Below are 104,636 nucleotides of genomic sequence, written 5' to 3'. Positions count from 1 at the left end.
AGAAGAGAGAGAGAGAGAGAGAGGGATGGACAGGAAGGGAGAGAGATGAGAAGCATCAATTCCTGGTTGCGACACCTTAGTTGTTTATGATTGCTTCCCATATGTGCCTTGACTGGGGGGTTACGGCAGAGCAAGTGATCCCTTGCTCAAGCCAGTGACCCTGCACTCAAGCTGGCGAACCTTTGGGTTTCGAATCTAGGTCCACTGCATCCCAGTCCAACGCTCTATCCACTACACCAACGCCTGGTCAGGCGGCGGTTAATATCTTCTAGAATCTAAACCAATGGAACACTAGCCAGCATTTGCAGATAGAGTTAATGTATGAATGACTTTGAATCCAAATTACGGTTTAATCAGTCTAACTATGAAAAGTTTGGAACCCAGTTAAGATTTTCATACTCACTTGTGGGAAGAACTAAATTACTTACAGCATTTCTAATTAAGTATAATATTTAGTTGAAAAGGGTTTCATATCAGGGGTAGGATTCCTGGAAAAACAATGAAACCAAATGCAAATGTGGACAGGGAGATTTGAGACTTTTTTTTTTATAAAGTGATGGGGTTTTTTTTAATTTTTTTAATTCATTTTTAGAGAGGAGAGAGACAGAGAAAGAGAGAGAGGAGAGAGAGACAGAGAGAGAGAAGGGGGAGGAGCTGGAAGCATCAACTCCCATATGTGCCTTGACCAGGCAAGCCCAGGGTTTCAAACCTGCGACCTCAGCATTTCCAGGTCGACGCTTTATCCACTGCGCCACCACAGGTCAGGCAAGACTCCTTTTAATAGACTTTAAACCATGCATTATTAAATTAGAAGAACTAAATGAAATATAGGGATATCAATGTATTTTATATAAATTTAAAAATATTTGCGGCACAATAAGAAATCTGTGTTGCACAAATTACCTACTGAAATTATTTATTTGGAGATTTCCTGTTGGTTTTCAGTCTTACCTGATACTGTCTCCAAAATTTAGCCATAGAACTTCCCTGTAGCCTCTTAAATACTGCTTTTTTTTTTTTTTCCAAATCTTTCTCTCTTTCTCATGAATCCTTGAAGGACATGATCTCCAAGATCTCCAAGTTGTGGGAGTCTCAATGTTTGCTCCAATGTGTGGTGAGATAAATTAGATAAGTGTATGATTTCTGAGATTTTTTTTCACTATCCCACCTCATGACACAACATAGAAAATTATAACATCTTCCTTGGAAAGAAGAGCCAGCTAATTTTCAACAATAGTATACACTTTCATTTTCTCTACCTAGTATTTGTCATGTTATTCTTACTTTAATTAAGGTTACTTCCCTATTTCATTTATGCAAATATCTCCTCTATAATTACTTAACACCAGGTTTCAGTCTAGTGTCCACCACACCCAAGCTTTTATTTTAATAGAATGGCTTCTCTTCTTATGACTCCTATTAAATCCAAACTTATTATACATAGACACAAGAATCTCATTACTTCATTATGTCTTTAGAAGTAATACCCAAAGATTTACATATTTAAATACTTATTACTGTATTTTATAACAATTTTTTAAATTTTATTAGGCTTTTTTATTGATTTTTTTCATATCTATGTAGATTATATTCTTTATAAATTTCAGGACACCAAAGGAAATATTATAATATATTTGGAGAGTCTTGACTAATTAATACTTGAGGCCCTGGCCGGTTGGCTCAGTGGTAGAGCGTTGGCCTGGCGTGCGGAAGTCCCGGGTTTGATTCCCGGCCAGGGCACACAAGAGAGGCGCCCATCTGCTTCTCCACCCCTCCCCCTCCCCTTCCTCTCTGTCTCTCTCTTCCCCTCCCGCAGCCAAGGCTCCATTGGAGCAGGGGATGGCCCGGGCACTGGGGATGGCTCCTTGGCCTCTGCCCCAGGCGCTAGAGTGGCTCTGGTTGCGACAGAGTGACACCCCGGAGGGGCAGAGCATCACCCCCTGGTGGGTGTGCCGGGTGAATCCTGGTCGGGCGCATGCGGGAGTCTGTCTGACTGCCTCCCCGTTTCCAGCTTCAGAAAAATACAAAAAATTAAAAAATAAATAAAAAAATACTTGAGAACATGTTGGGAAGATTTCATCAGAAATGCCAACATAATAATTCTCTCTTTTTTTTTCTTATTGCTTGAAAGAGAGAGAGAAACATTGACCTGCTACTCCACCCATCCACTCATTCACCAGTTGACTCTTATTATGTGCCCTGACTGGGGATCGAACCTGGAACACTGGCATATCAGGATGACACTAACCAACTGAGCTACCCAGCCAGGATTCCAATCTCTTATTTATTTTTACATTCTTTTAGAAAATAATATCTCTGTGATAAAGAGACATTTATTTAAAATAAGGCAATTGGCCTGACCTGTGGTGGCGCAGTGGATAAAGTATCGACCTGGAAATGCTGAGGTCGCCGGTTTGAAACCCTGGGCTTGCCTGGTTAAGGCACATATGGGAGGTGATGCTTCCAGCTCCTCCCCCCCGTCTCTCTCTCCTCTCTCTCTTTCGGTCTCTCTCTCTCCCTCTCTCTCTCCTCTCTAAAATGAATAAATAAAAAATAAATAAATAAAATAAAATAAGGCAATTGGCCCTGGCCGATTGGCTCAGTGGTAGAGCGTCGACCTGACGTGCAGGAGTCCCGGGTTCGATTCTCGGCCAGGGCACACAGGAGAAGTGCCCATCTGCTTCTCCACCCCTCCCCCTCTCCTTCCTCTCTGTCTCTCTTCCCCTCCCGCAGCCAAGGCTCCATTGGAGCAATGTTGGCCTGGGTGCTGAGGATGGCTCTGTGGCCTCTGCCTCAGGCGCTAGAATGGCTCTGGTTGCAACAGAGCAACCTCCCTGGTGGGCGTGCTGGGTGGATACCGGTCGGGCGCATGCGGGAGTCTGTCTGACTGCCTCCCCGTTTCCAACTTCAGAAAAATACAAATAAATAAATAAATAAATAAATAATAAGGCAATTGCTTTGATTTCACATTAGTTTTTTTATTCAGTCAGTTACAGTTATAGTTAAATTGATTATATTTTCTCTAAGACATAACATGTATTCTGTGATCCTATTGCTGTTATCCTATTTGCACAGGTCTGCAACTCTTTACCTGCAATTATAAAATCTAAAAATCTGTGAAAATTAAAGATGTTTTATAAATCATTTAGCATCAAAATATGTACTGAATTTAAGTGAAGCTATTTGGAATCTCTTAAACACCTCTGAGTGTGAATATTCATGTGTTGTATTTATTCATGTTAATGTATTTATTTATAAAGTACTGCTTAGATCCTGCTGGGAGATAATATAAGGTGTACATAATATATACCATGTTATCTTTTAAAATATAAAACATTGCAAATTCCAAAATATGTCTAGCCTCAAGATTTTCAGAAAAAGTATTGTGAGCCTATTCTTTCTATCTAATCTCCTATTGTATGTATGAAAATGACTCGAATTATAGTCACCTAATATCATCTGAGTGATAGGATTTGGACTAATATTTCATTCTCATCATTTCTCCACATCCTAAAATTCTTTTTTATAAGCATGTGAAAGTAAAATCTTTTTAAATTTCAAAAAGAAAAGTTATAGTACTGTAAGGTGCAAATGTCAGTTATCTGAAAAATTAATTCATATGGAAAATTTAATATCTGGTCATTGTACTCTCAGAGAAATAAAAACTGCCTCTGGGCCCTGCCAGTTGGCTCAGTGAATAGAGTGTTGGCTTGGCATGGGGATGTCCCAGGTTTGATCCCCAGCCAATGTACACATGAGAAACGACCACCTACTTCTCTTCCCTTCCCTCTACCCCTTCTCTTTCTCTTCTTCTTTCATAGCCAGTGGCTTGATTGGTTTGAAACATCAGCTTGGGTGCTGAAGATCGCTCCATTAAATAGAGCATCAGCTCCAGATGAGCCTTGCCAGGTGGATCCTGGTTTTGGTGCATGGAGGAGTCTTTATCTCTACTTCCCTTACTCTCACTTAAAAAATAAATAAATAATTACCAATAAACTAAAGAAAAGGTGAGTAAACTAAGAAAACAATCCCATTTATAGTTGCATCAAAAAATACCATGGAATAATTTTAACCAAGGATGTAAAAGACCTGTACTCAGGAAATTGTTAGACACTGAAGAAATTGAAGAAGATAAAAAAAAGTGAAAGCATATACCATGTTTATGGATATGAAGAATTAACATCATTAAAATGTCATACTTCCCAAAGCAATCTGTAGGTTCAATGCAATTTCTATCAAGATACAATTGACATATTTTACAGGAATAGAACAAATAATTCCAAAAATTTATATGAAATTACGAAAGATCTCAAATAGCCACAGCAATCTTGAAAAAGAAGAACAGAGTTGGAGGTATTATGCTACCTGATATCAAACTACACCACAAGACCACAGTAATCAGAACAGCATGGTAGTGACATAAAAACAGTTGTGTAGCCTGACTGGTGGTGTTGCAGTGGATAGAACATCAACCTGGGACACTGAGTCCCAGGTTCAAAACCCCAAGGTCCCCAGCTAGAGCACAGGCTCATTGGCTTGAGTGCAAGGTCTCTGGCTTGAGTATGGGATTAGAGACATGATCCCACAGTCACTGGCTTGAGTCCAGAGGTTGCTGGCTTGAGCCCAAGGTTGCTGGCTTGAGCAAGGGGTCTCTGGTGCAGCTGGAGCCCCCCCAGTCAAGGCACATATGAGAAACAATAATTAAAGTGAAGTAACTACAAGTTGATATTTCTCATCTTTCTCTGGTCTCTCTCATCAAAAGAATAAATATTATACTGAGTGGTATACTTGAAACCATGTCAAAACAATAAATTTTAAAATTTTAAATAATAAATAAATAAAGACAGACATATATGCCGCGACCAGTGCAGGGAAGTGAAGACCTGAGTGGGGGTGATGAAGGATTAAGGAAAATACAGAGACATAGATAAAGTTTGGGCCAGATGGGACATTGTGATCTGATGGAGACACAATGACATAGAGCCTGGAAAACCCGTTTGTTTTAAAAGCTTAAACAAGAGGGTATTGTGCTGGGGGGTGGAGGTGATAACAATCTAATGCTTTATCCTACAAGCATATCAGGGCAACCTGAGCCTGCAGTAGCACTGTGTGCTTGCCACCCTGCTTTTGGCGTCAATGCCACAAACAGCCTCCAAGTTGTTTTAGTGACCTTGCCTTCCCTGGTCACTCAAGGCTGAGCAGCGGCCTTCCTCTGCTCTCAGCTGCACACAGGCTGAACACATTCAGATGCAGTGGCTTCAACACATATATATCAATGGAACAGAATAGAGAGCCCAGAAATAAAACCACAACTTTATGGTCAATTAATATTTTACAAAGGAGGAAAGAACATAAAATGGAGTGAAAAGAGTCTATTCAATAAATGGTGTAGGGAAAATTGGACAAATACATGCAAAAAATGAAACTAGATCACTTTTTTTTTTAGCAAGAGAGACAGAGACAGAGAGAGACAGAGAAGGACAGATAGGGACAGACAGACAAGAAGGGAGAGAGATGAGAAGCATCAATTCTTTGTTGTGGTTCCTCAGTTGTTCATTGATTACTTTCTCATATGTGCCTTGACCAGGGGGCTTCAGCAGAGCTAGTGACCCCTTGCCCAAGCCAGTGACCTTGGACTCAAGCTAGCGACCTTGGGGTCATATCTGTGATCCCATGCTCAAGCTGGTGATTTCGGGGTTTCAAACCTGCGTCCTCTGCATCCCAGGCTGACGCTTTATTCACTGTGCCACCACCTGGTCAGACTGGACCACCTTCTTACACCATACACAAAAATAAACTCAAAATCAATTAAAGACTTACCAGTATATGTAAGACTTGAAACCATAAAAATCCTAAAAGAAAGCATAAGCAGTAAAATCTCAGATGTATCTCATAGCAATATTTCTTTCTGATATATCTCCTCGGGCAAGGGAAACAAAATTTAAAATTTTTTATTTATTCATTTTTAGAGAGGACAGAGAGAGGGAGAGAGAGAGAGACAGAGAGGGAGAGAGGGGAGAGGAGCTGGAAGCATCAACTCCCATATGTGCCTTGACTAGGCAAGCCCAGGGTTTCGAACCGGCGACCTCAGCATTTCCAGGTCGACGCTTTATCCACTGTGCCACCACAGGTCAGGCCGAGAAACAAAATTTTAAAAAGTGGAACTATATTAAGCTAAAAAGTTTTTTGCACTGCAAAGGAAATCATTAACAAAATAACAAGACAACTCACTGAATGGGAGAACATATTTACCAATGATACATCTGATAAGGGGCTAATATCCAAAATGTATAAAGAACTTCCACAACTCAACACCAGGAAAACAACCAATTCAATTTTTAAAAATTTGATTGATTATAGAGAGAGTGGAAGGGAGAGAGAGAAAGATACTGACTTGTTGTTCCACTTATTTTTGCATTCACTGGTTGATTTTTGTATGTACTCTGACTGGAGATTGAATCCACAACCTTGTTGTAACAGGATGGTGCTCTAACCACTGAAATACCTAGCCAGGGTGAACAATCCAATTTAAAAATGGGCAAAGGACCTGAATAGATACTTCTCCAAAGAGGACATACAGATGGCCAATAGACATATGAAAAGATACTCAGTGTCACTAATCATCAGAGAAATGCAAATTAAAAACACAACGAGATATCACCTCACACCTACTGAAATGGCTCTCATTAAATCAATGAACAACCAGTGTTGGCAAGGATGTGGAGAAAAGGGAACTGTGGTGTACTGTTGGTGGGAAAGCAGATTGACACAGACACTATGGAAAGAAGTATGAAGTTACCTCAAAACATTTCAAATGAACTGCCTTATGACCCAGTGATCCCACTTCTTAGAATATATCCAAAGAAACCTGAAACACTAATTCGAAAGAATATCTGCACCCTTATGTTCACTGCAGCATTGTTTACAATAGCAAAGATTTGGAAGCAGCCCAAGTGCCCATCAGTAGATAAGTGGATACAAAAGCCATGGTACATTTACACAATGAAAAACTATTTAGTCATTAAAAAAAAGGAAGGAAATCTTACCTCCTTACAGCATGGATGGACTTGGTGAAATACGCCAGTCAGAGAAAGACAAATACCATATGATTTCACTAATATGTGGACTCGAATGAACAAAATAAGCTAACAAAACAGAAACAGACTCTCAGATAGAAAGCAGACTGACAGCTGTTAGAGGGGAGGGGACTTGGGGGACTGGGTGAGAAGGTGAAGAGATAAGGAGGTTGGGGAGGTAGAAGAGGGTACAGGGGGAGGAGGGATAAATGGCGACAGAAGGAGACTTAACTTTCGGTGGTGAACATACGATAATACAACAGACAGACGATGTATTATAGAATTGTATGTCTAAAACCTATATAATTTTTTTTTGTATTTTTTGTATTTTTCTGAAGCTGGAAACGGGGAGAGACAGTCAGACAGACTCCCGCATGCGCCCGACCGGGATCCGCCCGACTGGGATCCACCCGGCACGCCCACCAGGGGCAACGCTCTGCCCACCAGGGGGCAATGCTCTGCCCCTCCGGGGCATCGCTCTGCTGCAACCAGAGCCACTCTAGCGCCTGGGGCAGAGGCCAAGGAGCCATCCCCAGCACCCGGGCCATCTTTGCTCCAATGGAGCCTTGGCTGCGGGAGGGGAAGAGAGAGACAGAGAGGAAGGGGGGGGGGGTGGAGAAGCAAATGGGCGCTTCTCCTATGTGCCCTGGCCGGGAATCGAACCCGGGTCCCCCGCATGCCAGGCCGACGCTCCACCGCTGAGCCAACCGGCCAGGGCCAAAACCTATATAATTTTATTAATGAATGCCACCCCAATAAACTCAATAAAAATTGTTTTTAAAAAAAGAAAAGAAAAGAAAAAATGGTGGGGGTAGTCATGGCAGGGTGTAAACTGTATTCTATCTGCATTGCTTGCTGCTTGAGAAAATCCCCGGTGCCAAGCTGCCTGTTTCCAGTTGGAACTTGTTGTCTGTAGCTGTGCCTGTGGTTTATACATCCACAAGAGTCAGACCATCAGATATCACTCTTGAGATATGAAACTTTATCATTATAGTTAGCAGCCACAGGTGTATCCTCATCCTTTGTTTCTTAGACATATTGAATTTTTTTTATCTCTGACGCCCCTGGCATCACAAACTCTCCTCATCCATGTTTTCCCTATAATAACGGAAGTGAATATGACATTTTTGTTACCATATGTAATGAAGCTGCAATCTTTACCTTGTTAGGGAAGTTTTCCCCTCTTAACTAGCTCCTTGTGTCTTCTGTCTCTCAACTATATAACCCATCAATTTCCATATCCTTTCCATGCACAAAGCATAGCTTTTGTCATCTTGCTGATTCCTTATTAGCAAGCTGATAAACTTTGGCAATTACTAAAGATCAATTTATCTAGGAAATTTTGTTAATGCTAGACAAATAAGGTCAATCGCATCTTCTTACATTGTGTATGGATAAAGAAATCAAACAGGCACACAACTTTTTAACGTCTAAACCAGGCAGTTGTATTCATCATAGAGCTTCCCACTCCCAATTTGAAGTTTGGGTCACAGCCTCCTAGACCTTTTTTCTGGTAAACAAATGGCCAGAGTAACCCCCAAGGAAATCCAGTCTACTGATCACATTCTCTTTCCAGAAAGCTGGCTCTCCCCAGAAGTCCCCATCTCCACAATCCAGCTCTTTAACCAGCAGAGGGCAGGCGGACCACAGAAAAGCTGTCATTGTAAACCCCAGCCTCCAGGTGTCCAACTGGATAGTAAAGAGGACAGATGTAGGAAGATGTTAAAAACCTAACCAATACACAATATATGGGAATGAGAGCAGTAGTACTGAGTGCTTAAAAGCACAGATATCCTGGGTTGGAATCTCACCTCTGCCACTTATTAACTGTGTCACTTTAGGTGAGTTGCTTAAGTTTTTTGTGCCTTGGTCTCTTCATTTGTAAAATAAGGATAATGATAATCCCTACCTCCAAAGTCATGAGGATTGAATGAGATAATACATATAAAACACTTAGAGCAGTGCCTGGCATATAGTAAACTCTGAGTAAGAATTTCTTGTTATTGTTATTGTTGTTATATATTAAGAAGTAAAAGGCCTGACCAGGCGGTGGCGCAGTGGATAGAGCGTTGGACTGGGATGTGGAGGACCCAGGTTCGAGACCCCAAGGTTGCCAGCTTGAGCGCGGGCTCATCTGGTTTGAGCAAAGCTCACCAGCTTGGACCCAAGGTCACTGGCTCGAGCAAGGGGTTACTCGGTCTGCTGAAGGCCCACAGTCAAGGCACATATGAGAAAGCAATCAATGAACAACTAAGGTGTCGCAACGAAAAACTAATGATTGATGCTTCTCATCTCTCTCCTTTCCTGTCTGTCCCTGTCTGTCCCTCTCTCTGACTCTCTCTCTGTCTCTGTAAAAAAAAAAAGAAAGTAAAAGCCCTTCTCTTACTTATGTTTCTTTCTTTTCTCTTTTTTTTTTTAAAGAATTTATTCATTTTAGAGAGGAGAGCAAGTAGGCAGGGAGTAGCAGGAAGTATTAACTCCCATATGTGCCTTGACCAGGCAAGCCCAGGGTTTCGAACCAGTGACCTCAGTGTTCCAGGTCAATGCTTTATCTACTGCACCACCACAGGTCAGGCTCATTTATGGGTTTTTTTGTTGTTGTTGTTTTTTTTTTTGTATTTCTCTGAAGTTGGAAACAGGGAGGCAGTCAGACACACTCCCGCATGCGCCCGACCAGGATCCACCCAGCATGCCCACCTGGGGGTGATGCTCCGCCCATCTGGGCCGTTGCTCTGTTGCAGCCAGAGCCATTCTAGCGCCTGAGGCAGAGTCCATGGAGCCATCCTCAGCACCCGGGCCATCTTTGCTCCAATGGAGCCTCGGCTGTGGGAGGGGAAGAGAGAGACAGAGAGGAAGGAGAGGGGGAGGGGTGGAGAAGCAGATGGGCGCCTCTCCTGTGTGCCCTGGCCGGGAATCGAACCTGGGACTCCTGCACGCCAGGCTGATGCTCTACCACTGAGCCAACCGGCCAGGGCTCATTTATGTTTCTTAACACAATAAGAAAATTAATACTGAAAGTCAAAATAAAGTCTGTTTCAGAGAGGGGGACTCCACTTCTCTTTGGTGCGAGGCTGCTCTCACAGGTGTGTTTGTCCTCTGCTCATGTGCAGCCAGAAGGTGGATGGCTGGTCCCCTATGATCTTTCACTTTGTCTTGATCCCTAGAATCCCTGTCCAGTTCAGCCTCCAGACATAAAGCCATAAAGCTGGGTGTGTTGCCAGCACGTTTATTTACACAGAAGGGTTCTTCCCACAAACCTGGGCTTGGATGGTAGGCCAGATTGGAAAGCCCAGTTCCCCACACCATGCCTGTTAGGACTTGTGGTTCCAGAGGTTTCCCTTAGCACATCTTTAATCTGGAACCCAAGCAAACGGAATCCGCAGGGTGAGGCCAGCACAATGTATATCCTCCTGTGTATCCCTCACAGGGACTTCTCACTGTTGTCTTTTTTCTTAAATAGCATCTCTGATCTCCTTTTCCAGACTACTTTCCTTCAACCTCCAGAGACTCTAGGACATAAAGACTAAATTTATACCACTGGATTGCTTGCCTTTGTTTATCTACATCAAGGGGAAGGTTCCAACTTAATTCCCCATATTATACCTACTCATAGAGAGGACTAGAATTCCCTACCCTCCAATTGTAATGACTATCTTTTGGGATATCTGGCCAAGTCACAATTCTTCTTTCTCCCTGTGGTATTCCAACTACCCTCAAGGGTGGGCCTGGTACAGCCACATTTTATGAGGTACTTTTCTTTCCACCATATCTAAATGGTCTGGTAGTAGACACTGACCCGAACTAAGCCGATAGGATTCTCTCTCCCAGCTATTAAGAATTGGGATCAGCCTGACCAGGCGGTGGCGCAGTGGATAGAGCGTCGGACTGGGATGCGAAAGGACCCAGGTTCGAGACCCCGAGGTTGCCAGCTTGAGCGTGGGCTCATCTGGTTTGAGCAAAAAGCTCACCAGCTTGGACCCAAGGTCACTGGCTCGAGCGGGGGGTTACTCAGTCTGCTGAAGGCCCGCGGTCATGGCACATATGAGAAAGCAATCAATGAACAACTATGGTGTCGCAACGAAAAACTGATGATTGATGCTTCTCATCTCTCTCCATTCCTGTCTGTCCCTGTCTATCCCTCTGACTCTCTCTCTCTGTCCCTATAAAAAAATTAAAAAACAAAAACAAAAAAACCCAAAGAATTGGGATCAGCCTGACTAGGCAGTGGCACAGTGGATAGAGTATTGGCCTGGAATGCTGAGGAGTCAGGTTTGAAACCCCGAGGTCGCCAGCTTGAGAGTGGCTCATTTGGCTTGAGTGTGGGCTCATCTGACTTGAGCATGGGCTCACCAGTTTGAGTGTGGGACCACAGACATGACCCCATGGTCGCTGGCTTGAGCCTAAAGGTTACTGACTTGAGCCCAAGGTTGCTGAGCAAGGTGTCACTGGCTCAGCTGGAGCCCCCCAGTCAAGGCACATTTGAGAAAATTAACTAAGGAGCTACAGCTATGAGTTAATGCTTCTTCTCATCTCTCTCCCTTCCTGCCTGTCTGTCCCTGTCTGTCTGTCTCTTTCACTAAAAAAAGAAAAAGAGAATTGAGATCAAAATTTTTTAGTTCTAACTGATATGCTAAGGGGGTGTGGGTGGTCACTTTCTCTTGCGTGACTAAGGAGCAAGGAGTCAGGCTGCAGAGGAAAGAGTAAAACCAGCTGCACAGAGAAAAAGAGAGAGAAGAGCAACCAAGAGTGCTGTCTGGGTTTCTGACAGCTTTTCTTCCTGCAAAACTCTATGTGGCAGGGACTTTTTCTTTAGCAGCTTTATTTTTTAAATAATTTTTTCTAATTTATTGACTGATGTTTTAGAGAGAGGAGAAAGAGAGAAAGGGAGGAGGAGCAGAAACATCAACTCATAGCAGTTGCTTCTCATATGTGCCTTGACCAGGCAAGCCCAGGGTTTCCAACCAGCGACCTCAGCATTCCAGGTCACCACTTTATCCACTGTGGCCCACCGGTCAGGCTGCCAGGGAATTTGAATACCTTGTTTTACAGGTGAGGAAACTGAGGCACAGAACAACAACAATGCTGTTCTAAAAAGAACACAGCTTCGGTCATCCTAGTTGTGCGAGCTGGTAAGGGATCCCTTTTGGTCTCCGTAAGCTGGTTTGGGTTGGTATTCTGTCACTTTTGTGTACTGACAAAAGAGAAATGCAATAGAATCTTTTGACAAGAGATTTGGATATGAGAAAGGACACCAAGCTACAAGAAAAGGAGATGAGAATGAGTGCAGCTACACACAAGTTTGAAGATGAGAGAGGCAGGAAATGGAGGAAATTCACATCCATTAATCTGGGGTGGGGAGGTTCTGTGAGGTGTTAGGGGGCAAGGTCTTTGCTGAGATCAAAAAAAGCACTTGGGGTGGGGTAAGGGGTGCAAATGAAATAAAGAGGAGAGGGCCTGACCAGGCGGTGGTGCAGTAGATAGATAGAGCATCGGACTAGAACACAGAAGACACAGGTTCAAATCCCCAAGGTTGCCAGCTTGAGTGCTATTTCACCAACTTGAGCGCAGGGTCGCTGCCTTGAGCGCAGGGTCACCATCTTGAGCGTGGGATCATAGACACGACCCCATGGTTGCTAGCTTGAGCCCAAAGGTCGCTGGCTTGAAGCCCAAGGTCACTGGCTTGAGCAAGGGGTCACTCGCTCTGCTGTAGCCCCCAGTCAAGGCACATACGAGAAAGTAATCAATGAACAACTAAGGTGCCGCAACAAATAATTGATGTTTTCATCTCTCTCCCTTTCTTTCTGTCTGTCCCTAACTGCCCCTCTTTCTAACTCTGTCTCTGTCAAAAAAAAAAAAAAAAAAAAGAGGAGAAGGAAGGCAGTTTGTATCAGAGGAATCCCAAGGTGTGATTATAGGTGATTAGTTTAAGATGAACTTTTCCACCTGACTGTATATAATTTTGCACCAGAAAGGCTCAACTACATTGCTGGGCATTACCTGGATGCAGTAAAATATAAAACAGAATATGCTAGAAAGTTAGGACCTGGAGGGTGCCAAGGAGAAAGCTATTAAACTGATACAGGGAGTTCAGGGCTGAAGGGGATAGGGAGTTGTAAAAGGCTGGAGGCCCAGTGAGATAGAAGACAAGTGAGGTAAGAGCCAGAGTGTGCAAGAACTAGAGAGGGGGAGGGCCTGAAACATAGGATTTTGAGACTTCTTTCTCTGATGACAAGATTCAGGACATGACCACAAGAGAGACTGGCTGAAGCACAGTGAAAAAGAGATGTTGGAGAGAAGTCATGGAATTTGAAGTCTAAATACATATAAATATACCAGGTTAGAAACAAATGTCAGAAATACTCAGACATAGGAAGGACACAATACAGCCCTCCCCTATGCACCCTCCAGCATACAACACAGACAGGTACACACACAGGGACACAATGACATGTACACAGATATGGACTACATATATAGAGACACAAGTAGTCATGTGACAGGCATGGAAACTTAGACACACATGCATACACACTACAATCTTGTGACTTAAGGGAGTATATTTTCCCCCTGGATATTGTTTTTCTTGTTGATTCTGGCCACATATCCAGTTCTTAGAAAAGAGAGAAACGTGAAGCCTCTCCCAAGTTAGAAACAAAAACCCTAGCACAGCACAGCCCTGGCTCACCAGTCCAGGATGTCTATTTTTGTCTCCCTGGAACTGGAGTTGTAGTCCAAATGCTGCCCAGGGGCTCCTAGCCAAGTGAAACAAAGTCTTCCCAGGCACAGGGTAGCCCTGGGACAATTGACCCAAGATAGGCAGATAAGTTCTGACACCTAGAGCCCCCATCTTCCCCAACTTTAGCATCTCCTCCCCAGACAGGTCAACCTCACCCCACACAGTGGCCTGCTGGGGAAAGGGAACAAAGGTGAGAGGGTTGAGGCTGTAGAGACATATAGAAATGAAGGCTTCAGCCAGAGGAAAATTGGGAGCCAAGAGGTATTACTAAATAGGAGAATGACATTAAAATTTTTACTTTAGAGCTCCCAACATCTTATAGTGCCTGTTACATAATGAATATGAATGGCTCTGGTGGTTTTCAATAGAAGGGGTTGGAAACTTGTGACCCTACTGGTAGGAACCCCAGTCAAGAGCCTCATATCAGGTGAAAGTAGATGGGGGCTTAGTTAAGGCAAAGGATGATGTCGGACTGAGTAGAGGAAAAAATGGAAGTGACTATGTGATAAGAAAGGCTGGCTATAACTTTTGACTCATGCTAGTTCAAGCACCACTGAGAAGCACACATAAAAATACAACTTGTTCATTTTCTTGTCATACGTGTATAAAATATACCTGTCATGAGGATGGCAGATATATACATCATCGTAAGCATCCCCATCAGTATACAAACATGCTCTGATAACTCTCACCCTTAAAATTCTTCTTTGACCCATATCATCCCTCTTTATCTCTCACCTCATTTCTCTACTTTCCTTCATAGCCAAATTTCCAGAAGGAGTTGCCTCTCAAATGCTATTTCTATCCCCTTACCCTATTCACTGTGAATCTATTCTAACCTGACTTTCATCTCTATCACTCCACAAATCGTGCTCATGTCAAAGTCACTGATGACTTCCATGTGCCATAAACAGCAGGGATATCTAGGTCCTCATCTTGAGAAAACAGGTTCAGAAGGGTAAGTACAATAGATTTCACTTGCAATTTTTTCTTGCAATTTGGTCCAGCCCTCCTATTGAAGACAACTGTAAAATATGGGGGAAAGGCCCTGGCTGCTTGGCTCAGTGGTAGAGCGTCGGCCTGGCGTGCGGAAGTCCCAGGTTTGATTCCCGGCCAGGGCACACAGGAGAAGCGCCCATCTGCTTCTCCACCTCTTCTTCCTCTCTGTCTCTCTCTTCCCCTCACGCAGCGAGGCTCCATTGGAGCAAAGATGGCCCGGGCGCTGGGGATGGCTCCTTGGCCTCTGCCCCAGGCGCTGGAGTGGCTCTGGTCATGACAGAGTGATGCCCTGGAGGGGCAGAGCATCGCCCCCTGGTGGGCAGAGCTTCGCCCCTGGTGGGCGTGCTGGGTGGATCCCGGTCAGGCACATGCGGGAGTCTGTCTGACGGCCTCCCCGTTTCCAGCTTCAGAAAAATACACACACAAAAAAAAATATGGGGGAAAAAAATCTGCTAAAGGCACAGAAGAGATAATAAATTGGTGTTTGGAACCACTTTTCCCCTGGAGGATATTTGTCAATGCCAGAATGGCTGACCAAGAGGCAGGTGGCCTTTTGAAATACAAGTACAGTAATTGCAGTTTAGGAATGGTCAAAGTGAGGAGTCCTGATGAACCTCCCTTGTGTTAAGATACTGAAAGACTAAATCTTAGAAGTAAAACTGAATTAGAAATAGACAAACCCTTGTAGGAATCAGCTTCAAATCATTTCAATAGTTGAAATTGAAATAAGGTATTCTAGAATGCCAGAGACTCCCAAGAGCCTGGCCGAAGCAAACTTAACCTGACCAAGTGGTAGTGCATCTGATAGAGCATCAGACTGGGATGCAGAGGATCCAGGTTTGAAACCCCAAGGTCACTGGCTTGAGCCCAAAGGTTGCTGGCTTGAAACTCAAGGTTGCTGGCTTGAGCCCAAAGTCACTGGATTGAGCAAGGGGTCACTCATTCTACTGGAGCCCTCCGATTAAGGCACATATGAAAAAGCAATCAATGAAAACTAAGTAAGGTGCCACAATGAAGAATTGATGCTTCTCTTCTCTCTCCCTTCCTGCCTGTCTATCCCTATCTGTCTCTCTCTGTGTCTCTATCACACACACACACAAAAAAAAAAAAAAGAAGAAGAAGAAGAAGCAAACTTAAATCTTTTTTGGAGGAAGACATCTCAGGCCTCAAATTATTGCTATAAATAATTTTTTTTTGCATTGAGTTTTGCAAACATAATGTCTTATGTATAGACAATAGAACATAAAACCCAGGAAAATCAATAGACAATAGAAATAATTCCACAGAAACTCCAAACATTGGAATTATAAGACACAGACTTTAAATTAACTGTTTACTGCCTTACTAGGCAGTGGCACAGTGGATAGAGCACTGACCTGGGATGCTGACAATCCAGGTTTGAAACCCCAAGGTCACCAACTTGAGCATGGGCTCATCTGGCTTGAGCGTGGAGTCACCAGCTTGAGTGTGGGATCTAGATGTGACTCCATGGTCTCTGGATTGAGCCCAAAGGTTGCTGGCTTGAGCATGGGGTCACTGACTCAGCTGGAGCCCCCTGGTCAAGGCACATGTAAGAAAGCAGATGATGCTTCTCATCTCTTTCCCTTCCTGTCTGTCTGTCTCTCTCTCTCTCACTTAAAAAAAGATATTTAAAGTAACTGTTTACCATGTTCAAAGTAAAGACTGAGAATTTCAACAGAGGACTTGGAACAATTAAAAAAAAAGAACTAAATGGAAATCCAAGAACTAAAAATACAATAATTAATCATAAGAAATCATGGATTGGTTTACCAGTCCATTTAACAAGCTAAAGAGAGAATTAATGAATTGGAAATGAAATAATTAAAAACAAACAAACAAAAAACAGTCTCCCACATCAAGTTAGGTTGCAGACCCCATTTGACATTGGAGCTGAGCCCCACTGATCAGGAAGATCACAGATGAGTTGTTCGCCATCTTTGCCAACATGTTGGGTGTGTCATTCTCTATTACTACATGGTGGACAACAATTCTGAGAAGCAGGAATGAAAGTAGCACTTTCTCTGCCCCAGAGTCCCAGGACATGGTCTGAGGCAAGATGAAGGGTGTGAGGGGCCTTCACACTTCACTTCATCCCTTCTACCCATCACAGCATATAAAGCAAGTACACCTGGGGTGGTGGGTCGGGGGAGGGGGGATGGGGCGAAGAAGGAGTGAGGGGTTGGAGGAGGGGAGGGGCACAAAGAAAACCAGATAGAAGGTGACAGAAGACAATTTAACTTTGGGGGAGGAGTATACAGCACAATCAAATGTCAAAATAATCTAGAGATGTTTTCTCTCAACATATGTACCCTGATTTATCAATGTCACTGCATTAAATTTAATAAATAAATTAAAAAAAAAAAAAAGCAAGTACACCTGGATTTTTCCAAACAACTTTTATTTCCTCCAAGTCTTCCTTAACCCTGTGGAACAAAAGTTGTTACTTCAAGGGCTCAGTACAGAGGCTGCTATCTTTTCTACTCCCTCCTCCCAATTAAAATTAAATGATAAATGCAGGGAGACAAAAGTGTGGAATATACAAAAGAGAGAACAATTCACAAAGGGTGTGATGAAAAGATCTAACATGGCCCTAGCTGGTTGGCTCAATGGATAGAGTGTCAGCCCGGCATGCAGACATCCTGGGTTTGATCCATGGTCAGGGCACACATAAGAAGTGATCATCTGCTACTCTTCCTCTCCACCCCCTTTTCCTCTCACAGCCAGTGGCTTGATTGGTCTGAGTGTTGGCCTCAGGCGCTGAGGATAGCTCGGTTGATTCAAGTATCAGTCCCAGACAAGCTCAGGAGATTTGAGAATCAGCCCCAGATGAAGGTTGACAGGTGGATCCCGGTCAGGGTGCCTGCGGAGTCTATCTCCCCTCCTCTCACTTAAAAATAAATAAATCAATAAATCAATAAATAATAAAAAATAATAATAATACAAGAATAAACTGTGTTTCACAACTGTAAACCTACTTTTGTCCCACACTATGTCTAAATAAAAACATATGAAGCAATCAGAGGAATTTGAACACTAACTGAATATTTGGTATTAAGAATTGTTCTTTTAATTATTGTTTTTGTGTTTTAAAAAGGAGTATTTATCTTTCAGTAATAGACCCTGAAGTACTTACAGATGAAACATTATGATGGTAGGTCAATTGTTTTGAAATAACCTGAGACTGTGGGGAAGGGAAGAGTGAAACAAGCTGAATAGATACTGATAATTGTTGAAGTTCAATGATGGGTACAGAAGTTCATTATACCAGTCTATTTTCACATTTGTTTGAAATTTTCCATGCTAAACATTTTATCCAAAAAGAATGAAGGTCAAATAAAGACATTTTCAGACAAACATAAACTAAGAAAATCTGTCACCAGTCGAGCCACAATGTTGTTCAGTCAAAATGAAAATGATTCCAGATGGAAGCTTGAAAATGCAGAAAACAGTGAAGAGCATGAAAATGACAAATATGGGATGAATTCTAATTGGTACTGACTGTGTAAAACAATAATAATAATAATCTCTTGGGAGTTTTCAAATATGTAAAATTAAAAATGCACGGCAATAATAACATAGAAATCAAAGAGTAAATGGACAGAAAATGTTCCAAGGTATTGGTATTGTCCTGGAAAAAAGTAATATCCTATTAGAGTTCAATAAGTTAAGGATGGATGTGGTAATCCCTGCAATGACCACTAAAGGGATAGTAAAACAATGCATAATTTCTAAGCCAATTGAGGGAAAAAATAGGAAATTTTAAAAATACATAACCAATTTAAAAGTAATGCAAGAAACGAGAGAACAAAGAATATAGAGCATGTGTGACAAATAGAAAGCACTTAACAAAATGATAGATTAAGACAAACACATCAATAATTACTATGAAGGTAAATAGAAAAAAAATTCTCCAGTAAAAATAAAAAGATTAAAGATGGATTTAAAAAACAAACAACTATATGCTATTTATAAGCGATACAGGCCCTGGTCGGTTGGCTCAGAAGTAAAGCATCGGCCTTGTGTGTGGATGTCCCAAGTTCAATTCCCAGTCAGGGCACACAGGAGAAGCACCCATCTGTTTCTCCACCCTCCCCCTCTCGCTTCTCTTTCTCTCTCTCTCTCTCTCTCTCTTTCTCTCTCTCTGTCTCTCTCTTCTCCTCCTACAACAGGGGTCGGGAACCTTTTTGGCTGAGAGAGCCATGAACGCCACATATTTTCAAATGTAATTTCGTGAGAGCCAAACAATATGTTTAACACTAAATACAAGTAAACGTGTGCATTTTATGTAAGACCAACACTTTATTTATTTTTAATTTTTTATTTTTTACAGAGACAGAGAGTGAGTCAGAGAGAGGGATAGAGAGGGACAGACAGACAGGAACGGAGAGAGATGAGAAGCATCAATCATTAGTTTTTCATTGCGCGTTGCAACACCTTAGTTGTTTATTGATTGCTTTCTCATATGTGCCTTGACCGCGGGCCTTCAGCAGACTGAGTAACCCCTTGCTGGAGCCAGCGACCTTGGGTTCAAGCTAGTGGGCTTTTTGCTCAAACCAGATGAGCCCGTGCTCAAGCTGGTGACCTCGGGGCCTCGAACCTGGGTCCTCTGCATCCCAGTCTGACGCTCTACCCACTGCGCCACCGCCTGGTCAGGCAAGACCAACACTTTTAAAGTACAATAAGTCTCGAAATTCTTTTTAATAACATTGTTATGCTGTTGCTAACCAATGATGAATAAAGTACTTCTTACCATTAATGCGACTTCTGGTGCTGCATGGTTTTGCTGTTGGCTTTGTAGTCTGGTTGATACATGGTGAGGTTAAGCTTCATGTAGGCGTTGAAACTTCCATCCGTTAAACGAATCGTAGGTTGGTCTTAATGTTCTTTAGATGTGAGAAAGACTGCTCACATGCATACATAGAGCCAAACATTGTCAGTACAGCAATACTCACACACTGCAGTGTGTGAGTGATGGGAAGCTCGTTCCAAGTTTTGACAATCAGCTGCTCCATGGGTTGAAGTTTTTTCATTTCTCCCCACTTGTGTTTGCTCACCAACTCTTCTTGCTGTCATGCAAGTCTTTCCAAATCTTCATTCAGTGACTTGAACTTATTCACCCACATGTCTGAGGTCTTCAGGTCAGCAGCTTGTAGCTCAAAATCTCTGAGGGAGACACCGGGGATGTAACTCAGCTCGGTGCTGTCCACTGCACACTCGTGTGGATGATGGGTGATGAACTTAAAAAGACAAGTGTGCTCACGAAATTCTCCAAAGCACGCTTTCAATGACTACAAGAGATTAGATGTGAAGCCCGCTAGCTGCTGGAGATAAAGATGTTGAGCAGGGTCACTTGCTGTGCATGCATCTTTAAACTCTCCCAGTTTTTCAAAGTGTAGTAAACAATGATGAAGAGTTCCAGCTTATTTTCAAATGCAAACACTGCTTGTTGAAGGGATAAGACTATATTTCCAGTGCCTTGCATTTTCCCATTGAGCTGGTTCAGATGTTCAGTCATGTTCTACTATCTCCTGATAGTAGAAGTTCAGGAGCCACTCAGTGTTAGCTAACTCAGGATGCTCGACGTTTTTCATTTCAAGAAAAGTCCGGATTTCGCTCAGACAAGCTGCAAAACGGCTGAGCACCTTCCCTCTTGACAACCAATGCACATTGCTGTGCAGAAGCAGACCAGGGTAATTATTCCCAACTTCATCCAGCAGTGGGGTTTTTTTTCTGAAGTTGGAAACAGGGAGGCGGTCAGACAGACTCCCACATGTGCCTGACCGGGATCCACCCGGCATGTCCACCAGGGGGCGATGCTCTGCCCATCTGGGGTGTCGCTCCATCGCAACCAGAGCCATTCTAGCGCCTGAGGCAGAGGCCATGGAGCCATCCTCATGAGCCATCCTCAGAGCGCCCGGGCCAACTCTGCTCCAATGGAGCCTCGGCTGAGGGAGGGGAAGAGAGAGACAGAGAGGAAGGGGGAGGGGTGGAGAAGCAGATGAGCACTTCTCCTGTGTGCCCTGGCCGAGAATCGAACCCAGGACTCCTGCACGCCAGGCCGACGCTCTACCACCAAGCCAACTGGCCAGGGCCCATCTGGCAGTGTTTTAAACTGGCGATCATTTAAAGCTCGGGCAACAATAAAGTTGACCACCCGAATGACCGGCAACATCACCTCACCAAGCTGCTCGCCACACATCTGAGCACAAAGTGCCTCCTGATGTAGGATGCAGTGAGAACTTAGGATGGGTCTCTTTTCATGTTCACAAAGAAGCGCTACAAATCCTCTGTTTTTCCCCACCATGCACAGAGCACCATCAGTACACACCGAAACAAGTTTATCCATCAGTAGATTTTTTTCTTTAGCAAACTCAGTGAAAGACTTGAATAAATCCTCCCTTCTTGTTGTCTCTTTCATAGGCAAAACAGCAAGACTTTCCTCACATCGTGTGTCACTGACAGCATACCTTGCAATCACACCGAACTGGGATAAATGGCTTACGTCTGTTGATTCATCCAAAGCAAGAGAAAAGAATGGTGCTGCATTTATGTCCTTCACTTGTGTTGCCTCAATTTATTTGCCATCATGATGGTACGATCGTGAACAGTTCTTGCCAATAGAGGCATATCTTTTATTTGTTTGATTATTTTGTCTTTATCCGAAAAGTCGTCAAAAAGTTCATTGGCAACATCAAGCATGAATATTTTGGCATACTCCCCATCTGTGAATGGCTTTCTGTTTCTCACAATTGCTAAAGCACCAGCAAAGCTAGCCAAATTCCAGTCACCTTGTTGGGTCCAAACATAGAGTTGCTGCTGACTAGCTTGCACTCTGCACAGTGGCTCTTGGCATGCTTTCTTCCTGCTGTCTCCCACTGGATATTTTGATGCAAATATAGTATGGTGTGTGTTGAAGTGCCGCTTTATATTTGACCGTTTCATCAATGCAATTTTATCATTGCATATTAGACACACTGCAGAACCTGCTCTCTCCACAAAGGTGAATTCCTCTGTCCATTCCTGCTGAAAAGTACGATACTCCTCATCTTTTTTCTTTTAGCCATCTTCTTCGTCAAAAGGGTTTCTGCAATTAGCTAGCTAACTATTTGATTAAAAGGAGGGAAGTTTACTTCTTGACCTCACAATGACCCGTGTACGTTAGGCATTATCCAATAAAAATTTGGTGTTGTCCCAGAGGACAGCTGTGATTGGCTTCAGCCACCCACAGCCATGAACATGAATGGTAGAAAATGAATGAATTGCCTGACCTGTGGTGGCACAGTGGATAAAGTGTTGACCTGGGAACGCCGAGGGCACCGGTTCAAAACCCTGGGCTTGCCTGGTCAAGGCACGTATGAGAGTTGATGCTTTCTGCTCCTCTCTCTTTCTCTCTCTCTCTCTCTCTCTCTCTCTGTCTCTCTCTCTCTAAAAAAACTGAATAAAGTTAAAAATAAAATATTTTAAAAAAAGAAAATGAATGGATTGTAATACATGAGAATGTTTTATATTTTTAATGTTATTTTTTTTTTTTATTAAAGATTTGTCTGCAAGCCAGATGCAGCCACATCTGGCTTGCGAGCCATAGGTTCCCGACCCCTGTCCTACAGCCATGGCTCCATGGAAGCAATTAGGCCCCAGGCACTGACGATGGCCCCATGGCTGTGCCTCAAGTGCTGAAATAGCTCAGTTGCTGAGCAACGAAGCAAGGCATTAGATAGGCAGAGCATCACCCCATAGTGGCCTTGCCAGGTGGATCCCAGTCAGGGCACATGTGGGAGTCTGTCTCTCTGACTCCCCACTTCTCACTTAAAAAAGAAACCCCAAGAGATATAGGTAAAACATAAGGATGCAGAAAAATTAAAAGGATGGAAAATATAGACTGGGAAGACTAACCAAAAGAAAGCTGAATTAGCCATATTAATATCAGAGAATGTAGATTTTCTCATGTCCTTTAAGGTGTATAAGCAATGATTTTTTTTTTTTAGATTATTCACAAGATTATGCAACCATCACCACTAACTAATGCCTAGAAAAAGTTGGCTTTAAGGCAAAAGCTTTATGCTGAGAAGATATAATATTTCTAAATTTGTAACCCTCTAATACCATAGCCTCAAACCATAAAAGGTAAGAATCAATAGAACTACAAGAATAACCAGAAAAATATGCAATCATAGTGAAAGATATTTAACAAGTAAAGGGTATAAAAGATTTTATTTAAAAATTAATTAAGGTTATAAAGGATTTGAACAATACAATTAGCAACTTTGACCTAATGGGCATACACAGAATGCTGTCCCTGCCCTGGCCAGTTGGCTCAGTGGTAGAGTGTGGGCCCAGCATGTGGATGTCCCTGGTTCAATTACTGGTCAGGCACACAGGAGAAGTGACCATCTGCTTCTCTACCTCTACCCCTATTTCTTCTCTCTCTCTCTCTCTCTCTCTCTCTCTCTTTCTCTTCCCCTGATGCAGCCATGGCTTGATTGGTTCAAACACATCACCCAGAAGCTGAGGATAGCTCTGCGGAGCCTCTACCTCAGGCACTAAAAATAGCTCAGTTGGGAGCATGGCCCCAGATGGGCAGAGTATGGGCCCCAGACTGGGGTTTCTGGGTGAATCCTGGCAGGGCACATTTGGGTGTCTATCACTCTATCTCCCTTCCTCTCACTTAGAAAAGAAGAAGAAGAAGAAAAGAATGCTGTCCCCCAAAATTCTGACTATAGTGTCTTTTCCTGCATATAGAAACACTTTCAAAAGTTGACCATAGGCTACTGGCTACACAGCCAGTCACAACAAATGTCAAAAGACTGACATCATACTGAGGATGTTTTCAGCTTACAATGCAATTTGAGCTAGAAAGTTAACAACAACTTAAACCGCAATAATTTGAAAATCCACATGTGATAAGACATTTAAAAAATATTAATATATTTCGCCTGACCAGGCAGTGGTGCAGTGGATGGAGCGTCGGACTGGGATGCGGAAGGACCCAGGTTCGAGACCCTGAGGTTGCCAGCTTGAGTGTGGGCTCATCTGGTTTGAGCAAAAGCTCACCAGCTTGGATCCAAGGTCACTGGCTCAAGCAAGGGGTTACTCGGTCTGCTGAAGGCCCGCGGTCAAGGCACATATGAGAAAACAATCGATGAACAACTAAGGTGTCACAATGCGCAATGAAAAACTAATGATTGATGCTTCTCATATCTTCATTCCTGTCTGTCTGTCCCTGTCTATCCCTCTCTCTGACTCTCTCTCTCTCTTTAAAAAAAAAAAAAAAAGTAAAAAATATATTTCTATGTTACCATTGGATAAAAAAATCACAATTGAAATGAGAAAATATTTCTAACTAGAAACCAGATAGCAATAAACATGACACATAAAAATTGCAAAATGCCGTTAAATATGTGCTTAGAAGGAAAGTAATAGCCTTAAATGAATATATTGAAATATATATTAAGAGGTAAGCTTTAATCTCAAAGTATTAGAAGAAAAACACATTAAACCCAAATAAAGTAGAAGGCAGGAAATCTTTAAAAATTCTATCAGAGGCCCTGGCCGGTTGGCTCAGCGGTAGAGCGTCGGCCTAGTGTGCGGAGGACCCGGGTTCGATTCCCGGCCAGGGCACACAGGAGAAGCGCCCATTTGCTTCTCCACCCCTCCGCCGCGCTTTCCTCTCTGTCTCTCTCTTCTCCTCCCGCAGCCAAGGCTCCATTGGAGCAAAGATGGCCCGGGCGCTGGGGATGGCTCTGTGGCCTCTGCCTCAGGCGCTAGAGTGGCTCTGGTCGCAACATGGCGACGCCCAGGATGGGCAGAGCATCGCCCCCTGGTGGGCAGAGCGTCGCCCCCTGGTGGGCGTGCCGGGTGGATCCCGGTTGGGCGCATGTGGGAGTCTGTCTGTCTCTCCCTATTTCCAGCTTCAGAAAAATGAAAAAGAAAAAAGAAAAAAATTCTATCAGAAATGTAATGAAGTGAAAATAAAATATAATAGAGAGCACTAAAATCAAAAGTAAGTCAGGCTTGACCAGGCAGTGGTGCAGTGGATAGAGCGTTGAACTGGGATGCGGAGGACCCAGGTTCGAGAACCCGAGGTTGCCAGCTTGAGTGCGGGCTCATCTGGCTTGAGCAAAAAGCTCACGAGCTTGGACTTAAGCTGGCTCGAGCAAGGGGTTACTCGGTCTGCTGAAGGCCCGCGGTCAAGGCACATACGTGAAAGCAATCAATGAACAACTAAGGTTTTGCAACAAAAAACTGATGATTGATGCTTCTCATCTCTCTCTATTCCTGTCTGTCTGTCCCTATCTATCCCTCTCTCTGACTCTCTCTCTGTCCCTGTAAAAAAAAAAAAGTAAGTCAGGTGGCCTTGTCCAATATCCCCAAAGCTCCTAGTAAGTCCCCTCCTCTCTTGTAAATTGCAGCTGACACCTGAGTACCAAGCCCCCTTGAAAAGAATAGTCCTCTGGTTGGCTACCAGCAGGAGGACCACTCTTGGGCAGGAGGCTAACATCCCAGCACCGATGCTCAGGGCTGGAGCACTCCCAGATCCCAGGGAGAGGCCAATGCGCTGATGTTCCTTTGCGATCTGTCTCCAGCAGTGTTTGGGAAAAGCAGGAACTAGGCCACCAGAGACCCTGAGGACATGTTTTACATTTCATTTTTGTGAGCTGAATTTTGTGTTTTTTCAGCTTCTGTCAGTCTGTGGTGAGACAGATTGAAGAAGAAAAAGCAATAGAGTGTTCCAATAAGGCTTGCAGTAAAAGCCTAGTTCCCTTTGGATTCTGGACCATGCGCTTGGGGGTGACTTGGAACTGCCATGGGCTATCTTTCCTTTCTCTTCCTGGTATCCTGAATTGACAAAGAAGACCTTTGTTTCTGGCCTGGAGCACCCCAGCAGCAACCTTAAACAGGCAGAGGGGGCTGGAGGAATAAAACACCCCAAAAAGTTTTCCTAGAACCATAAGCTGACATCCCTAAAGGGTCTTCACCACCCCACCACCCCATCCAGTTTCTTGTTGAGAACCAGAGATGATCTGGCCTTGGTCACACAGTGAGTCAACACTGATCTCCCAATCCAGGGCTTTCTCAGCTCCCTATATGTCTGCATTGCCCAAAGCGGTATGTTAGGATAGATCCTCACCTCAGGACTGTGGGGAGACAGGGGAAGACCTGGCAGGCCTTGTTTCCCATGAAGAAAGCCCTGGAACAGTCTTCTGGAAGGTGTGGGCAATAAACCTGCAAGATAGGGCATGTCCAAAATGGAGAGAGTGCCCACAGGCCCTGGGAAACCAGGAGGACCAAGCTCATCAACCAGACACACCAGTCACCCAGCCCAGGGCCTGTGGGAGACCAAGTTAAGCCCCGGGCCTGAGTCAGAGGCAGAACATTCAGTGCCGGCTGCCAGGGCCCCGGCTGGCGTCTGAAACGTGCTGCCTGACGAGTTGGTCATGGTGAAGATTTCTTCTGTCCTCAGCAACAGCTCTTCTCTCTCATTCCACGGTCTCATTGTGGCTAAGTCAGCTTCTCTCAGAGCAAACCACATGAAACATAAGTCACTAAGGTCTGAAGTCTGACGAAGTTAAACCCAACAATGTGCTTTTTAGAGTTTTGGGTTCAGCGTGTTTAAAATCTCAAATCATGAGACAAAACCACAGCCCCTGGCTTCATTTAGAAAAATGCCATTGCTCAGGAGGAGTTGGAGTAGTGTGGCAGCCATCCTCTTTACGGGGAGAGGCTGTAGGTGGGGGAAGAGGTACTAACAAGGAAAAGAGAGAGCTAAGCAGTTCAGGCCTCAGCAGAGCTGCCTGCCTCTCTACCTTCCCCATGGTCCCCGCAGCCTTGGAACGAGACTGTGCTGAGCCTTCCTGGACACCAGGTGTCAGCCCAGGGCAGGGACAGGACTAAGCAGTGGCCGGAGAAGCTGTACTGTGAACCCGGGGACCAGGTGTGATGCCCAGAGCCTTGCTCCCAGAGGCAGAAAGCAGCCCCACCTCTCGAGGTCCACACTTGCCCTCAGCACTCAGGGGTCTCCGTTCCTTCCTGCACCCCATCCCCCAGGCCTCCTGCAGCCTCATGGATGATTTCAGTGTCAATCACTCTGGTGTGTCTTCCCAGTAGAGGCTGGAACAGGGAGCTGCTCCCATGAAGTAAGCCAGGTTCCCAAGTCCTCTAAAACCACAAAGGGAAAACAAAACAAAATGAGAAGCACAATAAACAAAAGCCATGCTTTTGGGTCCAGCTCTCAGTCTGCGCCACACTTCTCTTGGCCGTTCTGCTGAGGACAGACTCAAAACGAGGGCATGTCTTCCTGGCTGGGGCAGGGCGCCACCCAGCTTCCAGCCTCCCCTCCCGTGCTGTTTTGCGCAGGGACTGCTGCTGAGGCTGCTGAGGCTGGACCCTGGTCAGTGGCCAAAGCCCTGAAATGAGATTCAGGAGACCTGGGTCAGACACTAACTCTGTGTGACCTTGTGTGACCTACGATGGGAACAACTGTAATGAGCAGCACAGAGCAGGTGGGAAGGGGCCGGGGTGCTCATCATGGGAGAACCCATGTGAGGGCAACCGTTCCACAAGTCTGCCTGCACCTTCCCTCACTCCCTCTCTTACTATAGACTGTGCCTTTGTGAAGTTGGTGACTACAAAGCTGGAGCTTTGGAGCTGGCCTATCTTCTCTGCTGTTATTATCATCATCAAGGGAGACCAAAGTCACTGCAGCCACAGCAGCAGGACACTTTCACAGAAAGGGAGTACTCTGAAGGCCCCACCAAAGGCCCAAGTTCCTGGCTGGATTACTTCCAGGGGCTGACCTCGTCCAAGGCTGTCAATGCGGAAGCTCCAGCTGGCCAAATTCCATGGAACTGAGCAGGATGAGACAGGGATGGGCACACACCTCTTGGAACCCTACCAGATAGAGATTCAAAGATCAAGGTTTAAAATAGGGGTGTGAAGAAAAATAAAATAAAATAATATAAAATAAGGGTGTGCGCTCTTGCTAGTCATGGCCTCAGACTCACCTACCCTGGCAAATGCCTCCCAGGCAGGAAGTGGGTCCAGAAGTTCAGGCCAATTGTCCCGCATCTTCATCTGGCCCGGAAATGAGTCTACGATAGCTCCAGGATTAGGTTTGCATCAAAATCCAGATACCAGGGCCTTCCTCAGCAACCAGGCTTCTGGATTCTAGGGTCAAAAATCCATGGGCAGTGTGCTGCACCTCACTTCCCACTGGGTTCATGCAAGATCGGCCTGAGAGCCCTGATCAGGTGCCTCAGGCCAGTCTTGCTCCTAAAGAGCCAGGAGGACACAGTGGCCCCCAGCCCACTATTCTTTCTGTCCTTAACATTGTTATTACCTATGTACAACACACATGGATATTTAGTAGCACTTAGGAAAGAGTGGCAAGAAATGTCCTAACTGGATTTTTCTAAATCTGAGAGGACCCCCTACCCTGAGCTCCTGTCCAATCTCTAGAGACATCCTCACAGAATGCCACATCTGCCACATGTGAACAGGGCACAGGACCTCACCATGTCCCCTGTGGGAGGAAGCGCCACCTCCCTTTCTAGCCTGGGCACTTTCAGAGAATGCAATCCCTCTGGGGTGCAACCCAGCTGTTCTCTCCATGGGGCCAGCTCTGTTAAAGGCTTGGCTCTCAGGCAGCCCCTGGAACACAAAATGTTGTTACTCTACCTCAGAGCAACATGAGCCCGGCTGCACAGTCTGTGCAGAGAAAGGAAATCATCTTTCGTGTTATTACTGTGCATCTGCTCCCACAAACAATTACAGAGTAATTTCTGCACTAAATTATTCATTCGGTTCCCTTGTCATACATGGAAATAACATTCTGTAGCTTGCTTTTTTCCCTTAGACCCCTTTCCAATCAATAAATATAGATCCTCTTCATCATTCTCAATGGTCATAGAGTACCTAATTGTTTGGATGCATCTTGTTTTACTTAGCACAGTCACCCACTGAGGGTGGCTTCTAAGTTTCAGTGTTATGAGCGGCGGTATGGCAAACATTGCTACACATCTTGGTGCATAGATGTGATATTTTTGGATAAATTCCTAGAAGCTGAATTGTAAGGTCAAGGTACAGATCCATTTTTAAAATATTTTCCCATTGATTTGAAAAAGAGAGAGAGAGGATGAGGGGGAGGGAGAAAGAGAGAAGCATCAACATATTGTTTCACTTAGTTGTTGCATTTAGTTGTGTACTAATTGTTTCTCATATGTGCCCTGACCAGGGGTTGAAACCATGACCTCTGGCACACGGGGTTGATGCTTTATCCACTGAGCCACCTGGCCAGAGCTGCTAGATCCTTTTTAAGATTTATTTATCTACAGTCCACTCCCTGAAAATCTGTACCAGTATAGCAATGTGGGGGTGGAGGTTCCCCTACTGCGACCAACACCAAGTACAAGGCCATCTCTCCAAATGACCCTCCTGCCCTCTACGTCCAGAATGCAGGCTTTCTGTGCTGAGACCTGGGGGCCTTCCTCCCCAGCTAGACTGATCTTAAATAATTTTCATCCCCACGTGTAACCAGGCCCCAGCTTGTCATTGCTTCCTTTAAAAATCCTGCAGCTCAAAAAAAAAAAAAAAAAAGGCCTGCAGCTCAACTAGTTTCTACCAATAGTAACTGCCCAAGAGGGCACTCTGGGAATAAGTGTCCCCTTGCCCCCGGCCCTAAGACCCTGCCTGAGTCCAGGCCTCATTCTCTCCACCCAATCCCCCCACCCTCCCACTAAAGAATAATTGTACCTATGTCTAGCTTTGTCATGTCAAGGGAAGGATGTTTGTCTTGGAAACAGGTAGCAACTGAAAAGCTAGTCATCTGGGGCAGAGCACCAAGCTGGACTCAGCAACCAAGCTGAGTGCCCACGATTCGTGGTCCTCAGATGGCACAACCCATCCAGCCAGCCCATCTCATTCTCAGAATCTCCAGGTGATGTTGTTCTCACACCACCATACTCAGCCACCTCAAGTAGGATGAGATCAAGCTTGGCTACAGGGAGAGTCCTTTCTTAAAATTGTGGTTAAATATACTACTTTAGTCTTTTCAGGCTGCTGTAACAAAAGGCCTGTACACTGGATGGCTTATAAACAACAGAAATTTATTTATCACAGTTCTGGAGGCTGGGAAGTTCAAGAACAAGGTGACGCATGCTTGATATTTGGTGGAGGGGTTCATAGATTGCCCCTTCTCTCTGTAATTTTACAAGGCAGAAGCGATGAAGGAGATCTCAGGGGTCACTTTTATCAGGGCACTTGTCCCCTTCATGAGGGCTCCACCCTCATGACCTAATCACCCCCCAGAGGTCCATGTCCATCACATTGGGAATTGGCTTTCAACTTATGAATTTTGGGGGACACACTCAGTCTATAGTATATATATGTAACATAAAATTTGTCATTTAACCATTTTTAAAGTACACAGTTGTTTGAAATTTAATATATTCATTTTGTTGTACAACCATCATCACCATCCATCTCCAGAACTTTTTTTATCTTCTCCAACTAAAACCCTGTGCTCATTAAATGTCAACTCTCCATTCTTCCCTCTATTCCACTTTTCCCTACAGCCCCTGGCAACCATCATTCTACGTTCTGTCCCCATGAGTTTGACTACTTTAGGTATCTTATGTAAGTAGAATTATACAGCCTGACGAGGCAGTGGCACAGTGGATAGAGCATCAGACTGGGATGCGGAGGACCCAGGTTTGAGACCTCAAGGTCGCCAGCTTGAGCGCGGGCTCATCTGGCTTGAGCAAAAAGCTCACCAGCTTGGACCCAAGGTCGCTGGCTTGAGCAAGGGGTTACTCGGTCTGCTGAAGGCCCGCGGTCAAGGCACATATGAGAAAGCAATCAATGAACAACTAAGGTGTAGCAATGAAAAACTGATGATTGATGCTTCTCATCTCTCTCCATTCCTGTCTGTCTGTCTCTATCTGACTCTCTCTCTGTCCCTGTAAAAAATATATATATATATAATTACACAATATTTGTCCTTTGGTAACTGGCTTATTTCACTTAAATAATGTCTTCAGGTTTCTTTCATGTTGCAGTATGAGTCAGAATTTCCTTCCTTTTTAAGGTTGACTGACATTCAATTGTAAGTGCACACCATATTTTGTTTATTCATTTACTTGTCAATAGACACTTGGGTCATTTCCACCTTTTGGCTATTGTGAATAATGCTGCCATGAACATAAGTGTACAAATATCTGTTCAAGTCCTTGCTTTTGTTTCTTTTGGGTGTATATGCAGAAGTGGAACTCCTGGATCATATGGTAATTATATATGAATATTTTGAGAAATCACTACACACGTCTTCCATAGGGGCTGTATCATTTTATATTCCCACCAACAGCACACAGGGTTCGAATATTTCCACATCCTCAGCAACACTTTTATTTACTTATTTATTTACTTATTTACATATTTTTGTTACTAGCCATCCTAATATGTATGAAGTGGTATCTCAGTGTGATTTTGAACTGCATTTCAATAGGAAGCCTTCTTAAGGTCAGAATATTCCAAGTCATTTTGTTACAGGATAGCTGGTCCACCTGAAAGGAGCCTGGTTGTGAAGCTAGCTCCTGCACCACCTTTAATCCTATCAGGAGCTGAGCAGAGGCGGGGGGGGGGCACCCCTCCACCCATTCCCCCCACCCGCCCCCACCCCCCACTCCCATGCTTCTCCCTCAGATCCTATGGGATGATCAGGAAGCCAGAGTGTTGAAATCCTAGGGGAGAGCATGAGAGAGAAGTGTGTCCTGCTCCTCCTGGAGGGGCCTCAGGCAGGAAAGTGAGACGGCATCAGAAACGACAGACAGCACACCCTCCGCACCAGCTAAAACTTTAACACTTTATCCTTTGATGCTTCAGCAGCCCTGGGAGGGAAGTGGGAAGGCAAGGGGAGATCCTGTTATTTTTACAAAGTCCAGGGTACTTCCTACTGGGCAAAACTATGGGGAGACCAGGTTTGGAATCTGAGAGCAAGTAATAAAACTGAGGAACAAACAGCAGAGCTCAGATTGGGGAACCAACTTGCCTACCGTCACAGAGCGAGTGGGAAGGGCAGTTAGAGCCAAAGTAATAATCATTATATGGCTTCTTCCTGGCTCTCTCCCCAGGCTCCCTGCCTGACGACCTGGCACACATCTTGTTCCAATGCTGATGGCCTTGGAGTGCCACATTGCTCTGGTTTCCGGTCTAGTGACCCTATTTCTTCCCATGACAACTACACCCTGCAGGTTCCTCTGCCTCACAGCCTGGGTATAAGTCCCAGAACCCAGACAAAAGCAGTAGCCACACTCTCTCTCTGGGGACTCTGCCAGGAGGAAATTAGGCTTGTCTGGCATGACTGGCTCAGCCAGACAAACCTCATTTCCTTTCTGATGGGGTAAGAAGTCCCAGTTCTAAGAAGAAATTGGCCCCAAGGAATGTCTGAACTCCCACCTCCTGGAAGAAAGAAGATGGATGCCTGGGAGTGTGGTGGAAACTTGGCAACCCCTAGAACTTGGGCATCTTCTCATTTCCTTGACCTTTCCCTCACTCTCCGTAGCTCCCCGTCACCAGCAGCAAACACCCCGGCCTGGGGAGGTTTCACTGACCTCCACGGGCACCCGCCTACCTGGGCACCACAGCCCTACCGCCACAGGACACCTGTGGGTCACTGACTTGGCATCCAGTATTCTCACATGGGAAAGAGCTACTACGTGCGAGAGAAGGGGATCAGGTTCCCACCAAAACCACACTCATGACTACTGGGCTGTGCCTGGCTCATACTTATCCGGGTCCCATTTAAAGTGCCAAGCCCAGGAACCTGTCCTTGACCCACTTCCTCCTACTTTCTTCCTTTCCTAGCATCTTAGAACCCATGGGACAGGGAGGAGTGGGAGGATTCAAGACCCCTCCCTCCCCAAGGCAGTCATTTCAAATATCTTGGCTTAGGCAAGATAGGGAAGGGGTGGGGAACCACTGATAAGGTCCAGAAGAGGACAGATTACTTACCCTGAGGTTCACCTGCCCAACTGCCATACAGTTAAGCTCCAGACATGTGCCCTGGAAGAGGAAACGTAAAGATCTCCACTATACACCTGAAACCTATATGTTGGGCAGATAAAATGTATTATGCTCACTTTGTTAAAGAGGCTGTTGCCCAGGTGATATTAATGTGTGTTGGGGTGGGCTAAAGGCAGGCAGAATCCTTGTAGCCTGGGGCTTGGTTATGGGATTAACCCTTTCCTACCCTTTTTGGTGTAAGGTGGTACAATCCTATCATGCCTCAGAGAAGTGACTTTGTATTAGAGACTTCCCTATTATGTATATTGGATTAAGGGTTTGGATTTCTACACTATAAAATGGGAACAGAGCGGGAGTTTGTCTCTTGGTTCCTGAGGTTAGCATGAGAGAGCAGAGAGAATAGAGCCAGCAGCGGGAGGAGGCCACGTGGAGAAGGCCAGGAAAAGCAGCCAAGATGGCGGAGTGCTGAGTGAGATGCCAGTTTGTACAGGGTTTGTATCTGGGATAAGGAAGGAGATGGGGAACTGAGGAGAATAAGGCTGGTGAGCTAGAAACCCTTGATTCTAGGAAACTCGGATAAATCAGTAGCTTTGTGAGCACTGAATGTGACTGGGTTTTGGAGCTCAGTGTATGTTTTTACTTGCCCGCCGGGTGCAAGCTAGATTAAAGACTATGGCCCACCAGTTTTTGGCTCCATGGTTTCTTTACCGACTGTCCGAATCCAATGCGAACCTGCATGTGAATGGCCATGATGGCGGCTCCTGGCTTTACACTATATAATTTTTTTTCTTTTTTTTATTCCTTTTGTGAATTTTTATTTATTTATTTATTTATTTATTTTTCATTTTTCTGAAGCTGGAAACAGGGAGAGACAGTCAGACAGACTCCTGCATGCACCCGACCGGGATCCACCCGGCATGCCCACCATGGGGCGAAGCTCTGCCCACCAGGGGGCGATGCTCTGCCCATCCTGGGCGTCGCCATGTTGCGACCAGAGCCACTCTAGCGCCTGAGGCAGAGGCCACAGAGCCATCCCCAGTGCCCGGGCCATCTTTGCTCCAATGGAGCCTTGGCTGCGGGAGGGGAAGAGAGAGACAGAGAGGAAAGCGCGGCGGAGGGGTGGAGAAGCAAATGGGCGCTTCTCCTGTGTGCCCTGGCCGGGAATTGAACCCGGGTCCTCCGCACGCTAGGCCGACGCTCTACCGCTGAGCCAACCGGCCAGGGCCTTTTGTATTTTTTTTGAAGTTGGAAATGGGGAGACAGTCAGACAGACTCCCGCATGCGCCCGACCAGGATCCACACGGTACACCCACCAGGGGCGACGCTCTGCCCACCAGGGGGCGATGCTCTGCCCCTCCCGGGCGTCGCTCTGCCGCGACCAGAGCCACTCTAGGGCTTGGGGCAGAGGTCAAGGAGCCATCCCCAGCGTCCGGGCCATCTTTGCTCCAATGGAGCCTTGGCTGCGGGAGGGGAAGAGAGAGATAGAGAGGAAGGAGGGGGGGGAGCAAATGGGCGCTTCTCCTATGTGCCCTGGCCAGGAATCGAACCCGGGTCCCCCGCACGCCAGGCCGACGCTCTACTGCTGAGCCAACCGGACAGGGCTGAAACCTATATAATTTTATTAGCCAATGTCACCCCAATAAATTCAATTAAAATTTTTTTCCACTATATCTGATGTGTGTATATTGGTAATGTGTGCAGAACAGTCTATATGTACATATCAGCAGGTGTGTCCATGTGCATTTTAAAAAATTAACAAACATTTGTAACACATAAAATGATTATGAGCCAGGCATATTCTAAGTGCTTTATAAGTATCAACTCTCTTGTTCTTTGTAACAACCCTATGAAATAGGTATTGCTATCCCCATTACACAGATGAATAAACTGGGGCACAGAGAGGCTAAGTAATCTGCTCAGGATCATAGAATTAGCAAGAGGCAGAGGCAAGATTGAACCCTGGCCTTCTGGCCTCTCATAGGCACATGTCAGGAGCATTTGCACATGTTTGTGTTTATGCACCTGTGTGGACATGTGTGTCTTTGGGGAGAGAAGGGTGCTCCCCTTAACCCAGACCCTACAGCTTGCAAAATCCTGAAAAGCAGCACTTTGTCCAAAGGACCAGTCTTCTGTTCCAAGGTCATATCTGAGCCCCAGGCCACCTGAGGTCAGGACTGGGGCAACAAGAGATCCTTCTAAATGTCACAGGGAAGGGTGGAGACAGCCAGATGGTCCAGGGAGAGGGGCTATAAGGGTCTGCTCCCTTCCTGTTCCTGTTTCCCAGCTGGTCCCACCTTTGCAGCTCCACCCTGCCAGGGCCAGTAGCTGCCTCAGCCTAGACGGCAGGGCAGCCTCTCCCGCACACTGGCTTCCTCGGGCCCATTTCTCCCACATGCCGACTCAATCCAAGCAGCATGTAAGAGGCTGCTGCTGAGCACTTAACATCCTTGGGTCACAACTAAGACCCTTTAGTTCAATTGCCCGGGGCTGACAAGAAACGTTACTTTGGGTAACAGTGATTGACACTGCAAACACCTTGTGAAGTGGCTGTGACAACTATCTCAGAACTAGTCAGGAATTTGTTGAAAACAGAAATGTGGCCAGAGAAGTGTGGAGAAAATTCTGCTTTGAAGTGGCAACTGGCTACTATGCAATGAGTACTTGTGAGGTGTCGGCCATTGTTTTAGATACTTCATCTCAAGTCTTTATTATTCCTATTATGTAGATAAGAAAATGAGGCTCAGATGGGAAATGGCTGTGTTAAACAAAAAACTTTGACTTCCTGACTTTAGTTTTTTGTGTTTTTTTTTTTAAGTTCTTATTGAGCCAAAAATACTAGCTAAAAGATCAGTCTTGGGGCATGGAGTCTAAATCACCAGCAGCATGGCTAGGCAGAGAAGACAGTATGTCCGTCGCCCCAGAGTTTTGTGAGTGTTTTTATACATCAAGTTGGGGGGAAAGGGAAGAAAGGCATTCTGAAAGGATTTACACGAGCTATAGGCAAAGGGGTGGGAGAAGGTGAAGGGGGCCAGCTCTGGGACAGCAGAGTCCAAATAAAGAAATGTTTGCGCCTGTGGAGTGGCTGTGGGCAGCAGTCCAGAAAGCCCACGTGCAAACAAGCAGGGGCTCCTGAAGTTTGATGGTGCCTGACTAAAATACACTGCAAATATAGCCACCTGGAAATTAATCCAAAATTCCAACAGGCAAAACAGAAACGTGAGAAGTCTTTGGTTAGCTGGCCCGCAGCCATTAGCAGACTAACTATTCTGTCTCCTCTCACTCTGAGGTAACTTAATTTAGAACATCTCGGAATTTTTCTCTTATCAGGGATTGCAGGAGATGTGTGTGCTCCAGGTGTGTGACTGCTGGGTGTGCTCCAGGTGTGTGACTGCTGGGTGGTGGGTGGGGAGATCAACACCTCCTGCTCCCCAGCGCCCCAGCCACGACACCCCTGAGCCGGGAAGGCACAGGAAGGCTCTGCTTTCCGCGAGCCTCCTGCAGGAAGCCCCAACCCCTGTCCACCTGCTCTGGGAGAGCGGAGCCCTTTAAATCAGGAGAGAAACCACCTGTAGTTACAAAGATAGGGTCATTTATTCTCGTTATATTACCAGATTTTAAAGGCAAAAATACACTTTTGATTTTGAACACCGAAGTCAGACATTCCCCCCCCCCCCCTTACAATGGGAAATACATACATTTGCACACACAGAGAAATCAAAATACACAGCACAACAGGTCTCCGGGACAGGAAAGCTGCTGTCCTGGCTGTGTAGGACACCCCATGGCCAGCCCTGAGGTCAGCGGAGGCCCTCCCCAGGCTGAGAGCCAGCACTAGCACTTCCTTTACCTTCCTGGGCCACCTCTGCCCTCTGATCTTTTCCAAAGGCCACTTGACAGGGTCACCAGCAACGGAAAGGACAGAAACAAAGGCACAGTACATGACAGCTTCATGGTGACAACTTCCAGGTAAAGGAAATGCTCACTGAACCCTCTGTCCTGAACTCCCCAGGGAGGAAACAAGACCGACAGCATCCCATGAAACAGGCAAGCATCCAGGCCCAACCTTGAGCCCAGGCGGCCCCCATGAGAGCACCAGGAGGTGGGCAAATGAGGAACAGATGATGTGGGCTTTCCCTTGGTCCTGAGGATGAACCACGTAATTGAATATTACAATGTAACGTGAAGGAAAATACAGTATAATAAAAAACAAAACAGAAAAAACGTCTGATTTTTTTTTGTCTTTCAAGAATAAAGTAACAAAGAGGTTACTTTCCAGGGCATTTGCCTCCCTTCTTTTAAGGCACTTTGGAAAAGTCAGAATCTGGGGTCAGAAAGAGAGGCCTTCCTTCATTCTTTGCATTTCTCAAAACTCCTCTCAGTGCAGTTGTTCTGAGTTTTATTAACATCACTATTAAGGAGCGGGGAAGTAACAGAGGAATACTCTTTGCATAGCCCAAATGCTTCTGCAGTGGGAAATAAATGTTAATCAATACAAAGACTTCTGGAAAAAAGAACCCAGTTAGCATCTGAGATGCCCGAAGCAATCAAGGCACAGGTGAGACTGGGGCTGGACACCAACTCAGCCTCCACACTGAGGGCTGATTCTCATGAGGTCAGTGATGGGGGTCTGAGCTGCCACCAGCGGAAAGGTCAACCCTGGGAGTAAACAGCTGAGTCTCATGCCATTAACCCAGCAAGGGCACCCAGTGGTAGAAACTGCCTCCTGCATCTCACCCCAGGCAGGCAAAGCCTCTTCCAGCAGAGGTGGGTTTGGAGAAAACAGCCCCATTGGTCAGCCTCCCTGGAGTGGGAGCACCTGCTAAAATCTTGAGGGGGAAAGGATGGCTTTAGGCACCAGAGTGGTCAGGGGAGTGTGTGGGGGGTGGTTTAGCTGAATTTCTTTCTAGGTTTCTAATTAAAAGGCACATTCATGCTGGAGAATGAATAGTTTGTTTGACCCTGAGTGCCACAGGCAAGTTTTAGGGAACAGGCAAGAAGCAAAGGAACAAAAAGGGGGAGGGCGGAAGAGGGAAAACCGGTCCTGCCAGGCGGGACAGGCGGTGTGGGGCAGAACCTCCGAGGGAGGCAGCCCCTAGACTCCTAGGGGCCAGAGCGAGGGTCCCTCCACCTCCCCCAGGCTAAGGGCTCATAAACAGACTGGCCGCCCTCACAGCCTAGGGCCCTGATGGGAGGTCTTGAGGTGCGGGTCAATCGGAGGAGGTGGTGAAGGTTCCCTCTACCCTGCCCACCTGGGGAGGGTGAGGAGGTGGGGAGCTCTGCCCAGCAGGCCAAGGTTGCTGCCCTCCTGCAGAGGTCCAGGAGGCCTTGGGTGACTTTGTTCTTCACAAAACCTGGTCTGCCAGCTAAATCAGAGGCCTGCTCATGGCCACGACAGCATACTTAATTTTTTTTCCCCTAAAAAAAAAATGCTCAGCCCCCTCCTCACATTTAAAACACCACAATCAAAATACATAGGAAATTCAAGTTTACATAGCATACTCAGAAAAATAAATTGCCATGATGTAACACTAAACAGCTATGCAAATCTGGATCAACAGAAAATCAAGCTAGATCATTAATCAGAATTTGATTTGGTCTTTAAAATACTACAAACTGCAAACTGCAATTTTAAAAAAGTTTTACATTCAGAAATCAGGCTACCTGGAGAAAGGCCACTGAATGTGGGAACACCCAAGGCTTCCGCTCTGATGGCTAAGAAAGTTGCCTGGAATTCACACGTTAGGGCAAAAGGTCAAGGCTCAAGTTTTCACTCTCTTGCTAAGGAAAAGGCATACACACAGTGACTGTAATAGTTGTATAGCACTAGGAGGTGGGGGAGGGGTAAAATGAAAATGGTTGAAACTGTTTTCTGTTAATATATGACAACCAAAACATACCACAGCAATCCAGTTTCAGCAGCACTCTCTGATTTTTCTTAAGTATTCAGAATACACAATTTAAAGCAAAATTCTTATCTATTTCACAACAATTAGCAGTTTACCACTGAGAATGAGTCCCACAATCACCAAATTTGGGGCTGTATACAGCCCTACTTCTTTGGGGTGACATGGCGGACATGATAAGAATTCCCAGCTGACAGTTTCTACACTTACAAACGCCTCACAGAGCTAAGAAGTCACACGCCGAGCCAAGTTGGAGGTAAAATATTCCATTCATTCTGGTCATCTGGAAAGGCATGTGAATGATGAGCGAAGGGGGCCTACCACTCTGATTGGTAAGAATGAGAGGGACCAGCCCGGCACATTGGCAGAGACAGCAGAGGACTCTGGCCATTTTAGGTCTCTTATCAGTGTAGCAAAATGCTAGCTCGGTGTCCCGACGTCCACTGTGATTTTGGTATATAACGGGTATTTCTCTATGTTCAACACCTGGTAGGCCAGTGTGTTCAAACCATCAGAGAGCATTGTTTCCTTTGTGTGTGCAATTCGGTCAAACCTACAAGGAAAAAAAGGGCAAGTGGTTGGTGTCAAAACAAAAATCGTAAGGAAAAACTGCATTAACACTTGTTACTTCACTGCCCTTCCCCCCTTGGACTAAACCCTCCTCGCTTCAGGCACGGAGCCCTCCCAGAACCTCAATTCCGCTTCCTGCCTCGTCCTAAACGGGGAAGAAGGACTATGAACCAACACAGAACAACACACCTCTGAGGATTGGGCTCATTTTTCTTGTCTCTTGAGTGGCGAATCATCCGACACTTCCCAACCACAGCATTTGGGCGAGATATAGACATACCTTTAAACACTAATCTGCAAGGAGTAAAGGGACAAATCATTACGGAGCAGGCCATGAGGCTTGGGTCTGACAGCCCCAGCTGCAAGACCGCTGCCCACTCCCACCATCCTGCTTACTGAAACTCACATCCCTTCCCCATGTCCTTTTACCACTGTTTCACAGTTTGTGTTGGTGACTGTCGTGTGCCAGACTCTGGTGGTGTCTGCCCTGATGGAAATGACAGTGCTTAGAACACAGGGCTGTCAGTGGCAGGACGGAGGGGAAGAAGGAGGCGGAGTTGTAGGGCCCAGAGAGAGAAGCAACTACCTGACCAAAGCAGGCAGAGCCAAGCTGTGAAGATGAATGGATGTCTGCCAGAGCATTCTGGGCAGCCAGGAAAGCACAGGCAGTGGGGGAGAACAAGCGCAGTGCCCTCGGGGACTGGTGACAGGGCCTGGGGTTGGGCGTGGCTGGAGATGAGGCTGGAAAGATGCACGAAGGTTAAATCATGGAAATGTTCTCAAAGCTTCAAGCATCCTGCCTGGCCAGGCGGTGGTGCAGTGGATAGAGCATTGGACTGGGATGCGAAGGACCCAGGTTCGAGACCCCGAGGTCACCAGCTTGAGCACGAGCTCATCTGGTTTGAGCAAAAAGCTCACCAGCTTGGACCCAAGGTCGCTGGCTCAAGTGAGGGGTTACTTGGTCTGCTGAAGGCCCGCGGTCAAGGCACAAATGAGAAAGCAATCAATGAACAACTAAGGTGTCGCAACAGAAAACTAATGATTAATGCTTCTCATCTCTCTGTTCTTGTCTGTCTGTCCCTATCTATCCCTTTTTCTGACTCTGTCTCTGTAAAAAAATAAAATATTAAAAAAAAAACAAAAAACAAAAAGAATGGAGTAGGGGACAAGGTCAGAGGCAGCCAGAACAGGGTAGAAGGTTCTGGCTAGGTCTGGGGAAAGGAATGAGGACTCAAACCAAAGCCTTGAAAGCAGGAATAGAAGAGTTAAGAGGCAGGACTGACTGCTCCTGGGTGATGGAAGGATTTCTGGCCTCACCCCCGCAGTACTGAGCTAGTGCCTGGCTCAGTGAGCAGGTGTGTAATAACAGTTGGGTATTTTATGTTTCAAGAAAGCTGCTCCACAAACCACTCTTCCATCTGGGTACCTCCACTCTATGGTGTCCATACTTGGTGCTCCTACCCCCTCAACCTTTCAAACCACTCAGATCTGTGGGGTCACACCAGCCCTGTATAATACCATATGGGCCCAGTGTTTGCCCGGGGCTGGTACTGTGGAAGCAAGTTTGTCTCTGTCTGGCCCCCTCTGTCATGTCCATTTCTTCAGTGTCCTCCCCACTGGGCTCACCTGGCACGGTGCTCTGCAAGCAGCATTCAGTAAGCGCATGCTTGAGAACCAACCTGCATACTTGAAAACAAGTTTTCTCCAAGGCTTGGGTCTACGCCAAGTTCTCACATAAAGGTAAACTTGACTGATTTGGATGCTGCTCTGACAGACTCCTGTTAACTGCTCAAATCATGTCTCCAGTTCAGGAAAGCACTAGGGTGTATTCTGACATCAAACTCAGTGACAAGTTCACACTGGTTCCCATAGGAGGAGGTGCGTTTAACCTGAGGCTGACAGGGTTGAAGTCTCCGCTGCCAGGGAGGACTGGGCAGAATGTGGTTTCAAATGCTATTGATAGATGGTTTTTTACCGTCTGCAATGATGACCCACATGATAAAAATTTGCCAGCCTCCAAGGAGTCCCAGAGTGTGGATGGGGCAGACCGGACATGAAATGATGGTCGCCGGGGCAAGTAGGTGCAGAGTCTCATCGCACTACAGGTCCTTTTTCGTGTATGTTAAAAATAGTCCAAAAAAAAACAGTACAAAGATTCTGTGAAGAACTTGGGATTCTGGCCAAAGAAACTTGTTTCACACTCAAACAGGACTACAATGAGATGCTGACTTTTTACGAAGGACACGTTGACTCCTTCGGTACAAAATGGCATGTGGTATGCACCAAAGGAAGCTCACCCCTTCATCTAGTTCTCCTTCTCCATTTTCCAAGGCTAATGCAAAACTCACAGAAGCTAACTTTCCTAAAGTCATCTTCAGCACGTATAGCGGCTGCAGCAGGGCACACGTGAGAACCCGGGCCGAGTGGGGACTGCATCCCTCCCGAGGGTCAAGCCTTGCAGAATGACCAAGCACTGACTGAAAAACTAGAAGGGAAGGGAGACAGGGAAGAAGGAGATCTAAGTTGTGACCGTTACCTGTTAAAAATGTCGTCATCTTCACCTCCCCAGCCCCAATAATTATTAGGAAATCCATTGATGGTGAGAAACTGTTGTTTACTTAGAGCAGACACGCCTCCAAAAAACTGAACGTAAGGTAAGCTGGAGGAAAAAAACACGACACACACACACACAGGACCAGTGGTTAGTAAGTTCTGACTCTCTCAAAATAAAGCTTGCTCAAAACATAAACACTTCTGAAGTTATTTTTATTCTCTAGAACTTTTTAATTAGAGATTTATGAGGATTCTCTGTTTTGTTTTTATAGCAGACTCAGATTACCTTAGAGAAGACAGAGATATCAAAAAATAGAATCTTCTAAGAATACTGTGTCACTTCTGTGGTGATCTAGACAATCAGTTACAAGAGCATAAGCCCAGTTCTTCTGTACCGATCAAGAATCTGCTCCCCACGTTCTGTTCCTGCACGGGAAATCCTCTCAAGGTCCTGGAATCTGAGATTGTTTCAGAGCCTCCCTGTGCCCACTCTGTCCTGCACCCATCCCATCTACCAGTCTGCGTTCATTCTTCCAGAGGAATACTGGCTTGAACACTGATGAACTCCAACAGTCATGATAGCAATCCTGAAAATATTCTAAAATAAAATCTTGGAAATTTCTACCATGTCCTGACTTAGCAAAATGTAAAATGGTGAATCTATTCTGACATTTGCAAGCAGCAGGGCATCTGTGTGCTTATCCATCCAAATCTTTTTGTATTTCAATGTTTCAGTGGTTATGAATTGTGGCACCCTGTAATGTGAGGGTTTGAACCAGACATGATCAGGCCAATCAAGTTGTTTGAGAATCAGTGTTTTTACAGAAATGGACTCTTAGCCACTTTTAGGGGAAGTGTAGGCTGAGCTGACAAGATCTAGTTATGCTGTCTCTGCTGCTTTCTCTTACCTCCTGCCCTGTCCCCCAATCCTAAGTGGTTGTGGGGAAAACAGATATAGTGCTGTGATAAAGAATTAAGTGATCAGCTTGATCGGTGGTGGCGCAGTGGACAGAGTGTCAACCTGGGAGGCTGAGGACCCAGGTTTGAAACCCCGAGGTCACCGGCTTGAGCGTGGGCTTATCTAGCTTGAGTGCAAGCTCACCAGCTTCAGCACAGGGTTGCCAGCTTGAGTGTGCGGTCATTGGCATGATCCTGTGGTTGCTGGCTTGAGCCCATAGGTCACTGGCTTGAGCAAGCGATCACTGGTTCAGCTGGAGCCCCCCCCACCCATCAAGGCACATATGAGAAGCAATTAATGAACAACTGAAGTGCTGCAACTACAGGTTGATGCTTCTCATCTCTCTCCTTTGTTGTCTCTCTTCTCTCTCTCAAATAATAAAAATAAAAAAGAATTAAGTGATCACCACCATGCTTCAAGGGAGGAATTAAGAGGGGTCAGAGTATGTATCTCAAAAAGAATACAAACAGGGAGGGAGGAAAGATATTGTTTTCAGCTAAATTTTCTCCCCTAGGCCCTGGCCAGTTGGCTCAGGGTAGAGTAATAGAATGTCGACCCAGTGTGTGGAAGTCCCGGGTTCGATTTCCAGCCAGGGCACTCAGGAGAAGTGCCCATCTGCTTCTCCACCCCTCTCCCTCTATCACTTTTTTTTCTCTCTCTCTCTCTCCCCTACCTGCAGCCATGGCTCAATTGGAGCGAGTTGGCCTGGGGCGCTGAGGATGGGTCCATGGCCTCTGCCTCAGGCACTAAGAAGAGCTCAATTGCTGAGCACTGGAGCAACGCCCCAGATGGGCAAAGCATCACCCCCTAGTGGGCTTGCCAGGTGGATCCCGGTTGGGGGCACATGCAGGAATCTGTCTCTGCCTCCCCTCTTCTCACTGAATAAAAAAAATTTTTTTTTTTTTCCTCTTGAAGACTGCAGGTTAGGACCTGAATACTTTTGATCTGGGGGAAAGACTTCATAAGAACCCTATATTTATCTCACAGATCGCATGCCCTCAAGCAAGGGAGAAGAGAAAAAGTTCTGAGAATAAAATGAGTCAGAAGAAAATGCAGCTGGATCTAGACCAGGGGTCTCAAACTCAACTCAGCATGTGGGCCGCAGAGCAAGATCACAGCCGTTTGGCGGGCCGCACTAGGTCTACAAAAGGCAACTGTTACGCAACACTTTTCTCACTGCAGTTGAAAACAAAAAAAAATCAGTACAACAAGCACAATCGTACATGCAGTTTACTCAGTGTCACAAAACGACCAGAAACTGTAGTTCGCATCACAACTGCTGTTAACTAAGCTAATATCTAGCTAGGATGCTAGAGAAATGAAAAATACAAGTAGGCCCCTAGGCTTACTTAATTTTATCCAAAATATTTTGAACTTCGTGGATTAGTCTGCGGGCTGCACAAAATTGTTCGGTGGGCTGCAAGTTTGAGACCCCTGATCTAGACCAAGGGGACTCCTAATTGGCCTAGGCCGGCCACACTGCTTATCATTCTGAGGCGGGGGGGGCCTATACACTGGGCACCTGCAATAGCTTCTTAGAATAGGGAAGGAAGGTTATAAGATTGATAGGTGATTTAAAACCATTTTTTTTCCTATTGATTTGAGAAAAAGAGAGGGAGAGAGAAGCATCAACTCGCTATTCCACTTAGTTGTGTACTCACTGACTGTTTCTCCTCTATGCCCTGACTGGGTATCGAACCCACAACCTTGGCAAGCCGGGATGACACTATCTACTGAACCACTCAGCCAGGGCAAAACCGTTTTATATTGATACAAATATGAGTAAATTATCAAACAAAATACACATTTTGTTTTTATGCTAAAGCAATGGACCACAAGGTAATTTTCCCCCTATGATAATATGCTCTGGACTACACTGCTGCCCCCAGGGGAAGGCATGAGCAGGCCTCCTCACTAAAGGCATTTTGGTAGAAACATTTGGGCTCCATGTGTAAGCAGAAGCCTGTGCACTGCTGAGAAACAGAATCATGCTCCTTCTTAAAGTACTAACGAGCATTTGCTGAGGTTTTCATGCTCAAGAACATGCTGGGGGAAACGAATCCAATTGGTTTCCCAAACTTGGGGGCTTGCAGGGGGAAGCGAGGAAACTCAGTGTCAGTCCGGAGCCATCCTAAACACTGGAAGCTCTTCTTGTTAGGATGTGCAGAGGTTATAGGCCTTCCACTTTCCTTCTCAAATAATCACTGGCTGTGGACTTAATAAGCACCCACTTCTCAGAGGAGGCATTCTTCTCCAGAGCATGAAGAGGCACTCTCGGGCTGGAGAAACGACACTTCCTCATTGTCGCAGCAGAGAGGAACATGTTTTCTGTAGATGCTGGTGAACAGCTCTTACCTAAATCCAAACTTATCCATGGCCACCGAGATGTGCCGTGGCTGTGAAAAACACCTGTAGGTGTTACGGTCATCCATTGGAATGAGGTCCACATCGCTGAACACGAAGCAGTTGTAGTCATAGTCCTTCAAGGCCTCTTGGAAGCCAATGTTGAGGAGCTTAGCACGATTGAACATGGAGTCTCCAGCCTAGTGCAGAAACAAAAGTAGCATTAGATGCCATAATGACTCTGAACAGAACACTGGAGCTGGTGACTTGATCCCCACAGGTGGTCATTAGTCCACTCTTGGGACTCATTTTTTTCTGCCTTCATTTACAAATTAATACCAAGTGGTATGTCCTGAGTCAGTATTCCCACTATTTGGAATTATCTTGCAGGCCTTGCAAATGTGCAAATGACATATGAACATTATTCCCCATGGAGTGCTCATCACAGCAAAAGATTGCAAGTAATGACATAAGCATCACGAGGGAATTGGTTAAATAAAGCATGGTACAGCCACATAATGGAATAGAGTTATTTAAAAAAATATGGAAGTTCTAAAAGGAAATGATCTTCAAGACAGTACTGTTAGGTGGAAAGGCATTTAAATATATGTCATTTATTTATGTACTATATGTAGACTAATTACAGGAAAGATACCCAGGAAACTGATGCTTATGGGACTTTTCGCTTCTACCCTCTTCATAAGGTTGACTATGATTGATAACCACAGTGTGTGCCAAAGTGTCCGTCACTAAGCTAGGCACCAGAGAAATATGGCAAACCCAACTAGATCTCTGCCCTCATGGTGCTCATAGTGTATGGTGGAAAGCAGTGCAGGGCACACAATAGAAACAGGGTGTATGAGAGAGTGGGCAATACCTGCTTCAGGATGCCAACCACTGGGTCGCAAAGTACCAAGTCTGTTCGTGCAAAAGTACTTTATATTTTAATTACTTATTTTCAATTCCCCCCATTAGAATCCATGCTCAATGAAAGCTAGAATAATTTTACTATTTATTCACCCAGTGCCTTGAACACCACTTGGCATATAATAAGAGCTCAACAAATAACTGGCTGGATGGATGCATGATAGATAGAGAGAGAGATGGATGAATGAATGGATGGATGGGTGAACAGACTGATGGATGGGTTTCAACATACAAAGGCAGAGAGCAATCCTTTATGGGAAGCTCCAATCAAAGGGCCCCCTCATAGTAACCAGCATGGGTCGCTGCTTTACCAACTCCCATGGCCCTAGGTGAGTAAAGACAGTAACAGTACACAAGTGACATAGCTGCGCTGAAGCCTAACACTATGGAATCCTCACTATATGCTCTTTCCCAATACTCTTGGGATAAACGAGATCAGGTCCTCTATTTTTGGGGGAAATGTGTCCCACAAGGGCCTGCAGTGGTTACACAGTCTCAGAAGTAGGATGCCCAAACCTCTCTCCAGGCTCCCGAGAGAGAGGACTTGGAAACTGGTGCTCCAAGGCTACCTGTGAGAGTGCAGAGCGGCAGACAGCACCACGGCTGCCCAGTCTCGGGCGGGGGACTCTGGGAAACAAACCTCTGAAGAAAAATAAAGACCAGGAAGTCAGACTAAGCCAAGAGAATACTAAATGAGTACTAAGGAAACATTTTATGCAAGAGCTCCTTTCTTTAGCCCATGACAAAGTTTCCTAACCACACTTAGTAAAAAGAGAAAGCTGTGACCAATGGCACACACTGTATTTTCCGCTTTCCCACCAGTTAAGTCATTTCGAGTTCTGCCTTCAGTTAATTCTGTGTAAGTCATGAGGCAAAAAGAAGTTTAAAGTTTAGAAAATGCATATAAAAACCATGAAGTTGTAATTATTATTATTGCAACAATACATTGCTAATATTCACTGGGGAGGGGCAATATGACAGACCAGGCAAAGGATAAGTGTTTTACATGCAGGCCCTGCCATTTAATCCTCTCAACAATCCTGTAACCACCTTCACCCTGACCCAGACTGACGTCATTCCTCCCACACCTTCTAGCTCTGGGTGACGGGGATGAGGCCAGCATCTGGTACTTTCCATCTTGCTCCTCCAGCTCCATGAATACCCTAAAAGAGTTAGCCGAACATTTTCAAACAAAATTCATTCCCACTGACCACGTTTCCAACAAGTAAAAGCAGGGTCTCCACTAAGCCTTTTCACACTTGTGTGGCAGAACCACAGGGTAGCTGTGCAGTGCTCCCTTCTCTTGCTACACTCTCCAAAAACAGAGGCGGGGTGGGGGGCTCCTGGTGGCCGTGTCAACCACAGGAGCTGGCCTCCTGGCCACTACTATTTGATCTAAGCAGACGCCTGATTGAGACTACACTAAGCATTTTTCCTCTCCCAGAAACTGGTAATTTGGAACCATAAACAAGCTCCTCTGGAGCCAAGCTCCCAGAATAATAGCAGCCTGGAGAAACCTCAGAAGAAGACCTGGTTCTGCCCGCTGCCCATGTGCGATGCAGCAGTTCCTCCGACTCAGTAAGGTACTCCAGTGTCTGGTCCACACTTAAAACTAGTCAAGCAGTTTTCCAAAATAACCTGAACTACACATGGCTTCTCCCATCCTTCTTCCTATCCTGGCCTTACCTGTGTGATGCAGAGAGAGGGGAAAAGCAGGGTCTATTTCTGCAGGTGTTAGGCCCAGGAACACCAGATCAGCAGAATGATAAATGAGGAAAATGTGTGTTTTTCCCTTTCTCCCCTGGGATTACAGAAAAGCCAGTTCTAGGCTTCTTTGGATGAAATGCTATAATAACACGGGTAACTTTCTTGATAAAAAAGGCCCTGGAGCCTGACTGGGCAGTGGCGCAGTGGATAGAGCATTGGACTGGGATGTGGAAGACCCAGGTTTGAGACCCCGAGGTCATCAGCTTGAGCGAGGGCTCATCTGGTTTGAACAAAAGCTCACCAGCTTGAGCCCAAGGTCGCTGGCTCAAGCAAGGGGTTACTCTCGGTCTGCTGAAGGCTCGCGGTCAAGGCACGTATGCGAAAGCAATCAATGAACAATTAAAGTGTTACAATGTGAAACGAAAAACTAATGATTGATGCTTCTCATCTCTCCGTTCCTATCTGTCTGTCCTTGTCTATCCCTCTCTCTGACTTTCTGTCTCTGTAAAAAAAAAAAAAAAAAAAAAGCCTGGGAAGTCCACCAACTCCTCCCCCTACTAAAAGCAGGTGCCCCTTCTTTTCAGACAGTAGGAAGACACCCTGCCCTCATTCCTACCCGTCCTTGCTGGACACATTTATACAGTGCACTGGGTGCTTCATTTACTCCAACGTTTATCAAGTACCTATTGTCTGGCCAAGTCAAAATGTGACAGATAACATGCATTTTTATCTCAGGAACGCCAGCTTCTTCACTTAATAGATATGGGACTTTGGGCAAATCAGATCTCTAGGCCTCAGTTTCCTCGTTTGGCCATGGGGATGACAAGATGGATTGTATTAAACAAGACAATACATTACAGGTCTTCCCACATTGCCTGGCAACAAACGTCGGATACATAATATGGATATATATAATAAAATGTCATTATTACAGCATAGATTTTCCCATCATCTTACGTAGACATTTCAAAATGTCTCCCAGAGATCCGACCTGGGGACCACTCCTTCCCTCATATTCGTGTGTGTCCTCCCCAATCAACTTCAAAATTCCTCCTAAATCCGGCTTCTCTTCTGGAAAGGGAATTTCTTTTTTTATTTTAATTTTTATTTTATTTAATTGATTTTTGGAGAGAGGGGAGAGAGAGAACAAAAGAGGGAGAGGGAGAAAGAGGGGGAGAAGCAGGAAGCATCAACTTGTAGTAGTTGCTTCCTGTATGTGCCTTGACTGGGCAAGCCCAGGGATTTAAACCAGAGACCTCAGCATTTCAGGTCTATGCTTTATCCACTGCACCACCACAGGTCAGGCTTGACAGGACTGGAGAGGGAATTTCTTAAAAGGATTACAGCTCGAGTGAGTTGCCTGTGGCTCACATGATTAGAGTTTATAGCAGCAGGGGAAAGAGAAACCTTTAGAGCAGGGGTCCGGAACCTTTTTGGCTGAGAGAGCCATGAACGCCACACATTTTAAAATGTAATTCCGTGAGAGCTATACAACAACCCGTGTATGTTACGCATTTTCCAGTAAAAATTTGGTGTTGTCCCGGAGGACAGCTGTGATTGGCTCTAGCCACCCGCAACCATGAACATGAGCGGTTGAAAATGAATTGTAATACATGAGAATGTTTTATATTTTTAATGTTATTTTTTTTTATTAAAGATTTCTCTGCAAGCCAGATGCAGCCATCAAAAGAGCTACATCTGGCTCGCGAGCCATAGGTTTCCGACCCCTGCTTTAGAGACCCGTGAAATGCCTGGAAAGTCACACTAGTGAGGAGGAACTGGTGCACTGGAGCAGATGTCCTGAAATACAGGGATTTTAAAGTGCAGGCTTTTTATATGCTGCTGGACAAGAGTTATACTTATCCCTACTAGGGCAACTGGCTCCACTTAACAGAGGGAGATGACAAGAGGAAAGAAGGCCAAAAACTGTATGGCATTCCTACAGCTGGACCGGGCAGCTGTTCCAGAGACGAAAGCTCACAGAGGAGTCTTTTTAGGGCTGGGCATACAATCCTGACAGTGGGTGTGTGAGTCAGTCGAGCAGAACCAACAATGGCCAGCACAGAAAGAACAGGAGCCGGGCATGGTCAGGCACGCTGGCCTGGGGTTCAGTGAGGAGCCCTGAGGTGGGAGGTCCAGCACAGGCCTAAAGGCCATGCTCCTCAGAGGGTGAAAAGAAAAAAGCAGCTACCTCCAGACACATCATGTAGCAAGCAAGCCCCAGTGCCCTTCTGGCAGATCTGGGTGGCAGGGAGGAATGTCTTCAGATGTATCAGATAGCTCTCAAAGGCTATTAAACCCTTTTTCTATGGTGGGGAGAGGTGAGGGAGGGTACGGGGGAATAGATGGTGATGGAAGGAGACTTGACTTGGAATGGTGAACATACAGGCAATGTACAGATGATGTGCTGTGGAACTGTGCACCTGAAACCTGTATAATTTTATTAACCAATGTCACCTCAATAAATTCAATAAATTTTTTTTAAAAGAAACACACAGAAAAACATTTTTTTAGAGCCCTCACTTACATTGAAGATAGGAAAGAGCAAACAGTATGTCCACTGAGAATGGAATCACCCTACACTGCTGGTGTGAATGTAAAATGGCGCAGCCATCTTGGAAAGCAGTCGGGCAGTTCCTCAAATAGATAAAGAATTACCATATGACCCAGCAATTCCACTCCTGGGTATATCCCCAACAGAAATAAAAACGTGACCACAGGTGTGCCCTGGCCGGTTGGCTCAGTGGTAGAGCGTTGGCCTGGAGTGTGGAAGTCCTGGGTTCAATTCCCAGCCAGGGCACACAGGAGAGGCGCCCATCTGCTTCTCCACCCCCCCTCCTCCTTCCTCTCTGTCTCTCTCTTCCACTCCCGCAGCCAAGGCTCCATTGGAGCAAAGATGGCCCAGGCGCTGGGGATGGCTCCATGGCCTCTGCCTCAGGCGCTAGACTGGCTCTGGTTGCAACAGAGTGATGCCCTGGATGGGCAGAGCGTCGCCCCCTGGTGGGTGTGCTGGGTGGATCCTGGTTGGGCGCATGCGGGAGTTTGTCTGACTGCCTCCCCGTTTCCAGCTTCAGAAAAAAAAACAAAAAAACATATGCCCACAAAAAACAACAACTTTTTTTTTTTTTTTTTTGTATTTTTCTGAAGTTGGAAATGGGGAGAGACAGTCAGACAGACTCCTGCATGCGCCCGACCGGGATCCACCCAGCACGCCCACCAGGGGCGACGCTCTGCCCACCAGGGGGTGATGCTCTGCCCCTCCGGGGGGTCGCTCTATTGCGACCAGAGCCACTCTAGCGCCTGGGGCAGAGGTCAAGGAGCCATCCCCAGCGCCCGGGCCATCTTTGCTCCAATGGAGCCTTGGCTGCTGGAGGGGAAGAGAGAAATAGAGAGGAAGGAGGGGGGAAGGGGTGGAGAAGCAGATGGGCGCTTCTCCTGTGTGCCCTGGCCGGGAATCGAACCCGGGTCCCCCGCACACCAGGCCGATGCTCTACCGCTGAGCCAACCGGCCAGGGCCAAAAAACAACAACTTTTAAACAGTGTTCATAGCAGCATTATTCACAATAGCTAAAAAATGGAAACAATACAAATGTCCATCAACACAAGAATGGGTAAATAAAATATGGTCTATCCATACAGTGGAATACTAGTCAGCAATATAAAGGAATGAAGTACAGATACATGCTACTATGCAGATGAACCTTAAAGACATTATGCCAGGTGAAAGAAGTCACTCACAAAGGATCACATATTTATTATGATTCCATTTACATGAAATGTCCAGAGTAGACAACTCCACAGACACAGAAAGGTTAGTTACTGCCTAGGGCTGTGGGGACTGGAGGGATTTATAGCTAGGAGGCGTGGGGTTTCTTTCTTTTTGGCATAATGAAAATGTTCTAAACTTGATTTTTATTTTTTATTTTTTGTGGCAGAGACAGAGAGAGTCAGAGAGAGGGACAGATAGGGACAGACAGACAGGAAGGGAGAGAGATGAGAAACATCAATTCTTTGTTGCGGTTCCTTAGTTGTTCATTGATTGCTTTCTCATATGTGCCTTGACCGGGGGGCTACAGCAGACTGAGTGACCCCTTGCTCGAGCCAGCAACCTTGGGCTCCCGCTGGTGAGCCTTGCTCAAACCCAATAAGCCCGCACACAAGCTGGCGACCTCGGGGTCTCGAACCTGGGTCCTCCGCATCCCAGTCCGATGCTCTATCCACTGCGCAACCACCTGGTCAGGCTCTAAACTTGATTTTATGGTGATAGATGCACACCTCTAAACATGCTAAAAGCCATTGCATTCTAAACTTTGTATGTGATGATATCTCAGTAAAGCAGTTACCGAAAATAAAAAGAAAGAAAGATAAAGAAAGAAAGCGCAAGCCAGCCCCAGAGACCAGAGGGTCCTGTTTCTCTTTCTCTCATAAATTCATTCTTGTCATTCACTGTCTACTTCATGTTTAGCAGTAGGGATACAAAAAAAGGAAACAAAATGGCCCCGCTTTTGAGGTATTTCAAGTTAAATTGGGCAATGACTAATACACGCTTTATGGTATACAGCTACCAGGGGAGGGCAGGGGAGGGCAGGGGAGGGGAAGGGAGGGGAGGGGAGGGGAGGGGAGGGGAGGGGAGGGGAGGGGAGGGGAGGGAGGGAACTACAGAGCCAAGCACAGACTGAGAAGTGGAGGTGGCAACACTAACCTAGTCCTAGGGGCTTGGAGATGGCTTCAGTGAAGAAGTTAGTCAAGTTTAGTGGGGAGGCTGAGAGGAGTGTCCCTGGGGAGAGAGCAGCATTTGTAAAGACTGTGAGGAAAAGAGAACATTCAAGGGACTACAAGAAATACAGTGTGGAAGCCAGAATAAGACATAAAGGTAGAGGCTGACCAAATCATGAAATGAAGGAAGAAGCTGGGCACTCTACTAAAATACTCAGGTTTTTCCTTTGATTTAGGCCACAGGAATCCTTTGAAGGTTTTAAACAAGGATTATGTTTTGCATGTCAAGGAGGGATTTGTGTCACCTCCCCCCAACTGAAGGCAGTTTGGAAGCTGCTGCATGACTCATGTGACACGTGGAGACTAGGCAGTATGGGGGGGGCAAGTGGAGAATGCTCCCCCATGGGCTAATGTCTGGCCTCCACTTGCCCATTTCTTGCTTCACCTGCTCCCTGGACATGTGCACTGTACTCGCAAGCTGGCTTTGTGGGGCTTTCAGGACAGGTTCCGGAGTCTGGTCCAACCCCCAGAAAAATTCTGACTATGGTTAAGGCAAGTGCAGCCTTCTTCCCCTGATTTCAACAGAGGACAAATGACTACCAAAAGCCATGGTTCCTGTTTGTTCAAGTGTGAACAGTCTCTAGAAGACCCATCAAACCACCTTGCCTTCCCTGGATGACAGGGTCACGTGTGCTCGGCAGCAGACCCATTGCCAGACCCTGACGGCTCAGGAATGAGGCTACCTGGCCCCTCCTTCACCAAAGACACAGCAGAAATGAGGTTGGAAACATCAACCCAAAGCCAGGACTCCCGAGGAATCCGAATCCCTATGTGATGGTAGAGACAATATTCCTCTGGTGCACGTGCCCTGACCCCTCACAAAGTCACTCCCCCTCTGCCCACCGTTACCCCTAGGCTCTCAATCCCATGAATCCACGGGCAGGTCAGTGGTGCGCGGAAATGTCTCCTTAAACACAACTAAGACTCCGGGAGGAAAGGCCTAGGCTGAGTGGCTGGTGAGAAAGTAGGGCAAACTGGGTGGCAGTCCTGTGGCAGGACTCACCTGCAGGCCTACGTGTGGACCCTGGGAGGGTAGACAAGCTAAGAGGTGATCTCTAGAGTTACTGGGAAGGGCCTGGGATCACACACGTGTGTGTGTGTGTGGGGGGGCAATGTCCATTTACCCCTGATTTCACAGCAGTTGGGCCTCTGGTTTTTCATATAACAATCATAATAATAATATAGAACTCCATCATAATAATATGGAGCTTCGACAGGCCTTCATCAAAATGTAGATCTGAGACTTAAGCATTTTACTCAGTGAGAAAGGAAATGGTTCTTTCAGGATCAGGGAGCTGAGAGGGTGGTTCTCTGTTTGACAAAAGAATTAGTCACAAAAGTGAGAACATCCTTGGCCCCTGCCAGACTAGTACACAGTTCAGATGCCGTAAACTGCCTTCAGAGAGAACTAAGATAACAGGACAGCCCAGGAGCAATTCTGGGTGAGGTAAACAAAGAGAATTTTTAAACCCCAGCTCCACAGGGGCTATAGTGGAATGCCTGCCTCTCTCCCTGGGCCTGAGGCACTGACTTTCTACAGAAAAACACTTTAGAAAATAAAAGCTTCCTGAAATAAGTAAATCAGAAAAAACCAGGAACTGCATTATTCCATACGTAGGTGGGACATAAAAGTGAAACTAAGAGACATTGATAAGAGTGTGGTGGTTATGGGGGGAGGGGGGAAAGGGAGAGGGAAAGGGGGAGGGGCATAAAAAAAACTAGATAGAAGGTGACTGACTTTGGGTGATGGGTTATGCAATATAATTGAACGACAAGATGACCTGGACTTGTTATCTTTGAATATATATATCTTGATTTATTGATGTCGTCCCTTTAAAAAAAATAAAATTATTAAAAAAAAAAGAAAATAAAAGCTTCCTTAGAAGAAAATAATTTGCCCATTTATCTTAAGAACCATAAACATGTTTAAATTATATCTGAATCCATAATCCTGTGTCTAAAAATCTAGCCTGTGGAAACCAGCCTGACCAGGTGGTGGCGCAGTGGATAGAGCGTCGGACTGGGATGCAGAGGACCCAGGTTCGAGACCCCGAGGTCGCCAGCTTGAGCGCAGGCTCATCTGGTTTGAGCAAAGCTCACCAGCTTGGACCCAAGGTCACTGGCTCGAGCAAGGGGTTACTCGATCTGTTGAAGGCCCGCGGTCAAGGCACATATGAGAAAGCAATCAATGAACCACTCAGGTGTCACAATGCGCAACAAAAAACTAATGATTGAAGCTTCTCATCTCTCTGTTCCTGTCTGTCCCTGTCTATCCCTCTCTCTGACTCTGTCTCTGTCTCTGTGTAAAAAAAAAAAAAATCTAGCCTGTGGAAACCTAAAGACAGAAGAAGCAAACACCAAGTAAGATTTAGACTCAAAGATGTTCATTACAGTATTATTTACACTAGAGAGAAAGTGGAAATGAGCTAAATGCCTGCTAATACAGAAGAATGGCTAAGTTAATTATGGTAGAACTGCATGCTCAACTACTATGAAGCCATGGAAAGTGATGATTATGAAGACTATGAAATAACATGGGAGGATGCTGATGATATAGAATTAAGAAAAAGCAGGATACAAAAGTATACATACACACAGTATGAGCTCAACTATGGCTTAATTTTCAAAAGGCAAAGTCTCAGACCTCTGCACAACAGACTGGCATTTCCAAGCAAGCCAACAGAGCCCACGGCCTTGCCTGAGAGAAAACCGGGCCCAAGGACAAACACCGGCAGATTACACAGCTCCCCCTGACCAGTATGGCCTGGGCTCTGGCTTTGACTTGGAAGTGTGTGGACATTACCAAGGTGGCAGTGGTGGCAGCAGCGGCGGCAGCAGCAGTCACAGCAGTAGTTAGGTCAGCACTCCTTTCTCTCTCTCTCTCTCTAGGAGGTGGAGGGACCAGAAGAGGAGGTAGGTGGAGAGTAAGAAGCAGATCACAGAGAGAAGCTCCTCCTTCATCTGGCTTTGCTACAAACAGAATTAACAAGTAAAGGAAAAAGACCCCCACTAGAAGGAAAAAAAGAAAAAAATGAAAGAAGGTAGATGCGAGAGAGATAAGGAAAAAAGGCAAATATCAAGGCTGCAAAGGAAAGGGGCCCATTCCGACCACCCCTTGTTCAGGGCAAAGGCCCATTCCTAATAAGCAGCCATTCCTGGTCCTGAAGTTAAAAGGGGAGCAGAGAAAATGGCATTTCCCAGAATAACGTCCAGGGAGGCAATTCACCAGTCATGTGAGTACCTATAAGTGCTTTAACACATTCCCAGAAGAACGGAGCAAACCACGGTCAGAGAGGGGGAAACACGGTTCACTGGGGCAGCACACAAGCAGTGGAGGGACACAGACACCCCCAGTCATACACAGCCCTGCCGGGCCCCAGGCTCCGAAAGATCTAAGTACTCAAAGAAGGGCCCGCTGCAGGACAGGATCGGCACTGCCCGTCCCGAGCTCCATTCCTGCACACATTAGTCTGGAGGCTGACAGCTTGGGAAAGAAATGGAAGACAGGGCTGGGGGATGGTAAAAAAAATGGTCAAGGCAGAAGCCAAACCAGTGGGGGCTACAGGCCTAGGCAGCTGTCCTCAGTCATGGGGCAGACTCGTGAGTCTGCTTCACCCTAATTCACCTGGGCCTCACTTAGGAACCAGCTGCCTGGCTCAGGGACAGAGATAAGCTGCTGAGGAATGGCGACAGATACTTGCACTCATTGGGGTTACAAAGGGCTCTCTCCAAACCTGCCCACACTTGGCCCCAGACAAGCAGCCTGGAACCATCTCACAACAGTGCACAGGTGGAAAAACTTCCAAAGTCAAACAAAGCCGGGTCTCTCTCATCTTCCCCCCACAACCCAGCCTTTCAGGCCAGGGTTCACCTGTTAATGATGACTGGGCAAGCCTCACAGAGGGTTCTAAGGCTGTTACTCCAAAGGCATAACCCCCCACCACCACCTCCATGACCCAGCGGGACTCATGGCATTGCCAAGCAGAAGTGGAGCTGTTCCCCAGTGAGGGGAAGAGAGGCATTCCTTAGGCTTCAAGTGATATCTGCCCAATCCCAGCTCCACCACCCAGCCAACATGGAAGCAAGCTACTTACCTTCATGAACCTCCCCTCAGCTGGATCAATGAGAATAACTATTTGCCTCACTGGAGGATCATTAAGAGTTAACATTCAAAGTGAGACCAAGAAAAGATGGTCAGTCCTAAGGACCAGAACTGTAAAGTTTTATGACCATCAATAATCACAGGGTTAAAGTAGGTTCTCTGCATTTTTCCTGAAAAGGTAGGTCACCCCAAGGCGCTGTACCCTAGGCAGCCTGCTTTGGTCAGCAAGGAGCAGAAAACTCTGAGGAAAGACCCCAGGGAAGGACTGAGCAGGTTGCCAAGGAGCATGACCTGGCCTGACTGAGAAAGGAGGCACCCCTGCCAGGCACGCCCTCACCAGAGAACGGGCAGCAAGGGGGCAGAGTGGGTGTGAGCACCGGGGCAGGAGCCACAGGGAGCGCTCAGCACACAGCCTGCTCAGCCTTGACTGAGCACTCAGAGCTGTGTGGTCAGGGAGACAGAGGCTGTCAGACCTGCGGCCAGAGTCCTGGGCCGCCAGCTAGAGTGAGCACGCCCAAGGCAATCCCTCGCTAGGATGTACTAAGTGCCCTGGGAGCAGCCGACAGGGAGAAGTCAGTTCCATCTGGGGCAACACAGTACTAGTAAGGTTTGGGGGGCCTTAAATGATGACCAGAAAGAAAGCAGGCAGGGGAGGGAAGGCAGGGCAGAGGGAACAGCATATGCAAAGGCAGGAGCACAGAGTCTATCTGGGTGGAGATGGGGAATCCCACATGGCTGTGACACAAAGGTGTGAAGGAAGTGGAGGAGGAAGTGGCTGGAGGTAGGTCAGGGGTGAATGCAGAGGGTCCTGGATGCTGACCTCAGGGCTTCAGACCTTGTAAACCCTTGCCTGTGGGTAGTGGGGACATACTGAAGGGTTTAACGAGAGGGCATGGCATGGAAGAATTAGAGGTGCCAGAGGACACACAGATGGAACTGTCAGGCTGCTGGCTCCAGGGCAAAGGGCTGCCGTGCTGATTACACATGCGCCTGGCCAACTGGGCCTGCACTCCCCACCTGCGGGTAATTTTTATGATGGGTAGTCCCACAAACATCCTGTATTTCTTACTTAGGGCTGGTGCTGTCACGTGGCAACCTATCTTCCCTTCACCTTGGGTGGTTTTACAGTTTCCTTTCCTGATTAAACTATGAGTAAGTGCAGAATGCACCCTACCCTATGTCTGCTATGACACCTTGATGTACACTTCTACACCACGGTTCCGGTGCCACACCTCAGGTAGGACTTCTATCCTCTGAGGAGCACTAGACTCCAACAGCCTGGCTGCACCAGAACCCTAACAGGCTTCCCAAACACTGGTGGGCGAGGGCAGAGGACCCGAGGACAAACAGCAACACTGTTCTCCATCTCAACTGGCAACCCCCACACTTATTGTGAGATGTAAGTTCTTATGGTAACTGGAAGGGGGGGGGGAAGACCAGAGAGTTCAAAACCAAAATGGGGTGGTTAACAGCTTAATACGGACAGGAGAAGCCACAAAAGCCCATGAAGCTCACCCCTGTATGTGGAGCTTGAGACACAATCCTGTTCTGAAAGAGCTGGTAGGGTTGACACGGTCCCTATGTCCCCTGGGATTCCGTTACCCGGTGGCTTTCTGCTGTAGGTCATTATCCATTATCCTATAACCCCATGGAGGCCACTCAAATGACAGGGACGGTCTCGATGCTGGTACTGAGTGGGGGTGAAGCAGAAAAGGGGGAGCAGTAAAGACTTGATCACCACAGTACCCAGTGGAGAAAAGAGGCAGGAAGAAGGGGGTGGGGAGAAGAAACTCAAATCATAGCAATAATAGCTAATGTTTACTGACAGTTCTCCAGGTGCCAGGTGCTTCACAGCCCCCCTGGGAGGTACTAAAACCCTGCCCTCCCACCAGTGTGGAAACTGAGGCACTCAAGTAAACTCAAATTGAAGAGCTCAAGCTTAAGGTCACTAGCTGCAAAGTGGCAGAGCCAGAACCCAGGCAGTTTAAGCTGGAGCTCACTCCCGGCCCTGGATGACCAGCTCTGAGACACTCTTTAGGGGGAGGGACTAAATGGCCTTGAGAGATTACTGCCCACGCAGTCAGAGGGCACGAGGAGTCAGGACAGCGGGGTGAGCTGCTGCCCAATATTCCTTAGGTGATGTTCTACTTGCCTACGTTGAGCCTCAGTTTCTTCACCTGTGAAATAGATAGAGCAGACATTTTCACACTATCTGGCCTCAGGGGTCCAGGCAAATCCCAGCAAAAACTGCAGGGAAAGTTAGGGAGTAGAACTTCTGTTCTTTTAAAAACCTGTTTGAGAACCCCTGGACTAGATGTCTCAGAAGCCCCTCCAATTTTAAGCATTTTTTCTCTCTAATCTTTAATGGGGTTGGGGATGAATGGTCAAAATGAAAGCAGGGTGTCTGAGACAGGGAGACACCGAGAGGTTCTAATGACGTCTATCTGACGGCCATTTGACGCCTATTTGCTCAATAGTACATAAAGGTTAAAGCCAGATGCTACAAACTACCCTTGAACTCCCTTTCTTCCTCTAAAATAACTATAAAACAGGGAGCACAACATGTTTCTAAGTTAAATGGGGGAATGATGCAAATGTTTCTCTCTTGGCCTTTTTCTTTCAAAAGGCTCAAGTTTCTGCCCTAGCCAGATAGCCCCGTCAGTTAGATCAGTGGTCCCCGACCCCTGGGCCGGTCCATGGGCCATTTGGTACCGGTCACAGAGAAAGAATAAATAACTTACGCTATTTCCGTTTTATTTATATTTAAGTCTGAACGATGTTTTAGTTTTAAAAAATGACCAGATTCCCTCTGTTACATCCTTCTAAGACTGACTCTTGATGCTTGTCTCGGTCACGTGATACATTTATCCGTCTCACCCTAAAGGCCGGTCCATGAAAATATTTTCTGACATTAATCCGGTCCGTGGCCCAAAAAATGTTGGGGACTACTGAGTTAGATCATCGTTCCAAAGCACAAAGGTTGCCAGTTTGATCCCTGGTGAGGGCACATACAGGAACAGATTGATGTTCCTATCTCCCTCTCCCTTCCTCTCTCTAAAAGCAATAAAATAAACAAACAAAAAAAGGCTTACGTTTCCTATCACCACTTTATTATGTGTACTTTATGGCTATGAGACAGATAATACTCTTAACAGGAAAGGTAGGGCAGAATTCAAGTTTCTCCTTAGACTTGGTTTTCTCAAAGAAATAACCAGGGTGGAGTTGGAGCAGCAGAAAAAAATTAGCAGGGGGAGAGGAAGATAAAGAGGCAAGATTCCTCTAAAGTAGAAAGTAATCCTCGGAAGGGAAGGAAAAGATGTAGAGGCAAAACACATGGGATTTGGGGGGGAAGAAGTGATACTGACAAGGCTAGAGGAGGAAAAAAAATGTTTGAAAAACTAAAAATAAAATATATCTAATGCTGAGTTGCAAGTGAGAAAGAGAGGGGGGGGGGGAGAATGGGGATTCTCAGTTCCCAAGAGAAGAGGTGGGGGCTGCCTGCTTTCCCTAAAGTGCGACCCACAGAACATTATAGAGATGGTCCTTAGAAACCCATCCTCTAGGCCCTGGCCGTTTGGCTCAGTGATAGAGCGTCGGCCTGGCGTGCAGGGGTCCCGGGTTCAATTCCTGGCCAGGGCACACAGGAGAAGCGCCCATCTGCTTCTCCACCCCTCCCCCTCTCCTTCCTCTCTGTCTCTCTCTTCCCCTCCCGCAGCCAAGGCTCCATTGGAGCAAAGATGGCCCGGGCGCTGGGGATGGCTCCTTGGCCTCTGCCCCAGGCGCTAGAGTGGCTCTGGTCGCAACAGAGCGACGCCCCGGAGGGGCAGAGCATCGCCCCCTGGTGGGCAGAGCGTCGCCCCCTGGTGGGCGTGCCGGGTGGATCCTGGTCGGGCGCATGCAGGAGTCTGTCTGATTGTCTCTCCCCGTTTCCAGCTTCAGAAAAATACAAAAAAAAAAAAAAAAAAAAGAAAAAAGAAATCCATCCTCCAGTCAAACAAGCTCAGGAAATACCACATGCTGAGAACTTCTGGAAGCTATGAACACCTAGCACCCTGTGAAGGCTCTGCAGGACCGAGACCTGCTTCACACTATTCAAGCCAGCATCCCTCTGAGGCGCTTGGCCTCAGATCTCCATTGTGGAAACTTACTTGGAGAAAAGTACTGGCTTAGGCAGTGTTAGCCCACTCAGTGGTGGCACTTGTCCACAGTGGCTGGATTAGCTTTTCCACTAGCTTGGACTGGGACAGGCAGGAGCATATAGCTGGTACAGGACATTTAGAAATCTGTTGTTTGAAACTTTAGGATTATTTGTAGAAATTATGTCATATGCGTTTAACATGGTGGCTAAATTTCACTGGTCAATATTTGTTTTGACTTTATGATTGACCAGGGAAGTCTTACATTCACCTAAAATTTAACATATCTACCTATTCATTGGTATCTTCTCCTCTAGTCTTCCTTGACTCTAGTCACCTAAATTCAAAAGCTCAGCATCCTCACTAACTCTTTTACCCTCTTTGCCCAAGTATGCATTTTAGTCTAATTCAGGTGTAATCCAGACCACAGTTGTCTATCTTCTGCTCAGGAAGATTTGTAGGAGGCCATCAGATGCCTTGATGAATAAGATCCGACAACACTGTGCCCACAGTGTGTCACTCTTCTGCTGGTAGAATAATTATCAAAGAGGGGAAGAAAGTGCAGCTGGCACAGATTGTTCTTACGAACTCCCGCTGGCTCCTGTGATGGTGGCTTCCTCTTCCAGGCCCTCACTGCCATTGCCTTAATAACGGACTCCTGCATCTTGCCACAATCAAGTATGCTCACTGGCATTGGAAAAAGGTTCCCTGATGACAGGGCTTGTCTTAAACAAATATTTGTTGGATTGAAGGTGCCTGGCATTACTTGCTCGCTCTCACATTCTCCAACATTCTTCTATAGTGAGTGACCCACAGCTATCTTGCTCATAGATTTCCTCAGGGCCCTGATCCGTGCCTCACTTGGCTAAGGGACTCAAACAGCCCTGAGGGGTTTGCCTGCCACCTGCTTTCCCAACCTTGAGCTTCATTTCCCGTGTAAAGGGTTGTTCTGCTCTTTCCTGTCTGACAAGACTCAGCTCCAACATCTGGCCCTACACCCTTGACTGCCTTACTACCCAATGGTCATCTCAATCTCCAGGAACATGTAAGGCTGTTTTCCCAAAAGTCTCCATCACTGGTCCCAGCTGAGATGCCCATGTCTCCCTCTAGCCCTCAGAACCCAGTTTTTATCCTGGGTCTTCCAGGCGGTTGCTCTCTCCTTCCTGAGCTCCCAGAGCATTTGGGAGCCACCATCCAATCACATGCTATCTGGGCTTGTTAACCAACTGTTTCCTGGAAGGGTCCGCCTGCCATAAGAGGGAATGGAAGCTTTGGGACAGTTGTTAGAACTGGGACCCTACAGTTCTTTAGAATCTTTCTGCAACTGGTGAAGCACTATGCACAGAAGTCCTCAGAAATGCTTGGGGACACATTGCTGTCTCCAGCTTCCTTTCTGGTCTAAGGGGAGGCACACAAGGTCCCCCAACTTTGACAGAAGCTGTCAACTACCATCAATCTTACTATCTCAAGCAGATTCAGAATTTATCTTAAAATGAAATGGACACTAGAAATAGGCATACTATGTCTCTTCAGGTGAATTTCAATGAAATTTGGTATACAGATACGTTAAATGTGTTATTGCACCTAGGAGGTTATAGTCTAAAGATATGAATTTGAGTATTTGAAATAAACTTGCTATATCAAAGTTATACGTTCAGAAAAATAATAATGCTCCTCAAGCAGACTGGAAATTAGCAAAGTTATTACAACAATAGTGCCTTGTAGGTCAATCTGATTTTCTCCATGTCGTGGTGCTAAAGGCTGACATGTCTTCAACATTAGTTTCCTTAAGCCCAGCATACAGGGATCAGACACACAGAAAGACACTCTCTTTTCTTAGACTCAGCTCAGTCCACGTGATGGTCAGCCACCAAAATCAGACTTCCCCAAACTTTTGCTGGGGCCTGGCATTCAGGCCTGAACTAAGGGCGTAGTCTCCTTTGAGTACCCCAGAAAAAGCAGGGAAACTGGATAAATATGAAGTTGCCTAAAAGCCTGACATCTAAATGGATATTTTTATTTTTAAAAAAGAAAATACCAGCTACCCAGAGACAGGAAATAATCAGTGTTTTGTTTGGAGAGAATTTTTGAAAGAATTTATCTCAATTTGGTTACAAAGCTACTTCAAAAAAAAAAAAAACCCAAACAAACAGAAGCCTTGTCTGGGTAGTTCACTTGGTTAGAGTGTCATCCCGATATGCCAAGGTTATGGTTTCAATCCCTGGAAAGAGTATTTACAAGAATCAACCAATGAATTAATAAAGAAGTAAACAACAGATCAATGTTTGTTTCTCTCTTTCCCCCTTCTCTCTCTAAAAATCAATAAATTAAAAAACAAAAAAAACAAACATCCTAGCAATTTCTCTTGCCTACAAATTAATAGCAAAAGACAAGCACACTGTAAAGCATTTAGCTTATCTACACTGATTGAGATAAAGAAGGCAGCAGAGCTGTAAAATGTGTTGTGTAGAAAACCACTTCCATTACACATTTATGTGCACACACACTTCCTCCCTTTGCTCCATCTTCCCAGAACTCACCTGGTTGATAACATAGATGCCATAATCCAACTGCTGACGCTGCAGGATTGGGTGCAAGTAATATAGCCAGTACTTGAGGTGCTCCTGCCGGTTGCGGAATGGAATAATGATGGCGACCTTGTGAGGAGAAATGCAGTCTTTGGGGGCATAGCGACCTCCCACCTTCACCTTAGGGTTCTGTTTCGCCACAAGCGTCAGGTCCACAGGCACGTTAAACTCGATCAGCATGGGGCCGACTAGAAAGTGGAGGGAAGGAGAAATTAGCAGGCCACAGGACTCACTGCTTCACAGGTGTCAGAGGGCCAGGTCACAGGAGACAGCTCTTCCTAAGAGGCAGCATGGCCATGGAAAAGGCACTCGTGCCCAGAACTAGGTACCTTGTCCAGCACTAGTGTGACCAACCAAGCCAGGAAACTCTCATACCAGGCAAACTTGGATGGCTGGTCACTCTAGGAAGCACTCGCCTAAGCAGGACAGACTGTTCCTCAACTGTAAAATGGAAATGGGGTAAGTCCTGCTCTGACTTCCTGACAGGATGCTGTAAGGATCAGTCAGCATGGAGGAGAAGGCACTTTCTCAGAAATCCTAAAATTGAGAACTAGCTCTGCCACCTCCCAGGGGGCTTGGCTTTGGACAGATCCTCTCTGAACTTAGCCTAGTTAAGGACAGCAGAGAGGGAGAGGGAAAAAAAGAAAGAGAAAGAGAGCTGGAAAAGTCAGCGTTGAGAAAATCAGAAGGTAGCAAGGAGTGGCATGAGTAACCCATGTCTCACGGGTTGATGCACAGATGAGACAAACTTGATGGGAAGGACTGGAGAAAATGAGGCCCCAGAGGAGACAGGGGGAAGGGGAGGAAAAACCGTTGGAAAGAACAGCAAAGAAGAATACCGAGTAAAAGTAAGGATGAAATAATAGCAGAGGTGATAAAGAAGGAAGGAAAAGTCAAGCATGGCTGCAAAGTATCTGGCTTGAAAGAACATGGCTCCAGATAAGAGAAATAAGTAAGCAAGAGAGCTCTTTGGCTTAGATGAAAAACTGACGCGTGGAAGGTGGGTTTTTAGTTAGTGGCAAATTAGGAGCAGAGGCAAAGGCAAAGGTCAAATCCAGAGACAGACATGGAAGTCCTTGCCTCCTAAACAGAAACATGTAGAGGGGCTGCTGGGGACTGTCCCTCACGCAGCACAGGTGGGGGGGGGCAGAAGAAAGATGACTGGCTCAGGGACACAGGGAGTAAGGGACAGAGTCAGAACTTGAACCCAGGCCCCCAGTATTCCCTGTAGGCCAGACATTCTCCAAGGGGCTTCGAGGAGACACTAATCCCAGTAAGATACTCAATGGAAGAACATGTCCCCTGGTCAAATAAGGTTAGCAACCCTGCCTTACTAAATCCTGCTTCTGGAAAGTCATGACGTGTACCCAAGACTCTGAGAAGTTGTGCAATCGAGAAACCTCCTTCACTTTATTTAACCTGCCATCTCCCAAACTTACTAGGCCACAGAACCATTTTATTCGGGGACATGCTTTGAGAACTGTTACTCTATATGTAACCAGCTTCACCGGTGAAGCAACCAGTCGCAGAACAAAGGAAGGAATCTACAAAACAGAGGTGAGAACACTGACCACAAATCCAGAGCAAGTTCACCTGAAACATGCTAGTTAAAACCAGTGTGTGAAAAAAACAACAACAAAAAACCAGTGTGCGCCTTCTGTCACCCTGTTTGTCAACAATATGTGCTCTCCAAGCACCCATGTCCCCAGAGGCCACTTACCCTCCTGAAGTGAGACAGCCCGAGAAAAGAAAGCTGTGACTCTTGCTCCTCCATCCTGTCCTGGGTGCAAACTCACCATCTCCTCCCCCCTCCCCCCCACCCCAGTCCCCTCCGCTACTCCACTCACCCCTCCCTCCTTCCAGTGCTGATCCTGTTCCATCATCAGGGACCTGTTCCCATTCATTTTTTTCTGAGACACAGCTATGGTCATTACTTTCCTGCTAAAAACCTCCAATGGTTCTAAGGCTGTGTCACCTTGGACAAGGTAAAGCCAAACCTCTTGGCTTGGCAATAAGGCCCTTCAGTCTCCACTCCCCCCCTCCCATAAACCAGGTCTCTGACCACATTTTGCCCTTTGCAGAAATGCCCTTCCCTCTTCCCTCTAACAACAAACTTTGTGTTGAGAGAAGGCCAGAATCTTACAAGGAAAGCCCCAATCTGACCTTGAAATTTGCCTTTCCTCCTTACCACAGAGCTCCCCAGCAGATGCCCTGGGCACGAAGGATAACCTCAGGGTTCCAAAGCCCAAGCACCTCCCTGGCCATGTACCTCCCTCTCTGGGGGCACGAGGGCCTCAAACTCAGCCCCTCTTCTGACTGCTGGCTCCAATCGCCCGAATGCCCTCAGTTGAGTAGGTTTTATGTTCCAAGACTAAGTAAGGGGTAACCATGGACCAGTTTTTCCCCAAACCTACCCTCAGAATCCCTGAGGTAATCTGTAAAAATATGGAATCTCAGGCCCCTCCCCTAAAGAGCCTGACTTGGCAGATCCTGAGAAGGACCAACATGGATAATTAATTAATAAGAAGCCTAGGTCAGTGGTTTTCAAATGCCAGTCCACAAAACAGCTAACCACCCTGACGTATGAAGATTACAGAGTCTATAATCACTGGGTCTACAATCTTCATACAATGTCAGGGTGGTTAACTCTTTAGCAATGGGAAGATGAACCTCCCATCTTCACAAGTTCTTGGGGCTTTCATGTAAGGAGGATCCTCAAAGTCTCCTACAACTCACATGTCATGGAGGCAGCCCTTCCCCACAGGGTGCTGAAGGCCTGAACTGCTTGATTCCTCAGCTCCAGGCAAAGCCTGCTGGGAGGCCCTGCTGCACAGTGCACTTGTGAAACACATGAAAAAAAGATCCATCACTGGGCTCTTCTCACTTCAGAGGGCTGCACCACACCTGTAAATCCCCCAGCCCCGCTGCAGCTTTGGTTCTCAAAATACTGCTAAACATAACACCATTTTCAGGAACTCAAGGGGCATCTGGACTATCACCCTACCAGCTTACACTTTATGAAACCAGCTCAGAAGACAGAATTCACACTTGGTCTCCCTAGCCTCCTGAAGCAGACACCTGCAGGTTGGCCTTGGTTTTGCCCCTTCAGGAGTTCCAGAAAGGTGGTCCTGAGGCTTCCTGGACAGGAGAGAGGATGCCTGGGCCCTGGTTCAGCTCCATCAGTGACGTGCTGGATGATCTAGCATTAGGCAAGTACCATCCACCTTCGGGATACTGGTTTCCCATTTGTAAATTGCAGGGACTGGAATTCAACCTGCCACAGAAGAACTCATATCTACCACCACCCCTACTGGCTCCTCCAATGGCTCATGTAGAGTTTTGTCACTGAAGAGCCTCTTATCACTCTCCTTCTCCTCCCTGCACTCTTCTCGTAACCCCCATCATGTCTCCAACTCATTGAGAGCACAATGACCCCCAGATCCTGCCCTCCCTGCCCAATCTGGCAATTCTTTCCCCACCTTTCATCTGTGAAGCCTCCACAGCTTTGAGAATCCTACAGATCACACCTCTGAGAGTGGACAGCACTTGGCAGTCACTGGCTCCAGACCTGGAGCCGGATACCTTCTTGGGTCCAGCGCCAGGCAGGAGGACTCCGTGAGTGCCCTGAACACCTCACACCCCCTGCCCAGGCTGCAGAGACCGTCCTCTGCACACACGTGGCTCTGTCCCAGTGAGAAAATCCACAGAGCTCAGACTCCAGGGCTGTGACAAGCTCTGCCCAGAGCCTTGCAGACCTGCCCTCAGGTCTCAGAGCCACTGCTTGCGGTCTCAGGGAGAGGCAAAGAGAGGAAGCAAAGGACTGAGAGCTTCATGGCAGTCCTCAGGCTACGCCAAGCCTCCCTTGCTGTGAGGCGCATGGCGTGTGCTACCACAAGCCCTTGGCCCCGCTGGGCTGGCTTGTGTGTTTTCTTGGCTCTGGGAGCTGGGAAGCAGGGTTACGTAAGCAGATGAGCAGATGTGAGCCTGTCCTCGGCTCCCCTAGCTAATGCCTCGCCACGTGGGCCTCTCGGCTGGGAGTCCAGGTCACGGCCTTGCGTGTAAGTCGCTCAATAACTTCAATGTGTGAGCTCAACTCCGACAAATTCCACTGCTCCCTTGCTCAGCACGGCAAACCCAGACACACACATGATCCTCCATCAAAAGCCCTGCTAATCTAGAGCCAACCCAGCACAGACTCCCTGCCACACTTTCACATTAGCTAAACCAGTAGTTCAATCCTCCAGCCTCAGCAACACAGGATGGAACCTCTAGTCACTGCTTCCCAACTGACCAGCCAGTGGTTCAAGACACAATCCTTGGCCAAATGCTGGTTTGTGACAATGTTTCACCAGCCTGGACAAAATGGCAATATTAGAATGCAGTGGTTCTTCATCAGTTAAATGCAATCAATATACCGGAATGCCCTTTCCTCCACGGTTAAGTACTTCTTACTCTTTAGATGTTAAAATGTCCTTTCTTTTATGAAATAATCATGATTGATTTTTTTTTTTTGAGGGCACATTTATTAAAGCTGGGGACAGTGAAACAAGGGCTTAGGATAGAAGGAGCAACAGGAGAGAGACCAGGAGGGGCTGCTCTGGTGCTCTGAAATGTTATAGGAAAGAAGTGAGCCCAGGCAGGGCTGCTCTCTTTGGCTCCCTAGAAAGTAAGAGTAAAGGAAGCCCTGGAGACAGGTTCAGGGGTGAGCCCAGGATGAGCTGCCACTGCCCACTGTTCCCCTGGTTGCAAGTCCTGTGGGAACCCTTAGAATTTAAAAGATGCATGCCAGAGAGGGAGAGAACACTGATCATGATTGATTTTGATGCTGGATTGAATTTTTTTTTTTTTTTTTTTTTTAACTTCAATGCTGGATTGTCAACCATGGATCAAGCCCCTCAATTTCTTTTGGGATTTTCCTAGACAGTGAAATTCAAACATTTGGGAACTCTGGGACTGGGCAGTACCCAGAGCTTTGTGGTCCTAAAAGCTGGGATGCTGGAGTGTCTCCCTTGTCCAGGCTTCAGTACTGATAGCACACGACACAGCCCCTCTTTGAGCTCTCTCCTCCCCAACCACAGTGTAGTTCCACAGGCATCATGGGTGGGCCATTTCTCTCTGTACCAATTTTCCAGAAGCCAGATATGCACTGGAAGCTGAGCCTGGCACTACGAAATCCCCAGACTTGGGAATGACAGCTGTCTGCAGTGGTCCCATGACCTCATGATGTTCCCTGTGCCCCTCAGACAGGAAATGAGAAGCACCATCTACTGCATGGGGCTCATCACAAACCTTCTTTCTGGTCCTTCAGGGAACAGAAGGTCTTCAGAGTTTCCCAAGGACTTAGTTATCACCAATCCAACAGCTGCCTGGCCTCAGCTCAAACATCACTACCATAGGAAGACTTCTTGGTTCTTCCTCGTTCTCCACCTCAAGTACTTACAGCACCATATCCACGCAAACACACACCCAGTTAGTTCATACCATGTGCCAGCTGGTACTGGGCATGCAGCAGTGAGGCTGGGTTAAGAGGAGGTCTTTGCACCCTTCGGGCAGGGTGACCAGCAAAGCAGACAGTGATGATGAGGGTGACAGTGGTGAGAACAGCTGACAAGGTACAAAGGAAGGGGAGTCAACTCAGGCCAGGGAAGAGTCGAGGAAAGCTTTGTAGAGAAGCAGCTTATCACACAGAATGGCACTGTCTGCTTGGCTGCCATGGCCTCAGAATACAGCAACAAGTGTCAGCTGAGTGGACGGCACACAGCTATTCCCCTGCTCCCGCCACTGACACAAGCGACAAAGCGGATTTCCATAAACCTTGAGAAAACCTGGTGGAAGAGCATGGAGACTGAGAGCCACCAGAAAGGACTTCTGAAGTCTCGTGTTAACCATTTCTCGTTGAGTTTTAAGATCTAATTCACCAAAAGCTTCACAAGTATTGGAAAAGATGTATTTCTTAAACCAGATGTTCATGCTATTTTTCTTTTATCTCTTTGGGCATATCCTTAAAATTAAACAATAAACATTTAAAAAATATAATCCAAGGACAAAAATATGTGACCTCCCCCTTCATTCCTTTCCCAATAAGTGTCTCCCAAAATAAAGATTTTGAAACATACTACTCAGTAGCCAGAAAACGGGAATAATCTATTTCTAATGTTGACTTGATGTCCTTCAAGCACACTGCACACAACACAATTTCAACACCTACTGTGCTTCCTGCAGTTTTACCACCGAAGCCACTCCTAGACCCTGGGGAAAAAAACACTTTTTCAACAGGAAGTAGAACACATTTGTGGTCTCAGAACCCTGCACTTGGGAGTATAGAGAAAAACAAAGTATTTACACACAAAAATAAAGGTGCCTGCTGGGAGGTCTGCCGAGCAGAGCGCAGGTGGCCAAGGGGATTGGACCAGCCGGGCACGGTGGGGCCAGTTACTCCTCCACCCACCTCGCCCAGGAGCAGCCCTGCCGTGTGCCCACAGCGCTCCACTCTGTAGGTCTTCCAAATATGACCTGAAAATAACATGGCCAGCAATGGAACACTGGCCTCATTGGAACTGGCCTTTCTTGTGCCCTGCTCTCTCTCCCATTATAAATGCCCACCCAACCTTCAAAGGCCATATATATACTCTGATTTGTTACTGTTTTTCCCTTCAAGACGCTGGTGAGCTTTCCACCTATTGATAACGGTTCTCAAACTGAGGTGTGCAAGAATCAACCAGAAAAGCAAACTGCAGATTCCTGGGTCCTACTCCTCAGAGCTTCTGATCTAGTAAGTCTAGGGCTGGGGGCCAGGACTCTGCATTTTAACAAGCACTCTAGGTAATTTTAACATGGGTTCCTGGATTATATTTAAAGAAATGTTGGTTTATCGGTTCACTCATTAACCACTACCTCCATCCCACCCCATGAAGTTCTAAGAATGAGATACCAAGAAAAACTTACACGCAGGAACTATTTTGTATTTCTCATTTCTGACAATGTATGTCATATAACAGAACATGTTTCACTTTTGGCTTCTGTACAGGGATAGATATCATAACTACATTGTTGTCTTTTTTTTTTTTTTTTTTTTTTTTCTGAAGCTGGAAACGGGGATAGACAGTCAGACTCCCGCATGCGCCCGACCGGGATCCACCCGGCACGCCCACCAGGGGGCGATGCTCTGCCCCTCTGGGGCGTTGCTCTGTCGCGAACAGAGCCACTCTAGCGCCTGGGGCAGAAGCCAAGGAGCCATCCCCAGCGCCCGGGCCATCTTTGCTCCAATGGAGCCTCGCTGCGGGAGGGGAAGAGAGAGACAAAGAGGAAGGAGAGGGGGAGGGGTGGAGAAGCAGATGGGCGCTTCTCCTGTGTGCCCTGGCTGGGAATCGAACCCGGGACTCCTGCACGCCAGGCCAACGCTCTACCGCTGAGCCAACCGGCCAGGGCCCACCCTCAATTTTAAAGTAAACTTCCTGCAGGTTCTAGGGCTACAATGAGAAACTTAGTGGCAGTATACAACCTAGTGAAAATGTTGCCTTTCCTCATCTAAACCTCACACTGCCGCATCAAACAGGCACTTCACCAAATACCATTTATTCCTTGAGAGAATAACTCCAAAGCTCCAAGTCTGATGTGGGTTGTGAGATCATCAGAAAAGCCTTAGGCGGTCACTCAGTTAAGGCCCCTGTCCCCAAAAGTATCAAGGCCTAAACCTAAGAGAGCAAAGCCATGGTCAGATTCCATCACCTTGAAGGGTCCGGATCTTCCTTGAATCAGAACCCAAAAAACCCTGGCAGTATGGGGCTGGAAGGACCTTTAGAATTATGCTCAGCCCCAAGGTTAACACATGCGGGTTTGAAACTGAAGACCAGAGATTTACAGACTTCCTCAAGGACATTCTTGGATTGTCCCCCCCAAAAGCCACCCTTATCTTCCCCTTACTAACCCTTTAAGGTTCTCATGTTTACAGATGCACCCACATAGGGGACATACATGCCCCTCTGCTCTCCCTGCGCTGTGCTCATGGGGATTCTGTCTCAGAATCCCTCTCAAACTAGGGCTCCAGGAGCCACTAATGCTCCCAGGCAGCACAAAAGTGAACTTATTTGACATGACTATCCTAAACCCTCCTCAAGCCCATTTCTATACCATACATGGTCACAGTGCCTGAATTCTGAGGCAGGAGAGTCAAGGAGTGAATACTGAGAAACCTCTGGAGACCCCAGAACTGGGGGCATGACAGTCCACTTGTGTCCTGAGGTAGCCCATAAAGGCTTTCTTTTCCTTTTCTTAATTTATCAGGGTGACACTGGTTAATAAAATTATAGGTTTCAAGTGTACAATTCTATAATACATCATCTATGTACTGCAGGTCGAGTCTCTTTCTGTCACCACTTATCCCCCTTTACCCTTTTCTACCTCCCCCACCAAAAGGTTTTCACTGGCAGTGCAACCACAGAGAGGCTAGGCCCTGAGGTCAAGGCACAGCACTGGGGGTCACAGGCTTCGAAGCTTCCCAGTGTTTGTCCACCAGGGAAAATTGTCCCAGGAGGAATTTCTGCTTTGTTTGGTTCTGGCCCAAAAACAGATTTCCTCCTCACTCAGCCCTTCTGCCTCCCTCCCTCTCGCCCTCCCTCAGCTGGAATTTGCCGAAATTGTGCCTGCCCAAGGTTAGTAGTTATCACTACCAGGAAAGGCTCAGGAGGCCAACTTGCCTGGAAATTCTGTCAGCCCCAGGGAGGTCTAGCTGCATCTCTCTCCTCTAAGAACTAGAGCACTTCTGGAAGGAATGATTTGAACGTCTCATAAAGGATTAGAATGACAGCATCTGGTATTGTATTTTAAGACTTTCCCCTGAGGCTGAGGCAGTCCCCTAACCTCCTCTGAGGCCTCTATTCTCTCCCTGGAGACAGTCACCCACAGGTGGTCCTGGGCCTGCCACTTGAGAACTCCAGGCCCCGAATGATAGAAGCCACACTGGCCTCCATTCCTCTTCTGATTACATTACCCTCCTCAGGATGCTGGGCACTTTGCTCTGCGCCTTCTTAGGTCATTTGTTAGAAAAAATGGAGAAATTTGACACACAGTTCTGCAGCAAGCAAATGCAGTGTCCACAGGAAGCAGCATGGTAATCACAGCCCAGGATTCAGACCTCCGTGCCACTTCTGAAAAGCCACAGGCAAGGTTCATAAGCTCTGAACCTTGACAGTGATAGCACAGCACCTAACACACAGGAGGCCTACAACAGATATTTGCTGAATACATGAATGATACCTGCATGTGGGCCTCACACTCTAAGAGACAAAGTCATTCTCAATGGAATTCAGTAAAGCAGGGGTTGGGAACCTATGGCTCGTGAGCCAGCTGTGGCTCTTTTGATGGCTGCATCTGGCTTGCAGACAAATCTTTAATTAAAAAATAGTAACGTTAAAAATATAAAACATTCTCATGTATTACAATCCATTCATTTCCTACCGCTCATGTTCATGGATGTGGGTGGCTGGAGCCAATCACAGCTGTCCTCCGGGACAACACCAAATGTTTATTGAATAATGCGTAATGTACACGGGTCGTTGTATGGCTCTCATGGAATTACATTTTAAAATATGTGGCGTTCATGGCTATCTCAGCCAAAAAGTTTCCCGACCCCTGCAGTAGAGGCTATGGGCTCATAAGGATGGACTGCTTGCTGAGGACAGTCAGCGGAGCTTCGCTACATCAGAACACCCAGATGCAGAGGGACTACAGGCGTTAACACAGTCACAGAGAAAGAGCGCTGGTGAGACACTGCACAAAACAAAGACAAAGTCACGTTCTAACAAGATAGTATGGGCCACATGAACAGACAGATGACAGATTCAGAGATGACATTGCAATGTCTAAGAGCAGCAAGGGATTAGTTTCCAGGATGTATTAAAAATCTTGCATATCAAGAAAAGTATAAGAACCTGAATGAAAAAACCAGCAAAGGGAGCCTGGCCTGTGGTGGCGCAGTGGGTAAAGCACCGGCCTGGAGTGCTGAGGTCGTCATGTCAAAACCCTGGGGTTGCCTGGTCAAGGCACATACGAGAAGCAACTATGAGTTGATGCTTCCTGCCCCTCCCCACCTTTCTCTCTCTCTAAGAATCAATAAATCTTTAAAAAAAAAGGAAAAACAACTAAAGGATTATTATGAATAAGCAATTTAGCAGATAGGAATCCCAAAGGCCACCAAGCATCTAAAGGGATTATTTGTAATTAGAGAAAAGCAAGTTAAAACAAGAACTCTCTCAGCACATTTATTCTTTTGGCAAAAATTAGAAAGCTGGTTAATGCCAAGTATTTGTGGAGGTACAGAGATGCTCATGCCCCCCTGGTGGAAAGGTAAAGGGGGGTGGCCATCTTGGGTGGTATCTGGCACTCCCAAATCAGCGTAAGCATGCACACACAGGTCCATAAAGGACGAGCAGAAGGCTGTGCCTTACTTACCACAGGATTAGTGAAGGCAGTGTGGGAATATCATTAAGGAAGGCAAAGGGAAACTGGGATGAAAATCATGGACACTAGATGTACACATAACAATGTGAACAGACCTTAAAACAAGCAGATGAGCTCCAGGAGCTCAATTCTTGGTTTCTATATACTATTCTCTACTAAAAAGAGCTAGGGCTGGCAGAGAAGTGGTTGATTCCAGGACTCAGTCAGGGACTGAGCAAGAGGAACCTGGAACATCTTGCTGTGCCTAAAAAGGAAGAAGTACTCAAAGAATGATGAAATATTTCAAAGTGACATAGGAGCCAGCCTGAAGGGGATCTCACTAGCCAAACCTAGGAAAGTCTGAGCATCAAAATAAATAATCCTAGTAAAGGATTATGAGCTACTGAATAAAATAAGAATCCATAAGTCTGTACCGAATTAGCAGGGGAGAATAGAAAGCTCTTCCTTACAGGAAAATGCCAGCTAATAAACCTAGAAGGAATGACCGAATTAGATCACCAACAACCATAGTAAATGCCATAAGATACTTTCTAATTAAAAAGTATAAAATAGTAACTTTATCATTGAGAAATGGCAGGTTCCCCCATTAAAGTTCACACTGTCAGTAAGGACCAAAATTAATAACATGTGCCTCCAGAATTAATGTACTGAGAACTCAGCATTGCTTGTGCAGTATTCTTGTCAAAAGTGCATAACTTGAACCTCATTGCAAGAAAACATCAGATGAGTCCAGAGGGGCCTTTTACAGAATAACTTTATTTATTTATTTTTTCCTTAACAGAGACTGGGAGTCAGAGAGAAGGATAGATAGGGACAGATAGACAGGAATGGACAGAGATGAGAAGCATCAATCGTTAGTTTTGCGTTGCGACACCTTAGTTGTTCATTGATTGCTTTCTCATATGTGCCTTGACCATGGGGCTACAGCAGACCCAGTAACCCCTTGCTCAAGCCAGTGACCTTGGGTCCAAGTTGGTGAGCTTTGCTCAAACCAGATGAGCCTGCGCTCAAGCTGGCGACCTTGGGGTCTCGAACCTGGGTCCTCTGCATCCCAGTCTGACACTCTATCCACTGCGCCAGCACCTGGTCAGGCATAAAATAACTTTAACACGTAGTGTCATGTAACATAAAGACAGAGTTGGGCACTGTCCCAGATTAAGAGACTAGAAAGATATGACAACTGAATACTATTCATGACCTTTGACAAGGACATTCTTGGGACAACTAACAAAATCTTTCTAAGGTCTATAGGTGAGACAGGAATTTTTCAATGTTGGTTTGTTGATTTTGATCATTACACTATGGCAGCAATTTTCAACTGGTGCATCACAAGATTTTTTAAAACATGCAATAATACCTGACTATTTAGTCAGGGGCACTGACTTCTTTTCCCTTAGGCTGTCAAATAAAAAAATGACAACAGCCAACACAACAATAGCCATCCAGCAGTGTGAATGAATCAGTTTTTTTGGTCAAAAAAATAGGCAAAAAATATATTTTTTGGTATGATACAGTATTTCAGCAATTAGTTTATGTGTGCCACAAGATAAAAAAGGTTGCAAATCACTGCACTATGGCTATATTTTTTAACTTCTTATTTTTAGGAAATACATACTGAATATGTAGGAATAAAAATGGTTAGAATGTCGTTCCAACATGCCAAGGTTGCAGGTTTGAGCCCTGAGTGACTTTCTGGACAAGTACTGCTGGTTATAAGAACACCCTTCTCTCTACATCTAGAACCCGACTTGGGCTGTACAGAGCCCGCTTCCCTCTGGGCCATCTGGGCAGTCTGCCATCCATGCACTCCTGGAAATACCTCTCAGGTATCAGGACTACTTTAAATGTAGCCAGCTCCAGTTTCCTTCTCCAAGGAGTGGGTCTAATAATGTGTTCCTTTCAGGAGACAAATGAGGTAACACATATACATATTTATCACAGTGCTTAATACTAACAGATGATCAATAAATATTATTTGCCTTCTCATTGATCGCTAGAATTCCCAAGCCTACAGATTATTACAGCTCTACAATCACAAGTGGTTGAAATCTCACTTTTTTACTGTGATCCACCAGCAACAGTGACAGATTTGGAAGAAGAGTCTGGGACCTCAAAGGATCTTTTGGGTACGACATAAGTCATCCTGCCACACATGAGGGTTGAGCAGCGGTTCTGCTCATCTTTTACTTTCAGGGACAATTACTAAAATGTTGAAGAACCAACTTAGAAGAAAATACAGGAGATTAAAAATTTTACAATCTTGGAATGACAAAGACCTTCCCAAATGGAAAAACAAACAAAAAACCTGAGGTGATACAGTAAAAGACAGGTATATATACATTAAAATTCAAAACTTTTGTATGCTCAAAGCTACAGATAGTTAAAAAGACAGGTGACAGAAGAAAAGATCATATTTGCAAACAACATATAATAAAGAAATAATATCCATAGTATTAAAAACTCCTACAAACATATTCTAAAAACTCATAAGAAAAATAAGTAAAAATATGAATAAGTAATTCACAGAAGAAATACAAATAAACAACAAACACATGACAGTTTGCTCAACATCATCACTAATTAGAGAAACAAATTAAAACAAGACGCCTCCCTGGTCAGATAGCTCAGTTGGTTAGAACATTGTTCTGAAGCACAGGGGTTGTAGGTTCGATCCTTGGTCAGGACATACACAGGAATAGATCAATATGCCTGTCTCTCTCTCTCTCTTTCTCTTCCTCTTTCTAAATCAATAAAATAAACATTAAAAAAAAAACAAAAAAACCCCACCAAAGCCCTGGCCAGTTAGCTCAGTGGTAGAGCATTGGCCTGGCGTGTGGGAGTCCCGGGTTCGATTCCCGGCCAGGGCACACAGGAGAAGGGCCCATCTGCTTCTCCAACCCTCCCCCTCTCCTTCCTCTCTGTCTCTTCCCCTCCCGCAGCCAAGGCTCCACTGGAGCAAAGTTTGCCTGGGCGCTGAGGATGGCTCTGTGGCCTCTGCCTTAGGCACTAGAATGACTCTGATTGCAGCAGAGCGACGCCCCAGATGGGCAGAGCATCGCCCCCTGGTGAGTGTGCCGGGTGGATCCCGGTCGGGCGCATGCGGGAGTCTGTCTGACTGCTCCCCGTTTCCAACTTCAGAAAAATACAAAAAAAACCCCAAAAACCAAGATACCACATTTGACCATCATATTGGCAAATATAAAAAGACTGACAGCCTGTCCAGGCAGTGGTGCAGTGGATAGAGTGTCAACCTGAGACACTGAAGATCCAGGTTCAAAACTCCAAGGTCCCTGGCTTGAGCACAGGCTCATTCGGCTTGAGCGTGGGGTCACCAACTTGAGAGTGGGATCACAGACATAACCCCATGGTTGCTGGCTTGAGGAAAGGGTCAGTTCAGGTTGCTGGCTTGAGGAAAGGGTCACTGGCTGAACTAGAGCCCCTGGTCAGGGCACATATGAGAAAGCAATCAATGAACAACTCAAGTGCAGCAACCACAATTGATGCTTCTCATATCTCTCCCTTCCTGTCTGTTTGTCCCTGCCTGTTCCTCTTTCTGACTCTGTTTCTCTCTCTCCCCCTCTCTCTAAAAAATCAGTAATAAAAACAAAGGATAAACAGAAAATCTGAATAGACCTGGAACAAATAAAAAGATTGAATTAGTAATCAAAAAGCCCAGGCTCAGATGGCCTCACTAGTGAATTCTACTAGATATTTCAAGAAAGAATACAAATCTTTCACAAACTCTTCCTAAAATCAATGGGGGAAAACACATCACCTATTCATGATAAAAAAACACCCAACAAACTAGGAACTTTACTCACCTGATAAAGAAGAAAATCGGTATCCACACTGCTACGAAAATCCCACTAACATATTCAAGAGTGAAAGACTGAATGTTTTCCTCCTAAGATCGGGAACAAGAAAAGAATGTCCTCTCTTATCACATCTTCTCATCATTGTACTGAAAGGTGAAAGTAAATGAAAGTAATGCATATGAAGAACTGTTGGAAGAATGTTTGGCTGTTGCCAGAGCCTAGGATGCTAGACTCACTGTGGCTTCCACTGATTGGGTCTTCAAACTGACCAACTTACTCATTCCGAGTTTTGATTTTGTGCCTAGAAACGAAAACTGCTGAATCAGGTAGGTGTAAATTCGTCAAGTAAGACTCAATCCTGGCTTCCAGGGCCCACTGAGAGTCATCCCAGCTCTACATGACTGGCCCTCGCAGGGTCATCACTCTACCATCTAGCAGCCAAGCCACTTAGCTTTGCTGAGCAGGAGACCATGGCTACATTAGAATTCCCAGGCAGGCAGGGACCCCAGAGAGCATCCAAGCCAACCCTTCATCTCATTATACAGATGTGTAAAATGAGGCCCAGTGAGAAGATGTGATTTCTCTCAGATGAGTCGGTAGGGTGGCACCAGAGCTAAGCAGAATGACAATGCCATCCTGGCTTCCAACACCAGCCCCTGAGTAAAGACAGGATGTCTATAGGCCTGTGCCTACATTTTCCTAACAAAACACCAGGCACAGGCTACTAGGCAGCCCAGGCTAAACCCATTTACACCCAGTCTCCATTTTTTAACAACTCTTCTCACTTCTGAGACTCCACCAAATATCCAACGGCTCCTTCCAGCTCCTCCTCCTGACAACACAACTACCTGTAATCTATGACGGTATCTCCCCTGGACACTGATAAACAACCTCCACCTGGAAAAGGGAAGACTACGGTCACTACAGAAACCTGGCATGCCTGGCATATGGCAAAACACACTCTGAGTTTCCAAAATAGTGGATTCAACAAAATGGAAGGCATTCTCCTTGTGCCCGGGAGCAGGTCTGTTCATATATAAGCCTGGCCACAATCTCCACTAAACCTTCCTTCCACGCTAAATTCTGTCTCCTCAAGCTGTGGTTAGAGCTTCACACTTTTCCTTCCTCCTGTTAACTCTGCCCCAGGGCAGATGAAAAACAAAACAAAAACTGTATTTGGAAAAAACTATTCTCTGCAGCCTGCTGGGTTGAATGCATGTTTTCTGTGCCCAAGGGGATAGGTTAGGCATTGAACAAAAGACATAGTACTGATATTACTACAAACCTCATCTCTTAGCAACCCCCTGAGGTGAGAATTATCTCCCCATTTTACACAAGAAGAAAATCTTGTCCTGGATCCCCCAAGAACAATATGCTGGACACCAGCTCTGTCCCCACTGTGAGTGGACCCAGACAGTACCCTGTTCATAAGGCACAGCTGACTGCTGTGGAATGCAGTAGAAGAGAGGACATATGGAGTGGCCGAGATAGAGGGAGCAGCTGTCCCAAGCTGAATACACCCTGTATGCTGAGGAGCCACTGAGCCACTTCACCTGCAAGTGTTGTAAAGTACCAAAAGCTACAGAATATTAATATTTTGGGAGGCTTGAGAAACACTTTGTTGATTTGGGTTAAGGTGTGCAGAGAAATTGTGAGAATAGTCTCTGTACTGTGTGATTGGCATAGTCAGGATGGCCCTTGGCATTGTATTGTAAATGCAAAAGGAAGGAAAACATGGATCCCCAGACATTCCACCACACCTGTGGGGAAAAGGGTGAATGGCTAGCCAGGTACAGGGAGAGAAAAGCCAAAGTAAACCTTTTCTCATAGCAATGAGCCATTTGCGGGCATTTATCCCCACCGAAACTACCTCTCCTATGTAAATGAGTGTGGTTAACACGTGTGACTCAGGACAGAGAGATAGCAGATGAACACTAGATAATATAGGAATGCCTTTTAATATGTAAAGAGACATCTTTCTACTATTGTGTTGGCTTGTAAACTTTGTTTTCCCCAAAAGGATGTATGGCTTGCAAACTGAACGTGGTCCTATCATGTTAAAGGACATATGACTATAACCAATAGTGGTAAGGGGCTCCTAACTGCAATTTTTGCTTCTGTACTTCCCACTTACAAAACTATAAAAACTAAGTAGAACAAAGGGCCTGCGCCCTTTCCTTCAGAATTCTGTTGGAGTAGCCGCCGCTTGGCCAAGCTAGACAATAAAGCTTTGATGTGTAACCTATGGACCTTGTTCCTGTCTTCAATGTTTCGGGTCCCTCTGAATTAGGCTTAACAATACTAGATTTGTAAACCTTTGGTCACTGAAATCACTAGCTTTAAAGTCATTCTACTGGCCCTGGCCACGTAGCTCAATTGGCTAGAGCAGGGGTAGTCAACCCTTTTATACCTACTGCCCACTTTTGTATCTCTGTTAGTAGTAAAATTTTCTAACTGCCTACTGGTTCCACAGTAATGATGATTTATAAAGTAGGGAAGTAACTTTACTTTATAAAATTTATAAAGCGGAGTTACAGCAAGTTAAAGCACATAATAATAATTACTTACCGAGTACTTTATGTCGGATTTTCACTAAGTTTGGAAGAATAAATCTTTATAAGACAATTTACTATAGTTAAATCTATGTTTTTATTTATACTTTGGTTGCTCAGCTACCGCCCACCATGAAAATTGGAACGCTACCACTGGGCTAGAGAATTATCCCAATATGCCAAGGTTGAGGGTTCAATTCCCAGTCAGGGCACACACAAGGATCAACCAATGAATGCATAACTAAGTGGAACAAATCGATGTTTCTCTCTCTCTATCTCTCTGCAAAATCAATAAAATAAAAATTTTAAATTAAAAAATAAAGTCATTCTACCATTTATGCAAGTCAGCAGGCTCCTGCTTATCTATAAAAGGGGCATGTGCATGAGGGGTGGCGATAGAGACAGAATAGGCAGTTTACATTTGCAGACCTTGGGCTACTGATACCCAATATAATCTAAAACCTTATTTGTCTGGGTGCCCATAAGCCAGGGCTGTCAGATCACATTACCCACTTGGGTTATAGTCAGTGTGCTGCCTAGCCTATCAGAACCTAACAGTTTCTATAGATGGCTGCATGCAGTATTTCCAGCAACTAACTCAAAGTTTTTAGATCAACACCATTTTTAAGCCAGGCTTTTAAAACCAGGGTCTGCCCCCATTCTATAGGTTTGGCTCCATAAATAAAGAAAAGAGGAAAGGTTCTTAGTTTGTGTAAATCAATTATTTGGCAAAGGTGTTCAAAGAGCCACCAATAAGATGTTTTGGATAAGGAGAAACCTCAGCAGGATCCAGGGGGAAAGGCTTAAAGAAAAAGTTCAAGTCCAGAGTGGCTGCAGGCCCTACACAGGGACCTGAACACACACAAGGCCCTCAGGCTGGGAGTACAATTTGGAGACTCCAGACAGACCTGACTCTCCTTCAGAATCCACACTCCTTAAAAGCCAATATCCTTGGGGCCAGGAATTTACAATTTAGGGTCTGCGGATTATTCCAATCTTTTTAGGAAACAAAGTAGCAATGTGACCTAGTATCCTAGAGGTGACCATATACTATACTCCAGGCTAGAAATTCCTCTCTATCCCAAGGAAATAATGGAACTTCAGCAACTAGCTACACACAGTAAAAATGTTCAAGAGTATCTATGATGGTGAGATCTGGAATGGTGAATGCTAAAAGAATATCCATAAAAATTTTAGAGAGCCACTGCAAAAGATAATTAGTATCATTATAAACAACATAATAGTTGAATGAAATTGGAAGAATGTAAAATAGTTTCCACATACAATGGCAACAAAGTATAATAGGTATACATTTGCAAAGTAAATTCAAGTTTTGCTACAGTATTAGGCACAAATTTTGTTACAATGGTAGATAGAAGAATTATATTTTTAAATATTTAATGTGATGACATTTTCAACTAAAAAAAAAAATAGAAAGAAATCCTACAAAGCAAAAGCCAAAATCTTCACAAATAAAAACTATCAGTACTACCAATAATAGAAAACATATTCAGTGCTTACTCTATGTTAGGCACTGTTTTAGGTCCTTTTATGCCTATGACCTAAACTTCACCTCGACAGACACGGCTAGTCAGAGTGACAGAATCACCCCTTATGCCATTTTAGAGGTCATCTGTCAACCAAAATCGTTATGCCTGCTTAGTCAGAGATGACAATATCCTCAGCAGGAGCCTCTCTACAAGAGTCCTTGAAATGGATAGTGGGTGGTAACAAACTTCACAGGAAATTTCATAAGTCTTTCATGTTGCAAATATAACCAGGATTTCCCCCAACACCAACCTAGACTCCAGAAGGAAGAGAAGGAGGGCACTAAAGACCAAAAAGTCCAGCCCACTCAAACTGCAGAAATGGGAATAGCCGGGGCTTGCCCAAATGATGTAGCAAGTTAGAAGAAAGAGAACACAGAATTGTCACTCCAGGGGCTTGTAAGGCTTGCTCCTACTCTCTGCAGACCATGAAATACCTCTTTCTGTAACTCTCTCCCTTCACCTTCCTCCCTTCAGTCCCTCAGTCTAAGGCAGTGGTAGTCAACCTGGTCCCTACCGCCCACTAGTGGGTGTTCCAGCTTCCATGGTGGGCGATAGCGGAGCAACCAAAGTATAAATAAAAACATAGATTTAACTATAGTAAGTTGTCTTATAAAGATTTATTCTTCCAAACTTAGCGAAAATCCAACATAAAGTACTCGGTAAGTAATTATTATTATATGCTTTAACTTGCTGTAACTCCGCTTTATAAATTTTATAAAGTAAAGTTACTTCCCTACCTTATAAATCATCATTACTGTGGAACCGGTGAGCAGTTAGAAAATTTTACTACTAATAGAGATACAAAAGTGGGCAGTAGGTACAAAAAAGGTTGACTACCCCTGGTCTAAGCCATCCTCTGCCTTCGCCTGTCCAGCAGGGTCCCAACTCCAGCTCTCTCTTTTATCATCTTCTGTTCACTCTGCCTCCACTTCCTGTCTTCCCCTGCCCTGCTGGTGACTGTACACAACAGCGGAGCCTCAGCCATGATGTTCTTCTCACGTGCAGCAGCTACAGGAAACTACTGGTTGTGTTCAGCAGTAGACCCCTGCCCTTCCCAACCCGGGAGACTATTCAAACAGCCTGAAGCAGGGATGCCAAAATCAGTGTTTGGAAGAAAGGCCCTTCATTTTTACTCTGGCCCCGGGAGCACCCAAGCTTCCTCTTCTCTCTGGCCACACAATATTGCCATGCCCGAGTCTGTCCACTGCTGAAGGGCTCCCAGAGAATGGGGGTCAGCCCTCACTCATATCTAACTCCCGTGCTTCATGTAGAATAGTTACCAATAAAAGTTTGCTGAATCAGCAAATAAGCCCTCATTCATCCTCTTCCTTGGGCCCTCTTACTTTGGGGTGAAGACTCAAGTCTACCAGGAGAGACAGGCTGCCTGAAAAGCACTTGAATGCCAGAAGCTTCCTAATACCTCCTACAATGCAAATACCAGCTTCCCGAGGTCCACCCTAATCTCGTGAGTCCTTTCCTGTTTTTTTCAAGCTGGCGGTCTCCTAAAACACCAACAACAGCTCTGCCGTTTCAGGATGTCAAAGGCAAAAGGACATTATGCAAAACAGGAAGAAACTTTTAAAGAAAAATTTGAAGACATTTTTAGAATGCACCCTGTCATAGGCCAGGGCAATGCCTGAAGCCCCAGCCAGGGCCCCTCCTAAGACCCATGTGGTGGGGCAGGAAGGAGCCTGATCTCATACCTAATGGTCACACTGGTATGACACAACCCTGCCCCTTCCCTCAGTGCAGCCTCCCTCATTCCCCAGGCTCTGTGCCAAATGACCCTTGGCAGATTCCCAAACCCCAAATGTCCCTCAGAAGAGGAGAATTTAGCTCCAGTGAGGACACTCCAAGTCAGGGATCCCCAAACTTTTTACACAGGGGGCCAGTTCACTGTCCCTCAGACTGTTGGAGGGCCGGACTATAAAAAAAACTATGAACAAATCGCTCTGCACACTGCACATATCTTTATTTTAACGTAAAAAAACAAAACGGGAACAAATACAATATTTAAAATAAAGAACAAGTAAATTTAAATCAACAAACTGACCAGTATTTCAATGGGTCAGCTCTCACTGACCACCAATGAAAGAGGTGCCCCTTCCGGAAGTGCGGCGGGGGCGGATAAATGGCCTCAGGGGGCCGCATGCGGCCCGCGGGCCGTAGTTTGGGGACCCCTGCTCCAAGTGGAATAACTTCAAAATAGACATGTTGGGAAGAGCCTGGTGCACTGGCCTGAGGCTGAATTGTACTAACCCATCCAAACAAGTCCTTACTGCGTGCTAGATTTCATGACCCCTCCCTCCCTAGATCTCAGGACCTCCTGGAGGTGGGAGTCTGATTTGTTAGCCTGTTCTCACACCTTCAATGGAAATAGTCAAGTCAGCCATGTCAATAGCTGGGTTAGCTAGCTGGCTGCTCACCCAGCACCATGGCCCCAATGCCACAGTCATAGTCCACGTAAGCCTAGCCCAGGACTCGGCTGCCAAGGAGACAAACGGAGAAGTTACTGAGAAAGCTGACTCATAGGGCATCAGCCCCACTGATTCTATTGACAGATTTCTGCTCAGCCTTATTCCAAGAGCCTGGCCTGCAACCTGGCCCTCTGCCCCGGCCCCAGGCACTTCCTGCACCTAGTTTCCTTCTTAATCAGAATGCTAGACACATCCTTCATTTAGCAATAAATGATACTCACCTGTGTGCAGTAAGCAAATGTAATTTTCGAAGGGCCTATCCTTTAGTAGAACTGGTTTAAAAACCTAACCCTTCTTAAAAAGCACTCTTTTATTTTCTTTTTTAGAAAACTCTATTTTGGAAGCAATCCAAAGTATATAAAGCTTTACACACAAGCTTCACCAGATCACAAGAACAAGCAAACAAACAAAAAACTCCGCATATTAAGCTGACAGAATAATATAGCTTTTGGAGCTTATAAAGGTATAGAACCAAGCCTTTGACAAAATCTCAAGTGAAAAATACTAGACACCAGGCTATCTATAGCTATACTAACCTATCTTTCCCTCTATAAAAATATCAGCTATATTCTCAAACATGTACAAGATATAAGACTAGCAGAAAATATGCCAACACATTTTGTCCGAATGACAGAAATACAGGTAATGCTTTTTACCTCTTAAATTTTCAAATTATTTTTAATGAACTTGCATTAGTTTTTACACAAAGGGGGAAGAGATTACTGGCTCCTCAAAAAAAAACAACAAAAAACAACAACAAAAAGAAACAGGTAACAGCAAACAACCAAAACCCTAGCCTCGCAGTGAGGCAAATCCCAAACTCCTCCCTCTGGGCTTCATGAGGGGCTTCTGAGAGGTGGCAGGGGATAGAGAAGCAGCTACTCAACACACCAAGACCAGAGATTAAAATCACTGCCAAATAATTCAGCAACAGCCAATTATATAGCCACTTGCCTTCATTTGTGTCAGAAAGGGCCAGGCTGAGGTCAGGCTGGAAGGCAGACCCTGCAACACTGAGGGTGTTAGTCAGCCCTTCTGTCTTCTAATGACAGAACTGTAGGCCTGGTTCACGCACAACCAGTTCCCTGCCAGATCCTGTCTTCTACCCCTAAGTCACCACAACCTTTTAACCTGAAGGTCTCTTACCTTTAGCATAGGATTTGAAATATCTCTCCCCAAGCTGGTGACCTGCATGGGCCCAGGTAAATACAGATGCCCCCTGTTATAGTAATATAATGTTATAGCAATTAAATATATAGAAATATAAAAAAAATGGAAGATATATAAAAGTAATTAAGATATAATATTAAAATTAATTAAGAAAATTAAAGTTATGCCATCTGGACAGGAATTAATATAGTGTGTGCAGGTGGAATAAACGGACTCTGACTTTCCAGGGGGCCCAGTTAGTGTGTGTGTGAAGTTATACATAGATAAGAAATGGCCTGATGTCATAACTCTGTAAGTTAACATAAATAAGCTTCCCTAGGAACATCTTAAAAGTGGCTTGATGTAAAAAGGGCTCCCTTTACGACCAAGGTCCATGAGTTTAGTACCTATGTTTTCTTCTATGTAATTTGTTTCAGGTCTTATATTTAGGTCTTTGATCCATTTTGAATTAATTTTAGTACAAGGGGACAAACATACCATCTCACACCTGTTAGATTAGCTATTATCAACAAGACGGGTAATAACAAGTGTTGGAGAGGCTGTGAAGAAAAATGAACCCTCATTCACTGTTGGTGGGAATATAAAGTAATACAACCATTATGGAAGAAAGTATGGTGGTTCCTCAAAAAATTAAGAATAGAACTACCATATGACCCAGCATTCCTTCTACTGGGTATATACCCCCAAAACTCTGGTACATAAAGACACATGCAACCCCATATTCATTGCAGCATTGTTCACAGTGGCCAAGACATGGAAACAACCAAAAAGCCCTTCAATAGATGATTGGATAAAGAAGATGTGGTACATATATACTATGGAATACTACTCAGCCATAAGAAATGATGACACTGGATCATTTACAACAACATGGATGGACCTTGATAACATTATACTGAGTGAAGTAAGTAAATCAGAAAAAACTAAGAACTATATCAGGGGTTAGGAACCTTTTTGGCTGAGAGAGCCATGAATGCCACATATTTTAAAATGTAATTCCATGAGAGCCATACAACGACCTGTGTACGTTATGCATTATCCAATAAAAATTTGGTGTTGTCCCAGAGGACAGCTGTGCTTGGCTCCAGCCACCCACAGCCATGAACATGAGCAGTAGGAAATGAATGGATTGTAATACATGAGAATGTTTTATATTTTTAACGTTATTATTTTTTTTATTAAAGATCTGTCTCCGAGCCAGATGCAGCCATCAAAAGAGCCACATCTGGCTTGCGAGCCATAGGTTCCCGACCCCTGAACTATATGATTCCATACATAGGTGGGACATAAAAATGAGACTCAGGGACATAGACAAGAGTGTGGTGGTTACTGGGAGGTGTGAGGGAGAGGAGAGGGAGAAGTGGGGGAGCGGAGGGATACAAAAAAAACAGATAGAAGGTGACGGAGGACAATTTGACTTTGGGTGATGGGTACGCAACATAATCAAATGTCAAAATAACCTGGAGATGTTTTCCCTGAATTTATGTACCCTGATTGATCAATGTCACCCCACTAAAATTAATTAAAAAAATAAATAAAAAATAAAAAAAATAAAAATAAAAAGGGCTCCCTGCGAGGAACTCCCCAAATGGTGGTTTGAGGTGATAATCCTGTAGATTGACACCTGTTAGAAGGCGTTGGCCAGAAAAGGTACTAAAGCTGAGGGGCCCCGTGCTGAGGTAGTCACCCAGAGTCCAATGTGAATGTGAACTGTCTCCACACTGCTCTGAGCTCTAACCAAATACAGCCAAGAGGAGCACGCCGACGGGGCCCCCTTAAGCTGTTCCCAGGCACGCCAAAAGGATTTGTGAGTAATAAACTGCCTGTGTGATTCTTACAACTAATTTGTGTGTTGGTCGTGTTTTTCCTCCGGTGGCAGTTAGTGTCGGCACTGATCAGTAGCATCCTCATAGCTGCCTCAAGAGTAGTCTCAAAGAGGCTGCCAGCCCTGCTGATAAGCAGGAGTATCCCACTGTGCGGGGAAGTCGAATCAGGGACGCCTGATCAACATAGAGCTTGGGCTCTACTGGGACACCTCCACAACTGAGGCCTTTACATTCACAGCCACAGTTTAGTTCTCAGGCCCCTCTCACCAAATTAAGGGATGGGAGGGGTCGAATCCAATCCCACGCCTTGTTAAATCCCACAGGATGCAGGGTCTGGCTGGCTAGGCTTTACAGTGACCTCATTGCCTAGAGATCACGCTGGGCAGCTCCAGAGCCAAATGTAAAATGGCCACAGTGCCAGTCCCTCAAGGGAGTTATGCAGAAAGGGCGGACCATTTGTCCTTAGACAACTGGATTGGTGCTTAACTGGATGAGAGACACTGGAATTTCCAGGTCAATACGGATTCAGGAAGAATTCTAGTCTCTGCTTCTTGTCAGGAATAGGCAGGGAACAACCGAGTAGGGAAAGGGGCAGGAGGCACTGGGTACGTAGCCAGGAGAAATCACCAGGTTTGACCTGAACACAGAATGACTGGGCCCCTTTCACACACAGCCAAAACTCAACTGAGCCCCCAAAGTCTAGAAGGCCCCTAGGGCAGAATCTGTGCAAGGCTGGGACTGCCTTGGCATTAACAGTCCCATCACTCCCAACTCAAAAATTAGCCAAGTCCCTGTTTGGGAACCCCACCCTGCTGCTATCCAAAGACCGTAATACCCACCCATATGGCTGCTAATATCTCATCACAGTCATTAAGAAACAAGTTAAATGCCTGACCACGTGGTGGCAGAGTAGATAGAGTGTCGGACTGGAATGCGGAAGGACCCAGGTTCGGAATCCCGAGGTTGCCAGCTTGAGCGCGGGTTCAACTGGTTTGAGCAAAAGCTCACCAGCTTGGACCCAAGGTCGCTGGCTCGAGCAAGGGGTTACTCGGTCTGCTGAAGGCCCACGGTCAAGGCATATATGAGAAAGCAATCAATGAACAACTGATGATTGATGCTTCTCATCTTTCTCCGTTCCTGTCTGTCTGTCCCTATCTATCCCTCTCTCTGACTCTCTCTCTGTCTCTGTTAATAAATAAATAAATTAATTAATTAAAAAAAATAAGAAACAAGTTAAAGATTACCCAGCAGAGTAATCTAGAGTTAATGTGAGGCTTCAGAAATTAGAGGGGAGGGGAAAAATTAGAGGAATATTTTCACACAATCAAATAAAACCAAACCTGGAGAATTCTGATACCAACCCTGGGTTTCTGAATAAGAGAAAAAAATGAAGAAGAAAAGAAGGAAAGGAGGATGGCTAAGGCGAAGGAGAGCCTAAAGACACACACACAAACACACATTTCCCTAAATGTCATCAGCACGGTTTAATTATGTCTCCTCTGCCTAGCATGAGTTCCTAAAGAGAAGGCATTTTGATATATTCTTTGCAGCTCTCGCACCCAGAACAGGGCAGGCACATAGTTAAAATTGAATGAATGAAGTTAACCAACACTTTAGCCATCAAGGACATCCAGGCAAGTTGCCATCACATAAGTTTTTACAAAGGGACCCACAGACACAGCTAGCTGGATCTTCCCAAACTCTAGGCCACACTGGGCTGCCCTGAACCTCTGCACTAGGTGCCAACTGGAGAATAACCTCCAGGAAGCGCACTGAAGCCCTGGCCAGATAGCTCAGTTAGAGCATCATTCCAATATGCAGAGGGTGCAGTTTGATCCCCCATCAGGGCACATGTGGAAACAGATCGATGTTTCTGTCTCTCTCTCCCTTCCTCTCTAAAAACAATAAATAAAATTTTTAAAAGAGAGAGTACTGGCCCTGGTCAGTTGGCTCAGTGGTAGAGCATCAGCCCCGTGTGTGGATGTTCCGGGTTCGATTACCGGTCAGGGCACACAGGAGAAGCGACCATCTGCTTCTCTATCATTCTCCCTTTCCCCTTTTCTCTCTTTCTCTTCCCCTCCCACAGCCATGGCTTGATTGGTTCAAGTGCACTGGCTCTGGGTTCTGAGGATGGCTCTGTGGAGCCTCCGCCTCAGGAGCTAAAAAAAAAAATAGCTTGGCTATGAGCATAGCCCCAGATGGGCAGGGAGCATCAGCTACAGATGAGGTTGCTGGGTGGATCCTGGTCAGGGCACATGCAGGAGTCTATCTCCCCTCCTCTCACTTGTAAAAGAAGAGAAAAAAAAAAAAGAAAGAAAGAAAGAAAGAGTACTGAGCAGAGAAGCAGGAAACTGGGTTCCCGCTCCAGCAGGCCACTCCCTGTCTGTGTGTACTGAGGCAGGAACCCTCTCCTCCAGCATAATGAGGGATGGGGGCCAGGAGACTGAAGATTCCCATCATGGGAATCTTCGCTTCCAAGAAGCTGCAGTTTAAGTCCAATCCCACATTTAGCTCTTGCTCCTTGTGCCCCAAGAAGCTTCCTCCTGGTTCATCAGATGAAGGCGCCCACACTTGCTCAGAGTCGGGGAGGAATTACAACAGAAAGGAATCACTCCTGCCACTATCAGAAAGCCAGAAAGCAGATAGCCATGAAGGGTATTTCTCAATCGCAGCCTGCAGGACAAGAAGGCATGTCTGTGTGTATGTCAATAAATATCCAACAGGACAAAACTGGTTTAAAGAGCAAGTTACCTAACTGCCCAAAGCTCAAAGATCTAGACACATGTTAACTAGTGTCACTCTAATAAACTCAATTAAAAAGAAAAAGATTTAGCCCTGGCCAGTTGGCTCAGCGGTAGAGCGTCGGCCTGGCGTGCAGGAGACCTGGGTTCGATTCCCGGCCAGGGCACATAGGAGAAGCGCCCATTTGCTTCTCCACCCCCCACCCCCCCTCCTTCTTCTCTGTCTCTCTCTTCCCCTCCCACAGCCAAGGCTCCATTGGAGCAAAGATGGCCCGGGCGCTGGGGATGGCTCCTTGGCCTCTGCCCCGGGCGCTAGAGTGGCTCTGGTTGCGGCAGAGCGATGCCCCAGAGGGGCAGAGCATCGCCCCCTGGTGGGCAGAGCGTCGCCCCTGGTGGGCGTGCCGGGTGGATCCCGGGTGGGCGCATGCGGAAGTCTGTCTGACTGTCTCTCCCCGTTTCCAGCTTCAGAAAAATACAAAAAAAGAAAAAGATTTAGCCTGACCAGGCGGTGGCGCAGTGGATAGAGCGTCAGACTAGGATGCGGAGGACCCAGGTTCAAGACCCCAAGGTTGCCAGCATGAGCGTGGGCTCATCTGGTTTGAGCAAAAGCTCACCAGCTTGGACCCAAGGTCGCTGGCTTGAGCTAGGAATTTCTCGGTCTGCTGTAGCCCCCCCAGTCACGGCACATTTGAGAAAGCAATCAATGAACAACTAAAGTGCCACAACGAAAAACTGATGATTGATGCTTCTCATCTCTCTCCGTTCCTGTCTGTCTGTCCCTATTTATCCCTCTCTCTGACTCTCTGTCTCTGTAAAAAAAAAAAAAAGAAAAAGAAAAAGATTTAGACACAGGAGAATCCTTATGCCTCCCCTAACTCCTAGGATGAGGCTCCACCCCAAACTGGAAGGTGGAAGTTCCAAGACTCATCGCAAAGGGGAGAGAAAGCACTTTCCCAAGCAGAGGCCAGGACAGATGTCCTCAAAGCACACAATGTCCTGGGCTTGTGTCCACATGTGTACATATGAGAGACAGAGAGGAGAGGAGAGCATGCTGGTGGAGAAACACCTGAAAGCTGAGAGCTCTGCAGAGACCCAGCAAATGCTTTGTCTCCCCAAGGACACAAACTGAGGCAGAGGCTCTGCTGATAGCCCTCACAGAAAGCCAGGGAAATCAGTTCACGAACAGGTGTCTTCCAGACCCCTAGCTGTGACTGCTATTTGCTGGCCTAGGTGCCCACGACTCGCTATATTGCTCACCTGTAGATCAGAGTCTTCTTCATAGCATAGCTGGGCAAGAAGTGCATCTGGGGTTTAGGCAGGACTCATAGACACTGCCACCTGTTGCCCCCATGCACCCTTGAGGGGACTGTACCAACAGTTCCAGGCCCCAGTTGAGTTCTCAAGTCAGCCCTGCCTTCCCTAACCAGTCCAGCCTGAGGTACTGCCCACCCACTACATAGCTCCTCTCTGGGCTAGCAGTGCCAGTACCAGTCCAGTCACATTGAGCTGCTGCCAAATCTGAGCAGAACTAACATTAGGGGCAGGGACAGAACAGACATAATGCAAGGTCCCTGCTCCTCCCAGGCTGACCTCGTTGCAGGCAAACACTCAGGCAGCCAGGAAAGGCAGCCAAGCCTCACCACCACAGCTCAGTGGAGTGGATGCTGCACGGACCCAGAGGACACCACCTATAGGCCTGATCTCCCTGGGAGAACTCCCTGGGGAACTTGTAGGACTCCTCAGGAAAGGCCCACCTCTCTCAACAGCACTCACTCAGTTTGTGAATGTGCCTGGGGAAGGGCCTACAATGGCTCCAAACACTGCAATCTGTGGTAGGTCACACAGGTAACATAGAGAGACGGGGTTCAAACCAAGTCCATCTGAAGTCAATCCCAAGGCTCTAACAACCCAGGACAGATCCAACAGTAACATGTCAACAGCCCAGCCTGGCTCCCCCATGGAAGGGCATACTCATTACCCACCACCTACCAGCCAGGAGGGATCGCAACATATGGTCCAGACCCCTGGACACCAGAAAGCAGAGCCAAGTTGTGGAAAGGAACTGCAAGTAGTGAAAAGGCCACAGCTCTAAACGCCAAGAATGCTTTCCACCACCAACCTCAAAACCACCCCACAAGGGCTCTGGTAGACACCTGCCCAGCTGAACAGATGCCCCCACCCCCCCACACACACATTCTCCCAGGGAGACTTTCAGCTTTCTCAAAGCCCCCTCTTAGCCAGGAACTTCCCCTCTGAGAGCTGCACCCAACCACTCAAACCTAAGAGCTCAATTAAAATGAAGAAAATTTTTCCACCTTTACTTTTTGGGGCTGCCTCAACAAGCCACCTAAATAACACGGTCCCATGCCTGCCACATAAAGACAGCCAAGCTAGGGAAGACCCAGAGCCTCTGTCCTCACCCTCTAAAACATTATCTCTCAGTAAGTCCCTTCAAGCCACCATTTCAGGGTTAACTCAGGGACACCAGTAACTGGTCACTGGTCACTAGCAACACCATTACAATACAAAGCAGAGATGAGTCACCACAGTTGCTCACGCTTCAAGAGGACCCTACACCTCAAACATCAATCTGATGAGCTTTGAGGTACTTTAATTTGCTAATTAATTTCTCTTCCTTTCTGCACAAAGTCAAGGCAACAACTAAAACTGAAAGGACAAAACTTGGCTTCCCTGGGGTAAGGGAACTCACTCCCTCTCCACAGGAGTCTGAGAAATAAAACTTCAAGTCCTAAGTCCTATTTGTCACATACTTAATATACGCAATCTCATTTAGTCCTAAAAGTAACCCTGTAAATTAAGCATGGACAACATCATTTTATACGTGAAAGACTGAGAAACTCTATATCATGTGCTTAGCAGTAGTGCAAAGACTACTTCATTTTATAGGGCTAGTCTGCTTCCCAGTCGACCAGCAAGTCCAAAGGAATTTAATTTTCTGCTTTTAAAAAAGTCCCCCCTAACTCTTGTCTGACCAATTGCTAGAGCTTCCTCCTAAACTGGATATAAAAATGTTGAATAAAATATATATATATATATATATTGAAGTAATTACAGTATTGGAGAAATTGAGCAAGAGCATGTAAGAGGCCTACTCCGCCAGGGTTCCGTGGAAAAGTGTACGAGTTCCTGTTGGCAGGCTGCCTGTCTGCCTGCCAGGGCCCCTCACTCGGAACAACATTCTTGAAACCTTATGTTCTCTAAACTGTTCCTGAGAAATGAGCAGCTACCTGTCGGGTTATCTTGGGAGCAACCTGTGGCTGCACTGGGCCTGACTGCCAATGGATTACACACAGGTCAAGAAAAGGTCTGGGAATAGGCTCAGCCTCCTCCTGCCTTAAGCTCACCCAAGCTCCCCAGCCTACCTGAAACAGAGGCTGGAGGTTACAGTTCACATCCCCTAGGCAAAATAATTGAGACTCTAGGCTGCTCCCGGAAAGGGACAACTAGGTGTTAACTGGTTATATTTCAGCCCTCCAATCCCCAGGCTACACAAGTTATAGACCCATAGATATCTACTGCCCCTGGAAAAGCCTTGCTCACTGAAGTTTTGGGAACCTACAAGGACAAGAAGGAGGAGAAGAGGGCCCCAGGGCAGGGATATGGAAGAGGACCTGAGCACAATGGTGACAATTTGCTGAGGGTTGCCCTCACTAATGTAAACCCTTGTTTACAATGCTTCATCTAATCTTCCAAAACAACTTCCTGAAATAGGTATCACTTATGATCCCCACTTAACAGGTGAGAAACCAGAGGTTTAGGGAAAACTCACTTGCTTAAAAAAGCTCAGGTAAAAAAGGTTAACCCACATTCAGTTGAGAGTGGTTCCGTGGCAGACATGTGAATAGGAGTTATACCCCCTTTCCCACTGGAGGCTGATCATACGTCCTCCAAACTGGAGTGGGTTACTCTGAGCTGCTTGTGTTCCCCACCATAGTAAGCAGGTTGAAGGCTGCTCCAAGCCCCAAGCACTCAAAATCCAATCCTTCTTGAGACTTGGGGCAGAGCAAGAAAGTCTCCAAGGCCTTTTCAAGTTCTGAGGTCAGAGGGGCCTGCAGCTTTCCCATACTTGTCCTCTCCTCGATTTCCAAAATGAATCCAAAGGGACTCACCTCCCAACCTCTCACCCCATCCAGACCGAAACCTCTATATGGGATCGGGGACTGATCCGGAAAAGGTAGGCTGGCTGTCGTGGGAGAGAGCATGGGTGAAAGTCCCAGGGGCCCAGTCGGGGAAATCCGAGAGAGTCCCAGTCCTCGGACTGGCGCCGACCAGAGTCCTTACCGAGCAGCGGGGACTCCTCTGGGCAAGCGGGGAGGGACAGGGCTGTGATGGGGGTGACCGGGGCCGAAGTCAAGTTGCTTGAGGGGCCGGGGCGAGAGTCCGCGTCCGGGCTGGAATCGCGATCCGGACGCAGCTTAGAGGAAGCGTCCATAGGAAGCGGCGGCGCAGCCTCTTGCGACCGGAGCTCCTCGGAGGGCTGCCTGATGGCAGCGGCGCCGTTCGAGCCAGCTTGCAGCGGTGTGGGGACTCCGACCAGAGAGGGCAGGCGGCTCAGGTCGCGACCGGCCAGGTAGTAGACGAGGGTAACGCCAAGGTGCAGAGCGCAGACGGCCACGAGCAGGCGGCAGGCCCGCTGCAGGGACGCGCCCGGCATCGCGGCGCTGCCGCCCAGGAGCGGCTCCCGGAACCTCATCTTCCCGCCGCCGCTTTAAGAGGCGGATGGGCTACAGCGGGTAGGGCGGCCCGCCCGCAGGCCGCCGGCCAGGCGCTGCCAGACCTCGGCAACTGGGGGAGGGGATCGAGGGGAGGCGCGGGGCGCTGCGCCGGCGAGGAAGCAGCGGGACGCGGAGACTCGCGCCGGCCGGCCGCGGGGCGCTAAGCAGGGCGCCCGAGGCGCGGGCGGGGCCGGGGGCGTCGGGACGGGCGGGGCGGGAGCAGGGTGTGCAGGGTGAGGGCGCGGGGGCGGGGTCTGTGGGGCGTGGGTGGGGGCGGGGCCGGGCTGAAGGGGCGGCGACTTGGGAAGTTGGGCTGCAGGGGGCGGGGCTGTCGAGGGGGTGGCTGGCAGCCCCTAGGCGAGGTGCTTTCCCAGGTTTGGATTCGGACTTCCGATGACCAGCCGCGAGCTGCCGTTCTCCTGAGCCTTGGTCGTGGAACTTCTGTCGTTAACAAACTACATCTCCTCCTCCGAACCTCCTTCCACCACTTCCTGGGTGCTCAAGGGCTGGGATGTGGGCCTGAGCCCCTGGCGCGGTGGCAAAGAAGAGGGCGGAGGAGAGAGCAAGCCGGCCGTTGTTTAGAGGGGTTCGGGGCCGCCGCGGCGTTCCAGCAGCTGGGCCTTGATAGGCCTAGGTGTCGGGAAGAGGGGCGGAGATAGGTTGTCCAGGAAACGGGCTTGGACGCCGGGTGGGAGGTGGGACAGCTGCGGAGGGATTCTCTGGGACGTGCGGGAACCCCGCTCGGTTAGGTGGGGTTCCAGCGAGAAGGCGTGGCTCACTGGGCGCCTGCAGAAAAGAAAGTGGATGAGTCTGCTTCTCCTATAGCCCAGGGATCTCAGAGGCCTGCCCAGCTCGGTTTAGGTTCTAGTGTGTCCTGCTCTACGAGGATACACGCTTTGGGAGGGGAGCAAGGAGCCTCGGTAACTCCCACGCCGGCACGCAAGAGGAGAGCAACCGGCTTTATTTTACCAGCTACACGGGCCTGAACGGATTGCTTTTTAGTAGGAATTGTTCCCATTTTACAAATAAAGAGTTCAAGACTCAGGAAGGTTAAGAAACTTGCATAAGATCCCACAACTGTTGAGATGCAGAGGCAGAATTCTAGCTCCATAAGTTTTGGTCAGCACAGTTACTCCTTGTTGATGTGCAAGTAAGGTCTGGAGGCTGTGTGGGTGAGAAGCTTAGGCACTGAAGAAGCTTGGTCTAAATTTGACCCAGAGGCCACTCCTGAGACCCATCTAGTGCCTGAGTGAGCAGAGACATTGCACCCCTAAAAAGGACTCATGGAGGTGCCATCATTTATGTGGACAAAGAACCTGAAATGAAGGCTCTGACAGCCAACTCTGCAGTGGAGGAAATGATAAATAGGTTGAAAGTTCATTACATGCCAGTCAGACACAAGCCCAACTGCTTTACATGTTTTATCTCATTTAATTCCAGCAACACTATATAATAGGCATTTGTTACTGGCTCCATTTCACAGACAAGAAAACAGGCTCAGGAGTTGACCCTTGTGATCATTCACTTGGCTTCCCAGACACCAATCTTTCCTGATCTTCCTCAGGGCACTGGCCACTCCTGTCTCTTTTGATGGGCTTCTCCTCTTTCCCAGTTGTTGAAGGCTCCAGGTCATAGTCCATGATGCTTTTTTTGTTTTGTTTTGTTTTTTTATCTATACTCCTTAGTGTTGATTTATAATATCTGTATGCTGATGATTTCAAAATTTGTCTCCAGCCCAGACCCCTAGACTAATATTCAACTGCCTGTCATACTAGCATCTCAAACTCAACACATCTTGCCTCCCACAACCTACTACCTATACTCCACTCCTAATCTTACCTCTCTCTGAGAATGGCACCCTTGTTCATCCAGTTTCCCAAGCCCCAAACCTAAAAGGTGTCATCAACATACCTCTCTTATTCTCAAATGCCATTTCCAGGCCCTGGGCAAGTCTGGTCAATGCTACCTTCAAATCATCAGAATTCAGAATTCATCAGTTGCTAACTGCTGTAACCCTTCCAAACAAAGCCACATCATCTCAGCCTAATGAAAGAGGTCTTAAACCCATGTAGAATAGTCCCCCACCCAAATCTGCTCCAGCTGCTTGATTCTTTTTCAGAGAAGATATTACTGCCAAACATTAGACATTTATTTATTGTCTTTCTCAGAAGATCAGCTCTGTGAGCATGGGAACTTTCTTGTTCACTGCTGTATCCTCAGTTCCTAGAACTGAACCAGGCACATAGTTGGCACTGAATAAATATTTGTTAAAATACCTGTTAAATGAATGTTTATGGTTGTCTTGATAATGTGGGGAAAGGAGAAAGAGAACTACTGCTAAGTTATTTTAGAACACAAAAGTCAAGAGGTGTCCACCAGAAAGTTAGTGAGGATGAAGCTGTTCCTAACATCCTAAGCCTAGAGGAAAATGAAGATATGTCTTCCATATGTCTGAGTAATGGCCAGGAGACCCGGATTGAGGGGAGGTTAGGGTCATGCACCTGTCCCAGGACCCTTTCTGTGTCTAGGAAGTGAGGAAAAGGAAGAGCACTTGCTCTCTTCCTCAGGAACATGCAGAGTCCAGTGAGGCACGAACACCAGCCTCACCAGCCCCTGTCCAGAAGTAACTAGAATTAGTACATTTCTTGCTTCAGAAAGGTCCAGAAGATCATAAACCTTCAGGACAACATTGTCCAGCTGTCCAGCATGAACTCGTGTTAAAGAGCGACAGACCCAAGGCAACCTCCAGCTCTTTCCATTCCTACCTATGTCAGGTGAAGTATTAATCCCATCAGTGAGACATTTGAAGGGGGAAGTTGCTGTGCTGACCGGCCAAAAGTTGGGACCTGGATTTGGTGGTTTCCTAGTCCCATGCTGATCTGGCCCAGACTCACCCCGCTCTCTGCTTCTCTCTGCAGGCTGCCTTTAACCGGTTAGCAGCACTTCATCTGCCCTTTGACAGCAGCCTGGTCTGTCATTTGTTTCACCCTAGTAAATCAGAAGGGCATAGAATAGTGCCTGGCACCGAGAAAACAGTTATTTCAGTTATCTATTGCAGAATAACACACAACCCCAAAACTTAATGTCTTAAAACTAACAATTTCTCGCCTGGTCTGTGGTGGCACAGTGGATAGAGTGTAGACCTGAAACTCTGATGTCGCTGGTTCAAAACCCTGTTCTTGCCCAGTCAAGACACATAACAACAGGCAAGCAATGAACCACTAACTGAAGCAACTATGAGCTGATACTTCTCGCTCCACCCCTCTCCTCTCTCTGTAAAATCTATAAATAAAATCTTTAAACAAATAAAATAAAAACTAACAATTTCTCATGATTGTGTAGATTGCCTGAGCTGTTCTGCTTCAATGGTGTCAGCTGGGGCACTGTCACAGTAGGAAGTTCCAAAATGGCTCCAACCACATGGCTGGCAGTTGGTGCTGACTGGGGCTGGTTCAGAATGGGTTGTGGGTCAGGCTTTGGTTCTTCACATGGACCTCTACACCAAGGCCCCTCCACATGGCTACTTGGGTTTCTTCATAAACTGGAGGGTGTGTCCCAAGAAGAGGCATTTCAAGAACAAGAATATATAGATTCCTTAAGGCCTAGCATTAAGTATCACTTCTGTAGGCATTTAAATTTAAAACAAGTTATAGGGTGGTCCAGATTCAAGGGGAGTAGAAATAGACTCCACCTCTTGATAGAATAAGGAGTAAAAAATTGGCAGCCATCTTTTGGAAACCACAGTAGTTTGCCCAGTGGCCACAAATTATCTATATTCCTCCCTCCCACATGTATAATACATTAATCTCCTCCGAAGGTTCCACAAAGACTCATCCCATGAGGACTTCAGGCTCAGGCTCAGGCTCCAGGTCCAGAATCTATCTCATCATCTGAATAAGACCTACCTATGGCTCCGCAGGTTCAGGGAACTATGAACCATAAAACATATTACCTTCTCCCTCTTACTCTCTGAACAACAGTCCAAATGCCACTATGTAGGGATGAGCAAGATAGGAATCCAAACAGCATAGTCTGTAAAAGTCCAATCCAATGAGGAGGAGGAAGTGGGGTGAGGGGTGGAAAAGGGCAGTCCAGCACAGGATTTAGAAGCCCCAGCAAAGTAAAGAGGGCATACATGGGGTGTTGGCTATTAGGCCATATTTTACCAGAGGTATCCTGGAATTAATCTTTTCCTCCAGGTTTTGATTTACTTTAACTAATATTTTACTGGCTGTATAGACTGTCCTGGGTCCTCTGTAGCTTTTCTAAATTCTACTGGAAATAAAAGTTTCTTCTTCCTGTACTTTTTTATAGGCAGCTAAAGCAAGTCTGTTGAAACTTTGAACATTTTGCCTGGAAATCTCCAGAGCAAGAGCACAAGTTCATTGGATACATTTTGGTTTTTTTTTCATTGGATACATTTTGTATCATCCATGTTAACTGCATGTTGCTAATATGTGATTTAGGTATCCAATAACCTCCAGTAACAATTTCATTAAAGCACCTGCAATCTCCTTTCTACTGTTCAGGATTCTGCAAGCTTTCTAGTTCCAAAGTCAATGCTCTGTATTTTAGGTTTTTGTTATGGTTGCACCCCACTTCCAGCTACAAATATTTTTTTCAATTATCTATTGCAGGGTTTGGCAAACAGGTTTCACAGGCCAAATCCAGCCCACCACCTGTTTTTATAAAGAAAATGTCATTAGAATTTAGCCATGCACATAGGTTTACCTATTGCAGGGGTCGGGAACCTATGGCTCATGAGCCAGATGTGGCTCTTTTGATGGCTGCATCTGGCTCGCAGACAAATCTTTAATTAAAAAAATAATAACATTAAAAATATAAAACATTCTCGCCTGACCAGGTGGTGGCACAGTGGGTAGAGCATCGGACTGGGATGCAGAGGACTCAGGTTCGAGACCCCGAGGTTGCCAACTTGAGCGTGGGCTCATCTGGTTTGAGCAAAAGCCCACAAGCTTGAACCCAAGGTGCTGGCTCCAGCAAGGGGTTACTCGGTCTGCTGAAGGCCTGCGGTCAAGGCACATATGAGAAAGCAATCAATGAACAACTAAGGTGTTGTAACGCGCAATAAAAAACTAATGATTGATGCTTCTCATCTCTCTCCATTCCTGTCTGTCTGTCCCTGTCTATCCCTCTCTCTGATTCACTCTCTGTCTCTGTAAATAAATAAATAAATAAATAAATAAAAATATATAAAACATTCTCATGTATTACAATCCATTCATTTCCTACCGCTCATGTTCATGGTTGCGGGTGGCTGGAGCCAATCACAGCTGTCCTCTGGGACAACACCAAATTTTTATTGGATAATGTGTAATGGACATGAGTCGTTGTATGGCTCTCACAGAATTACTTTTTTTTTTTTTTTTTTTTACAGAGACAGAGAGAGACTCAGAGAGAGGGATAGACAGGACAGACAGACAGGAAAGGAGAGATGAGAAGCATCAATCAGTTTTTCGTTGCACATTGCGACACCTTAGTTGTTCATTGATTATTTTCTCATATGTGCCTTGACTGGAGGGCTACAGCAGACCGAGTGACCCCTTGCTCGAGCCAGGATTACATTTTAAAATATGTGGCGTTCATGGCTCTCTCAGCCAAAAAGTTTACCGACCCCTGACCTATTGTCTGTACTTGCTTTTGTGCTACAGTGTTGAGTAGCAGTTTCAGCAGTAGTGTTGAGTAGTGCAACAGAGACTATCTTGCCTACAAAACCTAAAATATTTACTATGTTGACGTAAATGAACAAACTTGTAGAAAAGTTTGTTTCTCTTTTTTTTTTGTATTTTTCTGAAGTTGGAAACGGGGAGGCAGTCAGACAGACTCCCACATGTGGCCGACCGGGATCCACCTGGCACGCCCACCAGGGGGCGATGCTCTATCCATCTGGGGCATCGCTCTGTTGCGACCAGAGCCATTCTAGCGCCTGAGGCAGAGGCCATAGAGCCATCCCCAGTGCCCAGGCCAACTTCGCTCCAATGGAGCCTTGGCTGCGGGAGGGGAAGAGAGAGACAGAGAGGAAGGAGAGGGGGAGGGGTGGAGAAGCAGATGGGTGCTTCTCCTGTGTGCCCTGGCTGGGAATCGAACCCGGGACTCCTGCACGCCAGGACGATGCTCTACCACTGAGCCAACTGGCCAGGGCCTGTAGAAAATTTTTATAAGAATTTATTTGAGCCAAACTGACAACATATGCCCAGGAGCAAGATCTCAAATGCTCCAGAAATTAACAGTTTTGCAGCTTCTTTTATGCATTTTAAGTTAAGGAGGGAATGTATGAAAGACTACAGGAAGGTGGGAAAAAGCAAGGGAGGGCAATGGATTACAGGATGTAAACAACAAATAAACAAAAAGATTATGTGCTTTCTTGAGGATGGTTATGGCTTTTTCCAAAAGTATTTCAATCTATATACATAGAAACAATGAACAGAATTTGCTTAAGTCAAACATAAAACTTTTACTAAAAATTATGTCTGGGACATAACTACCTACCATGACCTACCTGCCCAATTAGGAATTCATGATCAGATCACTTTCTGTAGAACTCCCTTTATCTCTCTCTCTCTCTCTCTTTTATTTATTTATTTTATTTATTATTTTTTTAGAGAGAGAGGAAAGGAGACATAAAAGAGGCAGAACATTGTCTGTATATGTGCTTTGACCAGGAATCGAACCCACAGCCTTTCAGTATCAGGATGATGCTCTAACCAACAGAGCTATCCAGACAGGAAAGAACACCCTTTTTAAACCACAACTATCTAACCTGTTATAGAAAAAGTTTGCCAATCTTTGCTATTAAAAAAAAAACTACTGGCCCTGGCCGGTTGGCTCAGTGGTAGAGCGTCGGCCTGGCGTGCAGGGGTCCCAGGTTCGATTCCCAGCCAGAGCACACAGGAGAGGCGCCCATCTGCTTCTCCACCCCTCCCCCTCTCTTTCCTCTCTGTCTCTCTCTTCCCCTCCCGCAGCCGAGGCTCCATTGGAGCAAAGATGGCCTGGGCACTGGGGATGGCTCCTTGGCTTCTGCCCCAGGCGCTGGAGTGGCTCTGGTCTCGACAGAGCGACGCCCCGGAGGAGCAGAGCATCACCCCCTGGTGGGCGTGCTGGGTGGATCCCGGTCGGGCGCATGCGGGAGTCTGTCTGACTGTCTCTCCCCATTTCCAGCTTCAGAAAAATACAAAACAAAAAAACAAAAAAAACAACTACCAAGCCCTGGTCAGCTGGCTCAGTGGTAGAGTGTCGGCCCGGCCTGTGGAGGTCCCAGGTCGATACCTGGCTAGGGCACACAGGAGGAGCACCCATTTGCTTCTCCACCCTTCCTCTTCTCCTTCTCTCTCCCTCTCTCTCTCTTTCCCTCCCTCAGCCAAGGCTCCATTGGAGCAAAGTTGGCCTGGGTGCTGAGGATGGCTCCATGGCCTCTGCCTCAGGCACTAACTAGAATAGATTCAGTTGTAATGGAGCAACATCCCAGATGGGCAAAGCATTGCCCCCTAGTAGGCTTGCCGGGTGGATCCTGGTTGGACACATGTGAGAATCTGTCTCTCTCTACCTCCCCACTTCTCACTTCAGAAAAAAATACAAAAAAAAAAACCTACCGAAAAATAAGTTTTCTTAAATTATTTTTTAATATTCTGTGTATTAACCAGTTGTTTTTCTGCTTCATTTAGTGTTAGCTTGGATAATAGAATGTCTGGAAGGTACAAATGTTCTCACTCATATGGCCAAAAGTTGTTACAGGTTGTTGACTGGGAGTTCAGCTGGAACTTGGCCTCAGTTCTCCTCCAGGTGGGCCTCTCCCTGTGGCTGCTTGGGCTTCCTTATAGCATGGAAGCTGGATTATAAGAAAGACTATTCAAAATGCATAGGAAGAATAGAAGATCTATTTCTTTTAATTGTTTGATTGATTTTAGAGAGAGGAAGGGAGAGAGACAGAAAGAGAGAGAAACATCAATTTGTTGTTCCACATTTTTATTCATTCATTGGTTGATTTTTTTTTTTTACAGAGACAGTGAGTCAGAGAGAGGGATAGACAGGGACAGACAGACAGGAATGGAGAGAGATGAGATGCATCAATCATTAATTTTTTGTTGCACATTGCAACACCTTAGTCATTCATTGATTGCTTTCTCATATGTGCCTTGACCACGGGCCCTCAGCAGACCGAGTAATCCCTTGCTGGAACCAGCGACCTTGGGTTCAAGCTGGTGGGCATTTTGCTCAAACCAGATGAGCCCGTGCTCAAGATGGCGACCTCGGGGTCTCGAACCTGGGTCCTCTGCATCCCAGTCCGACGCTCTATCCACTGCGCCACCGCCTGGTCAGGCCATTGGTTGATTCTTGTATGTGCCCTGACCAGGGATTGAATCCAATACCTTGTAATATTGGGACGATGCTCTAACTATGAGCTACCCAGTCAGGGCTCTGATTGCTTACTTTTTAGTTATTATTAGAAAATAAGGTTTTGAAGGGTTACAAATTCTAATTAAAATGAAAAGAAATTATGTTTTTGGTAATAGAAGAATAAGATATGGAAATACATTTTAAGGGACTTAAAGAAAGTAGTATAGCCTGACCAGGCGGTGGCGCAGTGGATGGAGCTTCGGACTGGGATGCGGAGGACCCAGGTTCGAGACCCCGAGGTCGCCAGCTTGGGCGCGAGCTCATCTGGTTTGAGCAAGGCTCACAAGCTTGGACCCAAGGTCGCTGGCTCAAGCAAGGGGTTACTCGGTCTGCTGAAGGCCCACGGTCAGGGCACATATGAGAAAGCAAGCAATGAACAATTAAGGTGTCACAATGTGCAACGAAAAACTAATGTTGATGCTTCTCATCTCTCCGTTCCTGTCTGTCTGTCCCTGTCTATCCCTCCCTCTGAATAAAAAAAAAAAAAAAAAAAAAGTAGTATATTCTGAAGTTGGTTATTTCTGAATAAGTAAGAAGAGGCAAACTAGGAGGGATAAAGAAAGTTGTAGAAGGTTTGTGGAAAGGAAGTTTAATATGTGGTCAACCTGAATAAGGTTGAAATAAATTTAAGTAAATAAATTTCAATATCAAAAGTAAGCTCTTACAGAATTAGAGTTTAGTTCTTTTATTCTCTATTAAAATGACAAAGTTTGCCTGACCAGGCGGTGGCGCAGTGGGTAGAGCGTCGGACTGGGATGCCAAGGACCCAGGTTCGAGACCCCAAGGTCTCCAGCTTAAGCGCAGGCTCATCTGGTTTGAGCACAAGCTCACCAGCTTGGATTCAAGGTCGCTGGCTCCAGCAAGGGATTACTCGGTCTGCTGAAGGCCCATGGTCAAGGCACATATGAGAAAGCAATCAATGAACAACCAAGATGTCGCAATGTGCAACGAAAAACTAATGATTGATGCTTCTCATCACTCCGTTCCTGTCTGTATGTCCCTGTCTATTCCTCTCTCTGACTCTCTCTCTGTCTCTTTAAAAAATAAATAAATAAATAAATAATAAAAATAAATAAATAAAATGACAAAGTTTTCCTGTATTTACTTTTCTATTCCAGATAAGATATTATGAGAAGTTTTCTTTTTAGAAAACAAAGACTCTATGTTTTATTAAAATAGCTCTAAGTTGTTGCCTGAAGAGGCAATGGCACAGTGGATAGAGCATTAACCTGGGTTGCTGAAGACCCAGGTTTGAAACCCTGAGGTCACCTGCTTGAGTGTAAAATCATAAACATGACCGGATTGCTGCTGGCTTGAGCCCAAAGTTCACTGGCTTAAAGCTCAAGGTCACTGGCTTGAACCCAAGATTACTGGCTTGAGCAAGGTGTCACTGGTTCACTGGAGTCCCCCAAGGCACATATGAGAAAGCAATCAATGATCATTTAAGGTGCTGCAACTATGAGTTGATACTTCTTATCTCTCTCCC

General features: G+C 46.1%; 1 protein-coding gene and 1 non-coding gene across 2 annotated transcripts; one reads left to right on the top strand and one right to left on the bottom strand.

Moving 5' to 3' along the window:
* Positions 1–24,374: 24,374 nt before the first annotated feature.
* TRNAT-AGU (transfer RNA threonine (anticodon AGU)) lies at positions 24,375–24,450 on the top strand. Its single transcript has one exon. It is a non-coding gene; the product is annotated as a tRNA-Thr (tRNA).
* Positions 24,451–36,419: 11,969 nt separating this feature from the next.
* On the bottom strand, positions 36,420–94,948 carry B4GALT1 (beta-1,4-galactosyltransferase 1). The gene is made up of 6 exons (XM_066367834.1): positions 94,302–94,948; positions 63,363–63,598; positions 45,187–45,374; positions 41,857–41,979; positions 39,510–39,614; positions 36,420–39,303 (listed from the first exon to the last, which is right to left on the bottom strand). Exons 1-6 carry the CDS (start codon positions 94,711–94,713, stop codon positions 39,171–39,173), a joined length of 1,197 nt encoding a protein of 398 aa, XP_066223931.1. The 5' UTR covers positions 94,714–94,948; the 3' UTR covers positions 36,420–39,170.
* Between the last annotated feature and the right edge of the window lie 9,688 nt (positions 94,949–104,636).

The sequence above is a fragment of the Saccopteryx leptura genome, chromosome 2 (genome assembly GCF_036850995.1).
Source record: "Saccopteryx leptura isolate mSacLep1 chromosome 2, mSacLep1_pri_phased_curated, whole genome shotgun sequence".
NCBI lineage: Eukaryota > Metazoa > Chordata > Mammalia > Chiroptera > Emballonuridae > Saccopteryx > Saccopteryx leptura.
This window is presented reverse-complemented; position numbering and strand designations above follow the sequence as displayed.

Coding starts and splice junctions, on each gene's coding strand:
- B4GALT1 (XM_066367834.1), bottom strand. CDS start 94,713: ATGAGGTTCCGGGAGCCGCTCCTGGGCGGCAGCGCCGCGATGCCGGGC. Junction 45,375..63,362: donor GCATCTATGTTATCAACCAG/GTGAGTTCTGGG, acceptor TTTCTGCACTAG/GCTGGAGACTCCATGTTCAA. Junction 39,304..39,509: donor AATGAGCCCAATCCTCAGAG/GTGTGTTGTTCT, acceptor TTTTCCTTGTAG/GTTTGACCGAATTGCACACA.